General features: G+C 41.3%; 1 protein-coding gene across 2 annotated transcripts; it reads left to right on the top strand.

Annotated features, from left to right (window-relative positions):
* Positions 1-47,617: 47,617 nt before the first annotated feature.
* On the top strand, positions 47,618-127,136 carry LOC128503435 (collagen alpha-1(V) chain-like). 2 transcript variants are annotated; one of them, XM_053473518.1, is made up of 66 exons: positions 47,618-48,150; positions 67,239-67,406; positions 69,113-69,326; positions 69,732-69,894; positions 81,326-81,457; positions 81,544-81,684; positions 82,113-82,364; positions 82,871-83,065; positions 83,289-83,348; positions 84,915-84,956; positions 85,395-85,457; positions 87,377-87,451; positions 89,523-89,615; positions 90,724-90,780; positions 90,872-90,925; positions 91,087-91,140; positions 91,680-91,733; positions 91,820-91,873; positions 91,980-92,033; positions 92,459-92,503; positions 92,823-92,876; positions 93,930-93,974; positions 94,432-94,485; positions 94,973-95,017; positions 96,063-96,116; positions 96,662-96,706; positions 98,662-98,715; positions 100,382-100,426; positions 101,189-101,242; positions 103,429-103,536; positions 104,540-104,593; positions 105,296-105,349; positions 105,619-105,663; positions 105,758-105,811; positions 106,018-106,062; positions 108,286-108,339; positions 108,499-108,552; positions 110,949-111,002; positions 111,516-111,623; positions 111,744-111,833; positions 111,921-111,974; positions 112,519-112,626; positions 114,570-114,677; positions 114,768-114,821; positions 114,916-114,969; positions 115,050-115,157; positions 115,686-115,739; positions 116,234-116,341; positions 116,433-116,486; positions 116,612-116,719; positions 116,834-116,887; positions 117,004-117,057; positions 117,137-117,190; positions 117,575-117,628; positions 117,718-117,825; positions 117,934-117,987; positions 118,075-118,128; positions 118,444-118,551; positions 119,222-119,275; positions 119,574-119,609; positions 119,746-119,799; positions 119,901-120,159; positions 121,395-121,507; positions 123,194-123,262; positions 125,156-125,389; positions 125,823-127,136. In XM_053473518.1, exons 1-66 carry the CDS (start codon positions 48,054-48,056, stop codon positions 125,967-125,969), a joined length of 5,553 nt encoding a protein of 1,850 aa, XP_053329493.1. In that variant the 5' UTR covers positions 47,618-48,053; the 3' UTR covers positions 125,970-127,136. The 2 variants fall into 2 exon arrangements, with proteins under 2 accessions (XP_053329493.1, XP_053329492.1); XM_053473517.1 differs by lacking the exon at positions 123,194-123,262 and adding an exon at positions 123,072-123,140.
* The last annotated feature ends 17,043 nt before the right edge of the window (positions 127,137-144,179 follow it).

Genomic DNA, 144,179 nt, shown 5'->3' with positions numbered 1-144,179 from the left:
GAGAGGTACTCTCCGGAATGTCTCCAAGGTTCTGTAGAACACGTTTCTTGAGCCATTCTTACACACCAGTTATTTTGGTTTTAACCCTGCGATACCAAGACTTGGAATATACTAAAAACAATCGAAGCGAATATAAAGAGTAATGAAACTTCATTATTTCTATAATACTATGAAACGTCACTCTGTGGGCACGGACATAGGTTTTCTCAGGCTGCAGACTACTGGCTGGAATACAATTATTTGGATGCTGTGTGGTTGCCAAGCCATCTGTTTTTGGGTTGGGTCCTGTCATTCCTTCAGAAACAACACGTTTCTTGCTTCAGTGAGTTCTTCATGTTAACAGTAATAACGTGCGATATCGTTAGACCCCCCTGATCTCCCTCTTCTCGCTCTGGAGCTAAACCTACTGTTCTTCTACCTACTAGCTTGCAGGTTTTGTGCTATTGGCAGATTCTCTTGTAATGTTCTGATCTACAGAATGACTTTGTTTCTAAAACAGTTTAGGATTAAATAATTACAGACTAACAAAATAACGGACCAAACAAAGGTGATCCGTGTGCAGCGAGTCTTGCATTCTATAGCTAGAATGCCCCTTATATTATTACTCACCTTTAATCCCATATGTACCTACCCTACAACACCGGGGAGGCATAAGTATTGTATACATAATACGTATTATATACTGTATACAGGCCTGGGGGGTTATTACTGTATACAGCGATGGTTACAGTAGCCAAGAAGGGAAATGGTAAGTATGTGAACTTAGCTTAAGTTGCATCTTCCATAAAAACGTGACGGGGAAAAGAAGATATACACCAAGTGTAACTATGGATATTTATAGCAGGAAGAGTATGAGTAATGAAGGTGAACATCATGTTTTACCCAAAAGCAGCCAGATTAGGAGATGAGTGAGTAAAGGAGAAGAAAAGTTCTTGTTATATTGTTTCAGGCGTTGGAAGACTTCCTGGGGAAGTGTGATGTCAAACGGGCCCCTGGCTGCCATCTCACCGACATACATCACCCAATTCATGCATCTTCCCAGCATGGAATACGTGGTTCATCGGTGCCTTTAATCCTGCTGGTTTGGGAGAAAGCTAGTTAAAATGTGATCCCACTTTGCAGGCCAACGTATCGGGCTCCTGGCACGCAGGCTTTCCAGACTGCAGAGAGCGTCCCGGCTTTCATTACATGACTCATAACTGCTTTGGGAACAAACCTAGTGAAGACAAACGGACAGGCCTTGGTCGTTTGATTTTACAGAGACTGCAAGCAAGTATACTGTAGGGGAGAGAGTAGCAAAGATGGTGCTAGACAGCACTTACTGTAGTCTTACGGGATCTCTGGTTGAAACAGATTTGTCGATTTGGGTCTTGGTTTAAATCCTATATAATTAAAGTAAGATATATTAGAAGCCCCCTTATGGCCGTGCCACAGGAGCAGCCTCAGCTTCCTATTCGCCGGACTTGTAGGATTATTATTCCTCCTCGTTAAATAATCTCTCCCCCATTCAGTTGCTGCTAAGTGTTGATTGGTTCCGGCAGCCTTTGTAAGAGCGGGGGATAAGGGAGCCGTGGCACGTGGCAAGCAGTGTCAAACTTGACCTAGAAGCTCTTCTGCATTCGGGTTCCTGATATCTTCACGATGGTGAAATAACTGCAGTATATCAGCAACGCCAAGAAGAGTTCCATTTTACTAATTTACAGTCAAACTCGTGGCTTAGAGCCAAAAATCCTTGTGAAAGAAAATTCCTGGTGTCATAAAACGCTTTTTCGTCCGAGTGCTGTCAGCATTTTAATGGGGTGACCCTCGTATCGTCATACTGGGGCTTGGACCCTATTAAATCAATAAAGTCCTACAAAGAACTACATGGATTCCTCAGATAAGCCAAAGATCCATACAAAATGACCAGTTTATTGTTGTTTAGTGACCTAAGGGCAAAGCAGCCATAACTAAAGCTTCTTTGACAGAAGCATGAGTGGATCCTCATGGATCCGGTTGATGTTACACCCGTTGCTACAGAGTATCAAGAGGCATATTTGGTTAAGCGGAGGACAGAGAAGCTTCGGACCCGTCCCTCCATATGGCGGAGCTACGGTGCAGGAACTGTATGCATTCTCCGCTTCTCCATAATGTCTTCCAGATGTGCCAGAGGATGAGGTCATCCCACAGACCGGCGTGACACTCCGATAATTACTTTCCATTCTGTAAAGGAGGAAATGCTTCCTCCAACGTCGGTGCTTGTTTTACTTTGTTCGGGGGGCAGAAGGCAAGGTGGGACGGAGAAATAAATACGAAACCGCCGCATTACGAAGAGCTGCGTTATGCGGAATGTTCGGTTTCGCTGCAGTCATCACGATATTAGGTAGACTGTCTCAGAAATCGCTCGGTAATGACATTTTCAGACGCATGTTCTTTACAACATTTCTGGACAATCCCAGCTCGAGACGGCACAAATATTATCAGCTATATAAATATTAACACGTTACCAGCATTTATACACAGACGCCCTTCTTTGCACAGAGGAATAGAGCAGATTTTTACTCAGAAGGTGGTAGATCAGTGGAACAGCCTCCCAGCAGAAGTGGTAGAGGGCAATTCAGGGAGGGTATTAAACATGCATGGGATAAACATACGGCTCCTGAATCTAAGACGAGACCAACGACTGATAAAGGTTTCAGTCTTTACAGAAGGAGAAACGGGTGACTAGACGGGGGCCGTATGGGGCCGATCTGCCAGGATAGTCTATGTATTTTGTATTTAATCACCTGGAATTTCCTAATTTAAAAAGTACTATTGCAAATCTAAAATCTACTCCTTCCCATCAATCAAACACGAATATGAATGTCTGTGGTTGGAAAATAATTGCGTCTTCTAAACAAAATGGCGAAATGAACCATAAAAGCTTTAATAATATATACTTTTTACTTCCCTGACTGATTCTGTGTCATTTTTTTTTTTCCATACCCTATTTTAAACCTCCGGCCTCCCATTTGTGGAAGTAACTTGTGTAATTTAATCACCATGGGAAGAAAAAGAGAGAGAGATATCATTGAGCCTTTCCCTGATGAATGAAGCTACAGTTTTTCTAGATCACGTCGTCCGTGCCGGTCAGACCTTCGGAAACGAGTCGCTTCGGTTCGGTAAACAGAACACAAATAACGCAGGATTTACCCCAAACTTTGATTCTCCTTCCCCTCTCCAGGGGTTCACGTGGAAAAAAAAAAATGAGCTGATAAAACTCTTTACGGAATTCCGTTGAAAGATGAACATTATAAAACGTCAGGCCGTTTCTAAAGCTGGGTTTTAAATCTTTTTTTCTGGTTTCAGGCTGGAGTTTTTGCGATTTTAGACAAGTCCGGGAAACCAGATACATATTTCTTGGTTTAAAAAAAATAAAAAATAAAAAAATAGTCAAACAGAAACTTTGAAAAGCGTTCAAGAAACAAAAACGAGATGAAGGTAAAGAAAAAAAACTTGTGTTCATAATCAGTGATGTCATTATCATCGCCACCTCCTCAGCGCTGCATCATTCTTCTGATGACAGGGATATGACATCATACGGCCCCTTGTGATACATCCTATGGGGTCTGTGCCTTGGAGATCAGTGAGCTCCCTTTTAAACGGCCCATTGAGTAACTGCGCTACAGGAAGCCGGATTGCCTCTGTATTATCTGCCCCAGAACCTGCCACAATGGGGCAGAATAAGCCTCTGCTCATAAAGCCATGTGTGGCAAGGGGGTTATTTCTTGCACAGAGGACGCTTGCTAAAAATAAATCACACGCACTAATATAAATTTGCAACAAATTACAGATCTATTCTGCCTCCTTTTTTCTGAGAGCCGCTGAAACAATGTCATTTTTAAAAAAAAATTTCATCATTTCTAAAAAGTCTACAACGTGTTTTAAAAATGGCAGCTGCACTGACTGTCAAATAATAGCTAAAAATGACACTGGAGACAATGGGATTTCAGGCCCAGAGAGGGACTGCTCAGATAAAAACAGGGATCCTTGGGAGTTATGAACTTTACCCATTCTGCAGGAAAGTCTGGGTTGGAAAACTGCTAGAAATTAATGCATTTGCTAATTGTACAGAATATTTACTAAATTGAAGACCAGATTGAGGCACTGGAACACTTTTACAAGCTAATAATAAAGAAAAATTGCCTTTTTTCACATCAACACAAATAAAATATCATTAAGTAATGAAATAACAAATATTAATATAATTAACTTAAAATAAAACACAAAAAAATACCTCTCTACAATCCTTCAAGAGGTTACTATACCCGAGACTCTTATTAATGTTTTATATAGCGCCATCATATTCCGTAGCGTTGTACAATGGGTAGACAGGACATAACATGTAGTATGTAACATAACAATTTGACTTAACAGGTGAGGAGGGCCCGGCTCAAAGGAGCTTACAATCTCTTCAAGTATTAACCCTTTAACGGCCCATCGTGAAGATTCCATGTGTGTTACCCAAGTGGCTCTAATACCAGTCGTCATGGTAACCTTGAATTGACATTATTTAAAGATACACTTGCGTCACCTGCATTCAAGCAGGGATATCAACCATAACATACTGGGAGAAAAAGCACCAACTGGGAGTATTATGATCACAGCGGAGAGCAGAGGAAGGAGTCACCTCCAGACTGTGTGACCCCCAGAATCTACCCCATCATCCTGAGATTGGGGCAAAAACCCTGGGACTCCGGGGGAGACCCCAACAGTTCCCAGGTACAGCCATTCCCCATTCACATTAAGCATTGGCATCAGATTGTGTCCCACCTAGTGTGAGGCCCGGCTGTTTGCACGCAAACGCAAACCACGTTTCACTATAAAGTTGGCACCGTGCAGTCAATCTGCTGACACTGGACAGGACTGGCACATAACTCCTGGGCAAGATGGCAGCATTCATATCAGGATAATTGACAAAAAATATCATTTGGGGCTGAACATAATATCACAGATAACAGATAACACATAACACTGGGGTGGAAAAAAAAACTCTAAACTGACCTAGAGTTGCTATCAGCCAATGCACTTGAAGTCACTTCTGGGGCCTACAATCCCCTCAACACCAGGCCAGAGAACCACCAGCTCCTGTGCAGCCTCTGACAGGATACAAAATGGAGGAAAGGCAGTAAAGCAAGGGAGAAAGAAGAGACAGCCAATCAGAACACACTATGTGCCCTAAACCCTCCCACTCCTCCTGCCTGGGTGCAGATGGACAGTGGGAGGGAGGAGCCTGTCTGGCTGGATTAATGTGGTAATTTCCATGTCTGACAGCCCTTCACATCACTCACAGGCAGCACAGGTTATGGCAGCTAGGCTACTAGAAATGAAAAGGGCCAACTACAAGATGGCCCTTTTCATTTCTAGTAGCCTAGCTGCTCCTCTGCTGCCATAACCTGTAGGGCCCTGGGGCAGTTGCACCATTTGCCCCTTATTTAATCCAGCCTTATTTAAAATTAAGGTTCTCCACCAAACCGAGCGCCAGAGCAGCTCACTACTACAGCATATGGGACATGGGGCCCCCTACTCTGGGGCCCTGGAGCGATTGACTCCATTAATCGGGCCCTGACTAAATTGAAGGCTCCCCGCGGTAAAATGACTTCAGGGTCCTCTCCGTACCCCGTGTCTTCACACGCTGTGCGTCGCTTATACTAGTTTCGTGCTGCTTTTCATCGCCCGCCGCACGTCTCCAGACACATAGAAGGCAGGATCTTACACTGAGCCCCGACTAACAGCAGAGGGCATGCGGAGCCTCTAACCTCACCTGGGACGGGCATTCCACGCAGGGTCCCAGGTGATCACCGACAGCCTCGGACTGAAGGGAGAGACGCGTGGCTGCTGTGATCGTATTAAAGGGGCTGGTCGCCTAAACCAGCTTTACATTTCAGGAGGAAATATCGCTACTTATTATGCGGCAGAAATACATTTTGTTTCTTAGAATGTGTGCAAAAAGACACCCAAACATTTACACGTCACGTGATTTTGCACGTTTTTGCAAATTGCCTTATCAATACACCGATCACGGCCCATTCCGCTCGGGCACCGGCATAGGTACGACTCACGGGAATCATGTTCTCTCTTTCCTGAGTACTGCACCGGTTATAAACTACTTTAGAACAGTTCAAAAAAGTGAAAATAAAAGAGTTTACAGAGGAAATTAGCTTTTTTGAATGAGCTGCCCATGAAATATTAACCCTTTAATAGCCCATTATGAAGATTCTATGTAGTGACTTGCCAAATGGCTCTAATACCGGTCGTCATGGAAACTTTGACCTTTTTGTCATTATTTAAAGATACACTTAATTGGGTCACCTGTATTCAAGCAGGGAGGTCAACCATAACATACTGGGGGCAAAAGAACCAACTGGGAGTCTTATATATGATCACTGCAGGGGAGAATAGGAAGGAGAATCTGCCCCTTCACTCTCAGATTAGGGCAAAACCCCTGAGACTCCGAGGGCAAAGGCTTAGCGTTCCCGGGTTTGATCAGATCCCGTTCACATTGAGCATCCTTCATAATGTCTTCAAAACTGCCGAGCCATGAAAATGGTAACTCGGCCCTCATAGCGCTGAGTCAGTGATGTTTTTAATGGCGTTTAATTGGACAGGTTCCCTTTAATGAAACAGGACAGGAGATGTCCGCAGGTGTTGTCCGCATTCCAAGAAGAACGTTCTCTTCTTTGGCACGCTGATCTGCTCTGGGCTACACGACCTGTTACCATGACAACGTTTCACCGAAACACGCTGAATGTGGGGTAATCGCTGTTAGCGATGTGTATTGTGACTGTATCGTCCGTCTGATGAGTGGTGGGACAGACGTGTCGGGGATAGTGTATTGACCCCAACTTAACCCGGAGATCACGCATTGCTAATCATCTGATACCCCTGGGGTGTCTTTAACCACTAGAGCCTCACTGGTTATATCACTGACGCAAATTCGCACATCTCTCGTTCCTAAGGGTCATTGAACAGACATCTAGAAAGGCGCTAAAAGCACTCGGCTCGGTTTAAGGCATTACATGTATGTACAGTATATATATATATATATCATTTTTAAAATAAAATTGGAAAAAAAATTCAACTTGCAGCACAGGCTCCCACATAACCTCTCTTTGACGCAATGAAGCTGTACACTGGGGTATGATATTATATCCTACCGTTCTGCTTCAATGTGCCGTGAGGATGTAGGGTAAGTATAGGGTCTCGGCCCCCCTAATTACAACCTACCTACCTTTAACCATGTCCCAACCTCCTATAGCCGTGTGACCCAACAAAGGTTCCCGTTTTGAGCAGCTGAAATGTTATCCATTGTACGGGGCAGCTCAGCCGTTGCAGAAGAGGCTCCCTGGGCTTGGTCTTTTATAATGGATATCAAGGCTGCCATCATTGGGTACAACCAATCCTCCCTGATATATCCTGGGCTCCCTCATTTGCCCTCGCAGCCCGCTACCCATCTCTGGACCCTTGCAGGCTTCTAGACCCCGTGGCCTTATTGCTAGCATGTGGTGGTGGGGCAAGGGGGTCTTCGGAACGTCTTCCTAAATTTAGACCCCAAGATTTCTGGTGGAAGCCCTGATACATGGGAGCCCAAATTACAGCCATGTACAGTTATTAATCTTAACCACCGCGGCAAACGATGGTTGGCATCAAAGTTTTAGGAGTCAAAACTGGATCGTCAGTCGGCCCCATGTTTTTTGAGCTCTGTTTTCTCATGCGATGGCTCGGACCCTCACCGAGGTCTTTGAAACGGAGAATAATTGTTCTACATTGATGTTTTTTTTACTTAGAACAAAGCCTTTAATTGCCTTACACCATATTAAATAAAGTATTTTCATCGTTACATGGAAGCGGCTCAGTGCAGCGCCTGGAAACGTGCCTCAACCGAATTCGCGTTGGCTTAGCATCGCCATGAGCAAAGAGTTCTCTGCTTTTATTTGGTGACAGGTTTGGAAGACGTACAGAATCCATCTTACGTGATGTCACCTTGCAGGCAGCCATCTTCTTCATCTGTCTGTCTAAAAGTGTAAAAAACAAGATACCCTTTGAACTTGTTCGGTGTTTTTATTGGTTGTTTTCCATCGTTTCATCAATTCCGTTTTTTTTGTATACTTTACGAGGAAACACAAAAGGGACAGATGATTCGCTTTTAGGCTAATGATGCAAAATAAAAATTGAACGTAATTTGCAACAGTTCTGTTCCCAACAAAACAAGGTTAGAAAGAATAAAGCAGATGGAACAAATTCCTCCTAAAAGGAACAGGCGACGCTGAATGTTCCATTTTGGGAGAGAAAGTGTAACAATACTCATTCCGTACAGCATTAACGCTATAGGCCGTTAACTTAGAGACGTCTCATTCTGGAATGGAGGAAGTTAGCCAAATGATACACGGTGGATTATGGTTCTTATCTAGAAAAATTACTAATGTTGGGTTAAAATCAGCCCCTTAAAAAGTAGTGTATACCGTTCCCTCCTATCAGCTCTCTTGTCATCTGCGCAGGTGCTTCACAAGGACGCTTCTTCTTCAGTCACCTGGCCAAGATGTCTTCTACCTTCAGCCCGGTTTAGGCTTATTTATTCCCTATCTCATTGTACTTCTGAGTTCTGCCTGAGTTCTGGTCTTCTCTATAACGTATGTGTTATATCAATCCGTAGCCAAGTCCACAATTATTATTTATTGATTTTCCAATGGTGTTTGCCTTGCCAACCGATGTTAAAGTTTGGAACCTCGCCAAGTTAAGTAGGAGCTGCTGTCCAAGGGGGGGGGGGGGGAAACGGTTCAACTTTGGATGAACCCAAACTTGACCAATTCTATTACTCGTCCGTAAAATCAGATGATATTCCAATGGGATTTATGAGAATGTAAATCGGATCAGCAGAGAAGAGCCGTCTTCGAGTATATGGGGGGCTTACTAGAGGTTGTGATACAGACGTTATGTCTGTTGTGCCAATCATATCAATATTCACAACGTAGTCCTTATTACATGGCTGTTTAAAAGCCGTTCTCACGCGGATCTCCGATCAGGTTCCAGAACCAAACCGGCTCGTTGCCTCCGGGCACTTGTGTTTATTTCTGGAGCATCTGGACGCCGTGAGGAAGCTTTTCCAGATTCTGTAAAGGCAGGGTAGGGTATCCGTCATAAACATCCTCAACGCTCATCCCACACACAAAGCATAGGTCTCAAACGTCTAAAGATGCACATGTGACACAAAACATGAGGGGCCGAGCGGACCCCTGCGTGAAACGCATCTGCTCTTTAGAATCCCCAAAACAAAGGGTTAAATCCTGAAATCCACGGGTGAATATATTGTCACATTGCACAAAAATCTAAGGTTCTCCACGTGCACAAAAATCTAAGGTTCTCCACGTGCGCTGGTTGTTTGGTACCGATAGAAAGTTGTTGTCTATCTGGTGGAATCTAGGTTTTTCCTAATCATATCTTAAACTGCAGGCTGTCTGACAGGCTCCCAAAATACTCATCGGGGCTCTCTATACAGTCCCAAAACAAACAGCACTCTCGAAACATCGATCAGCCGTAAGAAGGAACACATCGGCTTTCTCCTGCAGCTCAAAAAGTGTGATTATTTTTTTATCATCCCCGTTCTTTAAAGCAGCAACTGGTTGGACTGCCTTAGGTGTTTATTTAGATGCCGGGGACCCAGGGACACCTGTTGGGGAGGAAAAAAAAAAGCTTCTGTTTTTCCACCAAGAGGGAACTAAACACTCACCGCTGGGGTATTTGTAGTGCTTTACAAAGCGGAGATCAGACAGCTCTAGGTGTGAATTGACGTGTTTCCCGACAAGAAGCTCATCTGTTAATCTGATTGAACTTCTTGAAGGAAAACGCGGCCTCCGCACCTGGAGGTCTACAGTCCTTCTCAGTGCGTCCGGGGCCTTCTCGCTACCAGACACCCTTTTGGTAACTGCTCCTGTTTTCATTGGCACCCATGTAGCAATTGATGTTGCCATAACTATTCTTTTCTACATATCCAGCTTTTATTTGTGACCCTTCTCTTCGTGCCCAAACGTGGCCACCGCAGAGGAGAACGTGCCGTTGAGCCTTCTTCATTGTTTCTATCGCAAACCTTGACGAAGGATGAAACTTTTCCTGAAAGCCGTGTAAAAAATAAATCTATAGTTTCCTCCAAGGGGCAGAATCTAAATCTCTTTTGTAACTTAGTAACTGTTCTATTTTTCCAGAAAGGGAACTTCTTGGAATATGTCAAGAACCTAAGTGGGGCTCTTCCCGTGGTAGCATCATAGCTCAAATGTTCTTTAAAGACAGTTGTGCCAAACCCAAGTGTGGGGTGTAATAATTAGCCCTTCAACAGGAGTTCTTCCAGCTGTCTGGTGGAGGTGAGTTCATCTGATGTTAATTAGTTTTGCCTTTTGGATGTTCTAATTACACCGTTACGAGCATCAAATTCCATCAGCTCCATGTGGCCGCATGTCAACTGCGATTTCTGGAAAAAACACATCTTCAATCACTCAGTTCCTCCGTCTCTCGGTGACTTCATGTCAACGTTAACGAGAAGAATGTCTTTTCTAAGAACGAGAAGACCTCATTCAGGCTTAATTGATAATGTAACTTTTTTTGGGGGGGTGCAAACTAGTCATATAACATTTCTTTTGCACAAGAATTCAATTTGTATCACTAAATAGCGTTTCGCCCCTATAATGAAAATAAAATAATAATTTTATTAGTTAAACGCAGAAAATACACTCTTATCGTAAAAGCACCCCCTTTGTTCCTATGTGATCACTTGCATGCCCTCTCAGTTAACTTGTAGGCACAGTTCCCATGTGTCCCTCGTGTCCTCCTTCCAAGGAACACTTGTCTGTCACCATCGAAGCCCCGTTGGCTATTACATAATGATAATCAAATTAACTTGTGTCCTTTATGTCTACCCACCTTGTTCCACGTTCATAAAAACACGCATTTTCGCCCAATAAACGCCAGTACAGTTCGTTGGGAAGTCCCTTCGGCAGAGGTCTTCCATACTCCAAGAACCAAGGTGGCTCCCCATCTGTAGCTCACTCAGAGCCTAAGGAAGGCAGCAACAATGGCCTGCTCTACCTGGTTCCCGTTACACCTATACACTAATCTAGAAAATAATGATAACCCAAACATAGAGGGTTTTTTTCCCCTGAAAACCTATATTTCTTACATTAAGGTTGAAAAGTCATGATTTCACCTTTTTGTATTTTTCATCTTTCTTTATTTTAGAGCCAACTGTTTCCATTCCAAGCGAACATTGACTACAATCAGTTTATCTGGGATTTTGGGTGTCATTTAATTACTCAGATAAAAAAAAAAAATAATAATATTAATAATGTTAATGTGTGGGATAAAAAGAAAAAAAAAGTAATTTTGCTGCAGATGTTTCAGGAAGATATCTGAAGAACTGTGAAACTTAATTCAATGAAGGCGTTGGCAGGAGCCGCGATCACGTGCTCATACTTGGACTTCGTAGAGACATACGTGTAATTAACCGTACAGGACCCTAATTCGGTATTCCCACAAAAAAATAAAAAATAAAAAAATACAGATTTTTACGTAAAGCATGGCAGCAGGGTTCGGTTTGGCTTGATCAATCAACGCAAAGAATCGCACTTGCCAGCTTGCAAACACAAGCAAAGTGTAAGGAATTCGAATCAGACGTGCCAAAGCCACACAAAAGGCATGTGGTTTAGGGCTTTGAAATGCCCGACTTCCCAATCCAAACAATCCTATTTTACAGACAATTTAAAATTATGCGCGTTTAACGGGACGGCCGAGGATCGGACCCTGACTGTAATGACTGTTCCTTGAAAGTATTAAAACACACCCACCATGATAAATCTAATTGTCAAAATCATCACTAAATATTAATAAGCCTACCTGAAAGACCCACCTGTGCTAATAACGGAGCCACCTGTGCAGAGTGAATCCCGAGGACAGAGTTTTTGAAAGAACGGAACAAGAGGTTATTCAGGCAAATGTTACGAGTTTACTGTTGAGAATTTCTTTCTTTCATAGACAATAATCACGATTGTCATCAACTTGCAGCTGCTTCGTAATTCCGGCAAACAAAACAATCCGGAGGGAAAAATAAAGGATTTTGTATATTCCTTGCGCTAAGCCAAGTCGAGAGGATCCCAGCATTCCGATGCCTTAGAATTTACACAGTTTAATTTATAAAGCCGTTTCCTGCTGTTTCTATACACATTATCGGGGCATTAAGGAATGTAGAACCCTGTGATACCCTCATACCCAGCAAACATTCATATCTTCTAAAAAATAGGCATCAGGGGAAGAAAGAGGGACACCAGGGGAGGAAATAAGGGCATCAGGGAGGAAAAAAAGGCATCAGGGGATGAACATGGGCAGCATGAGAGGAAAGAGGGACAACAGAGAAAAAAGGGACATCGAGGGATAAAAGAGAGGCATCAGAGGAGAAAATAGGGGTATCAGGAGAGAAAAAGGGACATCAAGAGAGGAAAGAAGGACATCAAGAGAGGAAACGGGCATTAGAAGAGGAAAGAGGGGCATCGGGGGATGAAAGTGGGGCATCAAAGGAGGATAGAGGAGCATGAGGAGAGAAAAGAGGAACGTCAAGAGAGGAAAGAGGGACATCAAGAGAAGAAATAGGGACATTAGAGGAGGAAAGAGGGGCATCGGGGGGAGGAAAGAGGGGCTTCTGGGGAGGAAAAATGGAAAGCTATTTTATTTGTCTTATCTCAGGTGACTCCTCTCTAGAACAACAAAAAATGTATACACAATCCTGGCTTTCTCTCGGTGACCCCTCTTCACCGTGGGAAGTCGCTCATGAAGTTAATTGATCCTGTAAACCATTTTGAATTATTTGCACAGAGTTCAAACCCTTGATCACAGTAACAATTATAACTCTTAGCCTCGGGGGCGGAATGGAGCTTTAATGTAGATTGAATAATCGCTCAAACTAAGGTGAACCTCAGCAGCCGTGTAACTTTAGACTTGCAAGTAAGCAAAACGCAAGTGCCGACATTAAACAGCATGTCTCCCGGCACTTGGAAATAGAACATTTAAATGATTAGGGCTCCTGCTAACGGATCAGTAATTTCCATGTGAAACCCAAGGATTATTTATTTATTCTTTTGTGTTCCTCGGGGGAAGGGGGATGAGAATATATGCCTTTTTATATGTTATATATATTTTTAGTAGATAATAAATACAATATCACCCCCTCAACAAGGTTTAAATCAGAACATTTGAGTGTGACCAGAGGTGGGGAATGGGAGTGGGTGTGTCTGAATGCAGGAGGGGGGTGTCTGGATACAGGCGGGGGCATGGTCATGGTGGGACATCCCTCGAAGAGCGACCATCACACTGATCATCTCGAAGTGGTCACCCGCGAGCTGCAACAGCCCAGACCTCCATTTTTTTGGACACCTCCCTGGGCTGCTAAGGGGAAATCAGGGAATCTTTCCGACCGGCCCATGACCCACGTGGCCCACTAAAGTGAGACAGCAGGACAGTGCCCAAAAATCAGGACTGCTCTGCAAAAAATGCGATAGGAGGTATGAAATCATGTAGTGTGTAAACCCATCAAAAACAATGCATTGGGTAGCCCGTACATGTACGGACTTTGTCATGAAGGGGTTAATATGGTGGTTTTTTGGGGAGTTTGCCAATATATATATATATATATTGAATTAAGTCTCACATTATGTGGTGATTACTCATGTCTGTGTAATGTCTAGGTTAAATTACAACAACTTTTCCTCAGTCATCAAAAAAGGGGAATTTACATAAAACAGAAAAAAGAACAGTACTGGGACAAAAAAATAATAAAAAGATAAATTCCAGCTTGGGAAAAAAAAAATTAAAAGGGACAGTGAAGTTTGGTATATCCGGATATGTTTCAAATACATAAAATTTCTGTTTAAACGCTTAAAAAAGAAACCGAAATACTATTTCATACTGAAAAATGATTCCTTTGGGAAATCCGTATGAAATTTACAAGGGGGGCAATTCCTGCGTCCTTCTGTGTATTTGGAGAAGTAATCAGAGGAAACGCATATGGAAAGGAATGAGCAGGACATGCAAGCCTTATACAATTGAATCTGATGGTGAACCAAGTGTCCCTGTTTAGTTTGTCCAGTCCCTCTTTGGGCCAGAAATCCCTATGCTCCATTTCTCCTCCCCTGATGCCCCTCTTTTCTAGGAGGTCAGAATGTTTGCTGGGTATGAGGGTATCGCAGGGTTCTACAGCCCTAAAAGCCCCGATAATGTGTATAGAAACGGCAGGAAAAAGTCTGGATAAAGTCCCACCCCCAAGCCATACCTCTAAGCACACCCGCTAGTAAAAAGTGTTCCTCTTTCGCTATTTGGAATGCTGGGAGGTATGACATTAGGACTACCATCAGAAATCTCCAGAACAAAATCAAAGCCGGGGCTCCTATATGCTCCTCCTATAATCCCGCCTCCATGTCCATATCTATACATTACTCCACTCGTGTTCCACCCTTCGCCCCGCCACATGATCCTCCCACGAGGAGGCCGAGCAGGAGGCCCCTCTCCTGCCCTGCTGGCAGCCCTGTATGACGATGCACTGTATATCTCCTTATAAGGCAACATTAAAATAAGCCCCGGTATTTAAAGGGCCACACTTCAGAAACACAAATCTTAAATCTCCGGACAATGGTTTTAAAGATGGAACCACACATGATCACACTCATGGTTGAAACACAACTCGTAAGGTTCTGCCTGTGAAGTCAGGATCGTCGGGGCTGTTAATCACCGGAGAAATACATTATAACGAGGACTCCATCCCATCAAAGCCTTCAGAAGAAACGTCAACATGGAAAATGTCAAGTGGAAAGTAAGGAGACCCCCCCAACCCGAGGAAGTGTTCTGAGTGGATATCAGTGGGCAATGTCATTCTCCGGCCAAGATAAACAAGACACAAGTAGAAGACCTTCCATCTCCGTGAGATAGCGGTGGATCCTTGTGTCCCTCGCTATCTCTTTGTCTGCTGCTCTCTCAAAGCTAAAAGGATTTTTCCGAGATATCAACCGCGTCCCATATTTTTGTTCATTAGGCTTTTTTTTCCAAGAAATTCTTTTTACCTTTTTGACATTTATTGTTTAAACGGACAATTCATTTTATTTAAACATGTTGAGAATTGTGGGCAGATCGGCCCCCCGTCTAGTCGCCCGTTTCTCCTGCTGTAAAGACTCAAACCTTAATCGGCCGTTGGTCTCGTCTTAGATTCAGGAGCCGTCTATCCCATGCATGTTTAATACCCTTACTGTATTACCCTCTACCACCTCTGCTGGGAGGCTGTTCCACTTATCTTCCACCCTCTTAGTAAAGTAAAATTGTTACAATATTTTATTTTCTTACACCCGAACCTTGATGATCAGAACTTTACTATCAGCGTGCAATCCGAAACCCCCCCCCTTATAAACACAAACATTTCCAAAATGATGATTGATTAGTGGAACGCCGTCAGCCTCTCACCACTTCACCGACATAAAAACACAGGATTGGCATCTTTTTAAAACGACATCATTCCACAAGCTGCGTTTTAGGGTCTGTGCTGAATTTCCCATACGGTTTTAATACAGCGTCGAGGGCTTGATTGGTGCAGCTCGTCGGGGGCATAAACAGCTGCTAGATGGGGATCTTTTCCAATCCAAACACAGCTATGTTAATAAAACAATTCTCCAGCTGTACGGCCTAAATGTTAGTTTCTGCGGCTCGTGTAGTTTACAAATCTCACACAATAATGCGATTCCATCCAGGGAGGACCCCAAATCATTCATTGTCGTGTTTTGGAGTCAATCTATGGAGAATTATATTTGCTTATATTTACTGCGCATGGGACGAGGGCTTCAATGCCATTTTTGGTCATAGAAAAGCCTTACGATGGGGTTATTATCTGCCTGAACTGTCTCTAGGATCTACCAACGAAACATAGAAACAGAATCTAGTCTTAGATTCAGGATGCATGTTTCAATCCCCTCACTGTATTACCCTCTACCACTTCTGCTGGGAGGCTGTTCCACATATCCACCACTCCCTCAGCAAAGTAACTGAATATATAACCACACCAATAGCCATCAGCTATGCGCCATGCTTCATAAAAAATCCCAGACACCTTGTTGCCATATGAATCAAAAGCAGGCGCTGATTGGTTGTTGCCATAGAATCTACAAAAGCTTCTCGGGGTATTTTGCTGTTGTTTTATGTGATTAAGCCTTCAGAGGAAGGGATAAAATGGCAGATCTGCCCATGGTTTATTTGCGGAACATGCCGGAGAGCGCAGTTACCGGTTTCCCTAAGAGGAACCGCATGTTTAAAGGTAAAGACACGAGCCAGAAATGTCTATAGGCGGACGAGCCTTTATGGGGAAACCATGCCTGCTGGTTAAACATCTTCCAAGTCTTTGATCCACCAAGATGAGTTCATTACAGGGGCCGCTCGGAGGACCATAAACATTTTTTATTGTATCCTATTCATGAAAGTCAAACGATTGCTTCTTAAAGGGACGCTCCACCCTCATACGCCCTTTAATGCATGAGAGGTCCCTTTAAATGTTCACGATGTCCCCTTTCTGGGGGGATTCTGTAATGGAAGGTGGCAGATGCTGGGGGGCACATTTTATTCAAGCCACCTCTATGATTCACATGACTTGATGGATGACAGGTTAATAACATAAAAAAAATTAGATCCCTTCTCCTTTAAATAAAAAAAAAACCTGTACATGTTCCTTTCCAACGCAATGTTCTAAAAACTACAGCTGAAAAAGAAAAAGAAAGCAAAATGATGTCCTTTAAAAAAAAAAAAAAAGATGTAATAAATTGATTGGCAAAGGCTGTAGGAAAGAGTGCCAGCCTTGGCCTCCGAAAGACCATGTTTTTTTTTTTTCACACTGCAGATGAAAATATTTTTTTTTTCCCAGTTAATAAAAAACATGCACCAGAAAAAAACAAAAAAAAAAAGTTTCTTGACTCTGGAATTTTAAATTTAATCGACAAGAGAATTGAGAAGAGGAAAGAGGGGGGTAACACGGTAACACATCGGGCGATTTCCACCCCACGAGTGGGGCAGGGTGGTTTCGAAGGCGGGCACAGAAGCTCGGATGATGTACTTATGACCTCAGCTCGGAAATATTCGCCAAATATAAACCCAATCATTTTGAATTATTAACAACAAAACCATAGAATGAAAGGTTTAACATGGAAACCTTGTGTTACGTTGATTCTTCTAGGTCAGGAGGACCTTGTTGGTCATCACCACATTTCGAGTTGTGTTTTTTTAATTTAATTTTAATATTTTATCCTCCTTAATAAGAATCTTTAGATTTGAAATTAGAGATCTCCTATTTTTTAATCCGGACTGTAGAAACATCTAGAACTCTTGCGCTACGTTGGTTCATCTAGGTCATTAAGACATAGGGTACTGCTGGTTACCACCACATTTCCAGTCGTGTTTTTTGAAAACAAAACTTGATTTTTCATCATAACCTCCATGGTTAGAACCTTAAGATCCGGAAGTAAAGATCTCCTGTCCTTTGTTCATTGTCTGTTGTTGTTTTTCTGGACTGTAAGATCTTCTGGAACGTCGATTCTTCTAGGTCTGGAGGACACAGGGTATTGTTTCTTAGATTTTAATATTTCATCCCCACCGCCATAGTTAGAACGTTTGGTTGTAGACTTTGGAAGATTATCTACTAAGCTTTATAACTTGTCTGTTTTGTTTCTGGAAATCTTGAGTTACATCAATTCTTCTAGATCAGAAGGACGCGGGGTATGGTTACCGCCACAGTTTGACTTTTTTAACATTACTATTTCATCATCACCGCCGTCGTTAGAAGGTTTAGATTTGGAAGTCAAGATCTTCTAAGCTTTGTAACTTGTCTGTTTTTTTTTTCTTTTGTTCTGGACTGTAAATTCACATTAGAACCACTAAGACCAATGTGATTTACATTTTTCTGCCTCTTGGATGGAATCCAGTAGAAATTTGGTCAGCTGTAAGCCAGATGGGAAGCACAAAACTCGGAGGAAGGATTAGCCAAGTCAGATTTTTTCGGTTCCTCTGGGGTTAAATAATGAGGTCGTTTCTTTGTATCTCTTACTTGAGAGCATTGTTAAAGGTTTGAGTAGAAAACACCACGCATTCACCTCCCTCCGAGTGGACCATGTTGTAACACTGAGATATTGCCTCGACGAGGCATATGGTTCTTGTAATGCGTGGAAGAGAGAAATGTTCCAGCCCCTCTCTCTCTCTCTCTCTCTCTCTCTCTCTCTCTTTCTCTCTTCTTTTCCAACAGTGTTTCACTGCTGTTCACAACACATGAGCTGCTTTTTGGGGAGTGCCTTTGGACCGATACATCGCACACAACCCGCCGAGCCAAAAACATTTCACAAAATACAAGAATTTACAAAGCATTAGACTCCTCGCTCTCTCTCCAAAAAATAGTTCAGATGACCCCTTTTGTTGTTGTTCGGGTCTCCTAAGTCATAGATAATCACCCCTTTAGACACAAGGGGTTTGTCACTTGTAAGCAGCCATTCTGGGGTAAATTTCTAAACGGGGGAGCACCGAGAAGAGGTGAAATATTGGTGGTGATTGGTCCAGATTTGGAACTTCGCACAAGATATATGTTTGATCAATACGGTTGGGTATCTTTTAAACTCAAAGAAACCAGGCTTTCCAAGTGAGTGGTTGGAAATCTCTAATGCAGCTAGTCCACGAGGACGTTCTGTGCCACCTAGGTCATTTTTCCTCCCCATGGGCTGAGATCTGCACCAGTGGCGGTCAGACTATGTATATTCTGTCTATGGCTTAGAGATTGCCAGACATTTCTCCCTTGAATCAGGCAATTATTATCACACATCGTATCTCTAAAAAGGTTCCTGATGCTCAAAATCCGTGCCGTCAGAACATGCCAAATATACCCCCCATTTAATCCACCCATAGGCTAGGTCATTTTTCCTCCCCATGGCCCGAGATCTGCACCAGGGGAGGTCAGACTAGGTATTTATTCTCTTTCTATGACTCGGGAGTTGGCAGACGTTTCCTCCCTTGAATCGGACAATTAACATCACACGTCATCAATGCGCCAAATCTCATCTCTGAAACACTCCCGATGCTCAAGACCCCGTTGCCGGAACAAACCAAATACGTACCTATTTACCCCCCCCTTCATGTTTCAAATAGCCCCGCTGGAAGGCAGATGAGCTTTGTACACCTTTACGCAAGAAAAGGGTTAAGACGTGTGCTCTTGACAACTTTAACTAAAATTCAAAACGATGGGAATTTTTTTTTTTAAACATAATTGGAACTTTTTAACCCCAAAAAAAGAGCTGAGATATCGCTTTTATCAGAGCTGCAAAGCATGGCACATCCTACATGCGAACACTTCCAAGAAAACCCTTTCCAAGCGCATCACGTGGTCGCTTATTCTCCCTCCCAACATCTGCTTCTCGTCCCGCTCCCCACCCCCCTTCTAGTGATTATAAAAATAAAACAGCAGATGTAATGATGATGTTTCGGGGTGGGGGTTCGTGGCGCAATTAGCTTCATTCACTCGCTTTAACCAACTTAGGTTTCCAGGTACAGTCTCTACATTCTGTTCACCTCATTAAATTCCTGTTAAATGTTAAAAAATTAAGAATACGAAGAAGAAAATTCTGTGTGTTCCTTTTAAATTTTCTTGAAATAGGTCAATATTCCGAAATTAAAGCCCCGAAGCTTTTCATTGGTCCAGAATATGGCCAACATCCTAGGCTTCTAATTGGCGTCATGATTCTGAAGCTCCTCCCACACTGACCAATAGCGAATTGTGTCCACCAGCTGCAAAGCATCTCTGTACACAGAATGAGGAATATTCTGCTAATTGCCCCATAGCTACCGATGGAATGTTCTTCTAATTGGGCCGTGGCAACCAATGGAATGTTCGTTGATTGGACCATACCACTGGTTGCTATGATAACACCACTTTTTAGAAATAATCTTTATATTGACTGATATTATTGCGGGTCGTGAACCTTAATATTAGAATGCGGAACATTGCGTGAACAGTAATGACCTCAGGAGGTGAAAGGTCAAAATAGAAAACACGGGTCACAGGAAATGGGAAAGGACTGGGTCTCCATGGCAACCAAAGAGAAACAACGAAAGAAATTCTTGGAATGATTCAATTTATTTTATGTGAGCGCCGGTGATCACAATAGAGGATCCTTTGTGACGCGGCTGTTTGTTTTAGCTTTTTTTGGCCCATTTAATACCCTCAAACAGTGATACTTTGTTGTCTGAATCACCTTTGGAAAGCTTACATTATTTTAACACCCCCAAGCCTCACCCGCCTGCTTGCAAGATGTCCTAGTCATCATCATATGGGACTATAATAGCTTTGGGTTCTTGCATGTCTGCCAAGAGTCCTGTATTAGGAGGACAAGTCCCACCTTGGATGCCCCTCTTTCCTCCCCGTGATGTCCCTAAGACAAGAAAAGTCAATAATAAAAAAGGTTTTACCTACTAAAAGACAAGATGGGCAGCTGCCCCAGGTGCCACAAGGGGTGCCCTTGAGCTGCCTAGTGGCAATGCCCCTGAGCCTCCTTCTGCTTTCTTAACTGAATGTGATGTCAGCGCAGGGTGTGACCTCCGACCTGGCCCCAGCGCCAAGGGCCCTAGTTATGGCTCTATGAGTACAGTAAGGTACTGCCCCCCATGAGCTTAGGTTTATTGGGGTACATAACATATTATGGACAGTTCCAGTATCTATCCAACAGATAAGCCGTAGCATCCAAACAACTGAAAGGAATTAGGATCGGCTATGCTTTGCAAATCAACTTCTGGAAAGCAAATCTGTGTCCTATCAGATGGTTCCACTCAATATTTGGAACAACCACATATGTTTCCAGCAAATAAATAAATAAAATACAGTTTGTGTTTCAATGTTTCCCATGAGAGGACCGGTCTAGGATCATTCATTGCCTGATTCATACACGGAGTAGAAAAGACTCCCCCCCAAGGGGTGGAAGGAAGGGATTTCTCATGATCAATGGCTTCATTCTTGTGCCACAGCAAGTCCAGAACCCTATCGACTTTTCCCGCTTAGTTCTTTATAACATATCTAAGTTACACATCCTACATCCCGGCATTTACACATTTCTTCCTAGGGCTGCCTTCTAGACGACGTAGAACCTAGAATAATTATTTTAAGAGAACGGTATCAAGGATGATATTTGTGTTCTACGATATGGCAACCGTTGACCTCGTTCCCTCAATCTTACTTTGGGCGCAACAACATCTTTTATGGAGAAAAAAGCTTTGAATATTTAATTTATCATTTGCAAATCAACTAAACTTATTAGTTATTCTAAACTCTTGCTTCAAGATGTCAAAGTAAAGGAACCCTACTCTAGAACCCTACACATTTTCTATTTTGGTGGTGCTTTGAGACGCCTAAATCTCTACGTAAGTCTTCTTTCTGTGTCACCGTCCTGTTCTTAAGGATTTCAGCAGCTTCCTATGTCAAAATGTTCAGACGATATACAGATGTTACTGATGTCAACGAAGAATAAAAAAGGAAGCCGAAGATCGATCATGTCTCCCAAAAGGCCATGGATTTCATCCATCACTGGAGGTGCAGCCAGTTTTAATCGCAACCTCATGCTCCGAAAATTTCTATAACCAAGGAAATCTTCCTATCACACCCCATGCCGTATCGCTGGTGCTGCAGAGGGTTCTGGGTAATAAGATAAGTTATTTTATTTTCCGTATCTCCACCCAGAACTATTGACCCTACACCGAGCTTTTAATATTCATCTACCAATAGGTTCACTGAGTCATATATCATATCATTGTCGGTTCCGGTTTATACCATTGGCCGAACGTTCCCGGTTCTGTGGTGAGAAATTGAAGTACTACAAACCCAGCGTTGAGGACTTCTTGTGAGATATGTGCTTTTCCATTTGATATTTAGTAATTATTTAGACTATTATAAATCTTGTAAGGCTCCTGCATCAGGTACGTTGGTTTAATGACTGCTACAACAGAGGAATCCCACTTCTGCCACCAGCAGACATATGACACAATCGGTCATGTGAAACCAAAGCAGACTTACATGTGAGTGCAGAACGCATTAACACAGAATGTTTAACAGGGTCATGTTTTTCGCTTTCCATATGGAAAGTTAATAACTGAGTATTTTTCCCTGGCCGCTGAGTTTGTTCCTTGGCTCACGCTTTTTAAAAGGAAGAGAAGTAAGCCAGACTCAAAACCATCTCTTAAGAATACATTATTTTCCCAAGTGTGGTCTTGAATACAAGTCACAGAACGGGGAGCGATATTAGACAATCTGAGATGGCGGCAGTGATTGGGATATGAAGTCATCGAACACTGCGTTAATTCTTAATATCCATGAGGACAGTGCGCTGGATTCATGGTGCCCTCAGTATACTTGCCTTTGACATAAAATTACTTGAGAATGAATGGTCTTTTCTTTCTTAAATCTATTAAATTTATTTTTTTTTGTTATATTTATTGCATACTGGAGTCCATTTTCCATGGACTCCAATGCATTTTCCTGCATGGAAAATAGTGCAGGCAATCTTTAGTTATTCCATTAAGAAAATTAGATTTGTGCCTCAGTTAACTCCGCCCCCAGCTGCCTCTGTTGAAAACAGGAAGCAGTCGTGGGTACACGGGAAGGGGGATGTCCTTACTTTATTCTCATTGGTGCATTTTCTGGTCTGTGACTATGAATTTAATACTAGCTATTTTCATTGGCTGAAAAAGTTAGCTTTAACTTTCAATATTTGTTTTCTTCTGTGTCTCCCTGCAACTCATTATTTCTTCAAAAAACAGGGCTTCTTGCCCCAATAAAAGACAAATAGTCGAGCCGCACAACTTTTACCTACCATCGACGTCTTCCAATATGTGTTTTTATGTAAAGCTCATGTAATTACATTACTGACAGATGTCTTCTCGGAGGGCCTAAGGTCCATTTCCCGTACTCGCCATGATGTCATCCTTGTCAGAAGTTCCACGAAAAGCACAGCTGCTTCCATAATTTTCTTTTATTATTTTTTCACTCATAAATTGAGCAGTTATGTTACACTGCCGGCCGACCAAACAAACAATAGTTTTATAACACTGGACACTGTTAAAACTAAGGATTACTTAACCGACTCGCCCAACCCAAGATGGCTCCCGTTGGGTCTACAGCATCAGAGGAAAGAGACAAACAAAATATATCAATTAAAAAAAATAACATCTTATATGGGAATTCTTCCATTTAATAATGTTTATTTTTTTAAGACTTTTTGGAGAATTTGTGTTTTGTTTTAAGGGGACAACCCTTGCTAAGGTTACAATAATTACTCAACATTAAGCAATTATGGATTATAAAAATAAATTTTTAATTAAATCAATTAGTTCTTATTCTTACACATGACCTTGTCATTGGTCTACTGGAATCCTTGGAATGTCCAGTATTTGGAGTCACCTCTGAAGCGATTCTATCTCCCCATCTAGTGGCTATTTATCAGAAATGAGACTGTCATCTGGAATCCTTCCATAAAACCCACGTGCCCTGGAATCGACAAGAACATGAAGCATGCAACCAGGGGAAGAGTCATGGACATTCCTCATCTTATCGGTTTTGGGATATGTGACATTTAGAAAACAAACAACATTTTATTAAAACTGCAAACAAGATCGAGATCCCCCGGAATTCTACCACTTTCTACTTTCTTCTCAAATGCAATTATCTTTTGTCTTACGTCTCATATTTAGATATTGAAGTAATGATAACGTTGGACCCCATGATAAACTCTCGTCTTATTGTCCTATGCACTTGGCTTCACTAAGGCTTTCTAGTTCCCATGAAACCAATGGCTGCATTTCCTAAACACCCCGAGTCACAAAGACTCACACATGCTTAAGTTATTTTTATTTAAACATAAAGCAGACGGCTTGGTAGGTTGACCTTCATGGAAAGTCTGTTGGAAGTGGTAAAAATGGATGGGGCCTCACAGAAAGTAGGAAGAACCTGGTCAATAATGGAAGTGCTTAGCGTAAAGACTCACCTGATACCCCCTAAAAAGTGGAGTTAAGTTTAGTCTTAGAATGTATGAGAAATCCAGCAATGATAGATGGGGCTTTGCTATGATATGTAAAGATTGAGGATCTATAGATCAGTGGTGTTCAACTTGAGGACCACATGCCCATCAGTTCTCGAAGTAATCTTGCATATATTTTTTGCGGTTAACAATGCTAATTGTTTGATAAGTTTATGTTCATACAATAAGTCCTTGAATTGTAGAGAGGTTTCAGCCACCTAATGTAAGTTTTGCCATCCCATTTTGATCAAAAAAAGGTTTTCCTCCTGTTAGCCCCAACAGGCATTTGTGGCTTCAGTTATCTTCTTCAAAGCCTTTATTTTAGCTATGGATTTAGGTGGATAATACAAAGGCGAACCAGTCACTATCCTATGGAATGGACTCACATGGTGTCCATATTGACTTCAAAACCGACTGTCTTCCTGAGTTTTGATTTTTTCATTAAAATTTTTTTTTATGTGTTTAAGAATGAGTTAAAATATCACATGATTAAATAATTATTTCTGACAGTGATTTCGACATTCAACAGCACTAAGAATGATGTTTCTAACGCTGAATTTAGTTATAAATGTGTTAAATTCAACAGAGCAGGTGGAAGAGAACCTTTAAACATGGCATTACAGGATGACTAATCGACAGTGAATTAACAGACTGTCTGTTAACGTCGATTACGAATGTCTGTCTGGCATTTTCTGGGGAAAGCAGTTTCTCTGCAAGCGAAAAGGGGACAAAATAAATCAAAGGTATTCTGAATCAACACTGCTTTACAGCTCCCGCGATTCAGCTTCGAACAAAATCATCACTGATCCTCCCGTAGCGGGACGCTTTGCAGTTACCATATGCAAGCAAAAGCAAAAAAATGATCACATTTGGCAAAGAGGAGAAGATTGGAGGATCTTTAAATTAAAATATATGCATATATTTATATTATTTAAATATTTCAATATATATACGGTATATTTATATATAAATATATATATATGTGAATAAATATATATGTTTAAATATTTATATATATATATATATATGTAAATATATATTAAAAATAATAATAATAATTTTAAAATAATAATAATAAAAAAAAAATATATATATATATATATATATATATATATATATATATATAAACTTGCGAGCTGGTCCTCTGTCAGAATATAATATATATTAAAATGTGATGTTTTTAGTGGAATGAAAAAAAATGTATCCATAACATACGGAGCATCATCAGAAATATACTTGTTTAAAAGATTCAGTACCTCTGATATTGTCTGAGGAGCCGTATGCCTATCCCATGCATGTTTAAATTCCCTTACTGTATTGCCCTCTACCACCTCTGCTGGGAGTCTCTTCCACAGATCTGCCATAGAAAATCTATGACTGTTTTCCCTAGCATGGGGGGAGAGATTTTCTGTGACGCCCTGTGCTTCCTGCTTTACCCAACTGCCATTTCCTGCTGAGAAAATTTTAAAGGGGAATTGATCATATGTAGACCCCATTTTTGTTGGCATTCAGTTCCGTGTCGTCTTCTGAATGAAATAACCTTTCCATGTGAATGTGCGGCCACATCATTCCTTCTTGGGGATCTCTGTTCCAAACATCTGGCCATCCAAATCTCAGGAAATTAAATGAACCTTTCTCTAGATAAAATCACCGCCGTCCAGATTATTTAAAATATTTGCCAAATAATAGAAAAAAAAACATGTTTTTGGTTGTGTGTTTCAGACATCATCTGTAGAAGAATAATTGAAAATGAAAATTTACATTTTTCTAAATTTAATTTCAAGATCTTTGGGTTCGGATGAAATTCGGGTTTTCGTCCGGAAATGGGATTCGTTGCACTCAGATCTCTCCCTCTCTTGTGTCCCTCCAGCTAATCTCCTCCATTCATTTGCCCCCTCTTCAAAAACGCTTGCGCTCCCACCTAGAGTCTACCTCCACCCACCAAACCACCTGACCACCAAACCACCTGACAGAGCCCTACCAATACCAACCAACTACCCTATAAAATAAACAAAACCTTACACACAAATAAACAAATTTACAATGCGTTCTTGATTCAATGTTAGGGTTAAGATGGACTAACGCATTGAATGGACCTGCCTAATACGCCCCAACATTTCTGGTGTCCAAATCGGGGGGCACCTGTGTGCGGGGCGTGTGGCAAGAGGTGGCCACCCAACCTCCGTACAAGAAGAGCTCGGCTTCGGAGCCTTATGAGGTGGCATTGAAAGGATATGATGCATATTGTTTGGAGAGGATGATGTCATGGTGGGTTGAGAATATGTCATTTCTGGTTACCCACAGAATCACAAACTGAGATTGGATGTTCGGAAATCCTTTATGAGGAATAAAAAAGTTCTTGGTTATATCACTCATATATAATATGGACTGTAATATATAATCATTATTATATTATTATTATTATTATTATTATTATTATCTTTTATTTATGTAGCGCTAAAAATAGAATATACATATTATTTCTTTTAATAAAGATATATTTCTTAATATAGATTTTTTAATACATATATCTGGCAAAAAATGAAGAATTATCTCTCCAAGAATGTCACCGAACACAATACATCATTTATAGAATATTATTGATTTCTCTTCATAAACTTTTTTTTTAAGTAGTTTCTAAAGTTTCCATCAAAAGATAAATTATATTACTAATACCTCTTTTTACGAGAAAAGACAATAAATCAACATGTGCGTTTTTTTTTTGACGTGGGGGGAAAACTCCCATTAAGTTTGACTCAGTGTCTAAAAATTTGGCTGCAGACATTAGTGACCAATAGTGAATTACCACGTATAGGAATATATGACACATTCTAACACACATGAGATGAGGTTAGCTCTATGTTATGTGTCTTATATATATATATATATATATTTATATACACTAAATATACACTATATACATATATATATATATATAAATATATACTATATACTATATATATATATATAAATATATACTATATACTATATATATATATACATATAAATATACACTATATACTATATATATATATATATATATAAATATATACTATATACTATATATATATATATAAATATACACTATATACTATATATATATATACATATAAATATACACTATATACTATATAGATATATATATAAATATACACTATATACTATATATATATATAAATATACACTATATACTATATATATATATATATATATATATATATATATATATATATATATAGTTATTTATTCCCACTTTTCAAGACCCGGTCTAACGATTTTAAATATTATTACCCAACATTTTTGAGTATTTTTAAAGACTGATCTGTTGATGTCCGTCTTTCCCGTCTTCTATGAGAATCAGGTTAGCTTCTTAGTACGGTAACGTTTCTCCAGAATTCTAAACTTATTTGTCCCTTCTTCTAATATAATATAATTGTTATTATCTACTAGACAAAAAGAAAATACTAGCCCAACAAATCTAATGTACATGAAAAAGTCAAGAAGGATGTTGGTAAAGTTCTATACCTCTATGTATTATTATTATTATGATTATTTTTATTATTATTATTATTATTATTATTATTATCTTTTATTTATATAGCGCCAACCATTTACGCAGCGCTTCATACAATACATATATTCAAGGGGTCTGATAACACTAGAATTGACAGACTAAGACAAACTGATACATTAGGTGGAAAGAGCTTGGCTCGCAAGCTTACAATCTAGAGGGAAATAAAACATTCTTGAAGGTAATCTCTTCTCTTTATACATCTCCCAAGTAGATGTTCCTGATAGGAGAGACTAGGAGTTATTTTGTGAACTACAATGCAGTCACGTCAGGGACTCCATCTAGCGATTTGATGTATGATGGGAGGTGTATATGGAAAAGAACGATAGAATACAATGTTCTAGATACTTTTACAAAGCCAAGCACTAACTTTTGGACACATGTGCAACACTGTTACCGATAAGAAGCCAAGAAAAGTAGGACTTTTCCTTTAAAATACGCGTTTCAAGCACCTATTTTCTTTAGAGACATTTGGAAGTCATCTATATAGTTAATAGGTACATGTGCAGATAATGAATCAGGACTAAAAAATAATTAAGGGGTCATTCAGAGAACAACTCAACCTCATCTCCAAACCACTTTCCTTTAACCAAATGCTCAAAAGTCAAAATTAGACCTCAATTTCAGCCTCCTAATACGATTGAAAGTTGCCCGACATTGAGATCTTTTAAGGTACTCTTCCTGATTTTACCCGCATTATCTAATTTCTGACATTCATTATTTTGTAAATAGTTCAGAGGGTTATCAATCACAATGAATTCATGGCCGTCAGCTACATCCCATTCTGACAGACACTCTTGGTTTGCTGTGGCAGATGGATCTTGGCAGCCTGTCTATACAGTTGTCCTAAATTATGCCGAGATCTGAAATGGTAATAGTCTATGAGCTGTAATGAGCCACTTGAGTGATGATTCAATGATTTTTTCACATTTAAATGTTTCCCACCTTGTACATGATGCCAATGAAGGGTAAAATCAGCATTTAGGAGACGGCATATTTCTATGAATGTTTGTGGTAAGCGCACCAACACAATTACACCTATAGATGGCAGCGTTTATAGACTCGAAAGCCTAGTTTGGAGGGGAAGGTGGGGAACACATGGTACCAATGCCACATTTACATCCAATCCAATCACAGGCACAGTAAGAGGTCTCTGTAAAGGAACTTTTTAGAAAACATCAACGGAATCAAGAACCCGATCAAGAGTTTGCTACCATATAATTCTCCTTTTTTTTTCTACAGAAACTCCAATGAATAAAAGAAAAATGGGGCATCATAGCGGTTCAAAATTGTCAACTCCATGTTTATTATGGGTATGTAAATTAAATGTTGCTTAATCTTCCCTTTTCAGGGCCTTGTGAGGTTTCTTTAAAAAAAATTGTAGCCTCCCATTTCTGCTGGACGTTGGTCTGATACACAAGTTCAACATTTGAAGGCGCCAGGTTCTATTCTAGACCCAATATCTAAAGGGGAGGCATTGAGAAGGTAAGTATGCCAAGTGGAAGGAGATGGTTGATTGATGTGCTTCATCTGGTTCTCTCTACGGTCAACTCTTTTTTTATTAAGTCTGTTGTAAATTTTTACTCTCTTCCTTGCCTCTTGCTCTGGAAAAATACCCTGCGTGTCCAACTGCCCTTGCTCAGAATGGGGCGATCTCTGGTGTTCTACTGTAAGGAGCAACGCAAGAGATCGTTCGGAATTTTGAGGTATCTTCACGCCTTGATGTTCTCTAGAGGTCCATGATAGAGCTATAGATTTTATGAGATACGGGCGGAAAATGCTTTAATCAAAAGCGACCTAGAAAAACAGACATCTGGAAGGAAAAGGATACATTGACCCATATGTTCACCGAACCATATGAGAAAGGAAATTGCATTTAGATAGCTGATACCAGAGACAAACCTCAAGTGCCAAGGTAAACAAGACAAGAAAGAGCATGTTGAGGACTTTGTACGCGCCAACGGTAGTCATTAACAGACAAGACCTCGAAGAGAGCGGACATTATCTGGGAAATGCTCTCATGTACAATGGGAAATAGCTGTGATATCTGGACATTTTTCCGGGCATGTGCGTGTTTAGACAGCAATATAAAACTGGTTGAAATACTACAAAAAAACAATAAATGATTAATTTGGAAAGTCTTGTCATTATCTACACACACATTTTTGCAGATGCACCTTGTCCACCAAAGTCACATCTGTATATGAAATGATGATGATGTCATCTATGACATATATACTTATTTTTAATGGCGTTTAACAATATATTTAATTCTTAGAATTCCTGGGATAACCTTCATGAAATGTGTAGAATTTATTTTATTTTTCCTGATTACATATTCTGGGTGAACAATTGAACTTGTCTTTGCAGTCATAATGGTTATCAAAGACCCTAAAATGTCTTTGGATGGAAAGGGTGTGGTTGAAGTACTATCCCCACCCTCTTTAAGGTTTGACCCACCCACTTTTGTCCATAAATGGCAATTTTTGTATTTGCTTCTCCTGAACCTTTATTTTTGAAAGAAGAGTCCACATGTCTCCATGATGCCATTGCCACAACTTCTTGTAAGCTCTGGGTTCATGTGTTGGCTCGAAGTTCCATCCCTACCTCTGGACGGGAAGCTGACAATCACTGGAAGGAGGGAAACACATATGTGGAGACCTCCATGTATTTGCAAGGGGGCACCATGAACATTTAAAGCTATCATATGCGTTGAAGCCTCCCTTACACAATGTAACCCCTAAGCAATGGAATTCGGCAGCCCTCATTTTAATAGAGCAGTATATATTTCTTGTGTCTCAATGTTAAATTATTCCCTTTTTTCCCCTCGATTTTCGTTTGTTTTAATATCTTCCCCAGACGGGGCGGAATTATGCGACCTCAACACCATACAGGTCAGGATCTGGGAGTTAGTTTTCAAATTGGGGGCTCCGTGTTTACATTTCCATTGGGTTTCCGCTAATTGATATCCCCTTCTTGCCGTACGCACCGTCCTCCAGCCGCCGAGCGCGTCCATAAACAGAAGAAGTGGTCTTGTGGTTTCGGAATCCTGGAGCGAATTTTTGAAACATTGCACAATTGAACGAGCCCTTCTGTCTTTATGGAACAAGCATTCCTCTGAAACTTTTTGCCCATCTGGCAGATACATTTATTGTTATTTTTTCCCCCAGAGCCAGCGATTTATTTCATCTTAAGCCCCGTATATTTATTTCTGTATTACTTCATGTGCTAAGCAGTCCTTCTGTTCCAGGTTCACAGAGATTTCTATCGTTATTTCTTGTAAGTGCTGCTAGGGCAGGAACATTTGATGGCACCGGGTAGAGAGGTTGTCAGGAATTTAAGCTTCTATGATGTTAATCCCAGGAGCTGGGTGAGCCATGGCTCCTAAAATGTTATAGCTGCTGTCCCCCTATTATCGTTTACGTTTTTGGAGGTATCTATCCTTTGTGTAGAATAATGATGTTGTGGTTTCTGCCCTTAAATCTATAGGTTTGTGTAAGAAGCGAAGATGTTCAGCAGTCATGGCAGGAAAGGACAGCCTGACAAGGGTTGACGTTGAAGAACATCAGTGTCTTCTTCCACTGTAAAGACTCAAACCTTAATCAGTCGTCGCTCTCGTCTTAGATTCAGGAGCCGTGTGTCTATCCCATGCATGTTTAATTCCCTCACTGTATTACCCTCTACCGCTTCTGCTGGGAGGCTGTTCCACTCATCTACCACCCTCTCATTCAAGTAAAAACCACATATTTACATCTATCCTACCATAAGCCCGGGTGACCCTATAGCTTTTGTTTTTAGAAAATCAGCCCTTTGTCATTGATCTCCATTAGAACGTTCGCCAAGCTGAGACATGCCACCATGTAATAAATATGGCCACGTATAACAATAATTGTTTTTTTTCTCCAAAAAAAGGTCCCTGACACCAGTCCCAATCTTGTGTTGCCCTTCAGCATAAAAATCATATACAAAAAAAAAAAAGAATCTGGCAAGTGACAAAAGACTTCTTCTGGATCGTGTGGCAGAATGTTACGGTTTGATCTGATATGTATTAAAACCGCATGCTTCGGGATTCTGTCTGAACCTTAGATGGGGTTTTGGACCATCCGACGTAACAGATGCTCCGATACAGCTGCTGATATGCTGAAGGGATGGGATGACAGATGGATATCCAGTTATTATTCAGACCTTTTTTTCCCCCCTATGATGTGTGTATTAAACATTTATTTTTTCTTTGCCATAGACAAAGGCTGTGTTGCCTTAAGCGATAGATTGCGCATGCTATGATGGGATGAGATCAAAGTGCTGACTCTTTAGAGGAGAATCACTGTCTTCTACGAGATCGGATCTGGTGAGCAGGCACATTTTCATGGTAGTGAGTTTATTGAGTTATACAGGATTTGGGAGATAAAGGATCGCGATGATAACTTATAGGGTAACCAAGCGCTCCTCAAAAAACCCCTTTCGAATATGTCCTTAAAAGATAATTGGTCAACAAGGCAGAGAATCTGATATTTGGAGCAGAGATGATAAGACATGGCCGCTTGGTTCAACAGGTGGCGGCGAAACAAAAGGGATGGAGCTGCTGATGGTCAATTGTCCTTTTAATTGATGATGAAATGGAAGGAAGTAGTAGGGTCGCCATCAGAAATCTTGAGACTCAGTACAAAGCTAAAGTCAGGGCCCTCCTGCCCCTTCTACCCTGGGGCCATCTGGAAAAATGGCCACCAGGATACCCGGGAACCACTCCATGTCCACTTCCCCTCCAAAAAAAGGAGTGTATCCCACGACGTCAGTGGGTACGGCTACCCATGTCCCACAGGCATGGCCACCAGTGCTTATGCTCTGAAAAGGGCCTCAAAGTCCTAAAGGAGACCAATGAGTGGGCCCATGACAGATCATGGGTGCTGATTGTATCCCACTGATGGCAGCCCTGGGAGAACTTTATAATGCTAAATTCAATTGTGCCTGAGAAATCTGCAGCTGTTGCTGTCCGTCATGTGATATGTTTGGTGACTTTCCCGGCTCAAACACCACACTGAGCTGATGCTTTATGGCAATGCTAATGAAGTCGGTTTCTCCATAGACTTTCATTAGTCAGAGAGTCTGTCTGTGTGATTAAGACTGAGCCATTCTATTGTTTCCCACAGGCAGTATGATAAGGAGTCAGGGTGTTTGTCTAGTAGATTGGGCTCAGATAACAGCGAGAACTGGCTGCTATGTAGCTGCCTGAAAACATTATATTATGGGGCAAAAACTACAAATAAACGTATTTATAACCTGATACTAGGAATATAACTTGCTGGGAGTTCCCCTTAAAGACATTATATTTCTATATGAATTACCTATAAAAAGGTGCAGTATTTTGTCAGCAGGATTTTCCCAAAAGTTAGATATTCTATCTGTAAACGCAATGCACGGCCAGATTGCTGGACTTGGCATCTTACACGGAAAGTTTTACGCATCCCTTTAACTCCGGTTTGCTGGAGAAGCTGACATCTGAAATGCCAATTTCTTTCCAACCCCACCTTTTTTTTTTTAACAATAACAAATCTCGAGCATTCATCGGGTTTCCAAATGTAAGTCAAGTCCAAGAAACATGAAAATGTATAGAGCAAGAATGGCTGGAGGGGATGTCACAGTTAATGCTTAAACGATCATTTAAACCCCCTGCTCAAAAGTTTGGAACCTCTTCCAAAATGTAACACTTGTCAAGGACCGACTCTATACATTTTGTTTTACTTTAATCTTATACATCAACACAAAATCAAGAAAAAACATATACCCCATCAGCCAAGCCCGGGACGGCCATCTGGCTTTTTCCTTGGTGGCCGGTAGGGTCTCATACTTACCAATACTGCCTCTCCAGTGGCAGATCGGATCTTGCTGTAGGTGGTCATTGGCTGGGTATGCGCGGCCACACCGCATGTGTGTAAAAATGTAATGTTTGTCCGCGTACACGTCATTTGGCCTCAAAATGCCAGGGCTGTTTAGAGATCCCCAGTCTGGCTGTTAGTTGAGGGCACATACAGCAGTTATGTGGTTCATGGAAGCATTTTGTTGCAAACTGATGTAAGAACAATGGCGAAACCAGCTCCTGATGTCACACTACCATATATGGAAGTGAAAATCTGATCTGAAAGGTTTGCTCCAATCAGATTTTTCGGATGATACTTGGAACATCATGCGCTGTTACAGAATGTTAGATATTGTGTTGGATTGAACCCGGAACCACACAACGTAATCTTATCGATCATCCTAAAATTTGTATAGATGGGCACCCTGAGGTTGGCTTGACCTGGCTTTTGAGAAGAAGACTAAGCTGGTAAAAAGTAAAAACTCTCTCTTCTCTTCTATGTTTGAACCCTTGGGCATGTTTTTCTCGGACATGGTAAAGAACTTTTTTTACCCAGTGGGCAAGCCTAACTCGTCCTGTGCAGATCAACCTCAACTTTTGATGTTCTACTGGCTACCTTGAAGATCAGAAGTGCTCATGGAAACCTGTAGAGTAATGTCTCTTTGTGACCCACATTTCTCGTAGGCTTCAGCGAGTCGTCAGAGATTACGCGCTTGAATTTCCAGAAACATAAGCAAGAGAACCCAAGAAAGACGATCTAGACGCGCAGTCTATGTGGTCTTGAAGCTATTATAAAAATTCCTGTTGAATTATATATGTTTTCCAAGACTGCTGCGTACAGTAATCACTCTCTTTCATTCAGGGAGGTAATAATTGCACGTTCCTGTTTTAAGTAAAGCCACTCCGCGTGTGTCATTGAGAATATATTTTTACATTAATAAGAGAGAGGACCCGAGTCCCTGTTTTTTTTTTAATTATTTTCTTGATTTCTTTCGCTATGTAGATCCTCAAAGTTCATATTTTTGCATAAAGCTCCAGATCGTCCCAGACTGATGCTACAATGAAAGGGACCGTTTGAGGTCCAAGACAGCCTTTATGGATTCTTGAAAGGATAACCAAGTATTAACTTTATGGAGAAGCTCCAGCTCCAGAGCTGCAGCAGAACACCTCATTGATGGTCCGACGATTGTCACCACTGATTGGCTCACCACCTCGGACAGCAAAAAGCTGGGGGTGGGGAACGGAGCAAATGCACATGGCGGGTCCTCTGCAGAATCCCCCCATGTGTTCTAAAGATGGACGCCATGCTTATTTAAAGGGACCTCCCAGCTATCACTTCCATTAAAGTGCCTGTTATGGCTGGAGTGTCCCCTTACTGTAATGGCTGTAACGACTGCTCATGTATAGAACGTATATGTCTCATGAAGCACTTTATTTATTGAAATTAAATCGTACCGTTAAAAATATATATATTTTTTTATTAAACGTTTTTTAGTATAAATAGATGGGGGGCGGTTGTTGGGAATGCGAACCTACGGCAAAAGCGAGTGAATTTGTTGAATCAGACAGCCAAGCTTAGTCATCAAAGCGAGCCGATCCGTTGCCAGACATGTTCCATTCCGCAAAGCCTTTCTTTTCTGGAGGCCAGCGAATGCCCAGCTGCATTACAAGCGCAGAAGACGGGAGACATTACACACAACCGGTGGAAAACGCACGGAAAGGAAAGCGAACGCTGGGTGAGAAGTTCTCATGCCGCACGCCGTAAAAAAAAATAAAAACATAAAAAAATGAGAAGGTTTTTCCAGCTTCTGACACGGAACGAGTGATTTATCATAGCGGAGAGCGAGAGGTTTCTACAGAACTTTCTAGTTATAAAACACAGAAGTTTCAGAAAGTGTTTTATTACTGGAAACAAGGAAAATAAAATGCCTAAAGAGAGCCCTTTAAATTTACAATTTGCCCCTTTTACCCCCCCATAGGTTATATGTATATATCTACTTGCATGTGATATTATTATTTTTATTATTATTATTATTATTATTATGGGTCATATCATATAGAATCTGAAGGTCAGACTCTTCCCTTTTGCCCTTTTGTGATCTCAACTGCCAGCGGTCCATGGCCGATAAAATGCAATTTTTTTGGCCCCTTTTTTTGGTTTTCAATATTTTATTTGGACCTTTCTAGATATCCATCAGTCGTTAATCCTAAATAAGTCAGAATCAATCTTAAACATCCCGCCCGCGCTCTTAAATCTTATAGCGATTCTTTTTCCGAAGCCCTGGTTTAGGGTGATTTTGCGAGTTTAGATCATTGTCGATTGTAAGGCAATCATGACTTCTTCAAACGACTTTCTTTTTGACAAGATCCAGAAGTAGGTCTTATTGGGACCTACAGAATGCCTCAAAAACATCAACGTTACACCATGTTGGGTCAACAGTCCTAAATTATGCCTTAACTTTTCTACAAATGGATAAACGAATAAATCTACATTTTTAGTTTAAAATTACGTTTTTAAAAAAATTAATTTTTTTATGGTATGATTATTTTTTTTCCATGGTCTTTATTATTTTTAAAAATATTTCACAAATAGCGGTTTTACTTAACGCGCTTACCCCACTTTACGACGCTCTAGGTTGGCCCGATTCCCGCAATCCCGTAACACATGCTTGGAACCCAAAACTCCTGGTCTGGGCCACCCCCTTCCCTCTTGTGTACCTAAACCATTTAGTAATCACCTTTTTGGTTGGTTTCAAGGCTGGCGTCCCTGAAATGATCTAATGCAGGTTTAACTTGACTTATTCTAAGCCCGCCATCATTTGGAAATTGCTATGACATCACAGAGAGAGCTGCTTTAATATATAACCATATGGCATACATTCCTTGACTATTACTTCTAAGGAGCAGATAGTTCAGAGAAGCATGTCCCGCTCGCAATATTTCCTAGAAATATACTTTTATGAAACAGCTTGATCCTTGAAGATCCAGAAAGCCTCAAGACGTGGCCTTCTGTGGCTTTCCAAATTAATAGAAAAAGTACATTATACCTAAGAGTAGAGATGCCTGTGGTTCTGTAGTTTTAGCTAATTAGTTACTTACTCAGGGCTGGACCCGGCACTTTAAGGCTGGCGGCCACCTGATGACATCAATGTAGCCGACAGCTGCCTATGTGGCATGCGTTTTCCTGGTGTGCCAGATGGTCAGTCCAGCCCGTGCTTAATTATTACATTTATTCATTATTTACTCTTATATTCTTTTAACGATGATGCGTAGAACTCTTAAGACCCAAAGATTCCGTTGACTCATTCTGAGGTCAGTAAAGCCATGTAACTCTCTTCGTTAGCGTTCTACCTAAAGAAACGTTGCTCTAATAGTCCTTTATGGGGTATCTCTCCGGATCTATAACCCCATATAACGTGTTTCCATCAGACTTGGCTTTCTTCTTTAACTTGCATCTTCTTTTTCCTGGCCTTAAACCCAATTGTTCAAAAAAAAATAAAATAAATGCCCAGCCTGTTTGAGAAACGGCTCATCCACTCAATAAAAGACATCGTAAAACCCTCTTCGCCTTTCAGATTTCCTGCAATATCCGAGAGTAGAGTCAGAGATGCTCAACCATCCTGCGCGTCCCAGCGTAGGCCATGTCATATTGGGAGTCGTTCTCCAACATCTGGTACGTGAACCCAAGGTCGGATGTTTACGCAACAAAACAGACCTGCAAGCCGTTAATCAAAAAACTCGGAAGAGCGGAAGGACAGAGGATGAAAAAAAAAAATAAAACAAGACAAAGAAGAGTATGCTGCTCATTCTGTCACTATGATCCTTCACGTCGATGTTTCTACCACTGGAAGAATAAACTGATTTAAAATAAACTGTGTGGCCTCAGTCAAACAATTTACATTCCAGCTGGCTGACTTTAGCATAACCTCTCATCCCCGAGCTTTCTACAGCAAGAAGAAGCCACGTCACCTGAATATGGAGGACGTACGCACTGGTTGTCAAAACCCAGACTCTCTCTAACTCCCTGCTTCATCCACGGGAGGCGGATCACGTCACAGACGGATCCGGCGTGCTATCGTTTTTATATGAACGATTGGATCAATTGTATTGGACAATACACTCATGCTCCCCTTTCACCGTATGCAACACACAAACACACACGCTAACACCACATTCTAACGCATGCACATTCTAACACACGCTTTTACTGTGACCAGTTCATATACCATTGTATTACCCAACCCCACTGAGCCTGTCCCTGTTGGTAACTATTTTTGAGAATTCATATAACTGATCAAAAATATCTATTTTTTTCATTTTTAAGGTTTTTGGATATTTCTGTGTATGTTTAAGGGGCATTTAAAGTTATATCGATGACCATATTTTGAGGAGCTCCATGCTCCAGGCTCTTATTATTTCACTATTGTGGAATATGAAGTCATCACTAATAAATGACCAATCCCAGGCTCCTGATTGTTTGAGGAGCTTTTCTGAATATTCTAGGGTTGAAGTCATGGGGTGTAAGCAGAAGGCTTCCTTAATCTTATGTAATATAATGGTTGGCTGCTTCCTCTGGGAATCAGATTTCAACATATGGATCCAAGGTCCTGTGATAATATTATAATAACTCGGAGTGTTACACAGATGTTCTGTAAGCAACGTAAAGTATAAATTAAATTTAAGTCACAAGTATGGCACCAGCATAAAAAAACTCATCGTTGGTTTGGTTTTTTCATGATTTATTCAATTTAATTGTACCGGCACGTGGAATATTTCCGTTCTAAGATGTCCATGGCATTGAAGACCATCAAAAATGGTTCCCACCACCAACTGTTTTGTAGACAAAAATATTTTGCTCCAGAATGTGATGGAATCTGAGCTCAATGGTCTTCATAGAAAGGCCTGCTCTGGGGGAATGTTGTGAATCTGGAGCGGTCACCATGGAAAACCCAAGGAACCTTCCTACCGGTTCCAACTTTCTCTAGAAAGGTTTTATTATTTATCAAATTGTTCACATTTTGAAAAAAACCAAACACTTTTTAGATAACTCTAGTCACCAATGATGGAATCGCCACCATCGATGAAATAAAGCATGGCCGTACCGACTACTTTTTGAGTTGCCATCAACCACTGACCTCTATTTAAATAACGTGTAGCCCTCGGGATAAAGTGTCCACAGAAGTTCTACTTCCCATTAATTATATCAAAAACATAATTAAACAAATCAACACCCTGTCACTGGTTATAGAGGAATTCGACGCTATAGGATTCTCATGGAAGCTGCCAGGACATTAGCGTTGCTACTAGAGCCAGATGTTCAGAAACGCTCTCTTTGGAGAGCCATGTTTGACACTCCACCTTCACATGTCACCTACGTCAGCAATTACTTCATACCCAAAACAGCAGCAGCAGCAATTTCCAACTGAAGGTGCCAAATTCTATCCTTCAAAACTAGGTTATTAACGTTCCTTCAAGTGTCCTTTCTTTCGTATTCTTTTTTCCACAATGTAGGTCGCAGAGAATAATGCTACGGCGTAAAACTCCATGAACAAACTCTTTTTTATTATGCTTGATCAATTCTGAAGGATGGGCAACCTGAAAGACTACATCAAAATGCTTCGTCACATGTGCAACAGTCCAAGTTCTGCTCTATTACATCATCGGTTTCTTTATTACGCTCTATCCCTGCCATCTATGGTCTAGATAGACCTCGACGTTTAAAATTTGGGCAACACTTTTCTATCTGAATAAAAATCCTGTATTCCATAAATATTATATGTATCTTATAGGTTATTATTTTCTCTTTTAATAGGATCAGTTGTCTAAACTCAAGTTTCCTCAAGACCATGCGATCTAAGACCACCTATTGAACGTCTTGACGGCTCCTCTGTAGTGTTTGTTTTCATCGTTGTTGGGTGTGATATGTATAATGTCCCGTAAAGAGTCTTCACGAGACATCCAAGGCTGTCTTGTTGGGCTCTCAGTTATTGTCACGTAACAATTCCGAACCATCTGGGGAAGAGTTCCTATGACATGCTTCTTACACCCTGGCAAGCGGCACGGGCGAGATCTAGTGACTTTCCAACCACCGGTCAACAAGGAAGCCAAAGATCGGCATGGGGGGAAAATATACTGTCAGGTCTGGCTCGGCAGAGAGTTGTGGTCACTGGGAGAAGACTTGTTCTTGGCTCGCGATGGAGGGTGAAGACATGCGCTTAATAGCCTTTCAAAAAGAAATCATATACTGAAAAACAAAATGAAAAGAACCAAAAGTGGTAGCTCTTCAGAGTAGGTCATAGTATACTGAATGAAAAGCTTTTTGGAAGCTGAGACTATACAGGTGAAATTGAGTGGTGGCGATAGAATCTCAGGTTCAATTAGGTTTTTTTTTTCTAGTTTCGGTCTTAGGATTGCGAGTTTTGTTTTTCAATGAATCATTGAGAATCTTTAGATGGTATAATATAAGTAAAATATAAGAACACTTGAAAATATGTGTTTTTCGGTAAATACAAGAGTTTATTCCAGTGCCACGAGGAGAAAAAAAAAACGCTAAAAAAATATAATTCAAAAGCACTGAATTTTTTTAGTAAAATAACGGCGTTTATGACATTATAAGATGTATTGTCAGGTCTTTGATTTTTTTTTTCTTTTTTTACAATAAATATCATGAGAGGAGACAAAAGGAGTCATAGTGGGATATTTTTTATTTATTTTTATGATGTAATAAAATAAAATATTTTTCAGGCGGGCTGAAAGGTTAACAAAAATGTCTCTGTTGGGAGGAAGCGCCTGGCAAAGCACCCTGCATTAGATAAAAATTACTCGCGCACGGGCAAATAATACAAACTTATTGCCCAAACAGGTTATTTAAGTTAATAATAGCTGCGAACCCGACAGTAAAAGTGAAAGCCAGAATACCGGAATCTAAACGCACAGAACCCGAGCCCTGCGGGTAAGCTTTTTAAGTCGTCCTGCCCAATTTTAGGTTATTAGAGGTTCAGACACATGAGACGTCTACGGTCCCTCCCCGTGAATTGTTTCGGCACAGCAAGGAGAGGCGTATAAAAGCTGGAGAAGGAACAGTCTGTATCATTGACAAAATTAATAGGATAAATGCCCGTCCCGACAGCTTTCTTCATCTTCCAGGGATGGTTGGTTGGTTGGTAGTCAATTCCTTTAATCTTCTTTTAATCAAAGGATAAATCTTTGGCTTTTCTAGACCGACCTTCTCTGTGTCTCCCCCCCCTTACTTTATGGCACCCATCTCCCACCGAAATGGTAACATGGAGCAAAGGATCCATTAGCCAACATCACCGATGAATTTACCTGTGCTCAACGAAGGGTAACTTCTACAATTGTTAGGGGTAGATTCCACAACTGATGGAGAAATGGTGAATGGAAAGATGATGGTAGATGGCCTACTGGAATTTTGTTAGAGGACAACCTTGTGCCAACGTTGTTTGTGTTGTACCCCATATCAGAATGGCCTGGGTAGTTTACACAACTGATGGAGAGATGGTGATGAATGGAAAGCCAAAGGTAGATGGCCTACTGGAAACGTATACCTTATGAACGTTAGAGGACAACCTTGGGCCAACGTTGTTTGTGTGGTACCCCATATCTGAATGGCCTGGGTAGTTTCCACAACTAATGGAGAAATGGCGATGGACAGAATGCAGATTCTAGGTGGGCTACTTTTTGTACCTTCTGGGCTGATCACTGATGAACATTAGAGGACATCTTCGGTGTAACGTTTTTTGTGCTGAATTTTTTGGGGGTAGCCTCTACAATTGATTTAGAATTGATGATGAATGGAAAGCCGATGCTAGATGACCTACTGGAAATGTGTTCCTTATGAGCTGAAGAACATCAGCGGGGGCAACTTTGGGCTAATGTTTTTTTCTGCCCTATGCCATATCGTTCCACAACTGATGGAGAAACATGTAGGGGTGCAAGCAAATATTGGGGTGTTGGTGAAAGAATACAGAAAAGGACCAGGGTATAGGTAAAGCCTAAAAGATATTCATAAAGGTTTTTTTGGGGGTAAGAAAGTGAGTATAATAACTTGGGTATAGAAACGACAGATGACCCTGATAATTAAGGTGAATTATGATGTGAAAATGTGATTGATGATGTCATCACGGTGAATGATGACTGTGAGCATGTAAAGAATGAGGTCATCAGGTAAGACAATGACATCAGAATGCGAAGAATGTTGTCATCAGATAGGACAATTACATCAGGTTATGGAATAAGATCTTTGCTTCTAATTACTTAAAAATCTGAACGGAGTTAATAATAAAGCTTTTTTTTTTTCTCTCCAACCAAACGATTTTAATCAAAATGATTATTTTTCTGCCAAAATATTTGGATCGTACCAACCTTTCTCGGTGTTTTCACAGCAGTTTGTGGAGCTCTCTGTAATTGGATCCGGAGGGCTTTTGTTTCGGAGTTTTAGTTTTTTCTTCTGCACCTAAACTTCTAAATTCCGTCTATTTATTTATTTTTAATGAGCCGCTGTGTCTTCAGACAGTTTCTTATAAATTCATAGTTTCTGCCCCAATAAGTTGGTAAAAGAATTCTGTGGAATAAAAGATCTTTTTACAAAAGCACGTCCTGTCTGGCCCGTGAAAAAAAATAATGGTACAAAAATGAATTATAATCCAAAAACCCCTAGTTTTTTAATCAAATATTAACTGGATAATAGTCTATTGCAAAGATTCCATTATAGTTCATTGTTAACAGCGTCATCCTAATGGTTCTAATTATAAAGATATTCAGAATGAAGCCACCTGTATTCAAGCAGGGATTTAAGCTGCCACGTAGCAGTGAGAAAATCACCAATCAGGATGCTCGGATATCATTAAATCAGAGTAGAATATGTAGCATACTTGCCAGGTGTCCGGGGACAGAATGGGGTGGAGCATAAAGTAGGTGGAGTTATGTGGTGCTGTGTGACTCCGCCTACTGTATGCTCCACTATGTATGTGGGTGTCAGCTCCAGGATTGGGGTAAAGGAGCGTCTCACCCTGTGCGGCACCTGCTGATGCCGTATTATGTCCCAGCATGCATTGCGTCTAGTCGCCCCTTTCTCTCGCTGTAAAGACTCAAACCTTAATCAGTCGTTGGTCTCGTCTTAGATTCAGGAGCCGAATGCATATGACATGCATGTTTAATACCCTCGCTGTATTACCCTCTACCATCTCTGCTGGGAGTCTGTTCCACTTATCTACCACCCTCTTCCTTCCATTCCATTGAGTTTTAGATAATAACAAAACCCCAGAATGAGGGTACGGGGTAAGTTTATTTCTTGAATTATATTATCTGTCATCATTGGCGTTATCAGGTATAACTAACTAATCGAATTTGCTAGTTAAAAACAAAAACGAAAACAAAAAAAAACTCTTCACCTTCTGTAAGAATCCCGTCATTTCCAGGGCCCGTTCAGTCTCGATACAGAATTTTATTAAACATTTCCAAAAAAACCCGCTGTTTTGTGATAAAGGAGGGAGGCTCATCGGATTTCAGCCGCCGCTGACTTCACGAAACAACCTGAAGAGCTTTTGGGGAAATTAATTATCTGAGAGAACAAAACGTCTTTCATTCCCCTCTGCAGAGGAGCGAGTCAAGGCAAAGACACCTTCCTCAGCGCAGATTCCTTAAAGACGACGCACCTGGATTCAGGAGGAATTAGCACCGTTCTTCGCTTGGGTGGTTTTTAGCGTTCTAGAAGATTTCATTTGTGGTTCGGTGTTGGCCTACAGCTCTCCGTACTCACCCGATCTGCCGCTCCAGAGGAGCGAGGGCGAGCCGAAGACCTCCCGTTGAAAGCATGCCGACCCGGAGGTTTGTGACCCGGAGAAGGGGCGCTTCGCCCAGAGAGAAACCTGGAAAGTTCCCAGGCATGGTCTTTAGGTGGCCACCGGCCTCAAAGAACCAGGGCCACCTATGGAGGAGCCAGGGCCACCTATGGGAATCAAGGGAGGAAAGATGGGCTTCAGGGGAGGAAAGAGGGGCATCAGAAAAAGAAGAAAGAGGGGCATCAGGGGAGGAAAGAAGAGCACAGAGATTTGAAGAGGAACTGGCACAGCTAAACAGGGACGCTTGGGAGGAATGCAGTCCTATTTCATGGATTTTTTGAGACAGAAGATTAATGGGTTAATTTATAAAAAATTAAAATAACTGCCTTTCAGGAGCAAAAGATGAATACATTTTTTTTTATTTTCACTTTGTTATGCAAGCTCACTTAATATTTCATCATTTTATGAATTCTTGAAAAGCAAAACAAAATAATCCAGGTCGATGTTATGATCAACAAATCACACGCTATGAAATCACGGCAGAATATCGAGTAAACAGGGAGGATTCTTTCCATAAACAAATCTAAATTCCTGGCTTTTGTTTCATTTTTATTTTATTTTAAATAGGACATTCGCTCTTTGAGATCACATACATGTGTACACGGCGATGACATCATGAGTGCTTGGCCTGGATTATGATATGTCATAAAGTCTTTAACATAACCCCTTACTGTCCAGGTGCAACAGCACAGATCTCCATTAACTTTACAGATCCCTGAGCCGGGGAGGGGAGATCAGAGGAGCCCCCCAACTGACCGGTGATCATACCGGCAACTACCGGGCATTGCCAGTGCATCCATACACTCACACTAACACACACCAGGACACACAGATACAGATACTCCCACTGACACACACCCAGATACACACACATCCAGACACTCACACTAACACACACCCAGGCACACACACATCCAGACACTCACACTAACACACACCCAGGCACACACATGCAGACACTCACACTAACACACACCCAGGCACACACACATCCAGACACTCACACTAACACACACCCAGGCACACACACATCCAGACACTCACACTAACACACACCCAGGCACACACATGCAGACACTCACACTAACACACACCCAGGCACACACACATCCAGACACTCACACTAACACACACCCAGGCACACACATCCACACTCACACTAACACACACCCGGACACACAGATACAGACACTCACACTAACACACATCCTGACACATACATCCAGACACTCAGACTAACACACACCCGGACACACAGATACAGACACTCACACTAACACAAAATGAGAGAGAAACACATGATTACCCAGCATTCTACAAACTGCCCTACTGCCCCTCGCATACCCCGCAGCTCACCGGTCAGCGGGACCCGGCTAGCGACCGCTAACCCATTTAGAAGGCATTTTGAAGATTTTTTTCCTGGAGAAAACGCAAAATTTAATTCCATTAAAATGTTATTTATGATTAACTCCGTAACAGCCTGTATTTTTTTTAACCCTTTATCAGCCAGCGATGTATTCGTCGCAGCTACTGCTTTAAGCAGGGAAGGGTGGAATCTCTGTACGTGGTATGGAATGTTCCGGAGCGAAGTATGGAATGGGCTGGAATTGTGTTTCTGGCATGTGACACTTTAATTGTTTACTTGTTAACACTAATTCTTAAAGGGACATTTTTTAGGATTGTTTCTGACCCCCTCCACCCCCCCTCCTTGTATTTGCCCTTAAATAAGCCCTGTAAATGTTGTAAAATAGTTTTCAGATCAATCCCGAGCCTGTTTGCGTTACGTGTTGACTGTTTGTCTCTACGAATTCCTGCCGCATGTGAAAAAATAGTGCAGGCAAATCTTCACATACTGGGGAGGAACAATGGAGTCCCTGCGCATGGGAAACCAGCCTCGTGGATTGAGATACGGGAGAAAGGAGTAGTCTGGCCTAGGCCGACTAACCCTAGGGTGGAGGATCCAGGGGCCAATCGTCCCTATTGGGCGATCAGGCCCCCTGTGGATCGGGTAAAATGGAGATCACTTATCTGTGCGTCTTTAAAAGGCGGAGCACCTGGCTATGACATCATATCCTGGCCCCCGTAGTAAGGACGATGGCACCGATGGCGCTGCCCAGGGTTAGGTCACAGAGACATGCGCCACTGCGTCTGGGGGCATTTTCTCCTTTATTTATAACTCCAATGTTGCTTCTTTTTACATATAACCCAGAGATAGCGGTGAAATGTGCCACATTTGTTTTAGGGGGTGTGGTTAGAGGTGTGGCTGGAGGCAGGGCTTTACCAGGACTTTTTGTGTGACTTTTTTGGCCTGTTGGTAGGTATTAATATAACAGAGTGAAGTGAATAATGGGGTTTTATTTACCCCGTTTAAGTTATAAAGCCATTTCTTGCTGTTTCTGTCCACATTATCGGGGCTTTTAGGGCTGTAGAACCCTGCGATACCCTCATACCCAGCAAACATTCTGACCTCCTAGAAAAGAGGGGCATCTGGGGAGGGTGGGATTTGGGGCCCAAATAGGGACTGTCAAAACTAAACAGGGACACTTAGGACTACAATTCTTTGTTGGTTGAGGTGTTTATGGATATCAGACGGTTTCTAGAGCCGTCAGCTGCAGATGACGCCTTTTATGGGGCCAGCACAGAAAAAAGATGAAAAGTCGCATTAGCTTTCAGGACCTCAGAGGTCTCCTCTTCAGAATGAAGCCGTTTGAACGTTCCCTCTGGGGTTTTTTTTAGATGCCGAGTAGTTTTTTTTTCTGCTGACCGCTCGCCAGAATCACCTACACGCAGGAATCCCCGTTTCAATGGATCGTTTCAGAAACGCGGCTTCATTCAGAAAACCCGGCCAAAAACGCCATGTTTGGGTAAAGCTTGTAAGCAATAAAAAAAATCCTAAATGAATAAATCCGAGGCTGGAAATATCCGCCAAAAAACCCCCCTTTGATATGTACCAGAAAAGAGTGCGTGTTCTCATGTATGTATAAAAAGTCCCGTGTTCAGGAGCCGTATGTCTATCCCATGCATGTTTAAACTCCCTCGCTGTATTGGCCTCTACCACTTCTGCTGAGAGGCTGTTCCACTTATCTACCACCCTCTCACGAAACCTTCCTTCCATTCCATCTCTACAAAGCGATTGTATCGGACCGTGCCTTTGGTTGCTATGGCAACAGGACAGAGTTGGAGCGAAACCTTGCAAGAATTTCTACGCAATGCAGCTTATGTATTAAAAAAGACAATCTGGTTGCCATGGCGATAAGAACACTATTTTGCCTTTTGCTCCAGAATCCCAATGTCTTTCGTCTGCGCGACTTTTCTGGATCACTCCGTGACCTTTTGACATTAGGCTCCCGCTCCCATTCGTGAGACGCGTCCGCGCATGTCCTAAGGCGATAACCGAGCGAAAAATACAATGTTTTTAGAGTTTGGACGCCCGGCGTAAGAAAAAAATATTATTGTATGGAAACAAGTAAGGAATTTTACCTGTGCCTGGGCTGCAGAGCTAACACTTCACAGCACCCCTGAGTGGCACCAACGGTTATTCCACTTAATCTCCCTTCATGGGTATTATACTAGTATTAGATAACATGAGCTCTATATACAGAATGCATTTTATACTCAGACACTCTTAAAACTGTGCTTTACTGAGAGGGTGGTCGATAAGTAGAACAGCCTCCCAGCAGAAGTGGTAGAGGGTAATACAGTGAGGGGATTAAACATGCATGGGATAGACATACGGCTCCTGAATCTAAGACGAGACCAACGACTGATTAAGGTTTAAGTCTTTACTGCAGTCGAAACAGGCAGACCAGATGGGCCAAATGGGGGCCGATCCGCCGGCAAATTTCACCATAAGAACTTTTTGTAGAGCATCTGCCGTTTCCCGGACCTCCCAACCTTTATTGTCATCTCTTCTTCCCAAGATAGGACTGCAGTGACATGTGTCTCGACTCATCTAACGATTCTCCGCAGCCCGGGGTATTTTCAGCTCTCCCTATATATATATATTTAGTGAGAATCTTTCCATACATTCGGGTTTCCTCTTCATTTAACCCCATGCTGCCTGCTGCGCTGCTCCTTAACACCTCCCTGCCACACACACATTTTCTCTCTCTCCCAGTCTCTTCCAAACTTTTTTTTTTTAACACAAACTTTCCTCCCTCCTCCTCCTCCTCCTCCTCCCCCTCTTCGCCCTCCTCTCCCTCTCTCCCCCTTTTCCTGATCCCATTGAAAGGAGGCAGAGCTTCCAGCATTTCAAGTCCTGATTTGCTGCCCCTCTCAGGGTCTGACAGTCCCTACATTCCCCTAAAAAGGTTTCGCACTCCCCAGTCAGTCGACAAGGGGGTATCACTTCTCAAGACAACCCCAGTAGGACCAGACCAGAGAGAGAGAAGAAAGGGGGACAGGAGGAGAGGAGAAAAAAAAAGATCAGAAGGACCTGGGGGTTTGCAAAACATACCAAAAAAAAAACCCAACCCAGAACATATCTAATCCTGAAAATACGTCCCAAAAACACAAACTAATGGCTTTATAAAGATTGAAGTTCTGTTAGGGGTCTTTGCCCTATCTTTGAAACCTTGTTGCATTCCAAGAACTAAGTTGGAGACCCCCTAAAGTAGAAGAATTGGCCCCCCACGGTGGAGGACCTAACGACCATGGATTCTCACATACGATGGAAAAGGAGAAATTGGATAAAAGACTGGTCCCTCCTTCTAGCATTATCCCTCTCTATATGTTCTCAGTGCCATGCAGGTAAGGACTCTTAACCTTAAGTTGTCTGGAACCAAATCTTCTTCTTTTCTGCTTAAAAACTTTGATATCACCTTCTAACCCACTTGGGCGACCACCAGACGTCTTTGCAACTTTTTTTTCCCTTCCAGTTGGCAAAACTTTTTGGCTGCTTGCGGGACCCTGGTTCTCATCTATCAGGGGGCCCTTTTAAGGGACAAAACAGGCTTTTTTTCACATTCTTCACTATTCGCCAGGACTGCATGCAACCTCAAATATTCTGATTTTTGTAAAAACAAAGAAAAAAATTCTTGCATGATTTCTTAACATTGCACGTTTTTCTTACATTTTTTTTTTTAAACATGTTTTATAGGCAACATCTAGGGATTCCACAAAAAGTTTAAGACATGAAATCTTAGAACTCCTTCTATTCCAACTTGGAATCTTGCAAACTTTTTTTTGTGTGAATGTGGAACTTGCTCCACCTATAGCAATTTTCCAGAATGACTGCAAATAATTGCCATTTTCTCTTCTGTAACCAGTTTACTGGGGGGGGGGGGACATAAAAATTATGTTTTCTAAGTTTAATTTTCTAAGAAGAGTGATTTTATCTCTTTCATGCAATATGTGTTACTACAGGGTATCTGAAACATTGTCAAAGAGGACAATATTTATAAAGGATTGCAACAATTGTTATGAAACAATTTATGTTTGGCCCAAAAAAAAGGCAGATTTGGGCAAAATTTGTTTTGCATGTTAGACTTTTTATGGTAATAGTGGATCTAGACACTGAGCTGTAATAAGGACAAAATCTAATTTAAAATGTTACATTTTGGGTCTGTGATATAGTGCCAACAAGGTAAATGGGTGTGTTCCTGCTGCATAGAAAAACAATACACACTATCAGCCACTAGGTGGCAGCACATAGCACGCTGGGAGGCTGATAGGGATAGGGATTCTACATGATGATGTCATTAGTTCCTTCATTAGTAGAAAAACACTGTTTTCCAATTTTCAGCGCAATTTTTTATTAATAATCATTTAATTTTGCATAAATCTCAATTTTTTAAAGAAAATACTATCTGTTTTTCAAATATTTTCTGTGTTATCATTATCGGTTCATTTATGCACTGTACCATTGTCAGCCACGTCGTACTGTGATTAGGTTAGGATGAAGATTCTCTTGGTTTCTATGGTAATTTATACAAATGGGAAGTTTGCCCCATAAATCCCGGTTTATAGATAGCCCTGTTGGCATAGTAGAAATGGGGTTATAAAATTGTGCCGTGTTAAAGCTATGACTGTAAAACCAGCAAGGAGGGTAGAATTCCAGGTGTGCAATGGGCTCTCCAGATGTTGTAACATAGTATCCGCCAACAGACATGTGTTTTAGAACTTTGCATGGTTGAAGTCATTCCACGTTTCCGTATTTGACAGTCGTTAGGGATTCGCCCGCTGAGAAGGGTGATGGTGCAAAGCAGATGTCGAGTAGATTTGGGCAGATGTAGAATCTCGACTAGGCAGGATTTCTTGAGCATTCAAGAAACCAGGAAGTGTGGAGTGCGACAGCAAATGCTTTCCCCCAGGTTATCTTAAAAGATCACTTAAAAGATCTAACATTCTAGCCAGGTATGGAAACGCAGGACCGGGGATTAGAAAACTCCCCACAATTAGATTATCTATTTTACTAATTTGATTTACTGGGGTAAAGGCCGGATCGCTACAAACCTAAAAATGTAGAATGTAGGTGTTTTTTCTTATTTGGACTCTATTTGAAACATCTATTCAAAGAATGAAATAAAATATAATGTTTTGTACAGATGTGGATAATATTGTTGGTCATAGAAACCTAGAATTTACCGGCAGATTGGCCCCATCCGGCCCCTGTCTAGTTGCCCGTTTCTCCTGCTGTAACGACTCAAACCTTAATCAGTCGTTAGATTCAGGAGCCGTATGTCTATCCCATGCATGTTTAATCCCCTCACTGTATTACCCTCTACCACTTCTTCTGGGAGGCTGTTCTACTTATCTATCACCCTCTCAGTAAAGTAAAACTTCCTTCCATTCCATCTTCGCCTCCGGCCCTCTAGTGTTTGATTTTGGTCTCTTGTTGTCACATAAACCCCTCCTGTACTTTATTAAATCCTTTTATGTATTTCAATGTTTCTATCACTACTCCCCTCTCTCTTCTTTGAAGTTTGGGTATAAGGGGGCGCAAGGTTTGCATTTGAGACTTCAGAGTGCAGGTGGGGGTAATCATCCAGTTTAAGGACTCCACATTCCTATTCGTTGGGTTAGTCGTGATGGAGAATGGTTATAGTACAAGTGAGATTCTCCAGAGATAGAAATCAGAAGTTGAATTCTTCTACCCAATTTTTTCTTCTCCTTCTTCTTCTAAGCTCTCCCTGAAGCATCAGATTTCAAAGGGCGGGAGTGAAGGCCCCTCTACAAAGCCTTTCTTCATGTTGAAGTTAGGATTCTTGGTGCTTCTGGCTAATATTTTTTTGGTGTTCCAAACTATCCTTCTTCACTCTGCCCCGGAATGTGTTATAACTAAAGAATGTTAAACATTTTGACCCCCGGTATAGATGAATTTGCTCATTAATTCGGATCACCGGTGATCCACGCCGTAAGAAGTCTTATCAGATGACAAAATAAGATTATGGAGTCTTAAAGGAAGAACCTGACCCCTCGCCCTGCCGGGGTCTCATTCACGAGGTCTTGCATGCTACGTCTCATTCTCCAACAGACACTCATTCATGCTACGTCTCATTCTCCAACAGATATGGTCAAGTTGGCTAACCCCAAAAAATTGAGAATACTCATCCTGCTCAAAGGGTTAAAAATATGGAATTTGCCTTGAGGGAATACCCCCTGAGGACTTTCAAACCTTTTGGCAGCAAGTGGCTAACACATGTGTTACAATGTAGACAGATGTTATCATTTATTCACTAACAAGTACCAGTTTGTAACATTATTCTGGATCATATAGAACAGATTCAGAACACATATAGCATCTATACTGTGACTCACACAGAGATGAGAACATATAAGAATAAATATATAATATAATATATAATGTAATATATATATAATATATATATATAATATATAATAGAATATAATGGCACTATATCAGACAACAAATATTTATTAGGATTTTAAAAAAAATAATTATAGAATAGAAAAATATTTTAGCACCTATACATCCCTGGTTAAATATTTTATTTAGTGCCAACCCTTTTTTTTTTTACAGAACAAACAAGATTTTTATATATTTTTATTTTATTATTTATTATTAGATTTTTATTAATTGTATTAAGCACCGAATTCCAGTTATACTTGAATGTTTTGCTTTTTATTTTCAATATAACCTAGTTTGGAGTTGTAACTGTTACGCGATAGATTCAAAAGAGATCTGGGTTTATAGGGGATCTGTCAGATGTCAGCATAGCCAATGAGTATTCGGCATTAGGAAAGGATGCGTTAAATCTCTGCTGCCATCTATAGGTGAGTTATGGAAGTACAGTTCCTACCTTCTACCATCGACCTACATGGTAGAAGGTCTATGGCAAGGGTGTCCAACCTGCGGCCCTCCAGCTGCTACATCTCCCATACTCCTTAGCCAGACCCTTAGCTGAAAGAGCATTGTGGGAGATGTAGTCCTGCAGCATCTGGAGGGCCACAGGTTGGGTACCCCTGGTCTATGGAAACAGCTATTAAAATGTGTCTCCCTATGAAATGATGTCAGTGATGTCATTTTGAGATAAATCAGTTCCCAATCCTGATTTTTCAATATTATTCCTTTCTATCCATATACTAAAACATCTGTTCCTCTTGCCTTAAAAGGTTTGCTGTTAAAAATTAATATATGGGATGTTTTACCCCTTTCATAGTTCAGAATCGAACCTTAGGTCAAGATCATCCATTGATTGGAACCATTGTTTTAGGAGAAATCAAAAACATTACTTTTACTAAACATACAAAGACATATGTATCTTCTTCAAGGGTTCCGATGTGTTAACTGAGTGTTCCTATAGACCGGGACTAGTGCCAGTCCGTTGGATTTCTCATTTTGTGGCCCTTTTATCACGTTTCAAGTTCACAGCTTGTTTCCTGTGGATGAAGTTGAAGGCGAGCGCTTTGGTGAGGTAGCCATAAAGGAAGGAACTGGAAGGCTCTAAGGCCGGCATCACGTGGAAGTGATTAGTGAAATGTATCTGAAACGTGACAGCGTAGCAATAAACACGGTTATTTATGACATCCTTAGAGCAGGCCCTGCAGAGATGCTCTTATCATGTCCCTTTGATTCTTGACTGGTCTCATATGTTTGGCCTGGCCTGTGAGGACCTCATCCCAGCACTGGGCGGGAAGCAAAATGATTATCCATGGGGGTCCACGGATAATTGTGATGGACCTGGTCTTCCAAGAACTCCTGCGTTATGGTTTCCTCTCATCGTCACACAGCCACCATTTCTGGAGAAGGATGTTTATTGTCTTGGTGCAAGAGAAGCCAACATAGTGGACAGACTGATGGATAAAAAGCTTGAGTAGAAACACGCAATACATTGTATCACATCGACATTTCATTGGCTTTAATAGTGATGGCCATCCTACCTCCTTAAACTGAGTCACCAACTTATCCAAAGCCCATTGGACATAGAAACCTAGAACCTGCCGGCAGATCGGCCCCCATCCGGCCCCCGTCTAGTCGCCCGTTCCTCCTGCTGTAGACTCAAACCTTAATCAGTCGTTGGTCTCGTCTTAGAGTTGAGAGGATCGCTCGGGGATTGCGAACGCCGCCTTGGCCTGTTAAGTGGGGCGAGGCGATTCACAATTGAAGATATCCCGTTTGTCTATTTTTCACTATTTGTAAACAATTTTTATTTATTTAAAACCTTTATTTTAAATTATTTACAAACATGTCTTTTAAGTTCATATCTGGAGTTCTAACAACTGGAAGCAGTGACATAAGTTGTTAATGTCTTTTGAACTTGGCTTCTCTGTGGGAAACCCGGTCTGTTAGAAGAATATAAACCAATATTGTAAGGTTTTTTAACTTTACAGAGAGGGTGGTGGATAAGTGGAAGTGCCTCCCAGCAGAAGTGGTAGAGGCTAATACAGTGAGGGGATTAAACATGCATGGGATAGACATACGGCTCCTGAATCTAAGACGAGACCAACGACTGATTAAGGTTTGAGTCTTTACAGCAGGAGAACGGGCGACTAGACGGGGGCCGAATGGGGGCCAATCTGCAAGCAAGTTCTAGGTTTCTGTGTATTTTTATAGTTACATAGTGAGGTTATAAAGTAACAAAAGTCAATTGAGTTCATCCATAGGTCATCGAGTCCGTCTGTGATAAAAACCTCATTAGCATCGCCATAAAGCGTCAGCTCAGTGTGGGGTTTGAGCCGGGAAAGTCACCCAAAATATCACATGACTGAGAGCAACGGCGGCTCCAGGTCTGCGGATAAAGGGAGTTTATTGGAACAAAATGAGAGAAACACAGGTTTTTGTCACCCAACGACATTACCGTATAGAGCGCTGGGGGCTTTATTACTGTATACAGTGCGGGGGGCTTTATTACTGTATATAGCCCTGGGGGTTTGCTGTATGCAGTGTTGGGGGTTATATTACTGTATACAGTGCTGGGGGCTTTATTACTGTATATAGCCCTGGGGGTTTGCTGTATGCAGTGTTGGGGGTTATGCTCATGGAGGGAAATACATCATTTTCCCATAGGAATGAATCCATCGGAATGTGACACGGTTATTTGCGTAGACCTCAGTATGTTTTTTTGACTTCCCAATCCCTTCTCATTAATGGTTAATTCTTTATCAGCTTTTAGGACCCTCAAACAAGTCAGAGATATCTGAGAGCAGAGTCGTTTAATCGTAACATTCGCACTCGGCTATTGAGTGATCCAGCAATTCAAGTGTCACATCACGAAATCGTGGGACCCTCCAAGCTTTGGAGCTGTTTTGGATTGCATAGGAAGGGGGCACTTTTGACCTCTGTATTTGGCTTTCGATCTGAAGAAGGGGATAGCAGACCCTGGGAGCTGATCCATACATCATATATATATATAAATATATATATACCCCCTTGGCAGGTCACCCTGCCCGTTCGCCTGTATAGCTGTGAGCCTCCCCGATCCCCAGAGGACATCTGCCCCAAATTAGAGGCTGGCCTGTGATCGAGGAGGAGGCAGACAGGCAGCTGGTATTATTATTATAATTATTTATTGTTTAATATAGCTCCATCATATTCCGTAGCGCTGCACAATGGGTAGACCGGACATAACAAGTAGTATATAACATAACAAATTGACTTACAGAAACAACTCCCCAGCTCGGCATTCCCGACAGGCACCGGCCAACAGAATATCTGCTTTAAAAATATCCGTAGCTTCTTATACATCTGTAGATATTATTAAAGTCTTTAAGGTCCTTCTGTAAAAGCAAATCAAGATATAAAGGGAAGTCTGTTTTTGTGTATATTTTGCTATTTTGTTGTATTTTTTTAATATTCGGTGTCTGCGGAGTAGTAGAAGCCATTACAGGCGACCTTTCCTTTCTATTGTACGTATATAATATATAATATATAATATCCCGATGTATACCCCAGATCGGAGAACCCTTGAATTATGTAAATAGCCTCTCCCCAGATAAGGTCTTGTATCTTTCTTCTCCGCGTTGTGCTGTCTGAGTGTCTGACAAATGCGGGTCCAAACCTGACACACGACAGCTGCCGCATACGGACTCCATAAAGCGACCTATTTGTAGAAAGTTTTTGTCTTCATTTAGAACACGAGGGGTTATTTGTGTATCCGCCACCCCGCGTGGGGGCTGTATCTATGTACACGGGGATGTATGTACACGCCAGGATTAAAGCTCTCGGTTCCCATGTCTGATCGCCAACCGATCAATCACTTTAGTTGACGTGAAAACCCCATTCATGGGATGGCTCCTCAAGGACCGTCTTCAGTTCTTTAATGAGAATTCTTTAATATACTGATTAGGAACGCTAGCAAATTGTCTCAAAGGCAACCCATACTTTCCAAGTGTCACTGTGTTGGGCAGACAGTCCCTCGTCGGGCCCTAAGTTCCTCTTTCGTTCCTGACATTGAGCTTCCTAGGGAGAGGGAGGGCAACGTGGTCTCTGCAATGCTTTATCGAGTAACTTAATGAAAGACGCATGAACTCAAGCTCCATTAAACCCACAATGGCAGAGTTACTGTAATTGGTGATTATCGACGTGCTGTAATGCATCACCGAAGCATAAAAACGCAACGTGTTTGGTTGCCTGAAGACTCGGACAATCAATAATGTCGTGCGTATCTGTAGATGTGACACTTGAAATTAACCACGAATATTGAACTTGTCTGGAACGATTTCTCTCTTCTTCATTCTCCATGAATTAACTTTGAAAACTTCTTGGCTTCACATCAATCTGCTCTTCTTGGCTCTTCTCTATGTTCATACCAAAAGCTCAACAATAATTCTAGTTAGGATGGACCTGTCCTCTTCCCTTAATCCTTTCACCACCTTGAGTAATGGAATGATTAGTTTTTAGGACTTTCTTTCTTATATTCTCTGGGACCCAAACCAGTAGATACCTACGTAGGTGGTTTCCGGTGGAAGGTCCCACAGCTTTTGAAGACATCAATGAAATGTATCTATTTTTGTTTCTTTGTATTCAAAAGTACAAATGAAGACCCAGATACCGGGGGTCTCTTTATTCCCTGGTGCCTTCAGGTCTAAATGAAAACATTTGTCCGACAGCATTAAGAATTAATGGGACAGCCATATCTTGCGCTGGAGGAACTTCAACTCCTAGAGATATCATTATCTAGGCTGGAAAGTGTCTGGAGAGTCCGGATGTTTCTCTATCCTTACGGTTCCATGGAAAACCTTCATTGTTCCAAGAGACCTCATACATTTGGAATACTACCGTATCTTTGGGTTCTATGTAGAACCTTGGTTGATATTTGTAGCTTCTTCTCTCTCACATTAATCCCGGTAGCCCAGAAGTTCTTGCTATGCTAAATTATTAACTTTTTTTTTTAAAGAAAAAAAACAAATTACGCCAAGGCAGACTTCTGACATTGCTTCGGTTCCACCCTGGAGGTAATCAGATAAGAGGAAAGAATGCGATTAAGTGTTTGATTAATGCTTTTCATATCTGGAAAGCTTGCAGGAGAGAGAACGCTGCTACTTCAAGGAGGTTTGGCATCTGAAGGAGGACAACGTTCCTGATAAATACATTTTTTTGTTCTATAAAAGAAGTCTTACGGTAGGTTAGTTTAGTGTTCTTTGTACTTTATTAGGAAATCCGTTGATATGCTTAGATATTCCAGCGCCTGGCAGAGGTTTGGAGAACGGAGCGGCTTGCCAGGTTTGGAGCTGACCTGGTCTTCTTTTGGTGCCTCAGGAGATGTGCATCCCTTCGGTTCTACGTAAAGTGGTTAGGATTAGCGTTGCCAGATGCTTCAGTACTTTATAAAAATAAATTGTTGAGATTAGGAGGGGACGGTCGGGAATGCCTCGTCAAAGAGCCACGTTTTGACTGTAGGGTGGTCTTCCATTGTCCTGAAAGGTAGAGGGAGGGCGTTCCAGAGCCACCTACCGAGTCCTAAATTCTAAGATGCTATTTTGGCTTCCGTACCAATTTCTTCATCGGTTTGCAACCACTCCTCTAGAAAAGCAACTGTACCCCTTGAGAACTTTGCTTGCCCCAGGGTGTAGGCGATTCCATACACTATAGATTGTACATTCCGCTTGTCTTCTCCAACAATGCGGAATTGTATTACCCACCAGTTTATCTGGATTACGTGCCACTTGTTCTAAACAGTAGGACTTCTTGTTGAGGACCATGTTCCAGACTGCGTCTTAATGGCCATCCAAATCCAATGAGTTCGTGAAAAGAACGTGCAGCTTGGATAAGCATAGCTCAAGGAGCGGATGCCGAGAAGGCGAACCATTCCGTAATTCCGTCTGAAATACTTTCTGATTATTAACATGGATTCCGTGACACCTTTTTGTGTTATTTCGATACCTGAAACGCTACCTGATTGCAGAGGTTTTCTAGAGATGTCTGGCAGACCTTGAGATTACAGCCGCGTGGTTTTTTTAAGTGGCGATTCAAGGCAGAACTCAGCGGCCTGTCTCGTTTTTTCCGTTTAGTCATTCATAAGATATCCCCGTTCAGCCCGGCCAGGCTGTAGGTCACGTCTGGGAAATTTCATTTCAACCCAAACAGAAATGAGGCACTTAAGAAAAAACCTTTGTATTATCTGGGCTCTCAGATGGTTGAAGAGCCGACGATGGCGTGGGCAGGAGAGACCCCACCGGGGACCCTTTACATTCCTGAGTTATGAGCGAAGGAGTAGATATGCTGCAGGACAGGCACCAAGCGGTTACGTTACTCAGTAACATGAGTTAAAAGACACATTTATTCCGCTTAATGTCTGTGTTTTCTGTAATTCTCTTTTGTGGATGGAGATATTTGTATCTCTACTGGATCCATTATGAGCCTCGTCTATCGTGACCTCACAGGAAGGTTCTAGTTCCCCGTTTATCCATCAGGTCCCCGAGTGCCTCTGGAAATGGAATAAGGAATAATTCTATAATTATAATTAGAGGAATTACCAGCCACACAATCGCACGTGTTGTTGTTGTTTTTTTTGTTGTTAAATACCTCTTAAGTCTGAAGTCAGTCGTGGCGGGATAGACTCAAACAGAAGATGTTATCAGGGTTCTCACCGCCAATTTTCCAGTCCATTTACTCTGTTTAGAATTTGGAGCACTTGACGCGTGCGTTAGTTGTTGGGGTTACTTGGGGTTACGTCACGGTGTTAATTCGATTCTGGATACGACATAAATTATATATCTAACCCTACAAGGGCCTTTCCATAAAAGCAGGAGCTGTGGCTGCTTTCACCCCTTTCCCTTCCCTCCTTTCTTTTCTTCTTTTTTCCCTTCTCTTCTCTTCATTTCCTTTTTTGCCCTCTCTCCTCTTTCCATCATTCATTTTCCTTCCCTTTCATTTCATCCCCTTCCTTTCCCTTCTATCTTTTCAATTCCCTTCACTTTATTCCCTCACCATACCTTCTCTCTTCCTTTCCCTACTCTTCCTTTCATCCCTTTCTTCTCTTCCTTCCCCTCCCCTGCTATTCCCTTCTTTCTCTTTCTTTACCTTACCGTTAGCATCCCTTCATTCCCTTCCCTTCTTTCCTTTTCTCCTCCTCCCCTTCTTTTTCTCTTTCCCTTCATTTCCCTCATTCAGCTTTTCTCATTCTTTCCTTTCTTCTTTTCATTCCTTCGCCGTCCTCTCATTCCTCCTTCCCTTTCCTCCCTCGATCACAACTTCCTTTACCCCTCTCTTTTCTCCTCCAAGAAATGTATTTGAGAAATCATTAACGCAGCATAAAGTCTTGTATGTACCGGCCAGGTAGGAATCGTTGGCCACCGTGAGGAAGCTCTTCTTATCTCCTACCCCCCATCTGTGACTGTACAGCTGGCAATAATCTGTAATTAACGGCAACTCCTGTTATCTGCAGGACTTTGCAATTTACCAAACAGCGGTAATGCCTTTAGTGCTTTACTCCGGCTCATAAAAATAATCCACTTACATTTTATGGCTCTCTGCTTTCTGGAAAGACTGCGTTATTGGAGCAATTAGGTGCCGGCATCGGGTTCTGCCCCCACAATAGCTGCGCTCCAGAGGGCTTTACTCTTCGCAAGTGATAACTTGTAACTCGTCTGTATAAAGCATGATACGGGGCGATGGGGAGCGCTCGGTGATTGTGCCCTCCGGCCAGGCCCGGACTGGGACAAAAAATAGGCCCGGGCATTTAAGCCTGAGCAGCCCATATTTATTTATTTATTGTTAAAGCCCACCCTTCATGTACCATCTTTGCATTTAATCATTCAGACAAATCATTAACACATTCATTAATGCAGTCTCACAAATCAAGCAATTCATCCTCACATGAATTCATTGTCATACGCATTCACACAATTCATCCACACATTTATTCATTAATTCTCATACGCATTCACACTACCCCCTCTCTTCATCTTATCTGCCCCTTCTCACTATGTAACCCCCTTCCCCACTTCTCAATATGTACCGCCTCTATCTATCCCCTCTCCCCCTTTCTCACTATCTAACCCCCCTCTGCCTCTTCTCACTGCACCCCCCTCCCTCACCCTACTTACCTTGTTGCCGGAGCAAGCAGCAACTGCGACCGGGCCCGCGGCAGGGCAGGATTGACTTAGGGGCTGATGGAGCTGCAGCTCCAGGCCCCCACCTTAAAATAGGCCCGGTCAGGACCGGACTGACTGGTCCTATATGGCCGCATTAACGCAGAGCCCCTTAAGCCCGCCGCAACTACCCCCTCCTAACTATCTACCCTCTCCCTCTTTGAAGTTCACTTACCTTTCAGGAGTCCTGTGGTGGGGGTGCAAGGCCTCTGCCTCCCAGCTCTGCCACTGTATGGAACAGTATAGAGTGATGGGGGTTATGATGTACTTTTAGAGCATAATTAGATCATGAAAAAGACATTGGAAATGGTACAGCATAACACCCATCACTCTCACGCACTTACCAATGCACACATATACTAATCCACACGTATAGCAATCCACACGTATACACCAATCCACTAATCCACACATATATACCAATCCACACACATACGCCAATCCACACACATACACCAATCCACACACATACACCAATCCACACACATATACCAATCCACACACATATACCAATCCACACATACACCAATCCACACATACACCAATCCACACATACACACCAATCCACACGTATACCAATCCACACGTATACCAATCCACACACATATACCAATCCACACACATATACCAATCCACACACACATACCAATCCACACATATATACTAATCCACACACATATACCAATCCACACACATATACCAATCCACACACATATACCAATCCACACACATATACCAATCCACACACATATACCAATCCACACACATATACCAATCCACACACACATACCAATCCACACACACATACCAATCCACACACACATACCAATCCACACACACATACCAATCCACACATATATACCGATCCACACATATATACCGATCCACACATATATACTGATCCACACATATATACTGATCCACACATATATACTGATCCACACATATATACTGATCCACACACATACCAATCCACTCTCACTTAATGCTTTCCTACCTTTCCTTTCTTCTTTCAGCTTCTTTTCCTCTTCTTCAGTTCTTCTGTCTTCTCTGTCTTCTTCCTGGTTCAGAGGGCACGGACAGCGGTGGGCGCGGCTTCAGTGTTGTGCGCCGGGATCTGAAAACAAACCCCGGCGCACAACAGCTGTTGCCGCGCGGATCACAAGGGAGCGGTATCGGAGGTCTTTAACAGACCTCCGGCTCCCTTGAGTGATTTTAAGCCGGGTTGAACCCGGCTTAAAATCACTCAAGGGAACCGGAGGTCTGTTAAAGACCTCCGATACCGCTCCCTTGCGAGCCTGCTCCTCCAGCGGCGGACATTACTGTCCGTCTCTGGAGGGGTGCCGGGTGCCGCAAGTTGGCAGCCCCTGATGAGCGGCCGCCCCCTGGAGTGTGGCGGCCGCGCCCTGTGCGGTCGCACACCCCAAAGGTCGGCCCTGCCCTAAGGGGCCGGGAAGCCCCCACCAGGGCCGTCCTTAGGGGTCTGCGGCCGCACAGGGTTTAAATTAAAACATCGGGGTTTTTTTTTTCCAACTTTATTTAACATCCTCCATGTTAAATAAAGTAAAAAAAAAACCCGATGTTTTAATTTAAGCCCTGTGCGGCCGCAGACCCGTAAGGCCGGCCTTGGTGGGGACTTCCCGGCCCCTTAGAGTGGCGGACCCGGTCGCAGTTGGTAGGGTAGGGGCCTGGAGCTGCAGCTCCATCAGCCCCTAAGTCAATGCGGCCCTGCCGTGGCCCGGCCCACCGGGCAAATGCCCGGTGTGCCCGATGTCCAGTCCGGGCCTGCCTCCGGCATTACCGCCTCCAAACAAAACCAGCCGCAGCTCTGTGGGTTTTACACGTTTTTATTCTTTTTCGGCCGCTGCCGCTTCCGCAGACCCCCCCCCCCCGTGGTCAGCGGTGATTGCGTGACACCATGCGCGGAGAACGAAAAAACGCAAACAAAGCATTCCCAAAGCAAACTATAAAGAGAAGAAGAACTGTTTCCAACGTAGACTCCAATGGCTCGTGATTTAGTAAATGATTCAAAAAAGAATTTGCCGGCAGATCGGCCCCATTCGGCCCCCGTCTAGTCACCCATTTCTCCTGCTGTAAAGACTCAAACCTTAATCAGTCGCTGGTCTCGTCTTAGATTCAGGAGCCGTATGTCTATCCCATGCATGTTTAATACCCTCACTGTATTACCCTCTACCACTTCTGCTGGGAGGCTGTTCCACTCATCTACTACCCTCTCGGTAAAGGCAAACTTCCTTCCATTCCATCTAATCCTTTGACCATTAATAATTTATCTTTTAAATAAAATATATTTTTGAATTACTGCTAAATAAGAAAAATCCATCTTCTTTTTTTTATTAAATATAATTTTTTTATCGCTCGTTAATCTGTAGGGTGGGGAGTTTTCGTTTTTTAAATCTCTTAAAACTCAGTTCATCAGATAATGTAACACTTCTCTGTGTTGAAACTTGATAAAACATATTTGTTAAGTGTTAAGTGATGAGTCCCTTTATTAAATAACGTGACCCCCCCAAGGCACTGCGGAAGGCATTAGTCTAATCATGCGCGCTTGCGGTGTCTGAGCCGCGTGTTATTAGCGTGTTACAGATACTCATTAGATAGCGATGGCTGTCGAGACAGGCCATGAGCTGCATGTCTTATGTTGCAGGGTCTACTGTTTTGCATATGGGGGATTATTTAAAGGAACAGGATGCCATTTTTAATAGATTTATTTATTTAATGTAAAACATGGACCGGAACGGCGGCCCCAGCGGTAGATCAGAACCTGCCGTGTGCGGCCGCCACCTGGATATACATTGCTGCGACAGCATAAAAATATAACGCATGGCCATACATATCCAGCCGGCGGCTGTTGGCCATAACGCCCCTGGGGGTCCATTAGCCCCCATCCATCCCTGCAAACGTCTGTCCCTTTAAGGAACCCCTGGTACACCAGGCTGCTGTTTTTTTGTGATAAAATGGTACTTTTTTGGAACAGACAATATTTTTCCTCCATCAGCTCCTATAAATGATTGTTAATTACAAATAATTAGCAGTTGGCCGTGTTCCTTCTGGAGCTACCTAGCCAATAGCGGATTGTTTCCCTTCCGCAGTTTACAATGCCCTCTTTAGAAGACGATGACTCTGTGATAGGGGGCAGAACAATCGTAGAAACTTAAACCAGCCCCCCCCTCGATGCTTCGCCTCCTCCTTTTCTGACCCTCTTGGCTATGATCCTGAGCCCCCCCCAGTCCCTGGTCTTGTGTTGTTTTAATATAATACAGTCTTCTGTTGACGGTGGGAATTATTGCTTTTGCGATCCCTGGGGGGATAAAGTGATTCATTACCGAAGTATCCGCCTCGTAATCCAGACTTGGTTTGGTTTTTACAAAGACCCGGGCTGTTACCGAGTGAACGTCTGCGGTATTTTCCAGGGTACATCGCTTATATCTGCCAAAAAAAAAAAATCTTTCACGACTTAGCCAAAGATCGCTATCAGAGGTAACCCAACTGCGCATGCACAACTTCTCTTAATCATAAAGTCACATAATAATCCGCAACAAAGTATCTTAAGGTGCATTGTGGGTAACGCAACTACGCCCCCCCCCCCCGCTGGGCGATCTAAAGACCCAGTGAGCTGTTTTATAAGGGTATTCAGCTCCGTACCCAGGGGTAACACCGAGCCATGAGTCAAAAAGTCAAAAAGTGATTTTTTTCATGAATTTACCCCAAATATCACAATTACCAAAAAAAATGGCAGATTCTTTTTAAACTTTCCCCAAATAAAACAGAACAAAATGTGTTCCATAAAAAAAAAATCAGGGTAACAAATAGCCCCCACCCCACCCGTACCTTTATTTTAATTGCCCCTTAGAGAGTTGCGAAAGTTTGGTTTGTTAGAGACCTTTGGGCTCTCGTGTCCTTCGTCAGGAGGCACAATCTTCTCTAAGCAAATAGATTTAGAGCAACGATTTGCTTCTGTGTCGCCCCCAACTGCTAACAAATGCACCCCCAGGGGGCAAGAAGGAAAACAGATTGAAACCCCGGTCTTTGAACAACTGAAATCGGAAGCAGGTCGGTCTCGAAACAGCTGAGTACGCAACGCTCTCTCTGGGCCGGCGGCTCTTCTCCAGCGGACGTCTGGGGTCAGTACGATGGACAAGCGGACGCTCATTAACATCAGTCTACTGTTTTACCCAATTTTCCCATTTCTTACAAAAATTACATTTGTTATGTTATTTTGTCTTTGCGGGGGGAGGACACGGTTTAGGAATCGGTTCTGACAGATTGGCTGAGGTTCGTAGATCCAGAACTGTTTATGACCTGAGTAGAGTCTGTGACATCATTGTGACGTCATGATGTGTTTTGTCTGTAGAACATCCATATTGTGCAAGTGCCTCATTTAGCCTTGGCGTGACTGTCCTTTTTAAGTTCGGGACTGTTTGTAGCTATGTGTCTTTGGATAGTTGGAATGGATGGAGCTACCGAGTAGACGTGATATACTTTTGGGTAGAATCCTCTCTTTAGAAGATGAGAAATAATCTAGAGGCGGTTTGGGTACGGTTAGGGGGTATTTCTGGAACCGGTGAGCTTGGAGGGGCAATTCATGGGGGGCATCAGGGAAGGAAAGAGGGGCATCAGGGGAGGAGGGAGGGGCATCAGGGGCATTCATAAATCTAGCGACTTTCCAGCTAGAACCATAAGTTTAGCGTCGTAGGTTTTATTAGTTAAAAATCTGTTATTGACGAGAATTTCTGAGATTACCTGGGGGGTAAAAAAAGATGATATTATTCGTATCATGCCCTGAATTTGAAGATCGCAGCATATCGCTGGAATATTCTAGCATTTTCTTTAGAGAAGTTTGTGTTAAAAGACGTCTCGGAGATAACGCCTGCGGCAGGAATCAGCCGCTGAGTAAAGAACCGGGGATTGTCTTCATCCTTTCCCCTTCGTTGTCTTTATCACCGGCTGTCTTCTCGTTGTTGTGTTTACAGCTCACGTCTTGTTTTCACGTTGATCCTCAAGCTCTCCCCTCGCTGTTTTCTTGCTGCCGTAATGCTGAGTCTTGGCAGATCAGACGATATCCGATCCTCCGGGGCACGCCAGGTCCCAACGGCGGAGATAAAATATGCTCTTTTTTTTTATAGACTGCTATGGCTCCTGGCCGTCTGCCACCAGGACACCCCGTTTGACGAAAGCAGCATGCATGGGAATCCTAGGCAAAGCCTAGAAAGCCAGCGGGTGGTGGACGCATGGAACAGCCTTCCAGCAGAAGTGGGGGAGATTAATCCGGTCGGGGCATTTAAGCCTGCTTGGGATAGGCTGTCCTAAACCAAGGACCAAGTAAGGCTTGAGCTCTTACAGAAGGTCATAAAATAGGCAGACTGGACCGGTCAAGCAGCACCCAGGGCATCTGCCCCTCTTGCCCTATGGACGTTACGGTCCCGCTGCTTACTTCACAGATTACCCCCCAAGGTGCACCTAATCCATCAGCGTTTTAAGCGAATTGGCTGATCGCAGATAGTTAAATTACAGAATCAGTCATCGTGTCAGCGCGTAATGAAGTGAGCCTTCCAGCTGAACGCGATTCCAAGAATTCCGATACACCGAGATTTATTTCATTGATGGCCACCTGACCTCATGGAAAATGAAATCCCTGTGTTTTTTTTAATTCAATCTTTGAGAATAATTCTGATTGATTGCAAAATGTTGATACTGGTACGTTCCTCCATTTCGAACGGAAATTAATCATATTAAGACTCAAGACCTAAAAAAAGGAGATCCTTCCTCTACGGAGATAGAATTTAAAATCCCCGTATTGTAGCTCATGCAGCCTGAATCGAGTTTGTGGTTCAACAAACCATGATTCCATTGCTACTTCTATCCCATTTAGACTGCTGGGTTCTCCAAGTTTCCTTAGACCCAAATTTGCATGATATCCCATGAAAGCCACCTCATCGCCTGTCCCAGGAAGGAGAGCTTGGTGGGATCCAAAATCAGATCTGCCCCATCCGTCCCAATTTCCTTATATTCCATCCAAGTGGGTGAATCCGAGGGTGGAACCGGCTCCTCAGTTCTATCGCCGGTCTACAAAGACCTTCACGGTTCATTGGTATGAGTTTGTAGAGAGTTTTCTAAGTTCTGGAAGGTCAACGATTTATATCTACTTTAAGTTCAAGCGTCCTCAGTGCCCAAGGACCTCAATCGGTAACAAAGACAAAGCCCTAACAATGTCTCATTTAGAAGGTTGTGATACATTTTAGCAGCCAACATATATACCGTAGGTAAGAGTCTCCTAATCATTAAAGACCGCAGAGACCCTGAAGGCTCACCAACTTTAAAAGACTTCTAGACCAACAGCGAAATTAACTCCAAGACAAAGGGCTATTGTTTCAGTTTCCGAGAAGGTGTTGCAATCCCCGGAAATAAACAAGCTGTTAAGATATTGAAGATGGCAGTCGGTTATTTTAGCGATAATCATGAAATGTGATAGTTGTCTTAACTTATTGTCGGTTCCCTGATTGATGCGGAGCTCCGCTCCACCGCTCCGGATCATGGATTATAACAGATTGCGAGTGTCACGGAAAAGCTTTTTACCGGCCGAAATATATTCATTTTCTGTTCCTTAGCTGACATTTACAAACCGTGTATATATCTTTATGACGTTCCGCTTCACCATGAATCATTCCCCCGATATCCAGAACTTTACAAGGAGCCGTAAAGCGGAGAATGTAATTTTGTATCTTAGCACGGGGTGTTTCTTCTCCACTTTCTCTAAACTGATTTGTTAGAAGTTCTTGTTAGAAGTTAAGGGATCTCAACTCTACAGGAGATCTGAGCTCGTCGCTTCTGGGTTTGACGTTCTCTGCGTTCTCTATCGTTGGAGATGTTCCTTACACAATACACCTCTTGACATTGGTTGGTGTGGATCTTATAGAAACATAGAATTTGATGGTAAATAACAACCCTCCGGCCCATCTAATCTGCCCGTATCAAAGGAGAATGGGCTGCCAGGAACATTAGAGCCATATCAGCCTTTAGTGATGAGAAGACTCGATGTTCCTGGCGTTCCAGAACTAACAACCCTCGTTTTGTTGTGCGGTAGTCAATCGTTTTCATCAACCTAGTGAATCCTGGCCCAAGCAACAGGTCTGGGGGGGTAGGGGTCTCCTTTTTGCCTCACCGGGGGTTGATAGCCCTCTTGGGCAATCAGGCCACCTAGTGTCCTCCTACTCAACGGGCCGGTTACGGGGAGATCTTTGATTAGACTACATTAGAAAGCTCTGTGCAAAACACACGTTGTTATAAATCAGGTGTGTGGTCCTGAAATTCGGCTTTTTATAGGAAAAATAGCGCATAGCCTCCCGTCCGTAAAATAACAGCCAAAATCGCGGGGAATCTGATGTACATTTAGCATAGCAAAGCATCCATCTGTCCTAGGGGTGGTTGGCTAAGAGTACCGCTGCTTCCTTCAGGAGGAATCCACATGTAACGTAACACGAGGAGGTTGCCCTGAAATAGGTGCACCCCGCACCCCGTCCCGTGACCCTTTTTCTTTCATGTCTGTTATTACTGAAGCCTCAACACCATCTGAGGCCGTCTAAGAGACTCGAGTCTGCTGTAAACGGAGCATTCGACATTCATAAATTATAACCTCAATTTCTGAAGAGACAGTCTGGTCTCCCAGAAGCTGACGCCGCCAGCCCCTTTCTCTTCTCAAGCTTTTTGTATACCGGGATGTGACATTTAACCCCTCGATGAAATCCGTGCATTGTAACTTTCTATACGTCAAGGATCTTTGTGGAGTCTAACGTTACGACGCTCTTTCTTTCTTTGTCTCCTTACAGCTGAACCCGCAGATATCTTGAAGGTATTAGATTTTCACAATTTGCCCGACGGTGTCACGAAGACAACGGGCTTTTGCGCCCACAGGAAGTCTTCCAAGGGACCAGATGTGGCGTACCGGGTGTCTAAGGATGCCCAGCTTAGCGCCCCTACCAAGCAACTGTTTCACGGTAAGAATACGCTGTTGGGTTATCTAATCTCTGATTGGGCGATTATTCCAGGTGACCTTTAGCTGAACAGCTCTAGGTGGAACGTCTCTCCAGCGTCTCTCGAGTGTCCATTATGCCTCCTTAACGTCTCAAGAACATAATCCTCTGTTACAAATTCCAAACGCCTGCTCCTTCCCACCCAGAGACGCCTAAAAATAACAATGCAAACCATAAGAGGCATTAAAGGGAGCGCGCCGCGGGTCCAGGGCCTGTCATCTGGACGCGTGGTGGTCTTGGTGGAATTGAGAACGTTGGAATCCTCCGGAATGTCAATAGAATGACAGGAGAGCTTAGATCGCCGAGATGCGTCCGGATAAAACCCCCATTGTCTTATCTGGTGAGACGGGGGGGGGGGCGTAGATCGGTTCCTGCCTGATCCCTGGTAATTCGGCAGTCATTCAAACCTCTCTAAGCAGGCACTTAGTCTATTGTGGGACGCCCGGAAATTCCCCCGAAGGCTCGACTTGTAGTTTATGAAACGCCTCCTACAAGCGATAGCCTGTAAGGACTTTATGAAAGGTGTTTAAATAACTAAACCACTCTAAATGTTGTTAATGTCTCCCTGCTTAAGCACAGGTGAATTCATTCATGCACCTACCTATAAATGAGCAAATAAAAATGTAGCAACGTCAATATAATGCATGATTAATGAAAGTCTAGATATTTCTCCCTTGGATAAGACGCAAGCATTTGGGTTGAAAGCCTCCTCTCCATGACATCTGTTGGACTTTTATTGGGTTGTTTGAGGACAAGACTATAAAAACCCTACTTAAAACGTGACAGCTTTGCCCGTTTATCTGTGCTTTTGTGCCAAATTTAAAATCCCTCGTCAGAAAAATACATTAGCGTAAAAGTTAAGACGTTAAGAAGTAAAAACAGTTAAAAAGTGTGGCCATTCTACATGGGTAGGTGTAAAATGTTACAAAATCTTTAAAAAATAATAATAATTCAAAGCAAATTTAAAGCTGCTGTTCCACCTACTCCACAGAATTGAATAATTTTGGAACTAAATAGAGACATCATTTCTATTACTAGTAAATGTCCACCTTCTTCATAGAAATAATTCTTTAATCATGTAAAATTTCATCTTATTCATAATTTTTGCCAGGAATGCTCAATTGTCACATGACACACAGGTGAGCACTGATAGGACAGCACCTTTAATAGGCCGGTCTTCTTCATCATATATAAAGCAATGTACTGAGCAGTAAGCAGAACCGAGCCTAATCACAGCTTGCTGATCTAGAAAGTATTTACTGCCAGCGCTTGCTTTTATTACGTGTGCTTCCATCATGTAACGTCAAACACGTCAAACACGTCAAACACGTCAAACACGTCAAACACGTGATTGGTTACGTTCTGGCTTTTTTGCTCAAAACCAGCAAAAGGTGGATTTCTGCTGTGCAAGCAACGTTTCCTCCATTACATTAGTGAAGAGGGCATTAGATGGACTCAGAGCCGGACTGGCGATCACTTTAAGGCCACCGGCTGCCTGATGGCGTAAGTGCGACTGGCGGCTGATTATGTGCGGCGGCGCGCTACGTGTTATGCTCATGTAGCATGACGCCACATGCTCCAACACCTGATCTGCTGGATGGCCAATCCGGGTCAGAATGGAACCTTTTCCAGCCTTACTTACTCTGTGTTTCTGGGTCTTTCCTTTACAGATACCCCATTTCCAGAAGATTTCTCCATTTTGGCCACTGTGAAACCCAAAAAGGGAAGCCAGTCCTTCTTGGTGTCCATCTACAACGAGCAGGGGACCCAGCAGATTGGAGTGGAGCTGGGCAGATCCCCTTTGTTCCTTTATGAAGATGACATGGGGAAGCCAGGACCCGAGGACTACCCTCTGTTTAGAGGCATTAACTTGTCTGATGGGAAGTAAGTTTGCCAAACTATTTTTAACTGTGACCCAATTAATTTGTGACTCAATAATTGTTTATTTTGTTGACGATAACCCCCCCAAAAAATGTAACCTCATAGAACCCATAGAATGTTACTTTCACCAATAAGTGCCAATAAGAGATATCCCTTCCCTTTGTCCTCCCTTTGTCCTCCAGAACTCCTTCTTGAAAGCCATGCCATGTATCCACCCCAGTTTCCCCCAAAGGGTATTTCCTCATATCACCTCTTAATTTTCCACCCCCTGGCCGTCCCTTTTGTTCTCCCCATCCATCTTTGGTCCCCCGGAATGGAAGTTCTTCTTCTGTTGCACCCACATGGAAGCGTTAGAGGAGTATTTTACATTTTGGAATATGCTGAGAATTCCTCTTTTGCTTTCCCCAGATGGCACCGAATAGCAATCAGCGTTCAGAAGAAGGAGGTAACGCTGATCCTGGACTGTAAAAAGAAAATCACCAGGGCTTTGGCCAGAAGCGACCATCCCACCGTAGACACCAACGGCATCGTCGTCTTCGGGACCAGGATATTGGACGAGGAAGTGTTTGAGGTAATTCTGCCTTTTCTGAGCCGTCGGCCCCGTTTCAGGCACAGCCGGGCTGATGGATTTTCCAGTTTGTTTATGCAGTTTTAAAACAAGCTGACTTTGGCCGGGCCGATGACTGAAACATGTCCCACCGGAGAGAAAAATCTCCTCCTTACTGCCAAGAACTGTGCCAAGTGTTCCAGGTAGAAGACATACTGGAGAGCCGTACTCTCTGTAGTGTATTAAGTAACACAAGTAGGGCTGTTTGAGGCTCTGGGTAGGTTTACATTCATTTTTATTACTAGTATAGGATTGAAAATATGTTTTTCTTTTTTTGCCCCATAATATAACGTTTTCAGGCAGTTCTCGCTCTATTATCTGAGCCCCGATCTACTAGACAAACACCCCGACTCCTTATCATACTGCCTGTGGGGAACAATAGAATGGCTCAGTCTAATCAACCAGTCGGACTCGCTGACTAATGAAAGTCTATGGAGGAACGGACTTCATTAGCATCGCCACAAAGCATCAGCTCAGTGTGGTGAATAGGGAAAGCCTTTTCCGTTTTCAATCTGTATTTTGTGCAACCTTTGAATTGAAAAGAACTAAACGCGTATCCGGTCCATGCTTGAAAAGGAAAGATATTCACTCATATTTATCTCTGCTGATTCACGTGGAGATCGGATATCGAACCAAAGGCTTATTCTGTTTTAACAACCCTTTTTAAACTAATACACAGAATATTCTGGACGTAGAATTGTACATTTTTGATGTTCTGCCTTAACTGTATTCTTGCGTTTCTGGATTTTGCGAGGCATGGGCGCATTTGTCCTATACATCTGCTTTCCATCCCCAGCTATAACACCATCTGATGCTCTTCATTCCCGTTGTATAAACATACAGATTACAGAATTGTACATTTTTGATGTTCTGACTTAACCGTATTCTTGTGTTTCTGGATTTTCCGAGGCATGGGCGCATTTGTCCTATACATCTGCTTTCCATCCCCAGCTATAAGACCATCTGATGCTCTTCATTCCCGTTGTATAAATATACAGATTATAAATGATATTATAAATCTCTTAATGGACATTAAAAGCTTTATCCAAGATTACGTACACCCTGGAATTCTAGATTCTCCAATAATTCTCAGTCCAGATCAGCGGCAGTGTCTCCCGGCGGAAGCCCCCGCTGTATACGACCTTTTTAGAAGTTGTAGAATTGATCGTGTTGAGCGAGTTATTCACCCCGGAGCTTTTGCCAGACTTGATCTCACCTTTTTTTATTTTTTTATTTTGTTAAAGTAAGTTTTGGAAAGCCAGGTAACAGAATAAATGTATGACTGGGCACGGAACGTCGGAAAAAGAGAATATTCCTGCCAGCGGCTCTGAGCGCTCGGCGGGGTGACAGGCTTGCTGGTTTTCATCAAAATGTTTGAAACAGCCAGGTTTCTTGTTGATGTTAGAAATGACATCCTTGTTATTGGAGAAGCTTTCGGGATCGTGCTGCCTGTTAAATTACCGTCAGGTTGCAGTCGCTTTTAACCCATTCAAACCCAAAATAGCTTGTAGAGCGTTGTTTCTTTACTGCATGATCATTACAATTTTCTTAAATGAATTGGACAAGCGTATAGGGGGTGTGTGGGGGGGCATAGAATGGATGAATAGATACATAGAACCTGCCGGCAGATCGGCCCCCATTCGGCCCCCGTCTAGTCGCCCGTTTCTCCTTCTGTAAAGACTCAAACCTTAATCAGTCGTTGGTCTCGTCTTAGATTCAGGAGCCGTATGTCTATCCCATGCATGTTTAAAAGCCCCTCACTGTATTACCCTCTACCACTTCTGCTGGGAGGCTGTTCCACTTATCTATAACCCTCAGCATCAGTCAGAGCTCTGTTAGTTTGACTCTGTCTCCGGCTGTGATCGGTTATTCGGGAGACTGAAGCGCACCTTCTGGGACTAACAAGTTCTGTTTTGCGCTGTTATTTTAAGAGGATAAAACAAACCCCCCTTGCTTATTCAGCCCCGGTACGGTGACAGCCCGGGCAGAGGTCCAGCGCCTGGAGGAAAAGCCCGGGGCGGAATAGACAGTCAGCTCTGAGCGCAGATGGGATTCTGACTCACAGATTCAGACTTGATTATGAATGTATATGAATGTATATGAATGTATATGTTCCCGTTAACAATCATCTCCTGGGAGGCAGGAATAGCTGTTTAATGTAGGTTCCTGAGACAGCTGTATTTTCTTTTTGCCCTGATGCCCCTCTCTCCTCCCCTGATGCCCTTCTTTCCTCCCCTGATGCCCCTCTTTCCTCCCCTGATGCCCCTCTTTTCTAGGAGGTCAGAATGTTTGCTGGGTATGAGGGGATCGCAGGGTTCTACAGCCCTAAAAGCCCCGATAATGTGTATAGAAACAGCAGGAAACGGCTTTATAACTTAAACGGGGTAAATAAACCCCATTATTCTTCTAAATGCCCCACTCAGTTTCACCAACAGCTACCAACAGTCCACAATCACATAAAAAGTCACGGTAAAGCCCCACCCCCTGGTCACGCCTCTAACCACGCCCTTATTCCAATAAATATCTTAATTTTAAAACTCTGCAAAATACAGAATTATCTGTGCACAGAAACGATTCCAGAAATATGCCGCGGTCCCTTTAAAACTGCACGGCGTCGCTGACCTTTTTTTATGTCAAACCATATAATACGCTGATTGTTTGCCTGCTTTGCATTTTGGGGGCCCCAAGAAATGTTCTTGGCGCTCGTCTTCTGAACTTTACAGCTCGGAGTACGCGTCGTACGTTTCTTTCCATTTCATGGCATCCGACCAGCAGATGGTTTGGATTAAGTCGCTGCGTTTTACGTACACATCTTGTATCTCCGACATAACCCTGGATTCACTGTAAGAACACGTCGTTCGCTAATCGCCTGCTTGGATTCTAAATCAGAACCCTGTTGGCAGCCAATGGGAGGCAAGCGGTTCAGAGATTCGCTACCCGCTGTTTATTATTATCATCGACACAAAAATAAATCAAAACGTGATGCTGTGTGTTCTAAAAGTACCAGGACTCAGTATTATATTATACTAAAATGCACTAAAAAACTCCTTAAAAAAAATATTGCACGATTTTTTATTTTTTTTTAAATTCTACCCTGGCCAACTTTGACCGTTTTGGCTAATTGGTAAAATAAAAATTTACAAATATATATATATATATATATAGTTATATAATATATTTTATATATTTTATTTATATATTTAATGTAATTTTTTTCTTCTTCTTGAAAACCTTAAATAATGGGTTAACTGCTATATATTCATACAGAAACCCATTTTTCCTGTAGTTTTTTTTTTAAATCTAGAGAGGGTCCTCTGAGCCCTAATCGGATCTTGGCTCACTGCCACTGCGGGGGCTAGAAAGAAAGGCAAAGAAGACCAGACTCGGAAAATTAATGTCTGCGTGGGAAGTGGACCAAGCCGGAGTAAAAAAAAAAAAAAAAAAAAAAATAATAAACTTTATGCATAGAATTTTTTTATTTTTTTTTTACATCAAAATAAACCAGTTAATCACACATTAAAACCAATTAGTCCGGCGGACCTTTAAGGATCTTGTATCTACCGTTGAGATCTGGAGTCTGGCAATCATCCTGGTGGGTTTTCTAAAAAATCCTCCCCTCCTCCTCCAAGATGACTCATTGCATAAAAATGTCTGAACAAGTGCAAATATTTTAATTTGATTTGTTTTGGCCGATGGGAACTTGTATCCAGGGCAGTAGAATCCCGAGCCGTCTTCATGTTGGTAAAGCGTCTCATTAATAACTAATATGTTAACTTTGCGAGCGGCTTAGTTATCCTGTTGGAATGTTCCGAATGGAATTTTGCGATAGGCCCATCACGGTTTGTTTGGAGAGGTTTGGTTTTCTGCCAAGAAGAATTCTTAGAAATTTAGAACAGCCCCTCCCGAAACGCTGAATTTCTGAATTATATATATTTATTATATTTATAATATAATTAATATTATATTTTTTTTGGTTATATTGTCCAGAGTGAGCCATGTTGTCCACGTCATTGTATTTTTTTTTTTTACTTTTAAATTTCTTATTTTAAGTTAACCTAACTTTTTTTAATGAGGATTTGTGGGTGGAATATGGATAATTCCGTATCTATCTCAGAGATGGTAGAGTATGTTTTGCCAGTGAGTGAGTTAGGGAGATCAAATGACTTTCCTGGTCAACCCACAACGTGAGCACAAGTGTCCTTGCACTGAGATATTGTGTTGAATGGAAGGGCCATAAAGGGTATGTTCAGTTGAGATCTGGAGGAGCATCAAGGAATATGGATAATTCCGTATCCATCTCAGAGATGGTAGAGTTGTCACACCTTTGAGTGGCTCTCCATAATCTCAGAACAAGATGTGACACGAGCCTTCAGGACCCACAAAGGTCCTTCAGATGAAGAACAAGTCCAAACCATGACCTACCGTTTCTCGCTACCCTATTGACCATCATTCAAGGGGATCGTTTGGTTCCATGGAAGGACAAAGAAGAATTGGACTTGTTAGGAGGTCCTTCAGGTTGGAACCCTGTTTTGTGTCAAATGCAGCAACCCAGAAATATTTGTGGTGATTCCCAACGTTCGTCCCACATCAGCTGCCTAAATAAGGACATCTCTGTTAACGCCGCTGCCAAGACAAGTCACAGACTAAAATAACACGCAATCCTTTTAAACAGGAGAAAACCATTAATTAACCAGTTACAAGTTGTAACTGCGCAGAAAATATTTATTACTATAAGACGAATACCGAGCTGAAGAGCTCCATAATAAAATAAACATTGTCACATATTTGTGTTCTTTTGAAATCGGAACGATGCCAAGATGCATCGCAGCGTCTTGTATGTTCCTGTTAGATCTTGTCCACGTGGAGGCAGACCTGTCACGTTTCCATTGGCGTGTTGCTTCTAATTAAGGATGGGCTCGCTTTCAGGTTTTTTGTTTTTTTTTTACTTTTGATATTGCGGGTAATAAATAATAGTGTTGGGGAGATGATGATTTGTGGAGGTGGGGGGGGGGGACTTGCAGCTGAGAATTCCGAGGGGCTCTGTAAGATCCACAATGTGGCACATAAAAACATGTGTGCGTTTATCAAGTGTTAGGAGCACAAGAGGCAGATGGGGGAAGAAAAAAAAGTCAAAAACGTTGGAATTACAGAATGAAAAACTAATGCTGAAACATGGAGGAGTTTAAAGCAAGCATCTGTGGCACAATAAATATGGACATAAGAGAATAAAGTTGAGGTTATAATAAACCCTTCTTCATTTAAAAAAAGTTTTAGTGTGGGAAGATGTTATATTTTCCGTGCTTGAGGCAGATAAATCGATAATTCATAAGTCCTAAGGCCCTGTGCCTCCCAGCCAATAGGAAAGGGCTACAATGTAGGTTGAACTGATGGACTCAAGGCTGAACTTAATGGACAAAGGCTGAACTTGATGGACCAAAGCTGAACTTGATGGACCAAGGTTGAACTTGATGGACCAAGAATGAACTTGATGGCTCAAGACTGGACTTGATGGACCAAGGTTGAAGTTGATGGACCAATACTGAGCTTCATGTACCAAGGCTGAACTTGATGGACCAAGGCTGAACTTGATGGACCAAGGTTGAACCTGATGGACTTTTGTCCTTTTTTTTTCAACCTGAACTATTGTAACTTGTTCCAAACAAGCATGGTATGTTTTGCCAGTGAGTCAGTTAGGGAGATCAAATGACTTTCCTGGTCAACCCACAACGTGAGCACAAGTGTCCTTGCACTGAGATATAGTGTTGAATGGAAGGGCCATAAAGGGTATGTTTAGTTGAGATCTGGAGGAGCATCAAGGACTCTCCAACCCACTGGATCACCAGGGAGCACTTTACACAAGTGGGTGCCTTGGGGGTATGGAACAGGGTCCTAAAAGGAACTTTAAGTTTAATCACCGAGCAAACTTTGTTTGAAAGCCTGTTGCATTCGGTTTTTTTTCATGAATTTTATTGGCTTGTTGGAAATTTCCTGCCGAAGGAAGGCCTTTTCATCATTGCTCGCCAGGACTGGCATACCCCATGCATAAAACCAAAATCCCTGGTACATTTAATTAAAATATTTTATAGAACAGCCTGGAAAAAATGTTTGGGGACAGAGAATTATGTCATAAAAATCTACATCATGAATGACTCAATGCGGAAACATTACAAAGTGTCACTGCCGCTGTAAATGACTCACCATCAAGGTCCCCTCGGCACTGAAGAGTTCTCTCTCTCTCTCTTTTTTTCAATTTTTTTCATTTTTCGTTGTTTTTTCCATTAGAGAGATAGCGATAGACACACATAAAGCATCTGTGATGCGGTCACATATTCCAACTCGCCAATTCAGGACCTAGCAGGTCAGACGAGACAATGGTCCCCATTCATGGCGTCCTGCTAACCACTGAAAGGCCTTTAGTTAAAGGGAGATGTGACAGTCGCCCGGAGAATGCAGCCCCCTCTTCTTCCAGTGTCTCGGATGGAGGTGCAGATATATCGCTGCCATTGTATGATGTTAACGGTCTCGGCGGTCATAAATTTGGCCGAGAAAAAAATTACACACAAGGCCGGAGCGATATTGTAATAAACTCCAATGTGTCGGACAGAATTGATACATTGTTTCATAGGTTCCACTGCTGCTATTGTCACTGTATAAAGTTGGGGTTATATTTTTTCAGTTGTTCTACTATTCCATTAAAAAAAAATCTATATCCATTATCAACATTATAGACTAGACTTCTGGGTAATGACGAGATAACGACCACTCTACCTTTTGGAAGGTAAGTGGAACAGCCTCCCAGCAGAGGTGGTAGAGGGTAATACAGTGAGGGGATTTAAACATGCATGGGATAGACATGCGGCTCCTGAATCTAAGACGAGACCAACGACTGATTAAGGTTTGCATCTTTACAGCAGTTTAAAGGGGCAGACTAGGCGGGGGCCGAATGGGGCCGATCTGCCTGCAGATTCTAGGACCTCCTAAGCACTAGAGATAAGCATGAGCAGACAGCGCCACCAAAGACGAGATGGTTGGGATTGGTATTGCACCCAAACATTGTATGGTGAAAGGGATTTTATTTTTTATAAGTTGGCTATAATTTGACTAAAAGAAATATTTTTTTGCGAAAAATATACATTTCCGAACTTCTATTATCATTTTAAAAAGGCATGTTGCCCCATCGTATTTAAATGTAAATATTTTTTCTTATAAGTGTGAAGAACAAGGCAGGGTTACATAATTACTCGATGATATCTTGTTGAACCTTCCAACGGAATGAAACCGTCTAGAAAAATTATTCCTATGATAAAAAAAAAAAATCATATTATTATGGCCTAAGAATCGCAGTTAAATTCTTAAGTCAAAGAAATCAAGAGACAAAATTACATGTAATTAATGTATAAAGGGAAAAAAAATGCAGGAGGCCCGCAATTTACTTCTTTGTTGCACAAAACCCAAAGCTGTTGCCAGACAATAGAAATGTGTGCAAGAAAAAACAAGCCTTTCCTATTTTATAGAACTCAATATCTTCTAGAAAAGCATATAGAAGGCGTTCCGAAGGAAAGAGTACATAAAAGAATAATAAGAAGCTTTATATTAACATCCTTATTGGCCTAAATATATTCTAAACCCAACTTTTAAATAAAATTCTCCCCTTAGAGATCCTTTCAAGCTGCAATAACGTGTAAAATCTTTAAATAAAACTCAGGAGCAGGTTGTGCGTCACGCGAGAAAATTCCTGGTGTCCGTGGGGCCCCCCCCGGCTAGTAATATCGTCCATGTCTGTCGAGACATTTGAAGGCCCACCAATTGTGTTGTCTGTGTTTATTGGTCTTTATTATAGCTTTCTGAGAGCGAAGAACCCAACGGTTAAGAATTTACGGCCAACAGCTGTTACAAAGGGCATAACCGAGGTCCATCACCATGCTGTCATAGACACTGGTGTGTCCACCACCAGGTGGTCATGAATGGGACCTGTATCTACGGCTAAAAGGTCACATTCCAGAGAGCTAAATGGTTCAGAGCTAAAGCCCGTTGGCTTTTGGTACATCTGCCTGTCTTTGGTGTAAATTCTCATCCGGTGAAACTTTTGATTATTGGGTTATTAAGAAACTAAGGGCAGTTTTCAACTTCGTTCACCGTGTAGCTCTAGACTTGAAGGATCAATAGACTTATAAAGTGCCAGTAGATCCATCCATTAGCAGACTCTGGAGACCACAAAGATTCAGCTGCCTTTGGGTTTATGTTTTTTGATTCTTTCTTGCCTCTTGTTAGCTTTCATTCAAAGTTCACAGGTTGGCATTCTTCATGAGAATAATCTGCTCCGATCTTTCCGTAACATTCTCTTTGGAATCCCATCAATCCACCACGGCATGTTTCCAAATTCAGCCCCTGGACAGACTGAAATAGGAGCCAGCTAGGTTTTCACGCTTGCCAGACACCTGGTCTGATATTTACGTACAAAACGTAACATAGAACCACAAAAAAAAACCCTTTGTCGCTGGCCAGGTTTCCTCGTCTAACCGACACTTGGGAAATCCATCAAGTTGACTTAATGGAAACCCAACCATGTCTACAGACTTCTGTCTGTTCTCGGCATAGAAAACATAACATTAACCAGGAAAAAAATAACTATCAATTCCTCCAAGATCAGCACAAAGTGAGGAGATATGTGGAAAATACTAATACTGTCGTAACGGGAGCGAAATTTAATCTACCATCCCTCTCCTTCAGAAACACTCTGTGGTCACCTCTTTAACATTCTTCCTACATCTGTTTCCAATTTCGTTTTTGTGGACAAACATGATGTTAGTCCTAAATCCTTTCTCCCCCCCCCCCCGTTCTCTTTCCTTATTTTTATTTCCCGTGAAAATCCTGAATTCGCAAAACCGGGTTGTGGGAAGAAGCCAAAGTCATTTGTCCTTCTTCATCGGGTCAAAACAGACAATGGCTTTTGAGTCTGGTAATATTTTCATGGTTGGGTATGAATGGGTCATAGGGCCAAACAGTCCCTTACCAAATATCTCCAAAGCAAATAAAATAAAAGAATTATTGGGTTTTTTTTTCTATATGGAGCCGTATCATTGATCTCATAAGGCTATCCCTTCACTCCAGGGGATCTTTTAACCCCTTAATGACAATGCCGTACATATACGGGCTCAAAATGCATTGTTTTCAATGGGTTTAGGGACCGCCCATTGTCCTTAAGGGGTTAAAACAAGATTATGGGTTTAACTGTAATGGCGGACCATGTCGCAATGGAACGACACATTTATGGCTTGAAGTTTGGACATTGGAGACATTTTTGTGTAAAATTCTCCTTTTCCAAAATATGTATTTCTTGCTTCGTTTCATGTTGGGAAGTGAAACATTTTCAGTCTTTGTATTCAGACACTGATTCATCCGCGGGCATCTTGCCTAATTGAAGTTTCATTCTTGCCTGAGTTTGTTTAATCAACAGTTCCAAGACTTTGGGAGGGTAGAGCAACTCAACCGCCCACCCCCTTCTCCTTAACTCGTTAGTACTTCTATCTTCTGCTTTGCCTTTCATCCCGTCTTGGAATTAAGGAGCTCGCTACGATACCCCGTTCGGTTTATTGCGGGTTTCTGTTACAGTCTACAAATAAACGCTGCTGTGAGATGGTTGTGGCTCTCGGCCAAAAATTCCCTGCTCGAAACGAGTCCTTCTCTTTCAATTTAGGGATCTCCGGTGCCCGTTTTAAACAGGGGATATTAAAAGATTGCTGATATTATTGGCGTCGTTCGGGACAAATTTATCGATGCGTTCAGCCTGAGCCTCTTGTTATTCTGGCTCTTTCCATGAGAATTGGGACAGAATTGTTGGGTAATATTAGTTTATTGAGTCGCTCAACCCTGAAAAGTATTTTGACCTGAAAAGAATATTTCCCCTGGCCGGCCAGTGGACCTCCATTCCTTCGCAGGCATTCTGTTTACGGAATGTTAAGATTCTGGTTTGGAATAATGATTAATGTTTCATTCAGTAGCCTTCACAATTATTTTCATTCCTAACTCGTGGTCATTAAGGTCATGGTTCTTATGAAGTGTCTGCAGAGATAACGTATCAGGCAATGACCCTAGGGCAGGGGTTCTCAAACTGCGGCCCTCCAGCTGCTGCAGGACTACATCTCCCATAATGCTCCTTCAGCTAAGGGGCTGGCTGAGGAGTATGGGAGATGTAGTCCTGCAGCAGCTGGAGGGCCGCAGTTTGAGAACCCCTGCCCTAGGGCATTATCCTGGTGGGGTAACTCCAGTGACCACATTGCCCCAAGTCTAGGTTTGATAGGTTTATCAATATTTAAAATTTGAATTATAAAATAATCATAATATATATATTTAATTAAAATAATGCCGACCGGGCATTTATTTTTTTTTAACTTAAAATTTAAGATATAACCCAAATGAGATCTGGCATTCAGATAGTTTCATTAGGTTTTACCCACCAACGCATAAAGCAGGCGTCCGTATCGCTCGGCTTCCATCCATACCTCGTCTTCTTGTGTCTGAACCGTTTTTTAAATGTTGCTGACTTTGTAATTGATGAATATGTCATAAACACTGAATAAATTCGCATGTGCCGAATCCTTTTATTAGCTTGTTCTTTATAGCTCGGAAGTGCGAGAATATATCTACCCTGTCAGAAGATCTAGGCAGCTAATGTGATGATTAGTGCTTCTAAAACCAGCTACATCATCAGCACATGATGGGGTAGAGGGAAAAGGGTAATAAATATTATTAATGCTCTGAAGACTTTATATATGTCCAGGCTCGCTGTAGATTCTGCTTCGAATCATTTCAATTAAAGTTCCGACCGTGAGGGCAGTGTAAAATTATTTGCGATTGCAGCAACAAAGCTGAGCAAACAGCACAAAATTGCCTACGTGACAAAAATGCCTATAATCAATTTACACTTTTTCTTAAATACTAAAATCTCCTCTATGCAAGAGGAGTTACACAAGTAAAAGCGTACACACACTGACGTAACGGAAACTGAACTGTTTCCATGAGACTGAGGGAAGCAGTTATTCTGTGCACACTTCACTTCCTGTTGTTTGCTACTATATAAGAAAAGGCCACAGGAAGTGCTCAAAATAGTATGTGCATCAGAAATTGCTTCCCCCAGTTTTTTTTATATATAATCTCCAAAATATGGGGCAAATAGGTTTATGTGCAGCCGAAGTGTGGGAGTCAGCAGGCCCAGGCTTTTAATAATTTTTTTTTTGCCATATCTTGTTTTTTATGTTTCGTGCGTTGACGATATTGCTAATTTTATCCGTTCCTTGTTCCTGCGTATACTTATGTTTGTAGTTTTTGCTTATTGTAAGAATAACCCTCTAGCACAGCCAACCGTATTCAAATTATTATTATTTTTTCATTTTAGGGAGATATCCAGCAGTTCCTCATCGTATCAGACGCACGAGCGGCCTTTGACTATTGTGAACACTATAGCCCTGACTGTGACACCGCTATCCCAGATGCCCCTCAGTCTCAGGACCCCAACTCAGATGACTATGTGAGTATATAACAAACAGTATCAGAGACTCGGTCTTGCGTTGATGCGTTTTACGGGTCATGTGACCGCTGGTGCTTGTTTTGCAGTATCAAGAAGCAGTAGAAGGCGAAGGAGAGGGTTATTACTATGAATATCCATACTATGAAGACCAAGACGAAAAGGCCGTCACCAGCAAACCCGCCAGTGAAAATGCAGAAGTTTTAAGGCCGGAGCCAGAAATTGAAGAGGTACATAAGTTGTGCTCCTTCCTGATTCTGGGTCATCAGCTTCATTCTATAATTGCCCCAAATACAGTAGAATTCCATGTTTTTTTCTACTATTCAACCAATGCTATAGATTTGTGTTCACGAGTAGCGTGTGCAACAATGTTTCTACTTTGGTGTATGTGGTCGATGTCTTGCTGGTTGACCATAGAGCAAGGGTCAAGTCTAACAGACAATAGGTGGGTCAAGTCCTTCCACACTGCGTGTGTCTTTGATATAAACTTCTTGGAGGGCAAATAAATTGTATAGTGATAGTAAAAATTCCCATAAATATAGAATAATGTTACCGTAACACTGTAGGTGAGCATGGCGACCCAAGAAACCATTTTGGATGAAACAATGACCTGTTCTTCCTTTCAGTTTTTTGATGGTTATCTGTGTTTGTTGAACAGGAGACACCCGCACCCACCGAAGCGCCCGCCGTTATTGTTACGGATGCCCCGGAAGTTGTGATCAACATTGAAAGTCAGACGGTGAACCCACCCGTCGATGAGTACAACTATGAAACTATCCAAGAGGAGTATTACACCCCAAGTTATGAAGACGTTAACTATCCAGAGGTAGAAGAGACAGACGGTACAGGCACCAGGGAGGAAGTCAGACCGGCCCCCGAAAGTACTGTCGCCACCGTCAGCGCATCCAATGTAATTAATTTCTTCTTCTTTTACGACCATGGAGAACTTACATGGTCCGTGTGCAAAGGTCTACTTGGACAATAGCTTTTGGTGTTCACAAGTATCATCTCCCCATGTGAACTACGTGTTATGGAGGGTCAGCTCTCAGCCCTTCTTGTAGGACAGAAGATCCATCATAACATGTAGTGAGGTCAACGAGTCTTCACTCACCTGCAAGTTCAGTTTAGAGAATAAAGATCTTTCTCACTTTTGTTCTTTTAAGTGTTCTCTACCATTGATGTTGATGCTAGGTTGTAGTCCCCCCGCTGTCCTATCGGATCGATGGAATAACCGTTGGCACGCCATTGGTCAAAGCTTGAGTTACCTTTTTCTCGTGCTCTATCACCGTAGCAACTTTTGAATTTTTGTGCTGATTCTTCTACTTTTTTTAGAACTTTGCCCCCAAAATGCCACTTTATACATAATCTCCTAAAATGTTTGTGCTGTATGAAAAATCTTCCATACATTTCTTCAAGGGCACATCGGTAAGCAGCTCGGGGGGAGCCCACAAGGAAGGTGACGCCAATGGCGACTTCACAGAAGAGACTATTGAGACCTATGACATAGATTCCGATAAACTCGATTACTACGGCGTGGACGATGACTTCATCACAACGGGCAATGGCGGTTCCTTGGATGGCCTGCCAGCTGTACAGAACCCAGACATTGAAGTATGTAGACCGTTCCGCCTTTGTTGTTCCGCTCATTGTTCTTTTATTAGAAACAGCTAAAAAAAATATATATATTATTTTTAACTATTTGAAGATGAACGTTATGGGCAACGTCTAACTTGGTTGGTTAACCAAACCTGTATAATTAAAAAATATGTTAAAAAACCTGTTTTTTCCCATTTATTCAGCATTGATTTTTAAAGAATCTGAATATTTCTTACAGATACATGGTGGCGCTCGGGGAGAGAAGGGACAGAAGGGAGAGCCGGCTATTATCGAACCAGTAAGTTCTCGCCATGTATTTCACTTATACTTTTTGTTTTACGGATCATTATATATATATGATTTGTTTTCATGTATAATAACTGTCATAAAAAAAATAGAAGCAAAGTATATCGTACCAAAATATTGTGTCCGGTATCCGAAGGCTCATGCCGAGAAGGTCCCATCTGCTTGTGTAAGCAGCAGGTTTTGCTGGCAATTATCGGGTTAATTGCGTGTGACAGATTAGCAGTCCCCATTGTTGGGGGAGAATGTAAACATTTGGCTGTCGCCTTCATGTCAAAGACCCTTCCCAGATGTCTAAAAGTCCAAACAGAGCCCAAACAGCAGAATAAATATTGGCAGAAACCCCAGATGTTTTCCCCGTGAACTCTCTAACGAGACCCTTCGGTCGGGATATCGGAATTAGCGTCCTGTTTAATCATGCGCAATTGACTACAAAAACTGGAAAAAATGCACAATTATTTTTTAATTCTTATTTTCCTTTACGCGTCTCCGTTTTGCAATCTGGGACTAATTTAAAATTCACTTATTTTTTTTTTGTTTTCTCCTTTTAATGAAATGATTACGTTATTTAGCGTCACGTTTTTCCTCCCCGTACAAAGCTTTGTGCTTTTGGCGTTTGGCAATCAACAGGTTAAGTCACGTTGGCAATTATAGGACAAATGCCTCCCGACCCCCCCCCCCCCAGAGGCTGTTGATACAGTGTATCTGTACACAGTGAAAGATTCCGGATGCCTGGGATTTCTAGAGGATTTGAGTATTTTCCCAGTGAAACCTCTAGGACTCTTCCCATGGAACAGCTGATGGCCAGGAGGTGTTGAGGACAAACAAGACGGGTGGGAAACATCATTGAGTGTTAAACATCGAGCATGTTTGTCATGCCACCCACATAGAGAACGGAACCCAAACGAAATTATCCCTCCGAGTTATTATTTCCTAGATTCTGTTCCACCGCAAGACCATCGAAGCTTTGGAGAAACATCAGCCCCCCCCCATATAACTCAAGATTTGCATTAATTGTCCTATAGTTACTTTAACAGGCACCATAAAAGCCTCCAAAGGCAACAATATACCCCCCATATCCAAATATATCAGCCGCTGACATTATGTATCCATTCACTTTAAGAAGATGTCCATCACAGTTGACCAAAGAACGTCCAGAACGTTTTTAAAAGCCCTTCTTGTAGGCATAGCACAATATTTCTTCTTCCCCCCCCCCACTTTCTTCTTCTTGGAAAAGATCGCCATTAAAGCAGGACAGTTCAGAGTTCATTTAAAGGATGGAGTGATGCGAAGGATTTGATTTTGGAGAAGTGTCTCTGGGCACAGAGTACAGATAATTGGGTTATTACAGCACTCTGAGGATGAGAAGCTGTCCCGCGGCTGTCGGAGAACGCTAATGGCGGATCATTGAAACACATTGAGATTGTTGGTGTAGCTGACGGCATTGAAGCTTGTAGCTAGAAAGCGCCTCCACGTGAAGATCCTCATCGTGTCGTTTTATTTTCGGAATTGTTGCATTTGACTGTAATGTTTGCCCGCTGACCGATGTCTCTTTCTCCAGGGAATGCTGATTGAAGGCCCCCCAGGCCCAGAAGGTCCAGCTGTAAGTCTCGTATATAAATCAGTTTACTCATTTTTTTGACCAATGAGAAAAAGGGTTAAAGGGGGGCAGGAACCCCCCAAACTTAAGGACCACTGCCCCTTTATCTGGTATGCTTGCTTGGCCCATTCGGCCCCCATCTAGTATGCCTGTTTTTCCTGGTGTAAAGGCTTAAACCTTAAACAGTCGTTGAGTCTCGTCCCCTCTACCGCTTCTGCTGGGAGGCTGTTCCACTTATCTACCACCCTCTCAGTAAAGTAAAAGTTCCTTCCATTCCATCTAAGCCTTTTAGATTATGGCCTCTTGTTCATTCTCCATTGAAATAAACGTCCCTCCCTTTATGTATTTAAATGTTTCTAATCCCATCCCCTCTTTCTAAACTTTTGAATGCAGTTCTGCTTCTCATAAACTACACGTTAATCATCCTTCTCTTCACTGCAGGGATATACCGGCCCACCAGGAACCACAGGACCTCCTGGTCCAGCTGGAGACCCCGGAGAAAGGGTAAGAAAGTCCCATCACTCTGACTCCAGCAGCCTGCTATCTATAGGTTCCCCGTTCAGCTTGCGTAAGTTATGTGCTTTCATGGAACTGTTTCAACAATGAGTTGATGCCATCATTTTTCTGGTCCACATAACACTGGGGGGGGCAGTCAACAACGAGGGCTGGGGTAATTGACCCATCTGCCCCAATCTTCTAAGGATTATAGCAGGCCTTATCCATATGGTCCTGGAGCTGTGTAGTAGGACATACTCCGCTGTGTACCTTACTTGAGTTAAAAAGCCCATAAACAACATGATCCCTTTGTGGTTCTTAACCCTTCTTGAAACCATATAACCCAACATATATTTCTATTTCCTCTCTATGTGAAAGTATAACGAGAGTTTAAAAACAGAGAGTTTAAAAAGGTCTGATAGACCCTGAACCTTGTGTGAGGGAACTGTGCATATCCAACTTTGTGTATGACGGTATGGATTGGATGCTCTAGAGACGTAGTATGGATTTAGGGGGGTTTAATTGAAGCGCATTTAGTGCGTTTCCCCTTAAAATATACCTTTAGTATGTATTAGCCAGGTTGGTGGGGATGTGACCTCATTAGCTTCATTTGCCATTGTCCTAATTGGCCGGGCAATTTGCACGTATAGTCTGAATGTAGAGTTCTCGTGGAATGCGTGGAAAGAGACACATTGTTTCTCCTGTTGGTCTACGTGCAAAGTGAAAAGAATGACATCATTCACTACGGCTTGAACATATGGCTTTTATTAGGACTATGGATTGTGTTTAAGGCGTATCCATAGCTCCAATCCCAGACAGAGTGAGCCAAGTATGGAGACTTCGGACATGGGGGGGAAGGGAGGGTTATGGTAGAAAGAGAAATGGGTTTAACCTCCTCCTTGCTGCTGGAACCGCTAAGAGTCGTAGTATTCTGCTTATTAAACAATTCTCCCAGCTGAACGTTGTCTGGCATACCCTTTAATTTATAAAATGATAGTTGCAGATCTGTTTTATTAGAATGTATAAGACAAATATGTTCTCTGCATAAAATAAGCAGGCTATGCCAAGTCCAGTAACCCATGGGAACAACTTGGCTGCTTCCAGTTGACCACCAGATGTGACCTCTCTATAGTAAGAAGACGAGGTATTTCCGCACTGCATTGCGACATCTAGTGGTCAGAATAAGAATTACTCCTCCGTCGAAATGGAACCTGTGATATTTAAACTCAGATGCCAAAAAACATAATCATTAAAAGTCGCAAGTATGGGCAACAAACTACGAGCCTTGGTTTTCTGAAATGGACACTTTTTGTAGCACCCGCTTTTGAAGCACCCATTCCATAGACATTCCATAGACCACAATTCTGTTGTGGTTTTGCTAGATAATTAGAAAAGATTAAAGTAAATTGTTACATTAAATCCAGACAGAGTTAATTGTTATTTTTCCTAGATATATATATAAAATGATATTATTTTATACGACTTCTCCTCCTGTGTATGTAGATCAAAGCTGTGTCTTTGATTGGCCTTTATTCCTTCTATTATACTTAATTCATCACATAGGGTATTTTGGTTACTGGAGACACATCTGGGGGTCTTAAAGCTTTCAAGGGGACGTCCAGTTTGGGGGAGAAAATGATAGCTTCATGAGAACAAAGTAGTACGTTTTCAGATGTTCTGGCTGCTGCATTCATTTAGGTTTTATCGATCACATCCCCAGCGGAGCTTTGATGTCAGATCTTTTGTCTGTTAAGTTGCTACTTTGTTGCTTATTTAAAAAATAATAAATATTGTATCTTTACGCTTAACTGCCGTAGAATGCAACAAGATTGTATTGTTTAAACAAAAGTCTCCAGACTCGTATCCCCAACCTATGATAAGCTGAGCTGATATTGATGTGCGTTGGCCAAATCTCTTCTTCTCTATAGGGACCCCCAGGAAGAGCAGGACTTCCAGGAGCTGATGGATTGCCAGGACCACCGGGGACAATGTTGATGTTGCCGGTAGGTAGGCTTTTACCCAGCGTAACATACAAGGGAGCAGACTAGTCCTTTTCCAAAACAGTTCAACAAGGGGGACAAAGAACGTTCCAACACAGAGCTGACAATCTATAATGTCCAATATTACAGCTGGGGGTGGGTAAGAACTTTAGCCAATATCAGTGAAACCAACAAAAAGTAGCATTTTTCACCCTATGGGAAGAAAAATCAAGTTTCTCTTCCAAAGCTTGTGAGAACATGAGGTTTCTGCACAGAAGCATTCTTCAACTGTAGTCTCCATTAAGGACTCTAATATTCTGTTGCCACAGCAGCAGAAAAATTATTTTACTTTTTTTTTTTGAAGATTAAAAAACAATTTAGTGTAGCCTTAGCTCATAGGGCCCCTGGTTGGACAGAAAATCTTTGCAAAAGTTAAATTTTTAGTAAATTTGCTTAGCTTTTTACCTCTGCCATGTGACAGCCCCGGTCACCAAGTGGTAATTTACTGGAAAGGTGACGTTAGAAGAATGTTTTTTTGCTGTTTTTGTGAAATCTGTGGGTTTCTGGACGTTCGCTGGACGTTTTAAATGTCTCACGGCATGGGGTCTGCTTCGTAAGCTCCCAGCGACGGCCAAACGCGGAGAGATATTTATAACAAATGTTACATTTGCTGCTTGATTAAAAAGACATAAAAAGCAATGTTTTTTTCTAATGAACACACCAAGTAAGTAACAAATTAAATGTTTTCCCTCTATTGTTCTAAGAATCGCGAAATAATTAATCGGTAAATTGGCTCAGAGAGCCGCAGCGACAGCTGGGCGATAATTTAGATTTTGTTCTGATGGAAAGCCCTTGATTTTACTCACTTTTGAGTGGTTAAAATATTACTTTTATTGCTTTTTATTTGCATCTGCTTCCAAATGACATTAATATCACATGATGTAATATAACGCAATGGAAATGTCAGGAAGCTATGATGTAACGGGCCACAAAATCTGTAAAGGCCAGGGTTATGATTAAACGGTTGGGGTTAAGGGGTTAGTGGTAAGAGTTAGCGGGTTAGGGAAGGGTTAAGATTTGGTTAGAGGGTTAGGGAAGGGTTAATGGGTTAGTGGGTTAGGTTATGTTTTTTCCATAGGAGATTGCGGTGGGGAAAATGCTTCTTTCTTCTGTTTTTGGTAAAATGATGTCATCATTTATACACAAAATGCAAAACGAATTAAATGATAACTACAGGATTCTGTAAATTATTTTAACCCCTCTCTAAACCCCGAGTGCAAAAACTCTAAAACGAGTCAATATCAAGGAAGTCAAATAAACCAGCTGTATAATATTATCTGTGACCAATAAAACATAAAAACACAGAACCTTTTGAGGAAGCTTTTTTCTGCTGCTATGGCAACATCCATGTTTTCTGCTTGAATCGCCTAAATGGAGTTTACATTTCATTTGATCCAAGTCACAGTTTCACATGTATTAGTTTTTAACCCGTTTACTTCTACTGGCCCTCAAGGAGCATACAGGTTGGTCTTTTCTGACCCCATCAGGTTTAAATGCCCCATAATTAGCCTTATTCTCCGCTCGCTGCAGTCCTCCTCCTGATATGCAAGTGATGTATATATTATTCCATACCTGGCAAATTCATGCAGTCTTGATGGGTCCTCTGATTTGAGGGTACTGATACCCTCAAAAGCTCACATTTTGTAAAAATAAATAAATAAATAAAAAATGTAAGTTTTTTTTTACAAAATATATATATATAATGCCCCAATGAGAAGCTACCGCATATGATTTATGTGTCATGGACTCCCAGAAGACTTTGTCCATCACATTGTCCATCCTAGATATAAAATCCTGGTTCTATTCATGACCAAGGTGGTCGTTGACGCCGTTCTTCATCTGGATGGTTCACTAGACGCTGAATTGAGAGCAGGAGAGGAAGGAACCAAGTTCTCCATCCTCACCTTTCCCCTCATCCGGATATTTGTACCTCTTCTTCTGACTGAGATGTGAAAATAGTATTATTTTCTGGAGAGATTAAAAAAATTAAGTAAGAACTTTTCCTAATTTGCCTTTGTTTTCCTCCCGTTTTCAGTTCCGGTTCACCGGAGGTGGAGATGGAAACTCTAAAGGTCCCCAAGTGTCTGCTCAGGAATCCCAGGCGCAAGCGATCCTTCAACAAGCCAGGGTAAGCCTTCAGTGCCATGCTCCCAGATGTCTCGACTCCTAAAACTCATGTAACTCTCCTACATTTCGGGATGCTTCTGTTCCTTGTCCATTGATGACCATAACCAGTTGAGGTTAACACCGATTACTCTTCATTTTGGTAAAAAAAAAGGTTTTCCATCAATAGAAAATGGAGAATATTCCAGAGGAAGAATTTCAGTCATCACCGATCTTAATCACAACATTACTTTACGTGATATTGGGTTTGGGTGGCGCTTAGAGTTTAACCGGGGAAGACATATTGTCTGAGGATTATGTAGGTTTCTCCGAGGGAGCTTTCCAAAGGACATAGACCTCCCACAGTGCAGAAGGTCCAGCTACCACAATACAGAGGTCAATTGACTTGGCCTTAGAAGAGTACACAAAGGGAACCTATTGACTGATACCTAGTTTGGTATTAGCAGCCCTTTGTAATTAGTAATCATCTAAATGGAAGTCATTAAAGTTCCTGGGACACGTGGCCGGGATTTGCTGAGCTCCCATAGCGTCGGTCTCTAAGTAACTTGAACAGGAATTCTGGGGCAAAGCGTTTTGTCTGATGTTAAAACTGTTTGGGGTCAGGCTGTGACCTATAGAAAGGTTTTAAAACCTTCAATGTTCCAGATGAAGAGTTATGTATAAAAAAAAAAACAAGAAGAAGAACCTCCAACTAACGCAGCCTTCCATTGGTTGTTTTATTTTAACAATCTGGTAGGAATACTCAACTTTTGACAATGGAACTGTTTGAGTAACCGTATTCCAAATGGAATTTTCAATACAAGAAAGTGTCACCTACGTCAACGGGAAAAAAAATGTTTTCTAAGAATTTTCCAACCAAATCCCCCCGGTAATTGGTTTCCTTCAGACTAGCACCCACCACGACAAATGTTTCCTACCAAATTCTCGGACAATTTGACATTAATGAAGTATCAAAGTACTTTAAAGCCCCCTTGAGATCGAATCCCAGCTGCACGCACATTGTTAATTGTCTAAATGATTGCGCTCTTGTTTATAAAACAATCGTGTCAGTTTATAGGAACTGAGGGGGTTTCCATCTGTGCGCTAATCCAAATATTTCTTCTTTTCTCCAGCTTGCGCTGAGAGGACCCTCTGGTCCCATGGGTCTTACAGGAAGACCAGGCCCAATGGTATGATCCACAACATGCTACAATGTTACGTTTTTCAAAATGATGTTTGATATTAGTGACTTGTCTGCTAAAAGGACTTTATCGTTTGTAGGGTCCACCAGGTCCTTCAGGATTGAAGGGAGAATCTGGAGATTTGGGACCACAGGTGACTATTTCATTAGAAGATACTATTCTCTTTCTAGAACCTCAAACCCACACTTCCTGACGGTTCTGTTCCGGTTCCGGATGCGCCAACATTCTTTTCGCTCAACATTCAGCCTTGTACATATCTAAACAGTTTACTGACTTCTGCCTATTTCTCCACAGGGTCCACGTGGAACACAAGGTCCTCCAGGTCCATCAGGAAAAGCAGGCCGAAGGGTAATTTGTTGCCTACATTGTATCACTTGGTTAAACCCATTCTAGTGAACCTCAGCTTGGATGCTTTAGCTCTTTTGTATGATACATTTGATGTTTAATAGGATATTATGGATGTTTTTCGAGCTTACAATCTATTTCCCCAATTAAAATATATAATCAAATATCACCCAGTTCTCAAATTTGGGATCTCAGGTTCACCTTATAGGACTAATTGATTCTCGTATGTCGATCGATGCTCCTCCTGTTAGTGTGAATATATTTAAGGAGAAACATTGAGAACACAAAATGATGATTAAACCCACCAGGTCGGAAGATATATGTCAATGCCCCCTAACGACACATTGCAACCATACCCTGACCTACCACAATACAAAAGCATTTAATTCTTTATTACGCTTGCCCAGTGCATGCAATTACACGTTCATTTGGAATGAACCTATTTGGAGACTCCATGGAAGCAGAACTGTTAGTCAAGGTTGCTATGTTGTTTTTGGTGGCATTTTTACCCATTTAATCGTTTTTTGGTTTAATATTTCCAGGGCCGTGCAGGCAGCGATGGTGCTCGTGGTATGCCAGGTCAAACTGGACCTAAGGTACAGAGTTACAAGAGTAACAGAGATAACAGAAGGACCTACCAATAAGAAAACGAGAGTAACCACCTTCTGCCTTTATCTTCTAGGGTGACCGAGGATTTGATGGTTTAGCTGGCTTACCTGGAGAAAAGGGACATCGGGTAGGTTGAAGTCCTTGACATAACTACCTCTTTAATAGAGTAGTTCACATTTTCACAAACCTATTGATGTTCTTGAATGTGTCGAATGATCATCTGTGTCTTACAGGGAGAATCTGGCCCATCTGGTCCTCCAGGTCCACCAGGAGAAGATGGTGAAAGGGTATGTGCCAATGAGTCTTTGTTTTGATGACAAATACATGACCAGGTTGTTGGCATTGTACCAATAGCTAGTGAACTCAAGTCATAGTATGGGAATACAAAAGCCTAGAGGAACAATCAACTGTGCTATTAAAGAAAGAAACTTGAGGGTCATTTATGGCCACCACTGGAACAACATCTATATAGTAGATATAGTCCTAATTATTAAGATAAATTATTGGATAGGAAGAACTGTCAGATGTAAAGGTTGGGTGGTTATGAGAAGCCCATGGGCTTCAAATTAAAAAGGGAGATACATGAATGAGGAAGGGCGAGACAAAAGAGGAACTTGGCTTCTGTCGTCTGCAATGGACATCTCTGTGGGTTCTATGCTCTTTTGAGAACAATTCTATTACTTTACTGAACTGTATTTACATTTGTTGTCAGGGCGATGATGGAGAAGTTGGACCAAGAGGATTGCCCGGTGAGCCTGTAAGTACCTACCTGCTACGATCTTGCCTCTATGAGCCTCATGAGCATTGAATATTATCTACGTCCCTTCATATAAAGTACAACGTTAGAATTCAGCAATACCGACTAAGGCAAATCCCCAACGTGATTGTATTTGCAGAAACATTTTAACCTCTTTAGGGTTTGTTTGATAAACATTGAGCTGTCAGTTGAGTTATACTCACCTGAGCTGGGTTTTGGCCATTAATAAATAGACCGTTTAGACTTGGGTAAGATTTAATTAAATAATTAGTCCTCTCTGTCCCTTCTGTTGTCTAACACACTTTTATTTTTATTTTAGGGACCACGTGGATTGCTTGGACCCAAGGGACCTCCAGGCCCTCCCGGACCTCACGTAAGTCATGTGTCCTTATCTGTTATCTGTTGTGTTTTATTCTGGAATTCTGCAGATGGGAGATAGTATAGGGATCCCAAAAAAAAACATTTATGTAGAAATGTTGGGAAATGCTTCACGGTCACTGGTGCATACAGAAGCTGTGACCATATCTGCAGTAATCAGTCTCCCATGTCATCTTTCTTCTCTACGCAAAGGATCACTACCAGCCATGTTTAATGAGTCTGGGCCGGAGAAAACTAAAATTGGGTTGAAAAGCTACCGCATGAATCCTCACCGGCCAGCCAGCGCCGGCCCGCAAATAACAAACCTGTCATTATTGATGTGCTTTTATTAAAACTGTTTGGAGCAAACGGAATGATGCTCTCAGAGTTACCCCCGGTGTACACAAACCATCTTTCTTCTGTCAAACACATTGTTTCCTGCCCAACATCTCTCCTGTAGGAATTACAAGAGTTTATAACAAAAACACGCTCCATTAAACAAGTCTTTGTCTTTATTTCTGTGTCTTTGACACAAAATGCATGCACTTTTTTTGGCCCTGTTTTAAACCTGTCTTTAATACGACCACCTCTAAGAACCATATTATTATTATTATTGCTTTATTTTATTTATAAAGAGCCAGAAGATTTCATAGCGCTAATATAATGATTCAGTAGAGCTACTACAACGAGTCTGTAGCATCATTCTGTAGCCCTATTACACTGATTCTGTGACGCTATTACAATATTTCCCTAGCGCTATTACAATATTTCCCTAGCGCTATTACAATAATTCCGTAGCCCTATTACAATGATTCCATAGTGTTCTTACAATGTTTCTGTTGCGATACAATGATGAGAGGCTACAAAATGACCATAACATGAACAAACTCCAGTTGTATGGATACAGAAGGAAAGGAGGACCCTACTATTGTGAGCTTACATTTTATTACCTTAGGCAGGACAGACTATTTACAGAGGGCTTTTAGGAATTGTGATTATCTGTCTTGATTGCTTGAATGGGAAACACAGGGCTTTCGATTCTCGGATAATGAATCTTCTCCTCCGACAGGGTGTTGCTGGAATGGATGGACCAGTTGGCCCCAAGGGGAACGTGGTAAGTATTTTTTAGCGCTACTAAGGAAATCAGACTTGCATCAGACAGTAACATTATGGAACGTACGCATCATCATTGGAGGTGTAAAGCAAACTCGGCCAGTGCTGCTCTTAATCTGAGAGGCCTTTAGTGCCAGATGACGAGGAGCATTGCCTCATTCTAGAACCAAAAAAGTTAATACATGATTAAAACACAATCGGCAAATGTTGCCTCCTTAACATGACACTGGATTAAGATTCCTTAATAATAACAAGGTGGGGTTGATATTGCTTTTGGCCGCGTAGATCATCTTCATGCAATGCCAGACATTCTATGACATAATTATACAATTCAGTGACCTGGTGCCCCATAATTGTCCTTCTTCTTCTTCTCCGGTTACAAGTTGCGTCATCCAACGTGGGGTTTTGTGTTCTTGGTGTCACATTCCTTTGATAACCTTTACATATTTTGTGTTCAGGGACCTCAAGGTGAACCCGGCCCTCCCGGCCAACAAGGAAACCCCGGCGCTCAAGTAAGACCTGAATTTTATTTCATTTCATGGTAGATAACAACAATAAGACCGTAAAAAGTCATTTTTGTGGTATTGTTGAGATTGGTCATTTGGTGGGCAACCATCTTCGGAAAACTCATTGACCTATCATTTAATGTTTTATATTTTCTGAACAACTAGCAAATCCACATAAAGTAGTAGAAGATAGATTGTCACACGAACATTCCAATCCATAATGGCTTCTATAAAGGCCTCTGTTCTGCACAACTTCTCTTTTAATCAAGTTCCTTATAGAATGTCTTGAAACGTTGATAAAGATATTGTGTGAGCTTCCACTTTGGGGCCATAGACAAGCCACTGTAGTCCATATCCAGGGAACAGAGCAATAAGACACACAAACACTCAAAGGTCCCTCAAACTGTACAGATGGATTCCTAGACCCTCTGAAAGGATTATGGGTAAAGAATGTCCACCCTTCTGTAACATTTCCTATGTTTGTTTCCCACAGGGTCTCCCAGGCCCACAAGGAGCCATCGGTCCCCCAGGAGAGAAGGTAAGATAATGTCTCCCAGCTGTTGTGTCCTTGGTCAGACCCGTAGGAATAAGCCCTTCTCCTCCCGGCCCCCCCCCCACCGCCGTTCTATGTCAGACTCCGGCTTCTTAACATGTTAAACATCTGTTCGTAGAGAGATGCAGACGGAGCGAAGGAACCCTGTCCATAAACTCTCTTTAATGTTTATGGGGGATGCGCACACACGCAAATGAAGAGTGACATTGTTTAGGGAAACCTTATACAATTATAACCCCTGAGAGCCGCATTGCTTTCAAATCTCTACTAAACACAATGTAGATCAAGTATCGGCATGCGCGGAGCGGCTGTATATTTTTCCCGTAGAGATATTACTTCTCAGTATACACAGAGTCGCTCTGACAAAGATTAACTTATAAGTCATAAAACCAAATTGGGCGTTCTAGCTTTTCAAACATCCTCCCGTAGAGTGCATTGGAGGCAGATCTTCAGGTTAGGGGGCTTTTACACCTGAGATCAAGGGAAACATTTAAGATACGTATTCGAATAAGGCTGCTTGTCGTAAAAGAAGGAATTTTTAGTTTTAGACGACCGTAATAATTATTTGAATGGATCCAGTGACTGGTCATCCATACCTACAAAACATCCTACAAAAGACTTTTTAATGAAAATACTTGTTTTTAACTGTATATTCCATCGTTATTCTGCGTAAACAAAAAAATATGAATCTAGATAATTGGTAATACCATTTTTTCATATATTAGACATTACAAGGGTATATAATAATAATAGTAATAATAATAATAATAATAATACAAATAATAATAAAAATAATAGTTATAATAATAAAAATAATAATAATAATAATAATAATATTAATAATAATAAATTTGCAGCCTATATTTTCATAGAAACCCCATATCCTTTCATTGTCCAATCTATTTAAAACCAATTGTTTCAATCGCTTCTGAACTAAGAATAACTGTATCCGCTGCGAGCGAGGCTGGCAAAAGCCACGTTGCCTTACGGGAGATAAACTGAATTGCCATTTTTTTTGTCCTGTTTTCAGGGACCACTGGGAAAACCTGGACTCCCTGGCATGCCTGGCGCTGATGGCCCACCAGTAAGTATCGCTATCTTCTAACCTCATTTGTGATGTCAAAGAAGGAACCTTTAATTAAACAGATGTTATATCATCTGTACAAAATATAGAAGTTACTGATCTAAAAAAAAGAACAAACTCACAAGTGGACCCCAGATGTCCTAAATCTCGGGTGAAACGTGAATATTTATGAAAATTTATCATAACCTGTTGGGTTCGATTGAAAACATATTTCCTGGACTGGGGAACGTCGACTGTCAGCGCCTTGGGAATGAAAACGTATTTATTATTATTATCTTTTATTTATAAAGCGCCAACAGTTCCCGCGGCGCTTCTTACAGTCCCTACATTCAAAGGGTCTGACAAAACTAGATAAGACGAGGCGATACATTAGGTAGAAGAGCAGAATCTATTGTATTACTTCTTCCGGTCTTTCTTCTGTACCATGACAATGTATGTTTTGTGCAGAGGGAAAGCGGCCATTGTTATGTAAATGGCGCGCCTGCATTTTATAAAAACCTATACGTTTCACAAAGCTTATTTATTCCGTGTCCTCTTTTTCTCAGGGTCACCCTGGTAAAGAAGGCCCCTCAGGAGAAAAAGGAAGCCAGGTACGACCTTCTTCGCATGTTTCCTTTTAAATGGGGAATTCCATTTTTGTTTATTAATGCCATCTGAGGAACGGCCCTCTGAGGTATTTTTTGATCCCCTCTGAAGAAGACCTCTAAGGTCTTCAAAGCGTATGCCACCCCACGTCTTACTCTTTGAACGTCGATCCGCTGAAAGACATCACTAAAGTCAAATAATAAAAAAAAGAAACATAGAATCCGTCGGCAGATCAGAACCATTCGGCCCATCTGGCTCGAACTCAGGGGCGGCCGGCCCTTTGTGAATAATTTTGGACCGATCGAGGAAAGCAGGAACGCAGCAGGGTGACGTAACGCGAGGGTATAAGAATTAAATAAATTGCTAAAAAATCCCAGGAAAACAGATCGCTTCGGGGCACGGCTGCCATGTGTTCTTCGGCCACCAGGTGGCGGTGGTGTTCTGTTGCCACTGCTGTGCCCCCCCTCTTAGTATTATGTGCTGTTCTAATGCACCTTTATGACTTCATATTACCCCAGTTAAACTTTACTTTTTAAAGTATTATTCCTTAAGCTCAGAGCATTAATAATAACTATTTTTTAACGGGCAACTTCTGTAAAATCCTCTTTTTCTTTCCGTTTCTGATTTTTTGCAGGGTATGCAAATGTCTCACAATGCCCCCAAACACTTGCAGACCACTCTGGTTTAAGGCTAGATATATATAATTATTTTTTTTGGGGGGGGGGGTAAAATAAATAATAATAATAAAAAATAATAAATTACATTAAAAATGATTTCTAGCTGAAGGAGCTTTCTAAAAAATAAATATTTGAAAAGAAATTTCATTTAATATTATTTTTTTTATTTAAAAATAAATATTTTGCTGGAAACGAGATGTCTAAGGAAGAACACTTACAAAAACCGAACTGTGCTAATCACCGTAGCTTTCTTCTATACATAGTAGTAATATATACAGTATATAAAAATAATACACAAGCTAGTAAAATATTCCAAATATTCTATAAAAAAATCTAAATAGAACCCTCCTTACTAGCGGACTCCGATACCTTTCATCCGACGCCTCTCAAGAATGGCTGCCGTTTAAATTGTGATCGTGCAGTCGAGCTACCAAGTGTCTGGAAGAATCTGAAATGATAACGAGAAGTTACCGGATTCGATCGACCCTCTGGGGAGTTCGATCCTTCTGAAAGAGCCTGTTTTTTTTTTTATTATTGATACACACAATATCGGCATGCTGTAGAATAAAAGCGCTATTGTGACCGGCGTCCTTTTTGTTTGCTGTCGGCGTCCGTCGGCTACTCATTAGCTAGAAGAACATTGTAGGACATGGGAACAGAGTGATCTTCTGATCACCGGTGGGATGACCTACAAAATATTCATCTCAACCCTTTGTCCTTTATCAGCATTTTTATTCTTTTTTTTTTTAAAAAAAAAAGCAAAAAAAAGAACATTAAACTTTTTCTTTTCTAGAACACAGTATCTCACCACGTCTCTACTCAAATACATTATACGCCATTAGAAAACACTGTTTTTGTTGGATCTATTACCACATCAGGCTGGGTGCAGGACATCAGGCCTGTTGGCAGCTATTGGTGTAACTGAGTGGGGTATTTAGAAGAAGAATAATGGATTTTATTTACCCCGTTCAATTTATAAAGCCGTTTCCTGCTGTTTCTATACACATTATCGGGGGTTTTAGGGCTGTAGAACCCTGCGATCCCCTCATACCCAGCAAACATTCTGACCTCCTAGAAAAGAGGGGCATCAGGGGAGGAAAGAGGGGCATCAGGGGAGGAAAGAGGGGCATCAGGGGTGGAAAAAAATGACAGAGTGAAGACCTAGAACCAGCTGCCATCGCTATATCTGCAGAGACAGTGTGCTGGACTCATAGATGAGTTGGATTCTTGACGCCATGTCTCTAATCCCTATTGTCATTGTATTTTTTTCTTCTTGCTTTTAGGGCCCTTCAGGACCTCAAGGGCCAATCGGATACCCAGGACCACGTGGTGTAAAGGTGAGAGCTGTCGTTGGGTCATTAAATGTTTAACGTTTGCCGTGCAAGGCAGATGAACACAGCTGGCGTCCATCTGTCTGGCCGTGGGAAGCTTTTTTCTTCTGCTGTTCCGAGCGCTACTGAAGGCGACTGATACGTTCTGCGGGAAATGAAAAAAAAGGGAAAGCAGCGGATCAGACCCCCAACCCTGCTAAAAAAATGTAATTCCAAAATCTATGGAAAAATCCAAAGATTTAAAGTGGCCATATAGATCCCGTAGGCAACGAGAGGTGATCCGATCTCTGCTCAACAACAGGGATTCGTCGCCTGAGACTCCTTCTAACCACGCAATGTTTAGGGGTCTATTAACCCATTTAATTCCGGAGGTGTAGAGAATTGAACAATTCCTCTTACACTCAGGTGAGCCATCGCTCCCTAAACATAAAACCATTCTGATGCCCCGGTTGGAGTGGAAAAGTTAATAAAAAAATGGCGTACGCAGGTCCAGCCCTGGGCTGGATGTCACAAGAAGATGTTTGGTGTTCTTCTTACTGGCGAAACGGAGCTCCTCTCCATTAGAGACACATTAGAGTGTGAAGTGCAACGGATCTGGCTTTAGAACCGTCATTAAACTAATTGAATTATTCTGCATTGCTACTGAGAAAGGAAATGCAGAGCGGCAGAAATTCTCCTCCAAAGTACCATAATTAGATTTGCTAAAGTAGAGATGGATGGATGTTCCGCAGCTTCTAATGGAGACAATTTACTGCCCCGTATAATTATTTATATATATATATATATTTTTTTTTTTGGTGTGTGTAGACGATGCAATTTGCTGTCATTATGCTCCATAAGCTCATTTACAGAGACAGTCAGACCGGGAGAAGAAAGTCAAATGATGTGATAAGAGAGGATATCCAGCAGATACATTCTTTCATACCGACGAGCAGATAGATTTGGGTCACGCCAGGGCCAAATTCCTTTCTTTATAAATTTTATTTTAGTTTTTTAACGTTATTTAAATTTTAGCTGTGTTTATGAAAACAATTTGGGGCAAAATTGTGGATTGGTCACCATGGAAACCAAGAGACTTGTTATACCAACGGCTTAATATTATAGAATGCCGATTGTTAACATGGCCCATACAGTGCTTGCCGGGTCTATATAGCGCAAATCATTATTTATAATAATAAAAAATAATAAAATCACGTTAAAGCAGAAGAAATAAGTCACTTTTGGAGATTGAATTATATGAAACGGCCCCAAACAGCTGCTCTGTACATATAGATTTTAAGCCTGGATTAATAATAATAGAAAAGAAACGACTTTTAACTCCCCACCACTAGAGGGCGTCAAGCTATAATGCCAGCACTTGGACCTCTCTATGGTTCATTACCGGATATAGAAACACTTGTGATGCACAGAGTCGGAGATAACAGAGTTAAATCAGATTTAATCTCAGGGTTTTGATTTAATTCAGTCATATTCTTGTTATTTATAAAGAATTATCTGTGCGAGAATTACTTTCTAATTTACTTCCAGTTTATTTCATGTTGAAACTTTCATTGTGTTACGGATTGCTAAAATGAATCCTTCCTGTGCTGTCGTAAAACATTTTTTAACATAAATTTAGTCTGCGGTTTTTGCAGTCGTGTTCTTATTCATTTTTTTTAATTTTCTTTGATAGGGAGCTGATGGGATCCGTGGCTTGAAAGGAACAAAGGGGGAAAAGGTAGGTTGCCTTAATTCTCTCTGTTTGGGTTCAACTGGGTCTGGACTCCATAGGACGGGGTGATCACCCCTCTTTGATCATCTGTACCCACATTCACGAAATTCCGCAAGAGTTGCGATTGTCGCGGGTCTGCGCAACTTCTCAAGACTGGTCCAAAAGTCTAGAACATCCAGATATATCCCTGCTTACAGGCAACATGCTATGATTTGGATAATAAATCCTAAATAAAGGAAGATTCTAAACCCATGATTGGCGTTTTTCATGCAAACTCTCGACGAGAACGATGGTGAAATTGATACATTCTAACTGAACACAGACAGGGCTAGAGTACTGACTCGGAGACAGACAACCCTTATGAACTCCGACACGTGGACCTCCTGGAATAAGATGAATAACAACACGATGGAGTCTACATTCTGCCTGCCGAGCACAGGCGAGGAAAACATTCAGTCCCTCATATCTTCAGGCTTCAGCCTGCTGAGCCCCTGGGTTAGCCCGTCCTGATACACGCATCTCTATTATTAGAAGCAATCGAGTGTGGAAGAAATTGTGTAACCCGTAGCAACGGCCATGTTTTTTCCCCCCTCGATTTTCCATTTCTTCTCTATGTGATACAATGCCGAGTGTCAGCCTCTGTGCCCAGGAGGGAGCTGGCGTAGTCTTAACCGCTCCACTGCCAGCCGTTATTATTTCACCTGTCATCACTGGGCTATATTATGTTAACTTCGCATCATATAACCAATTTTTTTTTGTCTTTAATAGGGTGAAGATGGCTTTCCTGGATTTAAGGGCGACATGGGAACTAAAGGAGACAGAGTAAGCATCTAAGATAAGGCTTCATTCACCAAACTGCATGCCATTGAAATGCTGTCGTAATTGCAGTGTGTTACCTCTTTATATCATGTTCTTCTTATTGTATCAATCTGGATTTGTAAAGTTGGGGTTCCGGCCTCGTGAAGTTCCGTCCCCTCAATGAGAATTGTGGTGGCCACCAGTTTCCTGCTAGTGCTCTTCGAGACCTAACATATAAGCAGTCACCAAATACCCCATTGCCGTGAAAATAAGCCGCCTCCGTTTATGAGACACGGCCTTAAAGTTGGCAATAAAATGGACTTGCATTAAGTTTTGGTAAAGTGCCAGTTACCGTAGAACATTATTTTTTACGACCAATGAATTTCTGGAGGAAAAAAAAGAATGGGTCAAGTTCAGGCCGATACGGTATTTGATGGACGTGTCTAATACCTTCGAGGACGGATTAAAAATGATGACATTTATTAAGGAATCTTGGTTTTGCACATGATAAATGTATATTCCCAATAGATTCCGTTCCTAACACTTGGCGCCTTTTAGACAAAATTTATGATACGAGAAAACCAAAAGCTCTCAACTGCCTGGTTCTAACCCCATTTAATAAGATTCTATCAGATTTTAGCTGATTTATTTATCTATGATGTATAAAAGAACAAAAGGAAACCTACGCAGTACTTAGTGAATAAAGCCCCCTAGTATTTTACATAGGGCAAAAGGTCGACTCAAGTTCTTCTCCTTCATTAAAGTATTTCTGGCGCTCGCTTTGTCTATGATCCAATCTGCTCTGTGCCTCCGCGGAGATTAAGCAGTAACTCAATTTAAAATGTTGTTCATTTGTTTGCAATTAAAATCTTCATGTTCTTTTATTATTGGATTGTTACTTTATATCAGCACCAGAAGAAATATTAATTCATCCCTTCTGGTTTGCTTTTGCAATACATGAGTTAGAGAGAGAGACTATTGGAATGATATAATTTTTTATTCTATTTTGCTTTTTTTTTTTTTTTTTTTTTAAATACAGAATATTCTAAATTATTTTGAATTATGCAAAGATACCTCGATGATTAAACTACAAATAAACTGTTTCTGAGTTAGAAATGTAAAAATATAAAAGTAAATATTAATAATAATAATAATAATAATAATAATAATATTAAGTAATATTACATTATTATTATTAATTAAAAAAAATAATAATAAAATTAATTTTAAAATAAAATTTTGAACTTGTGATTGGCCAATTCAATTTAAGCCCTTTTTAAAATTCAAACTGTAATTATCACACCTAATTTTTACCGGCAGAGAGGACACGGTAGGGTTTGGCAAGAACGTATAGGTATAGACAGCTTCTGATGATGCAATCAATACACAAATTAATAGATAACCCCCCCTCCGAACCCATGCAGTGCATGAAGACGTTAATTGACTTGACAAAATCAATGATTATATCCCACCGACCTATTCTTGCAATTAATTATTTCATGTCCTATACGGATTGGCATTGCCTCTGTAATTAAAAGGTGAAAAATACAGATTTAATTAACATCCTGTGTACAGGTTTAAAATTATCACAAATATAGGATTTTTTTTTTTTTTGTAAGGCTTTATTGAGCGACTTTCAAACATATCCACCCGCAGAGACAGGACGGGGTTGATAGATTGGATACCCCATCCTGTTTTTAGTTCATTCTTTTTATCATGAAATCCCGTCTGGCGGAGGATAATGAATATTAAACACAGCTAACCTATATCTTTATATATAATGTCCCTCCCGATATACCCGCTATAGAGCTTGAAAAAAAAAAGACATTTTTTTAATAATATGATAAAAAAAATGGAGTAGAAAAATATCTTATTAAGACAAATAAAATTGAAAAAAATCAAATGGACGCATTTTTTTTGCATTTAAATAGCTGAATATTCCAGAAGGGGGCAGCACTTGACGCCTGACAAATGTCCATAAAAGGCAATGGGGTGGCCAAATATTAAATTTCTATAATATGCAATATTCTATGTAGTAAGCGGCAAACCCCCTTCAAGAAAGAAGGGAATGTTCGACCTTTCCATTTGCGGCACTTCTAGTAGTAATTACTTTTTACCTATACATTTTAGAAATGAACTCTACTGCTACCCTATACCGCATGTGCTGGGGTCGGAATGTTAATGCAGTCACCCTTTTGTTTTATTCACAGGGTGAAATTGGTCCTCCTGGTCCCAGGGGTGAAGATGGCCCAGAGGGTCCAAAGGGACGAGGTGGTCCTTCTGGAGAGAACGGTCCACTTGGCCCAGCTGGTGAAAAGGTAAGCGGCAAATCTCTATATAGAAAACGCATGTTCTATATAGATAGAAGGGTTCTGGACCATTCAAAGAATGTTCTGCAGTTAGAAAGATACAAAGTTCTGCGAGGCCTACTGTCTTCTCATGACTTCTCACGGGTGGTGATTACTCCACTTTGTTATCTCAAGCACTTCTAGACATTCTTTGGAAGGTTGTTGCATTTTTGTTTGCATTTTGATCTCTAAGTGATAAATGCTTTATCAGGCTTGAAGTCTTCTCACTAATGAGATGAGAGGGCAGGAGTATCAGAAAGCAGTCTGCGTCGGTTTGGGCAACATATAATGACAAATCCGTAGACGTAAATGGTGGAGCTGGTGAAGTCAACCCCAACGTTAAATATTATTAATAATCTTTCAATCGAGAGAACACCCTGCTGGAAAAAGTCACATTTATGCTGGTCCTGACAGTAGATGGAACCATATGATACTTTATTTAATAAAGTATTACAATGAGACATTTTATAGAAAAGAACAAAAAAAGAAACTCATTTTTTATTCATTCTTTTATTTTCTCGAGTTTATGAATATATATATTAAATATATTAATATATATTAAAAATCCATAAAGGTTTCCACTCCATAGTAGAACGTTACCAATTAATAAAATGTGTCTTCTGTACTTTATTAGCTGTAAATTATGTTTCTCTCTTCAGCACTTCCTTAACAGGAAGCTTCAGCAATACACAACAGGAAGTAAAGGGTGCAAAGGGAAATTGTTTCCCCCGCACACTACAGTTCATGGCATTAATTCATTTTATATACATTTAACAGCTAAAAATAGTCTTAAAAATGGTAGTTTATGTGTTTGGTACATTTATGGATAGGTGTTGGATCCTGTATTATTTATTATTTATTGGTTTTAACATATATATGATTTTGTAGACAGATTTTACCCATTATTATTTAAATTAATATAGTATATAAAACTTTTAATTGGTTTAATTAACACGGACTTGTCACTGTCTAGGGAAAGCTCGGAGTGCCAGGTTTACCAGGATACCCAGGAAGACAAGGTCCAAAGGTAACGTACTCCTGTTTTTAATTCTCTCTATGACCTTGAAGGACTCAGTAGATGGATTTCTCGGCGGCTTCTTCCTATTATTTGCTTCTTGCTGTCTTTTCCTTCAGTGCGATGCTTGGGAAATAAAAAAAAATCACTTTTTTTTGTAAAACGTATTATGTCGTGCAAAAAAGAAATCATCGCTTAATTTGCTAAATGACATTTAAGAAACAAGCTCCCGTGACCTTTCTTGGAGGTTGCACAGTTTTTATGCAGGTCGCCGAAGTATCTCTGGCAGGTATTAATGCTAATTGGGCGCAGGGCATGATGGGATTGATGGGCTCTTTGTTACATCTGGTTAATCTATTCCTGATGTTAATAATGTACATTTTTGTATCAGTATCGTGGTATATAAACCAATATCATTTTAGGGTTTTAGTTGAAAAAAAAATAGAGATCTGAAATTGTAGGGTTTTATTTTTTAAAAAAAATCATCATCTGGATTGCAGGGTTTTAGCTAAAAAAAAATTGGGATCTGGGATTGCAGGGTTTTGGTTAAAAATCAGGGTCTGGGATTGTAGGGTTTTAGTTTAAAATCAGGATCTGGGATTGTAGGGCTTTAGTTAAAAATAAATAGGGATCTGAAATTGTAGGTTTTTAGTTAAAAATCAGGGCCTGGGTTTGTATGCTTTTAGTAACTTTCTTTCCTGTTGTCACACAAAGGGTTCCATTGGATTCCCAGGATTTCCAGGAGCGAACGGAGAAAAAGGTGCAAGGGTGAGTGACTGGCCTCCATGCAGTAAAGCCCCAATTAATGCTTCCGAGGTGTTTTTTGGTGGGTGTCGCTTTTTTAAAATGACCAGTGTGTTTTGTTTATGCCCAGACATTCTTGTGAATTCTATAGATCACGTAAAGACACACACATTGTAGTGATTGTCCGTGTCTTATGACATCATTTTACTGGTTTGGGATTCCGTACGGTGTCACCCAACATATATTTCCAGTTCTAAACATCTCTTTTTTTCTTCTTCTTTCTTTTTCTGTAGGGTACCTCTGGGAAACCGGGTCCAAGGGGGCAACGAGGTCCAACGGTAAGCAACGGAACCCTTTCATTTAACGCATAACCTGTTTTATATCGTTTATGCGCTTGGTGAAACTAACATCTTCTTCTGTGCTTTTCCTAAGGGTCCACGTGGGGAAAGAGGTCCAAGGGGAACAACAGGAAAGCCAGGCCCCAAGGTAAAGAAATGACCATGTACCAAATTCTCATTGTTTACGATAAAATAGTCAATTTCCAGAAGCAATGCAGTTATTAAAATCAAGCAATATATTTATGTATCTTCCAATTTACAAGAAAATATCAAATTGGGTACGTTTCAGTAGATTTTAGTTCCAGTAGAGGGAATATTTTGTGTTAAATCCTCTTTTCTCCGCTTGTCTTGCAGGGTAACTCTGGAGGGGATGGCCCAGCTGGTCCACCTGGTGAAAGGGTAAGACTTTTTAAAACAATCGGCATCTAAAATGTAACTTTTCAGGGAGAGAAATTCTTTGCAAATGCTCTGTCACTCGGGGGTTAAAATAACACTCCAAAAGGAAACAATGTAGCGTCTGACGAAAGCCCCGATATGTCGTCATTGTCCTAGCGATGGCCGTGTTACGGGGGGGTTTGTGTCGATTTCACAACTGCACTGTACCCCTCTTTATCACCGGACTGCCTAAAAGATAACATACCCTTAAAAAAAGATTATGCAGATCCTGCCACGGACTGCCACTGACCCCAGCTTCCCTGCGGCAAAATGATGAGTTTGGTTACGTTAAAAGATAAAAGACACACCTAGTCCTCATTTATTTCCCTATCACATACAAAATTCGATAAGGATAAGCAAATGTGTGATTGTTAGATCAGAGTCGATAAAGATCGCGGGATATTTGCCGTAGTGTTTCAGACACTCGCTAAGAGATCATTAGAGGTGGCGTCACTCCAGAGACCCCCTCGGAATTACACGTGGTAACAAGTACCCCGAGGATCATTCGCTCTTCAGGTTATTTAGACCCGGGGTATGGAAATAAGTGCCCTCCGTGTGCGGGACCATCTTACAAATCCATTATTCACCATCTCGCCTCTTTGCTGCTGCAGGCTACGCAGCCGGGGCATTGGTAACCGACGGCAGGGAAACAAATAAGGAGGAGAGTATGAAATATATAACAGAAAACACACAGAGATCCCACACAGTGATACATTGTAACTAGTACAGGGTTTTCCGCACTCATAACTAATACACTCTACTGGGATATAGATACAGTGAGTCCTAAATCTGATTCTTGACATATTGAGGTATAACATACACGTCCGTCTTGAATATATTGTGTTTTATTTTTTTTATTATTTTTTTTTTCATTTCTTTGTTACAAGTGAGTTTCACTACTCTGCTTAATGACATTGAGCCAGACAACACTGTTAATCTTCATGTTGTCGAATAACAAAACTCAGGCATAGATAATGGGACCTAGAACCCATAATCTCACTGAGCCACGACGTCTACCAACATGAGCTATCGAGTTAAACGCCCTATCAAGGTTCATTGGGATTTCTTTATCGTTTCTTTCCGAATGGGAAACATTCTATAGATAAAATTAACTTCGTCCCCATAAAAGTATCACTATAAACCAATCTTCTAGCCCCCGATGTATCATTTCTGGATGTAGTGTTGATGAAAACCCACCAAGAATATCTGATGGAGAAGTTATTTTGAGTTAAGTTATCCGACATTGTTGGTTCCATTAAATATCCGTTAGTTCAATGGTCACAGTGTTCCAGACCCCTCAAATAATGTTTCCAATAGTACCAATATGAAAGGAAACAGCCTGCGTGAATGTGTTGGGGCAGGAGCCACCCTCTAGCACTTTATGAAGGTAGAACTCTTACAATGATTGCATGGCTCCATTACAGCTGAAACGCTAGGCTTGGTGACCTCAGAATCTCAAAGCGTAGTAGCCCGAGTAGGTATGGCGCTTGTCATGGCTGCATGGCGCCATGAAAGAAAACGATGTAAAATAAGTCAAATAACTGCCGTAGAGATATGTGTTGTCAGAATAAGTTCTAATGGAATTAGAACGAGCAGTTTGAGTTCCGATCTAGAATGCTCAAGCAGAAAATGTTATAGCAGGGCTGGTCCAATACAGGCTTCCAGCCGCCATTAGACTACAATTCCCATAAACTTTTTCCTGCCATAGAGGTTTATGTTTGGTAAATCTAAGCATTTGAATATGCCCACCTTACCTTGCCCACTTGGACAGTTATATTTCCCACGAGACTGTAAACTTTTAGATTTGCAGATATTCAAAGGACATATATGGGGAACATACACCGCTGACCATGAGTTTGGTGCCCGTAGCAACTCAGCTGTAGGACAACCCAGAATCTTTTTGTTCCACGACTCTAGGATAAGAACTTATAACTGCAGAGTATTCTGACAACATCCTGTAGATCTTCATATGCTCAGCATGTCACCCCACAATGCCATGTCCATCAATGCGTTCTGTAGAAGTCGACGACTGGTGGTCGCGCCAATGGCTTTCCATTTGAGCTTTGAGATGTTGCATTGCAGTTGCATGTGACAGCCTAAGTAATATAGTTTAAGTAGTTTTAAGCTTTACGTAGTTTAAGTTTGACGTATCATGTATGTATTTTGACACGTACTCCTCTATCACAGGGACCACCCGGACCTCAAGGACCCACAGGATTTCCAGGACCGAAGGGCCCCCCTGTGAGTATTGTCCTGTATAAATGCCATTTATTCACCCTATAAAACCTTTGCTCCAGAAACCCAATCTTCCTAAAACCTTTGTCTTTGTTCTTTTATCTTCTCACAAAGTCCAAAAATTTGTTGTTTAGTAAAAAATACTTTGTCTCTCCTTATCTGTAGGGTCCGCCAGGGAAAGACGGATTGCCCGGTCATCCTGGACAGAGAGGTGAAACTGTGAGTATACGAAGATGGTTTTCTCCATCCTTACATCTGATTTCCACCGGTCGTGTGGTTCCTCTAAACCATTCCCTGTAGATGAGGAGATGTCACCGATTATTTATTCCACCCCGGGTGTGTGTCTTTTCAGCTACATGGAAGGGTCTATGGAAATCACCCCATTTACACCGGCCAAATCAGAGTAACGATGCTTTAAGACAGCTGGGCTACATCGGGATGACTACATCTCCCCAACACCCAACAAAAGCCTATGCCACTGTCTCCCAGACACCGCTTTCCAAAGTCCATCATTACAAAGCGTTATCATATTAACCCTTAAGAGCAGAGAGGTATCTGTTGAAAAGAAGAACAGGTATGCCTGTCTGTTCTTGTATAGTGGTGTCTATGAGAAACACTTTGCTGGTGGACCTGAAGCTTGGGGTTTGGTGGGAACATTGACCTGGGAGTTTGTGAAAACATTTATTTATCATTGTGTGATATATTATTTACAGAAACCAATTTGGTTTTAGTGAGATCTGTCGTGGGTATTATTTATTGCCAGAGGTTCGCTTTGTTACGACATCAGAACCTCAGCCGGTTCCGAAAGAACACACAGGATGTGATGGAAGCTAATGAAAGTACATCATTTCAACGTTATAGCCTTAAAATAACTCTTAACTACGACAAATTTTAATCTCAATGACCCAGGGAACTTTGGCCAACATTGGGGTTGTCGACTTGGGTAGATAATTTGTTGTATTCAACCACTGGAGTGCCCTAGGGTCTACGGTGAATCTCTCCATACCCAACCGATCACCAATGAACCCTGAATTCAAGGAGAAATAACATTTTTTACTTTTAAAAAATGCAAGAAGCTGATATGACGTTGGGGTTAGATTTTATATATTATATATCGAAGCTGACATTCTTTTTGGATAAAAAAAAGACACCACACTTCATACGCTCCATGGACTGCTTTGTTCCAGCGCTTGTTGGCTTAAATTAGGAAGTCCGTTAGGTGAATAACATCTTGCCTTTGGCTTGTTATTGCTGTTTGACTCCAACTACAACCATGTCGTGCCTTTTTGCCCTAATGGCTTACACGGGGCTGCTCCTGGCTGCCTGGTGCCCATAGGGACACCGTTGTCTCTCTGTAGCTATGGATGTGTACGGCTTTGACCAGTAGTAAGTGGATTCAGTGCTGACCCGTATTTCTGGTGAGGCATGCGAAAGGTATGACTGTACAATAACCTCCTTCTTCTCCCTTCTGAGTCTTCTCTGCCAAAGGCAAGAACACGTTATCTTTTGGAGTATATTTTGGGGTGAAAAATGAGCAGTGTCACGTGTTAATTCGGTCTACCGAAGATCAGATCCAAGATTTATGATTAATCTCTGCTATTGTTATTAAAAAAAATGAATATTTATAAAGAATAAGTGTGGCGCAAGGTTCTAAATGTGGAGAAGCCACTATGAAAACCAAAAGAATGTTCCTGATGAACATTCTACTAGACCCATTGTTCAACGTTCTTAAAATTGTAACAATATGAATTATCCTAATGTTTCCTGGGGGGTTATTATGGCGATGGGTCCACTTTCCAGTATCTGGGGTATAAGTTATGGGGTCTGTAGGGTATCTATGGACACCTGACACTGACTCAGAACACCTGCCTTGTTTCTGCACGCTGCCCGTTAACATTCGATGCTTGTTCTATACCTCAACGATGCGGCCGCAGGAGGCAGATTGCGCCTCTCTGGCATTTTAACCCGTTCCCCTCCTTTTTCTTCGCCTTTAAAGTTTCACTTTGATCTTCAAGACCAGCTCAATGAAACGTGAAGGTTATCCTTTCAAGTACAGATTTCAGTCCTGCTCCCCCCCCCCCGGTGAACAGGTTTGATCACCCCTGATCTCTAAGGGTACAGATCAGCCACGCGTGTAAAAGCCAACTGTATTGATAATAGTTTATTCTGCTTGAGCTGCAGCTGATTAGAATGACCTTTGATGGTGCTGGGAAAACATATATTGTATGTTTTTTACATATACCGCTCACAGGGTCCTGTAGACGATACATAAAAAACAAAAACAAATAATAACAATAAACTACAATTACTATGTTACAGTATAAGATGAAGCATAAATAGAGACGATAGAAAAGAAAATAGCTGGTCTTCAAACTGCTTATAAGGCACATAATGCATGTTGCAGGCATGAGGACATTAATATTCTATACGCGGCGTTCCATTGTTTGATTGCTCGCTTCCTTTTCATCTTTGTGGTTGTCTTTTTCTTTTTAGAAGTCACTGTGTTTTTCCGAGGCCATTGTCTTTCAGAGCAGGAGCCCTTGACCTGCCGAGGTACCCCACGGCCGATTTCACATCCACCGCACCTCTACTCACCTCCTATGTTCTTATTACAGGGTTTCCAAGGAAAGACAGGTCCGCCAGGACCCCCCGGTGTTGTCGGCCCTCAGGTAAGTCACAGATACCTACGCAGTATGTGTCTGCCGTTACGAAGATCGTTCTTTGCCAAGGACTCCGCAGCCAGATAATTCATCTCCGTATGTAAGATTTTAGCAAAGGGATTAATTGTTCTTATGCACGCTGTTTAATATTCCGGGATAGAATGTGGGAAAATGCCTTCTGGATTTGGTTGTTAGATATAATGTATGAATCTGAAATTAAACCAATCCCACTGATGATTTCTACCTTTCCTTGTTATAAAAATGTTCGCTGGCTGCTTAACCCTTTTGCTACACGATATCCAAGTCCCCAAAAACCATCCAAACCATCCAAACCCTATCCAACGTGTTTATCGTAAAATTCCGGAGTGCCGTCCTGCATTACGTCGTTATACATTATATACAAATTAATAAAAGGCAAATTCCATCACTATAACATTACATTATTTGTCCCATTCTCTTGGCATTTCTAGACAGGACAACAGGTACCTTCAAAAACACCAACACAATGTATTATGTTTGTAGGGTCCTACTGGAGAGACTGGTCCAATGGGTGAGAGAGGACATCCTGGCCCTCCAGGTCCTCCTGGTGAGCAAGGTTTGCCTGGTCTCGCCGGAAAAGAAGGTTCCAAGGTGAGTGGTCAACTGAAATGGGAATTCCATGTTATGGTCGACTGCTTCTCCATAAAATTAATGAGAGGATGGCTTTTAAAAGGGGAGAGACATTTCTTTAATCTATTATTCCTGTTACAGGGTGATCCTGGTCCAGCAGGTCTCCCCGGTAAAGATGGACCTCCAGGCCTGAGAGGATTTCCTGGTGAGAGAGGTCTCCCCGGTCCGATTGTAAGTAATCAAGAACCTACGAGTTTTCTTTTGTGGACCAACATTCTCAGATTCAGCCAACACTCAAATCTTCTCTTTTTCTTTTAGGGCGCTCCTGGTTTGAAAGGCGGTGAAGGTCCTCCCGGACCACCAGGCCCAGCAGTAAGTATTTGCCTACAGATGGACAACGTCCATTCAAAATGGTTCAACATTCACTGCGAGCGTCTCATTCCTGTGGTACAGAAGACATGAGATGTGTGTTTTATGATAATGCTTGGGGGTTGAAGGGTTGAGGTACCAGAGAAGACTTTTGGGGCTCCCAGTTAAAATATAATTTGTATTTATCCCTTTATAACAGATGTCAGATCTACCTTCCAGATGTCCATGAGGTCTAAATTACAGAGATGATTATAGAAACCACCCTTTGATAAGATGAGACGGGTAGAACGTGTATAACGCTATAATCAATAGTCGTCAACATCATCAATAACTAGTTCTTAAATGTTGATACTATTGAACTGTAAGATTTTTCCAGCTCTCAGCTGCGTGATACTGACACATTAGGTTTCCATCATAAGGAAGTATCCGGAGTGTATCCACGCATCAGATAAAACATCCCAAAGTATCAATGTTCTTTGCAGTTCTACATAGTCATATATATTGTGTGCTGCCTTTCATTAACAATTAAAACATTATCCTCCTTTAGGGCTCTCCTGGTGAACGAGGAGCTGCCGGCCCAGCAGGACCAATTGGACTTCCCGGGCGACCAGGACCACAGGGGCCACCAGGACCTTCTGGGGAAAAGGGTGCACCAGTAAGTTGTGTCATCTACAGTGATCATTGAGAACTCTTGAGGTTACAATCCCACCAATGCATTTCTTTTTTGGCATCTAAAAGTTTTTTTTTTTCCCAAACCACTGCCCACTACGAAAAAAACCATCTCGACGAAAAGAAAAAAAATCACACCAAGATAATTTCTCTTGGCTTTTATTAATTTATTTTTATTTATTTATTTTTTTTAAATAATTTATAATATCGACAACATAAATTAAAAAAAAAAAAAAAATAAAAAACATTGTTGAATATTTTTCCTTTGTTATGGAAGACCCACCAAAAATTCTAGCATCCGGAGTGAAATCTGCCTCGTGAAGTTTTTTTTTACGAAGCCGGATTTTTTAGCTCATAAATTCTGATGATAAGATAAGCTCATTTCTTCCATGAGTGAGTCTCCCATGTACCGAACTTTCTTTTAGGTACAATGGGTGATTGGCTTGACACCTTCGCTTTATTTATGCATATTGAAGCGGCCGTCGGGTCCCGGAAACTCTCCGTTCCGCTCAACCTCCTGACAATTCTTCATTAGGTTTAGAAATTATGGATGGCTTTATGAATCTCTCCAGGTTTCCGTATCTACATTGCCCCCCCCCCAAGCCTGGATAAAACAATGTGCGATTTATCAAAGAAGCCAAGGGTTTTCCTCGGGACGAAACGAAGGGATTTGTTTCTTAATTGGATAAAGGCATTTGATTTTAAGCCCTTGTGACCCGCGAATGCGACCGAGTAACAAACAACACTAAAGACCCGGTTAGTCGTTAAAAAAGAACGAGGTCTCTGGATGCCTACAACGATTGTTTCTTATCTTGCGAGAATGCAAACACTTCTGACACTAATATTTCAAACGCCGTATGTATTCCGCCGGGATACGGTAATGCAGGAGCGAATTTCAATCGAATCGGGACATTAATGTTGATTGATTCTGGTTATTAAAGGTGGGGTTTTTTTTCCAGCAGAGGATTTTCGCTTACATTGGCGTATTAAAAGACGTTAGACCTAGGGGCCAGGAAAAAAAAAAAAAAAAAAACAACTTCATAAAAGGTCTGGCTGAAGGGAGAGCGTTGAGAACATTTCACGTCAGATGAAAACTCTAATTTATATTATTTATAGGCATTTACTAACAGCTCCAAGGATTCATAACGTAGTAGGAATATTTAACACAACATATTTCACGGCGGAGAGACAGAGCGAGCCGTACGTGCTTAACAAGACGGCACGCAGCCTTTCACACCATTCACGACGGAACGCGTTTACAGAGTAGACTTGTGCATTCGGCGTCGTACAAATTGAAAAATTTACAGAATTTTTGGCTGCCGAAAACGACGCGAAAAGCTCTGAAATTCATGCGTTTACATTCATTCACACTCACTCACACACTTGTATTCTCCTTCACTCTCACTCTCTTTAAATGTTTCCCTACCTTCTCTGCTGACTACTTCTGCCAACCACATCCGCTTCTGCATCTTCTGTCTTCTCCCTTCTCTTCTCTCTTTTCTCTTCTATCTTTAGTCCTTAATCTGCTATCATCTTTCTTCATTCGCATCTCTGCAGACATATCCCGTCGTGTGAGAGTGAATGTAGTGAATTTCGTCCCCAAATAAAAAATGCCCCCGAATTTTCGGTTGAAAAGAATGGGCAAGGAATGAAATTTGTTGCCCGGAACGGAATGGGCCGAACCGGAAAATTATTCCGAACCGTTTTTGGCACATTTGCACATGTTTATGATGGATGTTTTGTAGTATTGACTGTGGCAAGGGAGCTGTGAGATCTCCACCATGGAAGAAAAACTGCTCTCATTGGCTGCTTACAGTTTTCACGCTAGAGTTTCATTAATTCTCACTTGTAGATAATATGAAACAAGCCCACGTTTAGTTTTTATTTATGCCCACATTGTATAGATAACATTTCCACTTGTGATTGCAGGGTGAAAAAGGACCCCAGGGACCTGCAGGTCGTGATGGCATCCAAGGTCCTGTGGGACTTCCCGGTCCAGCCGGACCAGTTGGACCACCAGGTGAAGACGGAGATAAGGTAAGTACATCCATTCAAAATATGATCAACCAAAACTAATCATCCAACCTTAAAACATGAAATCCTCAACCTGATCTTATCTCTAAACAGGGTGAAATAGGAGAACCTGGACAAAAAGGAAACCGAGGAGAGAAAGGAGAACAGGTATAATGAGTCCCTTCCTGTTACCAAAATAATATAAACTCAGTTTCTTCCTTTTGGATCCTCAAAATAATATTCTTCTTTTCCTCCTCTATAGGGTCCACCAGGACCATCTGGACCCCAAGGTCCCATTGGTCAACCTGGGCCATCAGTAAGTAACCTCACCCTTTACTGTCTTGTTATTACATCATCAGTTCCAGATATTCATCATTTCTCTTACTTAATCTCCAGGGTGCTGATGGAGAACCAGGTCCCAGAGGACAACAAGGTCTTTTTGGTCAGAAAGGTGACGAAGGACCTAGAGGTTTCCCTGGACCACCAGGACCAGTTGGATTACAGGTGACCATCAATGTTTCCAACCGCCTCATATTTATAACTTTTATCTAGAAGATAGAATTCAAATGCAAATAATTATTAATTTACATAAATGATGTATGGTGAGAAGGACTTCCATATATCACCTTTATAATGAGGAAACACATACTTCAGATTTATGTTGAGAGAGGCAGTTTGCTAATACAATTTATAAATTAACGGCTTCAATGGGTGTTAATTACTGAGAAGCCGCCATCCTATGGTAACCAGGAGTATTTTGGTGATTAATGAAATTAGGTAGTTTCCATGTATTTCTAATTTTAGTCGCGTGCTGTGCTTCCATAAAAGAGGTCACTACAAACATTTGGATGATGTAACTAATATCTTGTTGGTTCCACTTTGGATGCCATTGTCTAACCAAGTTATAACAAGATTCTTGAACTGGGCTCACCTTCCTCCCTTTAAGAACATCCCTTGTTCCGTTCACACTAAAAAGTTTGGTATAAATATCATTTGAGTAATTATTTTTTGTGAATCATTTTTTGTTAACAGGGTTTACCTGGACCGGTTGGTGAAAAAGGAGAAACAGGAGATGTTGGTCAAATGGTAGGTGAAAAAACATCTTATCTATTCTGCGTGACCCAGTAAATGAGGTGCCATATTGTAGCCTTGCACAACTTAAGTAAAAAAAAATTATCCCTTTGTTCTTATTGTTATCCTTGTACCGGACACGACCCACTGGTGCTTGTGGGTTTCTCTTTTACCGAACATGCAACCTCCAGTGCTTGTGTGGTTGTCCTTGTACCGGACATACCCCTTCAGTCCTTATATGGTCATTCTTGTACCAGAGATACCCCTCCAGGACTTTTATGGTCATTCTTATACTGGACACACCCCCTCTAGTCCTTGTATGGTCATTCTTCCACAGAACATGGTCTTCCAGGGCTTGTGTGGCTATTCCTATACTGACATGCTCTTCCAGTGCTTGTTGTGGTTATTGTTATCTTTGTAGCGGACACAGCGTTGTGTGAACGTTAATTATTAACTACAATGGGAAAAACATGTTTTTTTTTTCTTGTACCAATTTTTTTTTCATTTAGGGTCCCCCTGGTCCACCAGGCCCTAGAGGCCCCTCTGGTCCCCCTGGAGCTGATGGTCCACAAGGTCCCCCTGGTGGAATTGGTAATCCTGGCCCTGTGGGAGAGAAAGTAAGATCTGCCTCTTTGTTTGTAAATCAGGAACAAAGATCGGAAAGACACGCTACAGAAAGTAACCAATTTACCCCATGTGTGTTAACAGGGAGAGCCTGGAGAATCAGGAGAACCTGGACTTCCTGGAGAACTTGGTCCACCAGTGAGTGAAACACAGATTTACCAAGAACCAAAGTGTCCATCTTTTTAAAAAACCTGAATCCTCTCAGAGAATGAGGTAATTTCCTTGTTGCATGTATGGCCTAATGGCAATCCTCTTCTGCACAGGGTCCCAAAGGTGAAAGAGGTGAAAAGGGAGAGGCAGGTCTACAAGGTGCAGCAGGCCCACCTGGACCCAAGGGTCCTCCAGGAGATGATGGTCCAAAAGGCAGTCCCGTAAGTACAGATTTATGTTACATTAACCTATTTTCCATGAGTGAAGCCATGAAAAACACATATATTCATTAACATCTTGGTTTATACAGTAACTTTACATTGCTTAATATTTAGGGTCCTGTTGGATTTCCTGGTGATCCTGGTCCTCCTGGTGAGCCCGGACCTTCTGTGAGTATAAATTACCACATTTAATTGGTTAACCCCAATAGCCAAATCTAACTCATACAAAATGTTCTTTACACATCATACATAATAAGACAAGATTCTGTTCATTTGATATTCAGGGTCAAGATGGACCACCTGGTGACAAAGGAGATGATGGAGAATCTGGTCAGCCTGTAAGTGTCTTACGCCCATCATTATATTGCCATCTTCATAAAGAATGTTGTATATGCTAACACTTTCCTTGTTATCTAGGGATCGCCTGGTCCTACTGGAGAACCCGGCCCATCAGGTCCACCTGGGAAGAGGGTGAGTAACCGATAACATGTCCAGTACATGACCAAAGTGTTGTCATCTTCAAAGCTAGACAAATTGGTTCCTTTCATGGTTACAAGAAGAAAAGACAGGTGTCCACCAAGTCCAGTCTCCTCAAATGCCATTAGTTAGACCTTTGCCATCGAGACAATTTGCTCTTGCGTGGCTCTTCAGCTATAGATGGACTACAATTTCTACCTACAACCACATTTTAGCAGACATTGAAGTCCAACGGGTAAAAAGGGTCTCTAACAGCATATTAGTTTATTTATAGGGTGATAATATGAACTATATTGTGTTCTGTATCTTCGTAGTATCTCTCATTTAACCTACCAGTATATGTGTAAGCATCGTTTTAAGGATATTGTGTTCTCTTAGGGACCTCCTGGCCCAGCAGGTCCTGAAGGAAGACAAGGAGAAAAGGGTGCCAAGGTAAATTTTATGTCTGCCTAATGATTCCAAATGAAGTATTGGTTCAGTTCAGTCTCCCTTATTTGACTTTGTTTAAATACTTTTTTTAGGGTGAATCAGGCTTAGAAGGTCCTCCTGGAAAGACAGGCCCAATTGGTCCTCAGGGAGCTCCTGGAAAACCTGGCTCTGAAGGTCTAAGAGGAATACCTGGGCCCGTAGTAAGTGTTTGACAAACCAAGTTGTGTTATTATAAGGAAGGTATATTACATTCAGCACACTTCTGTTTCTTTCGTTGAAATATAATTTGGAAAATTATTCTCTTCTAGGGCGAACAAGGCCTTCCTGGTCCTTCCGGCCCTGATGGACCAAGTGGGCCAATGGTATGTTCTCCAGTGTTTGACCTCACAAATATTTCAGGACTATTTTACCAGATTGCCAGCAAAGTCATTAATGGTTATTTCTTATAGGGTCCACCGGGTTTGCCAGGACTTAAGGGAGATTCTGGTCCAAAGGGTGAAAAGGTATGTCTCATTCTACAACCGTTGGCCATTACGGAAGATAAACCACCTGATACGATGCAGAAATTGTTGTCTTTAGAATCATTAATCCGCATTGACTTTCTGAAGTGAGCAGAAAACAGTAGAATCAATTACAATTAAAATTAAAATACCTTTATGCATTTGCTGTACTTTTCTGATTCCACGTAATTCTCGGTGTCCTGGTGACACTCAACAGCGGACATTGTTATAAAACAACACGCGTTGGTGCCCAATGGGAAGTTAAGACGATGGGTTATTCCAAGAATACTAACCATACATTGATTTCTCTTTTCATAGGGTCACCCCGGATTGATTGGTCTCATCGGACCTCCAGGTGAACAAGGAGAAAAAGGAGACCGAGGCCTTCCTGGTCCACAGGGTACTCAAGGGTCTAAGGGAGACCAGGTACGGAGCTTATTATTTCTTAACTTACATTACAATTTAACAGCCAGCTTAACGCTCATCGCCCTAACAGAGTCCGTAGGAGAGAAGGGGCCGTAGCTAGAGGATAACATTACCCGGCCTCAGCCAAGTCAAAAAAAATAATTTGGCATCTAAAATATTGATTACATGTTTCAAGTAGAGACATACATGGCTGTAGGTTTAGCAAGTTATATATACTTTGCCAGCATTGAACAATGGGGTTCATCCTCTTTGTGCGTAAACATTAAACTGGAACAGATCTCGAAGCAGAAAAAAACTCACACCTGGTGTAATTGGCTTTGAGGAAAGACATCTGAATTGGAAAAAAAACAATCTGTACTTTCTATGACTGTTTATAAAAGGAAGCAGTTCATTAGCTGATATATTAGAGGAAGTAAAATATTGTTTATTTTAATGGAGAGCGTGATATTTGAGGTAGGGAGAGCAGTGACCATCGATCAGCTGATGGTGAGCCTGGGATGTAGAGTTGGCGAAGAGTGGCCAAGTGCCAAGACCAGATTGCGTCATCGATCCAACCCATTCGAGACTGGGACGCAGAGGCTGCCTCCCCCCAAAAATAAAGTTCCCCCATTGAAATTTGTTTATTAACAAGGTACTGACAGAAGATGATAAAATTCTAATTGTGTTTCAGGGTATTGTTGGTCCATCTGGCCCCTTCGGCCCTCCTGGTCCTCCTGGCTTACCGGTATGTATCAATTTAAACCTGACTTCAATAAAACCGAACAAACAGAAAATCTGCGTAGATTTCCCAAACTATTGCTTTGCTGAGTGTCTATATACACCAAGCTTTATACCAAGACTTAATTGAAGTAATTTCTTTAGTTTTGTTTATGAATTATGGAATGTGTTAATATAGTCTCCTCGCTGCCCCGTGTTCTTCCATTAAGCTTTTGAAGGTTCTCCTTTCGTAATGTGTATTTCCCAATGAAAGCTATGCAGATATGTCCTCCTCAAGTTTGTATTAATTGCCATTTATATTTCAGGGTGGTCCTGGACCTAAAGGTGCTAAAGGGTCATCGGTAAGTAAAACAGTCTCTGGTGGGTCACCCTAAAGCTTACATTCACCACAAACCTTTCTTAAATTCTGCAAAGACTTAAGATGTGTTTTGTTGCAGTTCACATCACCTAAATATTCTTTCTTTGTTTCTTCCACAGGGTCCAACTGGTCCTAAGGGTGAAACTGGAGTTCCTGGCCCACCAGGTCCTCCTGTAAGTAACATCATTTACCTATAGAAAGACTATGTTGAAATCCATGAGCTGACCACGGGTCTCCTTTAACATTTCTCTCTGCATCCTATGGGCTTCTATAGGGTCCACCTGGTGAAGTCATACAGCCACTGCCTATGCACTCCTCAAAGAGAAGCAAACGTAACATCGATGCTAGCCAAGTGGTCGACGACGGGAACGCAGACAACTACATGGACTACGCAGACGGCATGGAAGAGATCTTTGGCTCTCTGAACTCTCTTAAACTGGAAATCGAACAAATGAAACACCCATTGGGTACTCAGGGAAATCCAGCCAGGACCTGCAAGGACTTACAGCTTTGTCATCCAGACTTCCCAGATGGTAAGATAATAATAACTAAGTATAATCGTGTTTCCCCACTGAATGTCACGACGTACGAGAAAGTCAAGGGAGCAGAGTAACTCTTCACAAAGTTCATCATAGAGAAGGGAACTTTTAGACCCCAAAGTGACCCCAAACTTTTGAACGTGTAAATAAGATGTGTTTTAAATAGCGATACACAGCTTTATTTTAATAGAACCTTCAGGTGTTATATCCAAATTCTTGTTGTTGAGATATGATTCTTATTTTAATCCCCACGCCCGGTCTCTTACATATGCATTAAAAATCTCTGTTTCAACTGCCGGGGCATATCGATAAAAAGTTTACATATTAAGAAAAATGGAGCAGTCACAGAACTGCAGATTCCCTACAGAATAACTAACTCAGCATTTTACTTTACAAAGAGGGAGGCAGCCGTGGAGGTTATCTCTATATTTAAACCCATCTCTATTAATAATGCATTTCCTATATTCTTATTCATAAAGATGAAGTCCTGTAATTTCATTTTTTGGTGCAGGGATGTTTTTTTGTAAATTCTATTTTTCTATATATAAAAGTGAATCTTTTTTGCAGTGAAAGGAACAGTGTAGTCCTCAAAAATGTTAGTTTTTATTCATTTGGCAATTTGCATCTACTGAGCATGTGCAAGAAGTGTACCGACGAATGCTTCCTGTTTTCAGTAGAGGCAGCCGGGGGAGGAGTTAGGTGATAAAGCCTTATTTTCTAAGTCCGGTACGTACATCGCTCCTGCGCTGGTTGGCAAGCAGTAGAACGCAGATTTCAGATGTAGTGTAAGGAAGTTATACTTTACCGAGAGGGTGGTAGATAAATGGAGCCGCCTCCCATCAGAAATGTTAGATGCTTATACAGAGAGGGGAATTAAACGTGCATGGCATAGGGATACGGCTCCTGAATCTAAGACGAGACCAACGTCTGATTAAGGTTTGAGTCTTTACAGCAAGAGAAACGGGCGACTAGACAGGGGCCGAATGGGGGCCATATGAACCGGAGTTCATGAAGACTGTTGTGCTCCTTGACGTATTGAATTTATTATTATTACTCTTTAGTTGCTTGTTCCAAAACATTGGCAGACCTGGACTAAATACAAAGGCAAAGGATCTAGTCCTGGGGTAATAGTCAAAAATATATGTTTTACAATAAACGTGGCAAAGTGTATTTCCATGTCAGTTACGGTCCTGATGCCTTTTTTCTCATTATTCCCCATTAATATCCAGGTGAATATTGGATCGATCCCAATCAAGGGTGCTCCAGAGACTCCTTCAAAGTTTACTGTAATTTCACGGCCGGTGGAGAATCCTGCATCTTCCCCGACAAGAAGTCTGAAGGAGTAAGTGTTGGAGTCTCTGCCTTCGGTTTTTGGCAATGTTAGATATCGAACGGTCTGGCACCGGGGCTACTTTGGCAGTTAAGGAACGCTTAGCATTCAGTATTTGAAAGATCGCTTAATTAATAGCTGTCCTTCCCCAGACGCCGCAAGCCCACAGTATCGATTGCTTCGTTTGATCAAAGCATCTTGCTACAGAGCACAGGCTCTGAACAGAACGGATATAATTTGGGTCTATAATATCCGACCCATGAGTTCACGCTTGGAGTATTAGTTTGTATTCTCCAAAGTAATGCGAGACGGCAGACATCTTGATTTCTCTTCCAATCTGCCTTTTTAGTCCCGAATATGCGATCTTGTTTTTTTGGGTCACAACATCCTCAGATTAAAACTTTACCATTTACAATATTTCATGCCTTAAAGCCCACCTAATTCCTCCGATTTTACCTCTTTTATGGGTGGCACAAGTAATGACCTCCCCTGAACAGGAAGTGCCGTGAAGTAAAACGTTGGCGTGGTAACTTAAAGACAGGAAACAGGAAATCTGCCATTTTAAACCCTATATACTAGTCAGGGGTCTATAACAACAAAATATCCTTTAATTGGACTTTTAATTTCTCTAATTACTTTATTTCAGTCTTTTTGGTTCAGATTTAGGACACAGAACTTTTTAAAATATATTATTTCTGTAAATATCCGTATTAATGTCGCATTATTTTGTCTCTATGCTTGAATTTCCTTTTATTATTGAGCCTGGAAATTCACTGGTTGAGCCAGAAGGCTAATATTCGAAGCCATTTCTGCTCCTTCTGTCGTTTTGGTGAAGCCAATTAACGTTGAACACTCTAATTAGTATCAAAATGACCAAAATGAGGCCCGTGTCGCTCCCGGAGCAGGAAAGGAAAGACTAAGGAAGTAAGAGCGCGATGTCCAGTTGGTTCTGTTGGGACATAGATGGCACTTTAAATGGACGTCCATTCCAGTAACTTTCCTTGGCCGTGTTTTATTACCCAAGGAGACGGGTTGGCGGCTGATGAGGCAGCCTGGGGACTAAACCCGGACACCATTCTTTCACACGTAACAAATACTGCAAGTTTGGAATGGTTCTGGGCGCTGTGGAATATTGGAATAATTAATATTGAAAAAAAAACACATTAATACCAAAGAATAATTTTTTTTAAGATCACCTCTAATTTTTTTTATTATTTAATTGTTGTAAAAATAGAATGGTTTAGTTTTCCTTTAATAAATGATTTCATTTTTTCTTCTTTTACATGGAAAAAAAGATAGAAAAAAAATATAACTTAAGAAGAATTAGTGGTAGGCTAATTTCAATTGTAGACCAGCTTAAAAAAATGTCAGCGAGAAATAAAACAAAGATATTTAAGAATTAGTCTGTATTGGAAACAGCCAATAAGAAGGGACCCTTAGGAAATGAGACACGTTTGACCCACATATGGCAACCTATGTGTATTTTACGTGTTGGTGGCTTTGGATGAACATCCAAGACTGTGTGCATCAGGAATGTAACTTTCTCTCCCCCTGTCCTCTCCCTTCCGCAATTTAGGCTAGAATTACATCTTGGCCCAAAGAAACGCCAGGCTCCTGGTTCAGTGAATTCAAGCGCGGTAAACTGGTAAGATTCAGCTTTTAAATTCTCGTTTCCGTAACCCGTGTCGTATTTTACAGACCAAACTGGCTCGTTGGCCCAAAGAGCTGCCTGGTTCATGGTATAGTCATTACAAGCGGGGTTCGATGGTAAGTGGCTAACCCGGCCAACAGTCTCAGACAGAGCACGACCTTCGGAGTCTGTTTCGGTTCTGGCCAAACCACTCTGCATGTCCGACTAATACCCAGCTCGGGGAGACCTGGTTTTCCCAACTTCAAGGAAAATTAATTTAAGGTGGAACAGTCCAAATTTATTCTATGCTGTAGGAGAATTCTACCAAAGAAGTACTGTCTCCTTTATTTCTCAGTTTCAATGATACCCCCAATTAAAACAAATTATAATAATTTCGATGTTCAACCAAAATTGATAACCTGGCTCCAGTTTCCGATACAATCTGTTGAGACTTCTCACATCCAACAACCTTGGTCAGGTCAACAAATCTTGACTCGTATTATCCAGAAATATGGATTTTGTTTTGCACACTTCAGCCAAACACATAGTATCCACCTTAAAAGACAATTTTGTTTCCTTCGGGATATCTTCCATAAAGCAGTCCAGCTGAGAATGAGTATAAGCGGCACCGGTGGCTTCGGGGGCTGTGTTTGCAATGGACTTCTTTAATAGCATATCTTTTCTTTCAAGTCTCTTTTTATTGCCTGCGGCAGATTCAAAATCTACATTCTCGGTGGGTACCTATGAACTCTTCATGACAAAACACACGCGTTCAATCCCCGTACAGTAAAAGCATTAAGGAACCCCGCGTTGGTTTGCTTCGAGGGTCTTGGACACGTTTCTTTTATGACCGACCTTCGTTCTTTGGTAAAACCATAGCTCAAAGTCGAAAAGATACGAGCGAGGGCGCATTCGGAACGTTCAGATATCTGGAAGTCTAAAAATGTATTTAATTGAACTCATTCGGATTAGTCGCCTTACAAATTTAACGGTCATGAAGAAGGGATGAGCGCGATGACTTGCCGCTGTATCGTCCGCTGGCAATATCATAGGTACTCCGCTCACCTTGTGGTGGCCGCTTTGAAGCAGAACATTCTCCCGGCTTCCCCCCCACCACTCGTTGACAGCGGCGGCTCTTGTGTTAACTTCACAGCATCCTTTAAGCCTGTTATATTTCATCTTGATTTCTTTGCTATGGAGCGTTCTTTTCCAACCCCCTCCCCCCTCTTCTTCTTCTTTTCTTTAAAAGCCTACTTTATCTTAAAATTCTCGAGTGCTCCCCCCCCCGCTTCGGATGCTGGACATGAATATACTCCAGGTATTGTTGAATGCGTGTTGTTTTAAAGAAACAGCTACCGTCACTTGCTAAAAGAAAGTCCAAAAATGTATTTTCCCTGTTCGATCATAAAAAATGGGTCATAAAAGAGAAAATGTCGCTTCTGATTGCTTGCTAGACAGCAGCAATCATTCCTAAGCATGTGATGTTAGCTGTGTCTGCTTGCACGTTCGTCTTCTTCAGTCATATTTAACTCAGGAGAGCAGGAGAACGTCGATTGGAATCCGGTTTGTATGATCTTGTTTTTAGCCCAAGTTTGTCTTTTTCCATGGTTCCTTGAAAAAAAAAAAGTATTATTGTACATAAAGAAAAAACGGGAGTCAGGGTTGGTTAGTGGTTGGTGCGACTATGGAGAACGAAAGGAGATAAGCCGCCCAGTGGCCTCCAACCCAACTTCTCCTCGCCTAAGACATGTTTACATGCATGTTGCTTCAGAATGGGGTATTAAGAGTGAGATAAAACTTGAGTGGTCACCAAAAACCATCTTATGGAATAAGAAGTCTAGACTAATGTTCTGTTACCATCATGGATCCCGATTACCAGCTCACGATTGCTATTTGTCAAATGTTTTTTTATGGGTTCCACCACGTCTTGTAGAAGGTAGACCTTTGTCGTAACAAGGGCGATAAATCCCATTTCCTTTATGTCCAAGTCCCGCCATCCTCACGTTGTAGCTGTCTTTGATTTTTCTTAGCTGTCCTACGTGGACGCAGAGGGAAACCCCATCGGTGTTGTCCAGATGACTTTCCTGAGGCTCTTGAGTGCTTCTGTCAGCCAGAATATCACCTACAACTGCTACCAGTCGGTCGCATGGCATGATGCCACCACCAACAGCTACGACAAGGCTATCCGCTTCCTGGGGTCCAACGACGAAGAAATGTCGTACGACAATAATCCGTACATACGGGCTATAATGGATGGATGCGCAGTAAGTATCGTAGAACCAAACGTGACTGAACTCTAATATATTGTTACACAAAAATAAATACTGAAATCTCACTAAACTTGTCAAGAGCGGCAATGTATTTATCTCTAGCGCTGCCTTAGACCTAACCCAGGCGGTTGCTCCCAGTCGTCGCCTCTGCATTAGCCTCTGTTGCTACAGAACGCAGAGTTATGATGTCATATGCTGGTTTTCTGGGAAATACTCTAAATATTCTGCATTATTATTATTTTTTTTAAATTAATTAATTTTTATTATATTTTCCAAACATTCAGTTAATAAAGATGAATAAATTTATTAAAAAATAATGCAGAATATTTAGAGTATTTGGTTGTAATATAAAAAATTTTCGTCTTGCTGTCGGAGTTCTCGCTGGTTGGATTTAGCATCTGACTCCTGTTTTATTTCTTTTTAACAGTCAAAGAAAGGTTATCAAAAGACTATTCTAGAACTCAACAGTCCCAAAGTGGAACAAGCTCCAATTGTAGATATCATGTTCAATGATTTCGGAGACGCAACGCAAAAATTCGGCTTTGAGGTGGGACCAGTGTGTTTCGTGGGCTAAAAACTGCTCTCCAAAATTAAAAAAAAAACAAACAAAAATATATATATTTTTCTCTTTAAAAAAAAAAAAAAAGAGAAAAGAGGCCAATATCATAACAGAACATTACGTCTCCAAATGAGCAACCTTGAAACCTCATCGCAGTTTTTAAATTTTTTTAACATTTTTTTACACGCACGTTCTAAAACTGGGACGGTGAAGGGTTCAAACCCACATTTTGTTTTTTTCGCCTCTGCGCCTGGACCATCCATTGTATAAGGGAAATTCGAAAAAATTTGAAATTCAAAATTTGAAATTTTTTTTTTAAAAAAATGACATTTAGAGACTTTGGATCACATGACCTAAACACCAACACTTGACAATCACATAACACGAAGCTTATCCGCTCTCCCACCCGTATGAAGCAATACTCCCGCCAACACCAAGAAGACGGTCTCTAATCCTCCGAAGATCAAAGCAACTTTTATTGGAGATTCTTGACATCAACTCGGAACATTAAGGGACTTTTTTTTTCACAACAATGTTTCCAAATTAATCATGACAGTATTTAATAGGAAAGCACAGGGTGCAAAGGTATGCATCGGTGCGCCTGCTGTCCCTCTGTATTAAAGGTGCTTATATTTTTGTATGTTTGTAAGTATTTGTATTGTATATTATTTTTTTTTATTATTTTAGTTTTTTTTTATCAGCAAAAAAAAAAACAAGAAGATTTCCTGGCTTTAAAATTTGCATGTGACCTAGTCTTAAAATGAGCAGAAATATAAAGTAAATTACTTTCAATTTTACACCAATGTGAATTTTTTAAAAAAATAACGCAAATGTTTTGAAAGCTGCGGTACAGTCCCACTAACACACCACACTATTATTATTATTGTTTTTGTTTTTTTTTAAAGAAATTAATTTGAAAAGGTTTCAAAACGGTCTGTGTAATGTATTTTTAATATTGTAAAAGGAAGAGGGCAGACTTTTATTGGGTTTTTTTTTTGTAATGAAATCGCTAAATTTACAGATTGGTAATTACAGAGCTCATTTTGTCATCCTGTCGCTTTTTTTTTGGTTTGTTTTAAGAAGATTTTGTCGACCCGCCCTCTGTCCTCGCATTTCGCAGACAGATATTTCAATAATAACAGGAAACGTGTACTGTGTAATTAAACCACTTTTAGCCTCAAACTGCATTTTAAATCTTAACGTCCAGGGACAGCTGGGTCATAAAACTGCCATAAAAAAAAGTATGATTTTTTTTTTTAATTTTTAGATTTTTTTGAAGGGGCCATTCAAAAAATGAGAAATTAATTTTATGGCAGAGCTCATAAATGCATACAATTTATGTGCCATCCATATTAGAAAGAGTGATATTGATGACACTAAAAGATTTTTGAAAAAATTGTGTTTTAGGAGGCGCATTTTTTCATTCTTTTTAATTTTTTAATTTTTTTTAAAAAAAAAATTTAAATTTTTTTTTTATTTATTTTATCCTCCATTTTCTGTCCCTTACAGTGGGAGATTGCCTGTGGTAGGGATATCCAACATGTTTGAAATAGGTGCTATATATATTCCGTTTGTTTATTTCAGTGTTTGGTGCTACTTTTGAAATCACTGGTGGTGCTCCACTGTGGACAACTCCCACTGCTGCTTCCTACCCCAGACATATCCCCACGCAAGTCTCTAGCTAGAAAAATAAAAGTAAAGAAATAATGCATGCCACTCATGTATTCCGAAACTATGTAGATATGAGATAATAAAAAAAAAAAAGAAAAAAATTAAAAATTGTATCATGGTAGCATCCCATGTAGTAATATTTTTATTTTTTATCACTTCCATTTCTGTGGTTTATTTTGTAATTATGGCAGATTGTACTCAAATGCTGATTTATTTGTGGTGCTAACTTATGTATTTGTTTAAAAATGATTGAAAAAAAAAAAAAAAGATAAATTGTCTTTTATCGTGTGCCACCCCTGCAGCCCGTACCACGCGGTGGCCGGCTGAGCAAACGAGGGGCAGGGTGCGCAGACCAAATCCGTTTCCAAAGGTGCCTTATCAGAGCTGCGTTTACATGCCAAGTACTGTATGAGGCTAAAATTACAGTGAACCTCACTCGTCAAATAAATGAAAACTAAAAGGCTACACAAACACACTTGGATTTGCCTCTTTTTCCAAAATGATCAATGCTTAAGATAAGAGCTGCGCTATCGAGCAGCTGATTGGAAATTGGATTGAAAAACCTTTTATGATGCTGGATGTAGAGGTCCGACCACAGGCTTTGGACGATAGACCTACGAAGAAAGGCTCCATCCTTAGATACGTGCTAATTTAGTTAAAATACGAGTTTCGGAGAGGCCGACGTTAGCTCAACGGCTTCAATCTTTTCTTTGAACTCAAGCTGAACTAGTTCGTAGGACCAAACAAGAAAACCCAACACGTATGAAGCTGCGGAAGTGTTTAGTGAATTTTACCCCACCACAGAAAAAGAAAAACATTTTGCTAATGTCTTTATCGAGCCTTTGTAGAGGAAGGAATCTGAGATTTTGATTAGCATCCGACGGCTGATAGAGAATCCATTATCGGCCGGCAGCTCTCCATAAATTATTCTCGAAACAGTTGATGTTTTTGCCAACTTGAGTGGCTGGCAAGACCCAACAGGAATTTTATTTTTATAATAACGACCTTCTTAAAACTCGTGGAATGTTTAGTAATGTTCATTTCCAACCCAGTTACAAATTATTATAAAATGGGGGAAAAAAAACCCCCAAGACTAGATTTAAGTTCTAGAGTAAGTCGTGAACAAATAATTGAAAATGCCAGCATGTATTTGATCAATTTGAAGACGAAGGTGCTGGACATGAAAGACCACATCAAATTATTGATCACTTTCCGAAACACATTGAGCAAAATGAATTTGACCGTTAAGTGGTCTCTAGGGTTTGTTTTTCTTCTGATGCGTCGTCCATTCTGGTAGATACCATAGCGACCATTGTTTTTCAATGGCAATTGTTGAGTTACTGGTGGTCAATACGAACGCTGATTCTTAGGACACATCTTCAAAGCTGAATTTCTAATTGAAATTAGGAGAAGATGCTCTGGGTAGGCTGACTTCTTCTTCAGAAGAAGGCAAATTGATCTTTAGTACTTACATGTTAGACCATCATCAGTCCTTGTATTTCCAGTCCTTTTAAATACAGAACAGAATGGAAAATTTACGCCATCTTGTCCTGGGTGACCGGTGGACATCATGAACATCTTCTCTTAAAACCTAATCTCTTAATCGGTAACTTCTCAAAGTTTAATATCCAGGCGTAGGGAAGCCATAAGCTTTGTCAAGAACGTTTCGGTGAATGGTCTGTAGGCACAGATGACTTCCCCAAACTCACTGATGAACGTTGCCCATCCCTGATGAAAATGATGCCCCTTTACCAAAATGGGGCATGAGAACCCCTTGATGTTCGAACGAGCATTCCGCAGTTTACGGAATATCCAAACTTGGTATGTCTTGCTGAAATTATATATGTAAAAACACTACGGGGATCTCCTTGACATCATAACCAACCATTATTATGGCAAACTCCATGTTTCCATTATTGGATGATATGCTCTGTACAATGACCATAGAAAACCATTCGTGAATTTAACGTTCACAAAATCTGTGTAAATAGAATTAAATCCTTTGACGTTCCAAACAAAAGATTCTATATACTATAACATATTTAACTTTTAAGGCTTTTTATACCGAATCACCCTCAAACCACCCAGACCTCTCCAGACCAAACATCCAGACGTCATCCTGAATTAATTGAGTTCCAAGTTTCTCGCCCATTAAGTTAGAAATAATAAAACATTTCACGGATCAGGAAAATCAGAACCGACCTTTTTTTTAGTGCGATAAACCTCAAGCTTCTTTAATAGCATAGTATTTTTATCACAAAAACACGGAAAAGAGGTGATGCCACGTTGGTTACCAGATGGAAAGAGCCAAATCTTAAATGTAGAACGCATCATCAGGCCTTTTATGGTAATTGTATGTAAATCTAAAATTTCAAATTACAGAATTTGCCTTCCATCTTTATATCATATTTTGCATTAAATCTAAAACCCCCTAAATCCAGCACTTTCCGTATGATTTTCATTTTTTATTGTGAACATCCTGTATTGTAAAATCCAATAAATCCAATTTATTTAATAGAAACTTTTAATATCAATTTTAGTGTTTTCCTATATGAATAATATAATATTTTTGGAAATGCAAATGAATTGCCAATATTCACAATAAACCACCGTGTTCTTCCGAGGATCTCAATTCCCTTGTAAACTCTCAGAGCTGACAACGCTATATACTTCGCCGTTTATTTTATTATCCGTAGAAAAATATATGTTCCCCTTCACACTTTCTATTTAACTCATTTTTATAGTAAGGCCATGAAAAATGTATTTTCAAATATATTCTGGAATTTTATTTATTCACGTTAAGTATTGTTCGAAAATAGCTCAGAGGGGGGAAAAAAAATATTTTTATAAGTTTTATTTTCTGCAAAGCAATGAAACCATAAATCTTAAAGAATATTGTTGTTGTTTTTTTTAACCAAATCTTCTGAAGAAGAACAAAAATATGTTGAGATGTCATATATATATATATATATATATATATATATATATATATATATAATAAATTTAATAAACAATTAATGTGATTATGTTTAGGTCATGTGATTCTGTTTAAAAAATATTAATTTGGTGGATAAATGAATTATAACTTAATTCAAATATTGTTAATTGTTCTAATCCTACATACATTAATATAACATTTCCTCCTCAGCGAGCCACATACAGTAGTTATATTGAAATAAAATTCATTTCTTTTTTTTTACCTGCAAAACAAAACTATCTGGTGTAATTTCATTGGTGTGTTAATTATTTTAATTTTTTTTTTGTTTCTTTGAAACTATATTGTGCAAAAAAAAGGGACAGTTTCCCGAATAAAAAATATTGTACTATCGCCAACCATATATTGTGCAGTCCTTTAAAAAAAATTCCATTTAACATGCCTTTTTTTAATTGAAACACCATCAAAAAAAAATTAAATATATTTTAAACCTGTGTAAATGTTATAGACGTTTCTGTTTTCAATAAATCAAGTTTACTGTTCTTACTTGTTTACTTGATGTGTTTTTTTTTTATTTTATAAAAGTAAGCAAGTTTTGACATAAAAAAATTTAAATAAAATGTAGGTAATTTTAGCTGCGATGCCCGCTTGTTTATAAAATGGCAATTTTTTTTAATTTTTTTTTAAAATAATAATTGATTTAATATTAATAGTAATGGTGGAAATACTGTGTTAAATTTTGGTAATTTTTTTTTTCTTTGGTAAATTACCAAAATATGCCAAATGCAAAATATCCCATTGCCAAATAAAATTGAATGATCACTGTCCTCTATTGCATGAGCTAGACCATAAAGGATACTAAAATTTTAAAATAATAATAAAAAGTTAATTTAATTTCATTTTGTTTAAGTGTCCTTACCGTGTTTATTACTTTCTGCTCTAGTAGACTAATTAGCAATTTTGATTTAATAATGCAGTTGATCGATGATAACACCCAGGAACTTCAAAATGAAATTACTTTTCATAATACTTAATCTTTAATGATAGTTTAAATAAAGATTCTAATGCCGGTCCACTTGGAAACATTAGCCTGTCTTGACTTATTGAGTAATGTGTCTTCAAGATGGGTTTGGGAAGTACGTGACACAGAGGAGTGTGGGGAAGAGTGGATGGATCTGGTAGGTAGGTGTCTGATCTGCCACCGCGTGGAAAGTACACGGCAAGAATCATTTTTACCCAAGGAAAGTCTATCTTCACATGAACTGAAGGCAATATGGTGGTGCTTGCAGTGACGTCCTCTCCCATGATCCGAGGATCGGGAATGATATGTCAGTGCAAGCATTGCCGTATTGCCCTCAATTAGCGCTTTTGGTGAAGTCCTCTTTCCTGATTGGAGGATTGGGAGGACATCACCGGAAGAAAGAAGATCCCAGATTAAGGATTGAAGACTGAGAATAGAATAGAGAAGAGAGAAGATGAAGAAGACGAAGAAGATGCAGAAGCAGAGGTGGTTGGCAAAGAAGGACACATTAGAACGCATGAGAAAGAGTGAACGAGAATGAGAGAGTGAGTGAGAGAATGTGGATTCACGAATTTGGATGAAAATTTTGAGCATTTGCTTAGTTATTGTGCGATTCGTGGAGGGGTCGGGCCTCGTACCAGGGGTTTTGTATGAATCACTGAATTTACCAATACTCTGTAAATTTGCAATTTGCATAAATCCGAATGCACAAGTCTATCGGACCAAACCCTGAACACGTACACAACTGAAGACTTCTAGACTTCACTCTTTTAATTTAAACAGAAAAGGTTTAATATGACGTTTTGTTTGTTCTTTTTTAACTAAAATGTATCAAATAGGCAAGAAACGCGGATGAAATGACAGGATGACCTAACATATCAGCTTTTCCAAAAATGAAGTATAGGCGCATTCAGATATGTAATCATAATACGCTTTGTTCAGTTACTAGAAACTTCTATTTTATTCATTGGGTTGGAAAATGTAATTTGCAATATGCATTGTTCAGGATCGCATTAGTATTGAGCAATGCACAAAATCTCATTTATAATCTCAATGCTTATCTATTGGATTAGCAGAAAAAAACTATAGTCTTTCTTGTGGCTCGAGTATCAGATCATTTTAACAAAAGGACCTCCGTTAAAAATTCTTACCCTATACATGAAGGCTGTTCCTAAAGCCCTTGGCCGTTAATTCATTTGTACCACAGTTTTTTTTGCATAATATAATGTTTTCAGGCAAATGCATATTAAGCATTTGTATGAGGTTCTCGCTCTTTATCTGAGTCCCAATCTACTAGACCAACACCCCGAAACCTTATCATACTGCCTGTGGGGAATAATAGAATGGATGAGTCTTAATCACCCAGCTGGACTCTCTGACTAATTAAAGACAACGGAGAAGCAGACTTCATTATCATCTCAGTGTGTGAGAAGGGGAAGTCACCCAGATAATCACATGACTGACAACAATGGCGGCATCCAGGTCTGCTGATAAAGGGAGTTTATTGGAACAAAATGAGAGAAAGCTAGGTTTTTGTCACCGACCAACATTATGGTATACAGCGTCAGGGGTTATTACGGTATACAGCGCTGGGGGGTTGTTACTGTATACAGCGCTCGGGGTTATGCTCAAGGAGATATTGTTTTCCCTTTAAACACAAAAGGATGTCACACAGAACCGGAAAGTCGCATCCAGCAGAGCTCAGGAACGTTCCGTCGGAGATGATATCACAGCTCGGCTCGCTCTCCTGATTAAAAACAAATAACCCAAAAGATTATATAGTAAAGTGACAGACGATGGAGCCGAGCCAGGGACCGAAGGATAAAGAGTCGTCCTGCTGTCCTGGCAGCGACATCAACCAAAGTGCAACAAAAACGAATTATCAGGAAAGTCTCCTCGGCCGAACAAAGGAGTCGTAACCAGGATGGATTCCAGCTCTGGCTGGCACATGCTCTAAATAATTAATAGCCGTCCCTGTCCCATACAGAACATGCCACACATAGGTGAAAGAGCTGCGTGTACCTGCCAACTATCACTGATTTCTATAAGCATTCCTTAGTTTCAGCTGTAACCTCTGTAACAGTGGCTGTTAACTCATTCAGTGCCGCATTAGCTGACGACCAGAAGGTACAATGCTATCACATCAATTTAATATTTTTTTTAATATAATTGTTTTTTGTTGACAAATCACATTCCGTGATAAATTTAGCAGCAGAATTCGCCGTTGACAGATGGCGCTCCACAGAGTCCTCCGTCACTATGTGTCAATGGAAAGCGGCCAACGTTAAACCAACCAGCGGCTGCTGAACAATGCTGACACCGCGCGAAACATTCGATGTCCGAAAAATGGAGCCACCGTCACCAAGTTATGGAAAAATACAGAATCTCCCTCCGCCTGGAACTTGAGTAAAAATAGGGCAACAAGTCCAGGGTGGCGGCAAAGATGGCGGCCTCGAGGGGACGGCTGGGGACGTTACTCTGGGTCAGCACCAAAACTAAAAACATGACTGATTCCCATCTTTTATTTATTTGTTTAGAACTGGCGTGGGCTCAAACTCCAGAGGAGTTTCAGTCGGTGACCAGGTTGGCGACAATGTCTCTTAATCTTCCATTTTTTGGTCCCCGGGGTTTCCTTATTTGGCTTTTTTTAAAATTTCTATTTGAGATTTCTGTCCCGATTGGCCATTAGAAAGTTCAGAATCGAATTCAAATGAGTGCACTTCAATGAAATGTGTATTTTTTATGTATCGATCATAGCTGAGAATTAATGAAACTTAATTGGTCACAAATTCTATAACGTATAGTTCAACTATCTTCGTGGGATAGACCTTAAACCATTGTACAGCGCTACGGAATATGATGGCGCTATATAAAACAATCAATAATAATGACAATTTTGTATATTTTTGGACAAGAAAAAAAAAACCTACCATCAGTGCTGCCCCCTGGAGGTCATTTACTCCAACCGCAGGCGAAGATGGAATTCATTAATTTTAAATGTTCATAACTGGGAACTATCTGGGTTTTTGCCCCAATCTCAGGGTAAAGGGGCAGATTATGGGGGTCACACAGTCTGCAGCCTATTCTCCCCCCGGTGGGATCGTATATAAGACTCCCAGTTGGTGCCTTTGCTCCCAGTCTGTTATGGCTGATATCCCTGCTTGAATACAGATGACTCAATTAAACATATCTTTACGCAAGGACAAGGTTCTCACAAGGTCAGGTATTAGAGCCATTTGGGTGACGCATTCGGAGGGTGACTACTTAGAATCTAAACAAGCGGCTATTAAAGGGTTAATTTTTCAAGCGTCTCAGGGGCAGCTCATTTATAAAATTCCCAGGTGGGGTGAAAGGTGGCGTTTACCTTGCAGAAGATTGAAAAGAACAGATCGGGAGTTAATCAAGACTCCGACAGAACGTTGCATTAATCTTAATCTATTGGTGAGCAAGATGGAAAAATGTTGTATGAAAAACCACTGGCCCCTCATAATCGGAGGGCTTGTCGAGTGCCAGCTCAGAGGACGAGGCCTGGAGCGTCACCCGTCCCTGATATCGTCTTCGCTGGGTCTCCGATCACTTGGACCGAGACTTCGAGATCCTGGCGTATAGACATGCGCCGCGGTAGAACCAAGTGCTTGTCGACGTTTGAGAGGGGAAGGGGTTAACTCGGTTATTCTCACCGTTTGCAGAAAAACCTGTGAACGGGAAATGAAGTTTTTTTTTCCCCCTGCTAGGCAGGAGATGGCAAATCCAGCATCTCACGACTTGTCCAATTAGCAAATTAACGATCAAACGAGGCGATGGCACAGAAACGTGAAAATCCCATTCACAGCGTGATCCAGAGCGCTAAAGCTGGGATAAATTAACCCTTTCCGCGTGTTGAATCAGAAAAAAACCCTTTGTATGCTAAGCTCGTGAGCCGGGCCCCTCTCGACCTAACGCATCGGCTCGTCTTAGTCTTTCGGTCCTAGTTTTGTCGGACCCTTCGAACGTAGGGACTGTAGGAAGCGCTACGGACACTGTTGGCGCTATATAAATAAAGACGATAGAAGAAGATGATGATGATGAGGATGATGATGATAATGATAAACTGAGAAAGTGGTAGAGGGGCAGAATTATTTTTCCAACACTTTATTGGCCCCGATACAAAGTATCCGGATAGGGTCCGTTTTCCATGAGATGCTCACAAGCGTGATTCACAAGATGACAACTCAACCGCATCACCAAGAAATCTTCCTATCCTAATTTATAACGCGCCAACGCGTTCCGCCGGGCTGTGTCATATGACTGGGATAGCATGAATGCTCTAGAAGATATTAATATTAACCCCTTAAGGACAATGGGCGGTCCCCAAACCCATTGAAAACAATGCATTTTGAGCCCGTACATGTACGGGCTTTGTCATTAAGGGGTTAAGGAATGATTAGACCCCCAGAGTATCGCTGGACAAAAAGTCTGATCCCGACGGAGATATCGCAGAAACTTCACCATTCCATCACCTTATTTTTAGGGAGAATTAGAAGCATTTCTATACGTTTTGGCTTTACCCAGACTATTTTATGTGACTGTGGCCTGTTGTTAGCTATTGGGTTAACTGAGCGGGGCATTTAGAAGAAGAAAAATGGGTTTTAGTTACACTGTTAATTTATAATTCTGTACACATTATCGGGGCTTTTAGGGCTGTAGAACCCTGCGATCCCCTCATACCCAGCAAACATTCTGACCTCCTGGAAACGAGGGGCATCAGGGGAGGAAAGAGGGGCATCAGGGGAGGAAAGAGGGGCATCAGGGAGGGAAAGGGGGACATCATGAGAAGGAGGAGGGGCATCAGGGGAGGAAAGAAGTCCTAGGGTACTTAAGAAAGGCATCGGGGAAGAAAGAGGGGCATCAAGAGAAGAAAGAGGGGCACCATTAGAAGGAAAGTGGAGCATCAGGGGAGTAAAGAGGGGCATTACTGGAGGAAACATAGGAGGACTGGACTGACTAAATGGGGAGAGTTGGGAGGTACATTAATCTTGCAAACTTCATATTTTATCATTTTTTTCAGTAGTTCTTTCCTGTATGTCCTATATAACGCCGTCTTCGTACTACCATCACGCGCGCGCCCTCCAGCAACGACCTTCACGTCAAATTGATGAAGCCCTTCACCTAAATTAACGACGTCCCTCCTCTGTAGGTCAGCGCTGACCTCCACCTTTCCTCCTCCGGCGTAGATTGAGCAGCTTTCCCTGCGCCTTCCTTTCTAAATCATCGATTAGACCCGAAAAAAAAACAAAAAAAACCACCACCTTGCCCTTATTTACATCCCAAAAGGAACACAGATTTAAATAACGTCTCCTCTCGGAACGCCAGCGTCTAATTAATAATCCGATATCCAAAAATATTTATTTTCTGTGCCCTGATTTGCATATATTTGACTTTGTTCAATTATCATAAAAAAATGCTTTCTGGATGCACAATAATTAGAGTTTTTTTATGATTAATTAGAATGTTCGTGACAGGAATCTACCGCGAGGGCGATTTATTTTTTTTGAATCCATTTATTTCTTTTTGAAAATGTTGCCATTTTGGGAGTTAAATAACATATATTTTTAACAAGCTAAATCTGTATATTTTGACTCCCCCCCCACTACAAATGATTCCTTTGGATAAACTGCGGCAATTAAGAAAAATGTGACGTTACTTAAGTCAAGCAACGGGGGAGGGGGGGGTTATGTTTTTGCCTCTTGGGGGTGACATGTTTTGTCCTATTAAAAGTAAAGGAAGGACGGAAAATTCCGCCAAGCAATTAAGTTTAAAAAAATGTAATAAAACAAAAAAAAAAAGTCACCTTATTAACGGACAGCACGGCCGCGATTTATTCGGATGCGAGTACCACCTTTATAAAAAAAAATAAAAAAAAAATGAATATGCTAATTGTGACATTTTTTAAGAGACTACCCTTTTCCAGAACCTTCTGAATAGCGAGAGCGGCGGGAAAGCTTATTACGGAGAGGATCCGAGTCATCCCGCCTGTCATCCCGACGTATCCAAACTAGCTGCCGAGCCGCCATGTGCGCTAATTGTCTTATTCCAGCAGAGGTTAATTATGAGAATAATTATGGATGAAAAATTACTTCTTTTTTTTTTTTTTTGCCTTTTTTTAAAAGACCTGTCAAGAAATCGTGAAAGCTAATTATATAAATTTTCATGAAGTTCCGGTAAAAGCCACGCTGGTAATGTGTTTGTTTAGCTAAAAAATCAACGATGGGATATGCATTAACCCTTTGCGGTCAAAGAGATGAATTAGAACATAAAATTATATATATATATATAAAAAGACAGCCGTTGGTCTCGCCTTAGATTCAGGAGCCTACCCCATGCACTGTGTTACCCTCTACCACTTCTACAGGGAGGCTGTTCCACTTATCTACCACCCCCTCAGTAAAGTAACCCGACCCCAGAAAACCCTAGCTCCGGCTCCTTTTTTGTCTTCTTTGCTCTAATTCTCTTATTTTCAGCACATTTCTCTTGAAATGTCTTTGAATCCCCTGATGTATATATGACATGTTTGGTCATGCCTCCCCCTCATCTCGCCGGCTAGGTTTATATATATTAACGGTCTCTTCTATTACGTTCTAGCGGCCGTGAGACCGGCCGTGCATCTGAATAATGTCCCAAATCCCCATTGTTCCTGGCGCAACGCTCCCTCCGGCTTTTCAAACAAAAAGTCATTTTAAATCTGTTGGCTTTGTTTTCACGGGCGAAATGAAATCAACATCTTATTAGGAGCCAGAGCCTGGTGTCAGGTTCTACTGTCTGGCCTGGAAAATAATGTTGGATGTAATATGCGGCGCCCCCTTGGAAAGCCACAGAAGACAATTAGCGCTCGCAGCCTAGGAGAAGCAGATGTGACACCCGACAGCGGGCAAGAGAAGGGAGGAAGAAACGGCGCTTCGACTGAAAACATCCATTCTGAAGGATTCCAAATTCTAATTCTGCGTCCGGCCAATAAAAGGCCGTTCCCCGCCGCGCTTCGCCTCCGACCGAGCGAGGCCTGAACATGGTTTTGAGGCCGTGATAAAGATTGCGCTCCCCGGGGTAGCATAACAATCTACCGCCACGGAGAAATATTTAGGGAATCGGAGGCTCCTTTCGTTTTCGAGGGGTTTCTCTGAGATCTCATATTGCCCCTGACGTCAGCGACATATGGGACGGGAAATAGGATGAGGTTGGGGCTGCTGAGGACTCATAGACCTGATAGAGACAAGGCAGAGAAGGCGGCAGACGATAAAATATAGCAAGTCGGTTAAGGAGGGGTAAAAGGGTATCAAAGAGGGGACGGTGGCGTAGAGATGGCCGACCATATGCTTAAGGGTTGTCACCAGGAAATAGTTAAAATCCTACCGACGGGGAATGGATTGACGGCCATCTAAGGTTCCTTATACTACATTACCCGTTTGTGGGCTTTATTTATTTGAATGCGTACATCGGTGAGTCTGGGTGCAGAATTTGTGTAACTAACACACAAATTCGTACTTACCCCTAACATCATACATTAACACCCCCTCCCTCTCTCTTTCTCCTTCTTCTCGTCTCCATGTTTCCCGCCTCGCTAACCCTAGGCTCATCCCTTCTCGTACAAAACACAAACACACACGCTAACACCATGCACGAACACGCTAATGCTATGTGTGGACACACACTCACGTAAACACCTGACATGAAAGCACATTCTCTACGCACACACACTCTAACACAATATGCTCACACACTCACGCTAATGCCATACACTAACACACAATCACACTAACACCATACAGCCACGCATATAATCCTCCCTAACCACCTCCTCCAGGACAAAGATTTTACTTTCGATCTAGATTTAGGCCAATAAAAAAAAATATATATATAAAAAAAAATCCTTCTGAACCCAAAATGTTATAAAGTTTTATTTGTTTTGTTCTTTTTCTTTTTTTTTATTTTTGATATGAAATGATAGAATGCATCAGGATAATGTATGCCGTCATTAAATGTATTTACTTTACCGTTCTCTCTTTCCCTCTATTTATATACATTCTAATCCCGCTAATTATAGAAGTGAATTCATTATCGCAGCCAAAGTGTGAAACCTCACTCAATCATCACCTAAATATTTGTGTGTGGGGTGGGAAGGAGTAAAAAAAAAAAATCTCTCTGTTTTAAATGTAATTTTTCACATGAAAAAAACCAAATGTGTCAGATCTGAAGCTACCGGTGTCAACGACTGTCCCTCTTTGGGCTCCACGGCTCTTTTTCCTCCCCTGTTGGCCCTCATTTCTCCCAAGATGCTGTTTGCTGGGTATGAGGGTGTTTGTGATATACAGGGTTCTCCTAGAAAAAGAGGGGCATCCAGGAGGAAAGAGGGGTCTTGGGGGTTCCTGGACCAAAAGAGGGACTGGATAACCTAAACAGGGACACTTGGAAGGTATGTGGGGGGGAAATGGCAGTCTAGATTGGCTGAATAGCTCCGTTTTGCTTTCAATTTCCATGGGGTTGATATAAAATCTCATAGAATGTATGATCAGTACATGCGCGTTAACATTCCTGAAGTGGCTTCTTCTTAGAAGGGAGCCAGCTGTCCTCCTGCTGAGAAGCCGGTGATTTCATTAGAGCGGCGGGAGAGCCGAGCCCAGGGTCTTGTTTATAAATAATTAATTAAAATGCACATAAATCACACGTCAAAGAAATGAAATTATTGGCGACACATGGAGAGACAGCGTAAGTAAGGTCGCGGTTCCCCTGCCGATCGCCAACGTCTCCCGAGCTGGTGCGCTGCGGGGAACTCAACGTGATTTAAACCGGGTCTATGCGGCCCGTCTCGTCTGCATGCTTTTCCTGCTGTAAAGACTCAGATTCAGGAGCCGTATGTCTATCCCATGCATGTTTAATACCCCTCACTGTATTACCCGCTACCACTTCTACTGGGAGGCTGTCACACTTATCCACCACCCTCCCAGGGCAGGGGAAGAAGAGTCAGGACTTGTCCTGGGAATGGGAAGGACAAGAGGCATGGCCACCCGCCTTCCCCAAATAACCACCTTGTGACACTTGTGATGTGAGGTGGTCTCCATGCTGTGACAGAGACCTCCATTGATCTTAAAGATCCCTGGTCACGCGGTCCTGGATCTCCAATCTCTGCAAAATGCCTGAAAAGCTAGCTTGTCCTGCGAAACCCAGGACTGTTTGGAGGTATGCCATTGCACAGGGGCTCCAAGACCTGAAGCAGGACAATGTACAGACTACCAGCCGCCACTCAAACTCTATCTGCTGACACACACTCGTTATGTCACACTTTGACACCACACAGTGACACGCACCCACGCTTACACATATGCTCACACACTCACGCTAACGCCAAACACTAACGCACACAATCCTCCCTCCTAGTCTGACTGCAGACCACCAGGTCCCGTGACCAGCGATGGAAAAGGTAAGCATAGAAGCGATGACCCCTGTATCTTGGGGCACGTGCTCTATACGGATACAATGTTCCTGACATATTAATCACATAGAACACGGCGGCACTAAAATCGTTCTTGCAGAGCGAATTCTCATCTGGTACCAAAGCGCGCAGATGATTTTAAGTGCCTTTTAATCCAAAATCAACCAATGGGAAAGAACTTTTAGAGCAATAAGTACCTGCAGGAGCAGGACGGATGGGGGGGGGGCTATCAGCCGGAGATGTGGCATGAAAATAAATCAGTAATTTATTAAAACGGCCAACAAACAGAAATCACGTAATTATTTATATATCCCTATTATTTACTTACGCTTCAGGGATGACCCTGCTGAGTATTAATGCTCGTTACTCATGTAATGTTGTCATTATTTGGCTAGTAAATCTGAATTCTTCTTTTATGTTAAATTAGCGTATGACGGTCACATGCAAAATAAGAATGAAATAAAAAAAATAAAAAATAAAAAAAGATTCGATCAAAAAAAACATAAAAAATTTAATTTTTTTTTAAAAAATCCATATTTCCTCCTATGGAAAATGTAATTAACATTTTAGCATTTTTTCCCCCCTGACCTTTTATACAGTCCCATAAAGGGGGGCAGGGCCATTAAATTCCCCCCGTAGGCATTTACTGGGAATTTTTTTTTTCAATATTGGGCATATTCAGTAAAAAAAATTTTCAAAAAAATCTGTATTTCCTACAATGGAAAATTGTATTAAAAAATTTAGCAATCCCCCCCCCCCTGGCCTTTTTATACGGTTCGGTACGGTAGATGCCATCAAATCCCCCCCCGGTAGGCATTTACTGGGACCCCCAAACCCATCTCTTCAGCCAGAAAAATCCAAAACTAACCATCGCTTCGCGTGACCCACCCAGCGAAAGATAACTCCTAGACACGGAGACTCACCATGAAGATAATATTTCCCTAGGACGAGCCTGAGCTGAAGTCCTACCTTTTACCCCCCCCCCCCGGAAAGAAACCCGTAAAAGCATTTTAACGGCTCTATTTTCCGTTGCAGATGGATGGATTCATTCAGCCGCACGACGTCGGATTTTGTTCGCTGTCGATATAATCAGTAAAGATAAAGGTTTATCTGAAACCGGTGTCTGCGTCGCTGGAACATTTGTATTCGTCATAATGTTCTTCTGCTCGGAAGGCATTTTTTAGTCTGTGGTTTTTCTGTCGGGTAAAAAGGATGGTGATGTTCATGGAGGATGGAGGGGGGTGAAGGAGAATCCTTTTATTTGTACTGAACGTATTTTTCCATGGATGGGGATATTTATATAGATAGATATATACAATGAATATATATATAAGGCATAGATGCTTAAAGTATGATATCCTTATCATACTAACTGCAGGAAATATTGGAATGGCTCGGTCTTAATCACACATTCGGACTCTCTGACTAATGGAAGTCTATGGGGCAACGGACTTCATTAGTATTTCCATAAAGCATTTCCGCTCAGGTGTTTCAGTATCCACGTACCACAAAAACCCATTCAAAATAATAATCATAATAATAATAATAATAATAATAATAACAATAATAATAACAATAATAACCTCTGATCCTTTGGGCTGGAAACTCATATCTTTCCAAAATCGTAGGCAGATGTGTTTAAATTATTATTATTTATTGATTTATATAGCGCCACCATATTCCACAGCGCTGCACAATGGGTATATAAAGCCTCCATAATTAGGCTTGGAGTGGAAAAAAATGGTTGCGGAATTCTTGCGTCTTCTTTTTTAACGAGAGAAGTAAAATAAGGCTTCATTATAACTCGCCTCAATCCTCTCTGCTTCCTGTCACCGCGTCGGAAAAAAAAATATTTCACCTCTTGTATTACAGGGCCCCCCCCCCCGCATGGGTCGTTCTATGGATTAGCTGTCAAACCCCCAATGCATTGAAGGAGTTAAATGATTCCGTAGGATGTAGACAAATGGTTGATGAGATACAAATCATTTCAATTCGACGAGTATAAAGCAAATGTAATCGCTAGGTACACAAACCCCGGTACTTTATACACAATGCGGTCAATGAGGCAGGAAGACACCTCTGTCTGTAGGCAGATTAACCTGTAATGAGGCAGATCAGTAGCGGAGTGATTGAGTAAGCAGACCATGCTTATGTTTTTAACAAGGTACAGAAAGGAGGATAAATGTTAGAACAAGAGGCCATAATCTAAAACTAGAAGGTAGATGGAAGGGAAGGAAGTTTTACTTTACTGAGAGGGTGGTAGATAAGTGGAGCAGCCTCCCAGCAGAAGTGGTAAGGGGTAATACAGCGAGGGAACTTAAACATCCATGGGATAGACACTCGGCTCCTGAATCCAAGACGAGACCAATGACTGATTAAGGTTTGAGTCTTTACAGTTGAAGTGGAACTGGAGCAGCCATGTCTACTGGTTTCCCACCCAAGCTCCAATGGCTTCTAGACCTTCGAAGAAACCCTTCATGGTCGGCTCTTCTGTAATATATGATTGACTGGCGAGATATCTTATTAGAGGCAAGTTTCTAGATCAGGACGTTCCCTCAATGAGAAGATATTGCACTGTAGATGATAAGACTCATCGGTTATAATGTATTGTGATAAAATATAGTTTGAGAGCTCAAATTGAGTCAACAGAGTGAATCTCTTTTCGGAATCCTTTGAATGTAAATAGCTCTTTTCTTTTGAACGTTCAGTAAGCCTCGAAGTGTAAAATCAGAATTATCTTTGACATTTGAAATCCTTTCAAGATTAGTGATGTTAATTCGGCTGCCGGTTCTCCTGCATATCTTAACATCTCAATCTCTGAAGGTTCTGCAGATAAGATTCCCACTGTTTCTTCTGCTTGGAAGATTCCGCTAGAAGAAGAAAATCCACGTCTTAAGAATCTCGAGAGAAGAAGCGATACGACGGGGCAAGAGCCAGGGCTGTCCACCAAGCAAGGTCCGAGACGAATGATTCCAAGGGTTCCAGAAGCAAAATCAAAGGAATAGTCTGGGAAGATTGGAGGAAATAACCATGGAGACATCAGTAAGGGGACATTTTACTATACGCATGGCCCGAGTTTTGGCTTCAAGATTTTTAGGGGCGTCATGGAAGAAGAATGAGTTGAGGGCCCCTATA

Source organism: Spea bombifrons, chromosome 8, assembly GCF_027358695.1.
Source record: "Spea bombifrons isolate aSpeBom1 chromosome 8, aSpeBom1.2.pri, whole genome shotgun sequence".
Taxonomy (NCBI): Eukaryota; Metazoa; Chordata; class Amphibia; order Anura; family Pelobatidae; genus Spea; species Spea bombifrons.
Note: the sequence above shows the minus strand (reverse complement) of the source record. Positions and strands in the feature narration are given on the sequence as shown.

Coding starts and splice junctions, on each gene's coding strand:
- LOC128503435 (XM_053473518.1), top strand. CDS start 48,054: ATGGATTCTCACATACGATGGAAAAGGAGAAATTGGATAAAAGACTGG. Junction 48,151..67,238: donor ATGTTCTCAGTGCCATGCAG/GTAAGGACTCTT, acceptor GTCTCCTTACAG/CTGAACCCGCAGATATCTTG. Junction 114,822..114,915: donor GAGGAGAGAAAGGAGAACAG/GTATAATGAGTC, acceptor CCTCCTCTATAG/GGTCCACCAGGACCATCTGG.